This window comes from Rhyacophila brunnea, unplaced genomic scaffold (genome assembly GCF_057557595.1).
Source record: "Rhyacophila brunnea isolate RB1 unplaced genomic scaffold, BYU_Rbru_1.0 scaffold_51, whole genome shotgun sequence".
Lineage (NCBI taxonomy): Eukaryota > Metazoa > Arthropoda > Insecta > Trichoptera > Rhyacophilidae > Rhyacophila > Rhyacophila brunnea.
Window position 1 is genome coordinate 2,366,732 of NW_028233182.1, and position 129,402 is coordinate 2,496,133.

Consider the following 129,402-nt stretch of genomic DNA (forward strand, 5'->3'; position numbering starts at 1 on the left):
AAAACAAATACCAATATAGGGAATAAAAAAGCTTTATCGCGAAATGGAAATTTAATAACATGGTGTCTTTATGATAATTATATGATTGATGAAGCGTTATCTATAAAGGGTTTTAGAATAGTAAGAGTGGCTGTAAATCTCGAAAATTCAAGAAAAGGCTTCGGAAGTCGAGCCATTCAACTCTTCAAAGATATTTGTTTTGAAAAAAAGAATCAGGGACTAGATATCTGTAAAAGTGAAGTAACTTTACTACTAAATCCTCAAGCTTCCAGTATTTTGAGAAGAAGAATTGATTTTATAGGGGCTTCTTTTGGGGCTACCCATGAACTTATAAAATTCTGGAAAAAAAATAATTTTAAACCGGCTTATTTAAGCCAGAAAGAGAGTAAATCGACTGGCGAATTTTCTTGTATTTTTATTGCACCTAATCCTGATATGCAAAAAATATCCGATAGAAAATATGATAATCCTAATATTGGTCATTTTAATAAAATTAATTCCATGTTCCTAAATTCTGTCGTAGATCGAAAAACTGCTAAAAATTTCAATATGGCCATACACAACAAGGTGAACGAAAATTCGCATCTTATTAATAGTTCAGTAAGTTTATCAAATGGGTTTTTCGAGTTGGTCTTTGAGCTTCATAAAAATAGGTTTATAGGACTTTTGCCCATTTGTTTTAAAAATCTAGAGCCCTATATTTGCCTTTCGTTAATATATAAAAAAAATTTTCATATTCGCTCAAAACACAATGCAATCGTTTCTTGTCATTTTAAGTTATATGAAATTAAAAGAATTAAAAAATACTTAAAGGGTGGTGTTTGTATATCAGTAATAAGGGACCTAATTGGAAAAATTTCACTTTTTTATTTTTTAAACGACACGATCAGAGACGATGTGGATCAGTCAATATATTTGTCTAATCCAGAAAAGATATCAAATAAGAATGATTCACATAATTTTGATTGCTTTTCACAGGTTAAAAGATATCATTATCCTGTTATAAGTGTTATACAGCAGTGTTTTCTGTTAATGGTGGGGGTACAAAATAAAACCATCGAAGAAATTGCAATAAGTTACAAAATCAAAGAGTTTAACGTTATTCAAATCTTAACATCAGCAATTAAGAATATATACGATCATTATTTTATATAAATAAATTTAAAATCGACCAATTTATGTAATCTTAATATTTAGAGGTTCTATTCAAATTTTAAAGCTAAAAAATTTGATTTTTCGTAGAAATCTATAACTGATTTTCGCATTAAATCTATTTTACGAATAAAAACGATCAGAAAACATATTCACGTGCGTTTTGCCATTATCAAATAATAATAATAAATATAATTCTTTAAGAATTCGGAAACTTTGAATTATATTGTATTTCTCATCAAATGTTTCTTTATGAAAAAAATAAGATGAATGCCTTTTGCCAGTCTATCAATAAAAAAAAATACAGAAATTTTAACCAATAAGAAATTATATAAATCGTTAAAAATTTACTCATTCTAATGGTTTTTCCAAGGTAAATGGTAAATGTATTGCATGAAGTTCGATTTAATTTAATATTTAAACCTAAAAAGATCAAATAAATTAAGCAAACTGATGTATGAATTTATATGTGCGTTAACGGTTTCAGAAAGCATATTTAAATGGTAAAGCTACCATATTTTATAAAAGGACCATTAATTGTACTTTTTTCCTTTTCCAATCTAAATAAATGCCATGTTTTTTGAAAAATAATTAAATATTTCAAGTGATCAGTTATTAGTTTAAAATAAAAATCCTATCTTGTAAAATATCATCTGAGCATATAAATTGAAAATGGTTAATTCGAACATAAATCATATTTTTTAAATGTATGAATTTTCCAATCATCTGAGTATATAAATTGACAATAGTTATTTCAATACAAAAGTCATATTTTTTAAATTATATGGATGTTTCAATATAGTACGATCTGATATGATTCAATTATAAAATAGTTTATTTGATAGAAAAATCATATTTTTTAAATTACATGAATGTTTCAATATAATACGATCTGTATAATTCAACTATAAAATATTTATTTGATAGAAAAATCATATTTTTTTTAATATATGAATGATTCAATATACTTCAGGTCTGGTATAATTGAATCATAAAATTTTTATTTATGAATTAATTTGATTTTTATAGTTGTCCAACCAAAACTTTAGATTGCTCTAAAGAACAGATTTAGCTGATACTTCTTTCCACCTCATCATATTTACAGATTCCCGATATATCTTCTTCTCTCAAGACTTATTAATTCAAGTGTCTTCCTCAATTCTATTATTCGTGTGTATCCTTCTGGTTCAGTTGGAATTTATAACTTTTTTTTATACGAATTATGGTATTATCTAACCATCATCCCAAGTTACAGATATAATTCAAAATAGGCGATTCAATTTAAAAATTCAGCTCTAAAATTTTACGATTTTCTTAGAATAAATTTTCGAACGGATATCAATTTTGCGGATTTATTTTTTAAATTTTTTCTCAATATATATTATAAACGGCGCCGATTTATTGGTACATCTTGTTTAAAATGTAGTGCTTTGCGAAAAATCCAATAAACCCCTTTATACTATAAATTATCAGATTTTGCATTTTTAAAAGAGTTATAAAATAGCAAAAAAAGAGGGATGTTATGTTATGGGTGTTTTACTAGATATTGGAATAATTTTAAAAATTCAAATCGAAAAATTGATCCACCAATGCCCATCTAAAGAAAAATTAATAAAAGTAGATTGAGGGCTCTAATGTAAGGAAGAACATGATAAAAAGAACAAATATTTTCTCAATGGTTATTTACTTTTTATTAAAGTATTTTTTTATAATCTTAGCATGTCCTAAAGAGAGGGCATAAAAAACTTTCTTTCAAATAAATTTTTTTTTCGACACTATAATGAAATTAATAAATGTAAATATGTTAGAATTTTATTCAGTTTTACATTTATTTTAGATTATATTACGTTATAATGCCCCAATAACTCAAAAAAATCAATTTTTATGGTAATCTATTATATTTTCTTTACAAAGCAGAATAGTTACGAATAAATAGTGATAATATATTAGGATATTATATTTTAATATAAAAAAATACAATTCTAATACTTGACTTTTTTTTTCATAACAGTAAAAGCAAAAAAAAAACAATCGCTATTATTATCATATCTGTCAAATCCAGTATTAAAGCACCAAATAATCGGGTAAGAAAGATCCAATTTATCGAACAAATTATATATATTTGTGCTTTGAAGGATGTTGTGATAAAACTAACATATGATTGTATAAGTATAAATATTAGTCACTTTTTTATCTAGATAATATTATATTTATACAAAAATATTCATATATTTAACTTTTTATGGGATATCCAATTCTTGTTAAAAGCTAGCATTGATTTTTCAAAAAAATAGAGACAAAGTATTGCGCTCGTCTCCCAAAAAAAGAATTAAATAAGTAAAAATATTACAATAAGAAAACAAAATAATAATTCCATAATGATTAAACAATAGCAATAAAAATCATAAATAATACAATGAAGAAATAGAAAAAGAAAGACTAAATAAAAATTTAAAATTACACATAATAGAAAAATTAATTAGAAACTATAGATCGATTGAAAGTTAATATTTTAAAATGAAACATTGAATGCAATATAAAATAGCAAACAAGGAATTATAATGATTTTTGAAATAAAACACAAAATTACCTAAAAATAGTAATATCTTGCAGTTTATTTCTCCTTTTTATTTTAGACCTTTATTTGTTGTGTAATTATACAATAGCCTGTACATTTATTCCTATTGAACCACTTACAAACACATATTTTCTCCATATGATGCCGTGTGTATAATTAGGTTATTCAAGCTACAATAAGCATCATTTTCAAAAATATGAATTATACAGCCTGGTATAACTTGGCTGCATGTAAGTAGGAATATATATGAAGTTTTTTGTAATATAATCATATCTGCAAAAAAATAGTAGTATTCCAAGCGTCTATAAATCATGGTGTATCGGACCTATTTTTGGTAAAATATCATGATGTAATTTATATTTATAGCTATGAATAGTTTCATCAAATTAGACCATTATCCCTGGAACTTTATAATTTTCTCTAAAAGTGTTTATTTATTGATTATTTCCAATAAAATAATTCGTAACCTTGCAAGTTTTTATCACTGATGGGATATACATCGATCTACCTACTGGTTGCCGATAAACATGATATTTAAAGCTTGCACTAATGCTATCGAGAAATAAATACATATAAATTGTTTTTTTTCTGAATTTGGTGCAAGTAAGCATATTTTTCTATTGATTTCTCTTTTCGGATAACATTAACTATTACACACACATCTTTTAATTAAAATTTCAATTTTAAAGAATATTAACATAATCTGTTTCGTTATGAGTGTGTCTTTTTACATTTACGCTTCAATTGACCTTCATAGGTGTTAGATAGATGTAAATTTTTATCTTTTTTTAATTTACCCAAATGTATTTTTTTGAAGGAAGGGTTATCAAACGCATATAATATTCTATAGCAGAATATTATCGTGGAAAGTTAATATTTTTAATATTATAATTTTAAATAAAATAGAGGAGAATATATTATAACAAACATTTAATTTTTATATATTTTTCAAAGAAAATTTGAAATCTAAATAAGGTGATTTTTTATTAACGATAAAGTTGAAATATCAAAATCACGGATAAAATCGTGTAATTATAAATTATATAACTGGTTAAGAAAAATATACTTATAATTTACCTAAATGATAATAATTAATAATATAAAGATATTTTCGCAAGTTTATAATATCTTGGGAAATATAAAGCAGCCAAATAAATTGTGCATAATGGTAGATATTTTTATTTTTAGTACATTTAAAAATCATTTTTTTAAAATATGAAAATGGGTTTAAATTTGAATTTTAAAAAAAAATTTTGCTTGTTTTTATATCACAAAATATAATACTCAATTATATTGACTCTATCATTTTGCGAAATATGTGAAAAATTTATATTAATAGCGAATTATTTATTTTTTAAAATATACCTGGAACCACAAATTTCGTTTTTTTTTGTAATAAGCAACATAAAATAATTTGAAAACACAAAAATTATAAATATTAAAATATAATTATAACTTTTTGATCATAAGATTTTATGAAGATACATTTAAGGTTATCATTAAAAGATTGGAGTATGACAAAATCACATTCGGCTTCTTAAATTTTTAATATCAAATAATTTACTTGATTTAATCCAGAAAGATTTAAAACTATAATAAAAAAATTTTTGTATGATTAATAGCAGATTTACTATGTTTTTAACCCTTAAATTAGAGTAATAATTTTTTTAGGGCATAAAACTATCTTTAGCGTTTACATAAAAATATGTAGAGGAGTTAAAAATCCCTGGTGAAGTAGAAGCATACTTGCAAACTCTCAGTCTTCGCAAGATACTTGAAATCATATCATTTGGTATAAGAAAAGTAAATGATGAAGATATATCTGAGCAAGGTGTCAAAAGATTCATCAAGGAGTTGTGCAATATTTTTGGTGATTGTATACATCTCATATATGTTTTTAAAAAAAAAATAAGAAACTTAACCCATAAATAAAAAATACTTTAGCGATTTTATATCTTTTAAATATGTTAATATGAAAGTAATACATTTTAAATAATGTTTATTGTGGTTTTTAGTGACAATGTATTTATTTTATACATTTAATAGAAGCTAGAAATATTTTTGGGTGTTTACTAGAAACAGCAATAATAATAGATTATAAATTTATTTATTATAAAGCATTTATTATTTAATGATTGCTCATCTTGCAGGAGAAGATGCATTGAGTAAGACTGCAAAAATAATAAGACAGAAATAACTCTAGAGAATATGTTTTGTAGAGCAATCTTAAAACTTGATTTACAAATTTAAAGTGTTAAAAATCAAATTTGCCCAAATATACAACCGACGTCGCACATTTTTAGCATTTAAAAATTGTTTGCAATATATATTTAAAGCCAAAAATAGAACATATAAAACATGATTTTTTCGAATAGATATCTCGGTATATTTATGTGTGTGTGTTCTAAGTATCCAAAGTAAAATAAGAAAAATATAAATTTTAAATAAAGAAAACAAACGGGATGAAAAGAGTCTGTCTATTCATACTTAAAAAAAATTATTGAAAAGGTATTTAAATCGAGGATCCTAAAAGGTATCTGAAAGAACTCGAAGTAACTAACCAGATTGTGGCATATAAAAAAACCTTGAGATTGAGAAAAACCCTTGAATTAATAAGTCTTGAACGGAGTCTAGGTATTGAAGAAGACTTTTGAGAGAAGAAAATAGCCGAAATTATTAATAGGTTTTGCGCACGAGAGATTAAGCAATTTGTGCTTAAGAACAAAAACTAAAATTATAACGAATAATTTAGCCATAAAATAAATAAATTTTAAACCGATTATTCTTGAAATATCTTATATGTTCAAAAAAATTAAAAATTTACATTATAAATTTTAATAAATCAAAATGTAAGAATATTTGGTTAAAGAAGCACTTGTTTCGAAAATGATTGTTCCTTTTTTGATTTTATATGAAATATTACTCCTTAATTGATCAAAAAAGGATTAGCCCGAAAAGAAATGAAAATTTTTAAAACATGTCATTATAAAAAAGTGATTATTGAAATTTGGAAATGGGACATTTAAAAAGCAAATGTAATGTTTAAATTATCTTTAAGCCACCAATAAAATCATTTACTAGATAAGTGATGAGTCTTTGAGATTAAATTACAGACATAACTAAATTTATATTTACTTTCTTATTACCAACTAATCTGCCCCACTCCTTTTAATTTATCGCATCCAAAATTATTATTTCCATTTAGATTTAAACAAATTGTATTAACTATTTATAAAAAATTAATATAACCATATCAAATTCAGATTAAAGAATGACATTACAATGGAAAGATTTGAATGTAGAAGTTATAAACAGAAACACAGCAATCAAGCACAAATATCTCGATTTAATTAAAAAGTGTAGCGGGAAAGTTGGTCATGGAGAGATACTAGCAATAATGGGTCCATCTGGAGGCGGCAAAACAACATTACTTAATGCATTGGCAGGCAGAATACCCAAAGGATCATATACCCAAGGGGAAATAACATATAATGACAAACCACGTGAGAAGAATGAATGGCTGAAGATTGCAGGCTTTGTTGATCAAGATGATGTTATACATGAAGATCTTTCTGTTTTTGAGACTTTGGTGTATGCTGCGAATTTCCGCTTAAAAAATACCAAAACGTCAAATAAATCGAATATCTTTAATAAGAAGATTGATTTTAATTTAAAAATTAAGGATGGTGGGGCTGAAAATGAAATGGTTTCTCAAGATTATATTATCGAGACTAGGATAGAGAGAATAATTAAAGGTCTTAAATTAACAAATTGTGCACGAAACCAAATGAGTAAAATTAGTGGTGGGGAAAGAAAGAGAGCAATGATTGCGATAGAGTTGATAACCGATCCAGATATTATCTTTTTAGATGAGCCAACGAGTGGTTTGGATACTTTAACTGCACTTAAAATTTGCAAAATTCTTGTTGATCTTGCTAAGCTGAACGGAAAAATAGTCGTGCTTACGATTCATCAACCTAGTAATGAAATTTTCAATCTTTTTGATCATGTTCTTTTATTATCTCACGGTAATACAATATTTAACGGAAAGATAGAGGATGTTGAACCATTTTTTAAAAATGTAGGCATTACAAAAAGACCTCAGATTACATACCCCGAATTTATTGTTGAGATTTGTAGTGAAGATTTCAAAGAAGAAAACCCGCAATTTTTTTATACCGAAGAATCAATTTTTAAAGAGCATGAAGTTTTTAAAGATCCTGTGATACGTAAAAAAAGGAATGATTTTTACATCGATTACCAATTCAATATAAATCACGTCAAATTACTTTTAAAACGTAAACTTAAAATTGAAAGCCATAGAAAATATAGTTTTTGTAAGGCGATCTTTTTTAAGTTAATAACATATTCTGCAAGTTGCCTTTTCAACTATTATATTTATAAAATGATGGCTAACAATCCATTAAGCATGTTGGGTGGTTCTATGGATTTACAAACGATGTTCCAACGAAATAAAGAATTGGAATCTACACTTATGGTTATGGCCAAGTCAATGGCAAAAGGAATGATAACAACATCTTTATTGATGATGTCAACAATGCTAAATGTTTCAGGGGCCATATCATCCTTTTTCGACGAAAATAGACTCGTAAGACGTGAAATTGCTGTGGGATCATACTCTACTTTAAGCTATTTTTCTAGTTTATTGGCTTACCAGATAACATATGAGCTCATTTGTCCCACCATTGTATTTTTTGTATATCTTTTTTTCCTTCCAGAAATTTTTGATTTGAATTTTATTGCTTTGTTGTTTATAACACCGTTTTTTACCGTTCCCTTTGGGTTATGTATTGGCTCAATATCAAAAACAAAACAAATAGTTATCATTTTATCGAGCGTTGTTGGCTCAATAGCTTCAATTCCACCAAGTACAATTTCTATGGCCGGAAATAAATATGGTTTGAATCCACTAACAGGCGGTCTTAACATATTGGGAAAGCTAACATGCTTGGCTGCGCTTATACCCACATACCATTATTCAGCATTTTTAGGTTACATGGGTTACAGGAAAGGGTTAGCGATGATTCCAAAGAATAATACTATGGAAATGTTTACCGAAAATATAAGAAGTTTGTTAAAGGCCCAAACTAATTATATTGGCTTGTGTGAAATGCACATTTTTACGCTGTTCGTGCTGATGATCACGTCTCCTTTTGTCTGTATTTTTATTGGTGTGTTCTTTTTGGGGATTAATCTTATGCCTGACATTAGAATGAAATTGGAAAAAGATCCTTACAGTAAGTCTAAATGAAAATTATATTTACTAAACATTTCTACTTCTAAATGGAAATTTTAACTATCGCTTTTATTACGAGAAAAAACAACCATTATAATATAATTCACATTTAAAGTATGGGGGTAAAATTTATTTTCCAAAAAAAATCATTCTAAATAATTTTCTATTATTATATATTCAATAAATATTAATCATTAAAAAAAATCAGAATGTACATTGATTACTAAGGAGATCCTCCACTAGATTTAGCGATAGCGATTCTAATTTTTCCCTTTTTGTGTATTATTTTTGAATATAACAGACCAATCAAATTCACGACAACATCATTGCGCGTTCAATCTACAATATAAATTCTTTGATGTGGAAATCGTTCTTAAAATTTTTTTGAAACAAAAAGGAAGATTATAAAATATTTTTTTTATAAAAAAAGGTATTCTTAGGATAATAGGCATCTAAGGTGCTAGTAAATTATTATAAATTTCGTAAAAGATATGTAAACAGTATGGTTAAAATATTAAAATCAATCCAAAGGATATATTATAACCTTTTTTTTAGATAATAATTTCTGAATAGCATTTAGATTAATTTTTCAAGCACAGAATGATTGATTTCCAGTGGGAATATAATATTCATACTCTTACCTATATTCTCTTCTCTTTTAAAGACTTATATATTCAACGATTTTCCTCAACCCTATTATTTGGTTTAATGCCGCAATTTGGTTTGTGATTTCGAGTTTATCAAAATCATATATATAATCTTGATGCATACATCAAAGTATGATGATTCTATCGGTTTATTAGACAAATAATCAGTTTAAAGTTATGGCTTGATTTAAAATGGTTCAGTGAGTTTTATTTTTGTATGGGCTAGAATTTATAATACAGATAATTGAGCGGTTCAAACATCTGACCATGAATTACGATTTAAATTGGCAAAGATCCGATCCACATACAAATTTTATGTATAGAAACCAAGAAGTGTTCGATTCCGTCTAGCTGAATGTAGACTAAACTTTTTTAAATTTGTACACAGTGAAGTAAGCTTCTTTTATTTATTAATCAACTATGTATAGCTCAGATAAAATTTAAATGGTTCCCAAACTCCAATGTAAATAATTATAGCTATAAAATTAATATGATGAAAACAATTCCTATAAGATGTCAAATGAATGTTACAATTAGAAAATCAATTCAGAAATTCTTTTAGGCTTTTTTTAGCTCTTTTAGAATACATTCAGATTTTAAATCCTTTTTTTGGTTGTATAAACTAAAAAAATAAACAAATCGCTACAATTAAAATGTATTCAACGAATTCACGAGGTAAGATGAATACTGTTTATTCTATATATGTATATAAAGTCTAAATTGCTTAAAGCGCGTTTTATAATGTTTAGCTATTATCATATTTCATATAATCTCAAAAACGAGTAGATTATAGTTAAATATGCCACATCATATAGATAAATTCCTTAAATGTCTTTAATATTTCTAAAAATACTTCAAAAATAAGTTATCTGCTGAGATCTTTAACTTTTTGTGATTTTTAAATCGAGAGGAAGAAATAAAATAGGTGATTTACAGGTAAAGAAAATGACTTCTATAATTTAATAACATTGTATTTTTTTAAGCGGCACTTAATTTCATTTGATAAAAACTAATAATAAGGGATGTTATGTTCACCTATAATATTTTTAAAGGAATACATATATAAGAGGCAGCATCAAAAACTAGTTATTTTTATGCATAAAAATAACGTTTAGGTGATATTAACACTACAAAATGTAAAAAATTTTAATGTAACTAAATTATTGCATTTTATTTTTTATATTGGAAGTTTATGATATTTCTGGCAAAAAAAGATTCAAATAAGAAATTTTGTATTCGCAAAACATACATGTAAAAATAAAATCTGAGATGGTAGAAACCATGTATTTCCCAAATAAATATAAAAACCGTATAATATTTAGAGCCCATAAAGATTATAATTTCTCGAAATGCAAAGAGGCGGCTTTTAGTATTATTTTAAAGCAGACACATTAGATACATATAAATAAGCCGTAAAAGGAGACAAAATTTATAAGAATTTTATATTAATAACGAAAAGTAGGGGTTTGTTGACTCAAATACGTAAAAATAATGCATTATTTATTTTCCGTGGAGCGATGTAAAATTTGACATACCTAAAAAATAGTACAATTAAACATAATTTTAAATCAATCTTTTATAGTAATATATGAAAAAGTGTATAAAAATATATCCCGCAAAAATCTTATTTTAGAAACTAATTTTCTGGGACTATAGTTACAAATCAGATTTTTATTGATGTACAAAGGTTAATATCAATAAAAAAATATGGTTTAAAATATTCTTTAATCCAAAACTATGTGTTTAGCACGTTACGAAAATGTATTTGGGCGAAATACAAAAAAAGACAATTTTATTTTCCCGAATAATTATATTGTATACCACGCCTTGCTATTATAATTCACATGTTTATACAAAAACATTTTCATCGTATCTCATAAATATTTATTTTCTCGTTTTTAGTTTCTAAGAGAATGTAGACATTATCCGGCATATGATATACTGTATATATTAGATATTTACAGAATTCTACCAGAATTAGTATTTTATAATGTTAAATTTCATATAAAACAAATCATAAGAAAAAATAATTTCATCTAAAGATAGAGTCCAAGTCTTAAAGAAATAGAAAGTATGAATGTTGAAAGCACGAAAGAATATCAATAAAGATGCTGTTACAAGTGCATAGAAATTAAATAGAATGCAAAAAAAAGAAACATGCTATATAAGGTCTTTATTCGAAACAGACTTCTTTTCTTGGGCAAATGTATTACAAAACTGCATGAAAAGTGGTGGAGATTTATATGTGAAGAAGATATCACCAAGAAGTTACAGGACAGAAACCCTTTAAAAGCTTAATTATTAAATAAAATAATAATTGTTGAGCTTTTGAATCTAATATAACTTTTAAATATACTAAAAAAGTTGTTTCTAAATTATAAAAGTTATATAATTTTGCTTCGAAGGATTATCTAGCAAAATAAGGTGATATTAAAACTCACAAAGGGCAACATAGAGAGTTCTTCGGTTTTAATACACTAAAAAAAATATTGATTATCAATTATTTTAGGTGAATCAACATAAAAATTTAAGATCCGTGAATAATACAATAAGGGGATGAAGGTATCAAACGTTTCATGTTGAAAATATTTTAAAATAAGCTTATTATTTAGCTTGTGTATTTTGTTAATGTGTTATAAATAAATAATACTACCATTGTGGACAGTGAGATATTTTTTGAAATCTTAAAAGGAATTTTGTTTATAAAAATTTGCGTAAAACATAATTACAATGGTTTTTTATATGAAAAATAACAGAATTCCCTTCTAATTTTAAATACTTTTTAAAATATGGGTTTCATTTGGACTACAAGCTTCTGTTTACATATGTCAAATGTTAAACTAAATGTAAAAGGTTTTGTTCAAATATAAATTAAATGCAAAAAAATATTTACAACAAATAATAAAACTCTTTAAAACCATTAAATAAATCTTGATTTACACTGTTTCCAACTATTTGGATTTTTAATAAATGTGTTATGAAATCACATTAATTCGACTGCAGGTCCATCATAAGTTTATTTTTAACAATTTTGATGTTATTTTGTAGATTTTTGACGCTAAAATATACCATATTGTCATTTGAATTAAAAAAATTACCTATTTTTATCTAAAATAAAATTGAAGTGTAAATAGTCTTTATGCTGACTATATTATTTCTCAAGCTTTTAATTTATTATCCCGTCATCTATTTCTCATTAAAAATTCTATACATGATCAGATTCGGAGCCTTATAGCAAGTTTTTTTTAATAAATATATGGGTAATCATGGTTCTTTCTGTCAAATATAATGCTCAGATAAAATATTGCTATAAATAATGTGTTCTGATCCTTCACCAGCCGATAATTATTCACCATAAACGAGACAAGATTATCAAATGGTTTATTAGATTTGTATTTTTTTATATTTAGCTCCTATATTCCAATGGATCTTTTATTTCATTCTATATTTAGTTTATCAGTATTTATCTTTTTATTCTTTCTTTATAGATCAAATTAAGTTTTTAGAATAACCATATAAACCTCAAAATGCTTCATTAATGTGATTTTGACTCTATTATTGCTATTTTTAGTTGCTTTTATGATATTGTGACACAGATTTTTGCTTTTTTTTGTGTATAAAAAGAACAGAACAATTATATTTTTTTTATAACAGTACATTGATTCCAATTAAAAGGAGAATATATCTAGTTGCTTGTTTCTTTGCAGGTAGAAATTTGATTTTAGTATTTATCTATCTTTTTTCTTCAGCCCACTATTTTTTTTCATATGATGTTCTATGCCCTTATTTAATCAGATTATCTATCCATTTATACATCGTATTGCTACTTTTTCTAATGTAAAATTTATTCTGTCGATCTCATGAAGTTTTCTCGTGCAAAAAGATTTAGAAAGGTTGCAATTATGATCTCTTTTTCTTCTTATTATTTCACTATACAAATATTTGATCTTTTTCTTCTTGCTAATATAAAAATTTTTCTCTTTCAAACCAGGTGCAATTTAAAATTTAAGTCTCGTTGATTTTTTTCTTGGAAATTGTTACTATAATCAGGTTGCTTCTTATTGTTTTCTTCTTATATTTTTTTCTGATTTAAAACTTATATCTTGTAATTTAATTGATCTTAAAATTATTGCAGTAGGATTTTGACTTTTTTTAAATTTATCACTTAAGATCCCTTTTATGCTTCTATAATAGCTCGATCTTCTGTTGCCACACATTTATTCTTCTGTAAAAAGACCTTAAAACTTTCCATTAGGTTTAGCAGCTGTCTTGATGTTATTTTTTTCACGTGAATATAAAAGTATTGCAACAAGATGGATTTTATTAAATTAAATATCTACATACGGACCTAATTTCACTACAGAGAAATTCTTTAGCAAAAATGTTTTAAGTTACGGTAAATTTTTGTTTTTTCAAGGAGAATATCATTTAGAACAATCTCCCATATCTTTAAAACCCAAGATTTAGCTTGCTGAAAATGTATCTTTATAAGCACAGATAAAAAACTATAATATTTGTTTCGATGGATGTTGTATCTTTCATTGAAATAAATATTTGAATGGTTTTTTCTTTATAAGTTTAGAATATTGTGTAAATCTTCTTGTAAAATTAAGAACTTATAATTTGCGGTGTTCAATAGATTTAAAACAATCATGACTAAAATAATAGGATTAAATAAAACAAAAAAATATAAAAGTTTCCTTGTTTTATTATTCATGTGTTTCTTTTTTAATGATATAGTTGTTTATTATTTTAATATATCATCCATATATTCATGCTTTTCAAATGCTAATAATTTTAGAAATAAAAATTTTGTGCCAATAAACCTTCTACAAAAGCAACACAAAATTAAAAATATTCTCAATTTATTTCCTTGTGATAACTTCATGGTATAAAAGAGCCACTTAATTCCAATATATAAAAAATAAAAAATATTGACTAAAAAAGGTATAAATGCTAATGTAAAATAGTCCATTATTATCCTTTAAGTTTTTATATGCTGGTATTTTCATAGAAAAATAGTTTACAGGCATCTAATGTAGCAAGTAAAATAATATTTAATTTAAAAAATAATATTTTTTATCAGGAATTTTTATTATATTTTTAATCATGAAAAGTCCCACGTGCTGACCCACTTCCTCCCATCTATTTTCGAGGCAGGGCCGAATATTCCATAAGTCATGGGAGCAAAATAAATGTATGACACTAATGATAAGATAACAAAGATTTTAAAGCCCATGGTTGAGTATACCTTTTTATCTTTCCGTATAAATTCTAGAGGCTCTAGATTTTCGTATTTTTCTCTTTCTTTGTTGCTATCTATATCTTTTTTTGTACTTTCAATTTCTTCTTTCTTTTCATTTCTAAAATCTTTCTCTTGTACTTTACTTTCTTCTGTTGTTGTTTCAATTTTTTTAGGTTTCCTTATTTTTTCTTTTTTATTTTCTTTCGTAATTATCACATGTTTGTTATATTTCTTTAGGGTTTCATGTACTTCATTTTTTATATCTTTCATTTCATTTTCTTGCGTATTAATCTCATGTTTGTTATCGTTCTTTAAGGCTTTATTTACTTCATTTTCTATTTCTTTCATTTTATTTTCTTCCAACATTTCTTCAACATTTCTTTGTTTCAAATTAAATGATAAAGACTCCATGCTCCTTTGCTTTTTATTTTTATTAATATAAATTTTTCTTAAAAATAAATATGAAGCATGCTTAGATACGTAGTTAATGCATATTATTGCAAAAAACAGTGCTGGAAAATAATGATGAAAGTAAAGAACCCTTCCAACGATAAAAAAAGGAATATAGTGCACTGCCCATCCACCAAATCCGAGAAATACTTCAAAGTATTCACCATCGGGAAGCTCTTGATTATAATTTCTCTTCAGAAATATCGATCTTCCCAATAAAATTATGGGTGCTAAAATTACACACAAACACGATGCATACCAAATCAAAGGATTCCCGAACATATAAAATTTATGTTTATCATCGTCCCATCCATTCATTCTTAGGCCTCTTCTCATTATAAACCATTCATAAGGTCTCGAAACTATTCTTACTGGTTCAAAGTTGCGATCTTGTGTCAATGACTTATTTGTATTATACATCGCTTTGTTCAGTTCGAGTACGTGGTTTATGAATCCGGATCCAAATTTCTTAATTTCTTCATATTCTTCGATTCCGTTTTCTTTATCTGTTTCCAAAACTGCATTTTGTTCAACATTCCAAATCGTTCCTGATTCTTTTTCTTCGATGCATGTGACTTCTCCTTGCGAAAATCCCCACTCTGGATAATTCTTTCCCGACCAATTCAAGTATAAATTTGTATCTTTATTCCTTATTCGAAACCTAGTAGTAACTGATTTTACTCTTTTTTCCTTTCCCAATATATCGTCGACTATTTCAATAATCCAAACACAATTTTTGGTTATTCCTCCCTTAACACCAATAGCTCTTTTTCCGATCGATTGATAAGCTTTTTTATCATCAGCCCCCAAATATGAAGATGTTGACTTGTGAAAAATCACAACTTCATCTTTATCCAATAGAATATCTGCTTTTTCATTATTTTCAACTACCTTTTGAAAGGCCCACTGGTTATTTTCATCTTTATGAAAATAGGTTGTTATTTGGTTATATGTGGAATTCGGATAGTCGTGTGGATGTGAGTGTAAATTGCCACCAGCCGATTTACTGGACTTAAGAGTTATTATGCTTCCAAAGCCAACATATTTTCTAGATCTATTCAGAGGATTGTTTTTCAGTTTCGCCTGGAAAAGAGAACTCATGTGAGCTTCGTCTGTAGTAGATGTATTACAAATTTTAAAATGAACCAAAAACCATAATAAATATAAAGCGATGGGTAGTAGTATCAGCATCACAGCCCGTAATCCGAATTTGTAAACAAAAACACCAATTTTTTTCTTTGACATTAGGCAACCCCACAGTTCATGTATTATAAAAATTCCAACCAATGTGGTAGTTAAACAACCGATCCATTTTACACTCATCACACAACCCAAAGAAATCCCAAGAAGAAAAAGGTCAACGATTTCTCTCCAAAACGAAACTCTTTTTCGCCTAGAATTCTTAAAAAAAGCAGTAAAGTAATAAGCAGTCGAGGCTGTGAAAAGCATTAAACTACTATCCAATAAGATAAGGCGTGATATTGCACATATTCCATTTTCAAAAACGTAAAGTAGCGAAGAAAGAAACGAATGTTCTACACTATAACCAAGATTAAGAAATATTCCATATCCAAAAAGAGGAATGAAGGTTCCCATGGCAGCATGAAATCTTCTCATTCCTGTATAATTGACATTATCTGGATATTCTGTGCCAGACTCAAATTTAAACTCCTTATCTTGACCGAAAATGTATCCACTCAATGCTGTTAACATTTTTCCGAGCGGCGGATGAACATCAAAATAAAATTCCCGTTTGAGGTAGCGGGCGGCGAATTTTCCAAAATGTGCTTCGTCCCAAATAACTCTTTTTCCATTTTCTATATTGTATGTCTTGAATATAAAATTTATTAGGACAAGAAATGTTCCTAGCCAATACTTCTTCTTAGAAAATATCCATCTGCCCTTTCTTTGGTTTGTAGATGGTGATTGATGGGCCCGTTTATTTATATTGGTCTTCGTGTGACGTTTTTCTGAAAATATATTACCATTTTCTGATTCAATTGTATTGTCTGGTTCCTTTGTTTTTAGTTCAATATTCTTTGTATTATCTTTGATAGCCATTTTACTTTCTTTCGATTCTTCAAATATCATCTTAAAAATATTCATTCTTCTTGATATGAATTCCATTCTATGCAATAAATTCTATGATTTTATTTATATTTGTTTCTGCTGCAATTCAATTTATGTTTCATCGTTCCTGTTCTAGAAATTTTAGCAGAAACATGTTCTATTCGAAGGATTCAAATACGGTAAAAACAAACAATCGAATGTTCCTGCAATGACATATAATCCATAGATTGGTGAGAGCTTAATCTATCTGCTTTTGTTTTGTATATATTCCTCAAGCACCCTTTGATCAAATTATGCATATTAAAATAATTATGATTATTAAATTGATCATTGAATGATTTTTCAGCAATCTATTGTTGTAAATCATACATTATTCATTAAATAATATTCAAGAAAATCGATCCGGTTTTTAATGAAACTACATTCAAATCAAAGTGGTATTACACAGATAAAAAAATCTTTGCTTAAATGCATGCTTTATTTTATTCCTATATTTACTATTCTTAAATCACATAAAATTATTCTTCATATATAGATAAATTTATTATAATATCTCATAGTTTGAATTATAATTTTATTGTCCAAAACGCATAGAAAAATAACATTGTATCTTCATAGAGTTTTCAGATTTAAAATGGGATAATTTAAATTTTCAACAATATAAATATATATTGGAATCTTTCTATTAATAACCGCTGTTCTATAGTCCAGTTTAGGAAATTTGTTAATAATTACTTAAAATGGAAATAGTGAATATACCACTTTTAGAGTTAAATATAAGAAAGTTCTTTTTTGTATGCTCTATTTTGCACATATTTACTTTTTTAAATATTGAAACTTACTAAGAAGCCATATTTCACAAGAACTTAAATTTAATTTTCTTACATTCGATTTAACCCTTTATTATATATGTAGTAGTATATTGAAAATATAACCTTTTAAAACAATAGCGCAAAATGATTGGTAAATAATACATCTTCGATGGTAAATATGATTGATAACTGTATAATACAAATATTTTTTTGTTACTACAATTTATTCGTGCTAATTTTAAATTGATATTTTATTTCTTGAATAGGCTTGAAATATATTAAATTATTTCTAAACTAGCACTAAAAAATTCAAAAGACGGCAAAAGAGCATAAGTTTATAACAAAGAAAAAAATGTGAAAATTGTATATGCATATATACGATATCGAATATGAATTCATTATATTATATATTTCATATTTTTTAATACATTCCATTAAATCTTGAATTATATAACATCTTGGCTAGATATATGGAGTATATATTTAGGCTCTAAATATTTTAATTCGATAGACAATAAGGTAATTACATCTATTTATTTAGTAATTTTGTTTTCTTCCATATAATTTAATTATTTCAACGAATCATGTACACAATATAATATGATGGCAATACGATTGGGCAATTTTTTTTATATAATATGCATCTTCATAAAAACCACTTGTAGTAGTTCTATTGATATAATCTGGTTTTTAAGTGACACATATCATAGATTATCTGAATATTAAGGATGAGACAAACTGACCATACCCTTAAAATATCAAAAAAATTATTGCATACTTACCACAGTAAGTTTTAGGTGGAATTTATCTGATAAAATAGAAACTTCTATTCATAATTAAAATATACCGGTAAAATTCTCGCAAGATAAATTTAAATTTATTATTCTTTTCATTCTAGGGCTTAAATTTTGATTTGATAGGTTTTAAAGTAGAACCCTTGTTTTTTTGCATATTTATATTCTTTGATAGCCCAAATATAATAATTCTTGTGTAATTTTCATATTTCTCTAGTTAAAAACTTGAGCTAGAATTTAGAAAACAAAATTGTTATAGATATTATAAGTCAGAATTATTTTAGTAGAGTGGATTCAATTGTTATTAGCTGGTAAACGTATTTTTAGTCACGATAAAACATAAACATAATTAAATGTTCAAATACACGATATTAATATATAATTAAATAAATTGTGAGAGTTCTTTATCCAGTTAAATATTATAAAGCAAAATTTTTAAAATAGGAGATATAAAGATAAATTTTACAAGAATTTAGAAATAAAGAGATAAAGTATATATATTCTTAACTAAAAAATAACTATTTAACTTTCTATAGGTAGTTGCAGAATTTAAATTTATGTGCATTTTTTGGTTTATTGATAATCGGGCGTGATTGCGCATGAATATATAAATTTAAAAGAAATTAAAAGCTTCTGTATATTTGGATATTTATAGATGTGAAAGTCGCAGAAATCAAAATATCTAGCTAATGGATGTAATTTTTAAAATAAACGCTTTTAAACTCGATTCAAAATATAATCGGTTTAAAGTAAGAATGTATTTCAGTTATTATGTTCATATCTTCGCTTTTATATAGTTTTCATCTTGAATTCATTTTATTGACTTTTTCAAAAGAAAACACACAATAATACAGTTTATTTTTTTTATTTAAATGGCTGCGAAAATTCTAAATATAACATTGTGGAAATAGAATTTTAAGGAATCTTATGAAAATATTAGAAAAATTCCTATTAGATAAATAAAGGCGTGAAAAAAATGCATAGAAAATATCAACAAATATAGACCGCAAAATTGAAGGCCATGTATTGAGATAAATGAGCGTTGGGGAAATAAAACAGACTCCAAACTAAAAGTCATCATAGCAAGTTTTATAACTTTATAGTATAATATAAAATAAAATATCACATGAATGAACGCGTTTTTAAGATGAAGATAATGCAAAAATAGAAAATTAAAATTTCATAATAAATCTGGTATAAACACAGCAGTGATATCTAATACACATGTTATTTTTATCAGGATTTTTTAATTTTGGTTGTGAATCAACAACTTTTAAATTCCATATAACAACAAAACGTGTGTTTTGGATTTGAATATATACAATGTGATTAATTTATCTATCACATGAATCATTTTCCTATTTTATAAAAATTTTTGACTAGGATAATATTTTTGATTTATAGACCTAAAATCTCTACTTAAACGTTGAAAAAAATATGTTTGGACATTTAAACAAAGCCAAAAAATTTACAGAAATTTTATTTTTACAAAAGTCGCTTAAAATATTCTAACAATATTAGAAATTTTTTATTTAGAAACAAAGTTAGATTTGTGGTTTATAAGTATTTATAATATATACGTGAATTTACTTTTTTTGGCTCTATATATTTAAATATAAATGCACAATAAATTCTTTAAAATTATAACAAATTGTAACAAATTTTTTATATAATTTTAAATTGTATCAAAAAAATGATAAAGACAATATTTTTTTATTGCTTCATTTTAAAAAAAAAACAATGATCCAAAATTATATTTGATTTGTACAACAAACAGATATTTAAAAAAAATCCTCTAAGTGATATGTGCTCATACTGCTATTAAATAGATTTACTATATTTTATTTTAACTTGTGGTTATTCTCAGTAAGAAATGTCATATTAATAAAAAAACATGGAATATATGGTATGGTTATTAAAGCTAGAGGTTTAAAACGCAGAAAAATTGGGGTTTTGCGTTTAAGATAATATGTATTCTTAAATCAAAGCCATCTGTATTACGGAAAGAAAAAAGATTCAATGGGACGGTTTAACCTAAATTATGTATATATATATATTCATAAATGAGGGTTTAATTAACATCTCGAATATATTTTGATTTTTTTGATCATCTCAAGATCCTATCTATGCAAGTAGAAAGTTAAAAACACACCTAATATTCCATGCTTTGAGAGACTGAAAAGAATTATTTTTTAGCTTTATTTTCATATAAGGTAAGGCATTTTTTTTAGTGGACTTATTCTTTGTTTATTTTATTATCGAATGTTTGAATTAATTGCAAAGATGCAATGGAAAATGCCACAAAAGAAAATTATATAAATTAAAACAAAAAATAAAACTCTAAGAATAATAAAAAATATATCAAAGCACAAATTATGATTAAAATAAACATATTAACATATATACAAAATTAATTTGGCATTATTTCAGAAAAAAATTTATTTTATATGAATGTTAGTAGATAGCACTATTTAAATATTATTGCTCAAACTAAAAACAACATTGCCTATTTATTTTATAAAACCGTATATAAAATGTATTTTTGGGAAATTCGATTATTTTATCTTCGAAGAAAATAATTTATGATTTTAGAAAGCCAAGCAAGTATGATAAAACCAAAAAATAGATTAAGGTTTTAATTTGACCATTTCAATCGCGTATCCGCACCGAGGAAACATTCCATAATACCAATATGACTTTGATTACTTGAATTTGCGTTTTTTAATCGAGTTAGTTGTTTCAGCGCCACAAGTATGTAATTTTTTATGCCGAAAGCTGTCATTCACCGTGGGTCGACCTATCAGTTTCTACAGCATGCTGCTTACAGGAGGCATAGATACCTAGTTTATGATTTAAAAATTATTTTAAGCAAGGAAGATGAGGCTCTTCACTCATTATAAAGCAAGGTTTTAGGTCAATATTATCACCACTCAAGCAAAGCCACTAGCATGATGAAACTATTTTTTAAAGTTAGCGGGTAATGATTAAAGAGTGATTTTATATCATTTAAAATTAATTATCTATTAAATTGAATAAATTCGATCAAAATCCACTATTTAATATTAAAAAACCATATTTATAGATTTTAAAACCAGGTTAAAAAAAGAGGTAGTTATCATTTAATGTTTCAATTGATCATTCATAAACCCAGTGACTAATTACTAGCCTAATACTAGAGGGGAATGCTTTCAACATTAATTTCTCAAAAAAGATAAATTTTTTTATTTTTGATATTAGCATTAATGCGCACAGAATTTTCATTATGCACTAACAACGAAGATTATTTTTTCAGATTTCTATGTGAAAAATAGATTAAGATGATATATAGAGCCATAGTAGTTCAAGATTTCATAGGTATAATTAAATGGCGCTTGTTGGAAATTATGTGCATTTTGAACAAATCTTTTTACGCATAACCTTAAAGATTTTAAAATCTTTTTAAAAGGTTTTCGCTGTTTCTTGTATCTTCATGCATCTAATTTCGTAATTTTTTTAGGATTTTACTTTAATATATTATTTTATAATCATTATGAGTTTAATTTTTCTCAATTTTTTTAGGAAAGTAATCATGTTTGCGTCTGATCAAATATTCTTATCACTATACAGAAGAAGAGAGAGTAATCTCATCTAAAAATCGTCGAACTACGAATATTATGCACAGTAAAAAATTTAAAATAATATATATAATGCCTATAATATTGAATACAATTTAAACATTATAATAATATTTTTTATACCTATTATGTAAAAAAAAATCTTACTTAAGTATGTAAAAATAAGGAAAATTATATAAATGACTTATATACAAAAAAATGTTTCTTTATTGATAAAAGCTTTTTTTTAGAAATGAATACTTCTATTCTTAGAATAAAATGTAATTTTATAATATACTCAATATTAATTTATATTTTGATAGATAATTTGATATAACAAGTTAAATCTACACATAAAAAAATAAAAACTTAAAAAAATTTGCATACAAAAAATTACTTTTTAGAGTTGTATTTAATATGAATATCTTTTATAACAGTATATCGGAGTTTTTCATATTTTATTATAATTTGATTAAACATGGATGGTTTATTCAATACGTATGGAACAGTATTAAAAAAATATTTTTTATTAAGTTTTAATTTAGCTTCTATAAACAACATCACCATTGGCTGATCTGCGTGTAATACTTTTGTAATTAACTCTACACCCAATTATACTTGCATTTTCCCCGATTTTAACATGCTTTTCGATCCGAGTCTCGTCTCCAATAACAGCACCACCACCTATAGTACTTGATTCATCAACAAAAACATTTTTTCCAAGGGTAACATTCCTACCAATATTACAATTTCGCTCAATTTTACTATTATCCCCCCATATTAAATTTTCTCCTACGTTGGAACTTTTATGACAGTATAAATGATGGTTTTTAGTAACAGGTATATTTTCATTGCTTAATGAATTTTCTGTTCTTTTGTAGATGATATATTCATCGTCCAAATTTTCGATTTGCTTAATTTCATCGCCCGGTTTTAAATGGACATTTAAATGATTTTGTGCCAAATAACTCGACTTTTTTGCTCCATTAGATGATTTCTCTTTAAAACAACAGTTAAATGTATCGACCATGGATGAAATATTCGATGATTTAATTGTGAAGAAGTAAAAGCCAAGCAACAATGAAATGTGTGCAAGTAAATTGAACATAAATATTTCAAAATATTACTATTTAAGCATATAAAATCTTCTCATTTTGGTAAATTTATTAATTTAAATTAAATAGAATTTTCCTAATTAGATTAAAACCAAAACATTTTGTAAACCGCCATCAGACTTAGAAATTAATTTATTAGTCCGATAAAAAAAATTAAATACACAAAAATTTCAGAAAATTCACATTTGATATTAGGCATTAAAAAATATCTATTTCTAATGCGTATGATTTAAAAATGAAAATAAAACCTATTTAACCAAAATATACATACTTTGCATTTAAATAAATGAAAGGTTATTAATAGCGGCGCCTACTTATAATATTATATATTCACTATTTACTATTTTTGTGCTCGAATTCGGGGATTTTTCATCCTAAAAGTTGTCAGAAATCACTGCTATTTTTTTTGAATTCATTATAGAAATATTTCTTTACAATGTTAATTGATTCCTAGCGTAATTGATCGCTAAAATTTAAAATACTATAAGTGTATGATTTTAATACAAGAAAAACATAACAAATTTCTGCTAGAAATTAAATAGAGTTTTTCATATATCTTAGCCATCATAAAAATTGCAAATATAACTTACTGATCAATCAAAAATGTAACCGTATAACAATAAGATGTTAATAATACCCAATTAATAAGAACAAAATTGTTATGTATTTTTTTAGGGTTTAAACAACCCCCTTCGAGTCAAGAGATGTACCTTTTTCCACTTAAATTACAAAAAATTTAAAACTCATGGTAATTATTAAACGCTCTAGCTTTTTTTACTGTGCCAGGGCTTTACCTTTTGCAACTTATATTTTAGACCATGAATAAAGAAAGTCTTTAAAAAATAATTTTTTTCCTATATAATTTAGAATAAAATAAATAAAATTTTTGGGTATTTTACTTTTAAAAATAGATGAATGAACTTCAATCAAAGAAAATATTCTATTAAAAATTACTTATAGGTCTAATGATGAAAATATGAAGAATAATACTTAAAGAGAAGTATAATTTTTGCATAATGTAATTAAACAATATAAATCCGACTTTTAACTTGAATATCATTTTTTATTTATGGGTTAAGTTTCTTTATATCGATTATATCTAATTAGACGAAGACAGTCTATTGGGAATATTGCACAATTCCTTGATACATCTTTGATACCTTCCCCTGATCTATCTTCATCCGCTGCTCTTCTTCTCTCAAATGAAATGAGCTAAAGTGTCTTGCATATCACAGATACAAATTTTTTTTTTAATTAAGACATGTAAACTTTCATGAATATGATATGAGGAATTTTCAAAATTGAATATCAATTAATAAATAGATTTGATTGTCTAAATTATGGTCTTTCAATATGTGTTTTAAATTTTATATAAACATTCACTGCTACAATCTTAAATTTATACCATTTAGAATAATTTTTTTAGTATCTAAAATTGTATTCAGTCGATTACTTTAAAAAAGAACGTCTACTTAAAAAGGTAATAAAATTCAGGCAGGGAATTATCCATTTAAAAAAAATTAGTTTCGGCAATACTAATAGCTGTAAAAATACACAAATATTAGGTAAAATGGTTTTTATATGCAATCTTTTTATTCATAGGTTAGCTTGGTATAAATATTTTAAGTTTTCTTCGAGCATAAGCTGATTGGTTTCTTAGACACATAATATAAATAGTATTGACCATATACTTTTCTCTTTTATCTTCTTGGCAACTTCCCTCTTTTCATGTCATATTTGAAGAATTTTATATTAAATAAATTGATAAAAAAATAAGTTGAGCGGCCAGATAAGTTTTTATTATTCTATTATAAAATTATTTATGTCTATTATTTAATCAGTTATGAAAATATAAAATTGCTTCTTCATCTAATTTTAGATTAAAAAACAGTATTCACACATTATCAATTCATAAAATCATTAATGATCAAAAAAAATATTTTTTCAAACTTATCACTGTGATCATTCTCTTTCTATACAAAAAATACGATCGATACAAAAAAGTGCTTTTTATTTATTTTATAACTTCAAATAATACACTTTCAAATCCACTTATAAGTGTCTAAATATAGATTTTAATACATATAATTTATTTTAGAATATTTAAAAGGCTTCACAGATGCATATAAGAAAGTTAAGGAATTCATTTAACTGCTTTATCGACATATTGTGTTTATTATACCAAAAAAATTAAAAAAATATCATAAAATCTCTGTCATTTTTTTTGACCCCCAGATTAAAAGAATTTTATAATTTCTGGATAGACACTTAATAAAAATTCCGGGGCTCAATTCTTATAATTTTTGGTTTTTATTACAGAAATAATTGACAATTTAGTAATTTAAAACATATGTTTAGGTAGTTTTAAAATAAGATATGCTTAATTTTTTTATACCAGGTTGAATTTTATCAAATATATTGGTTTTTACGGCGTTGAAATATAAAATTATTATAAAATTTCAAACAATGGTATAATCCACAAGCCGCATATTAAATATCTGTTATAGCATAGCACAAACAAATAAATTGATGAGAATAATTGGATTCATTAGTCTTTAAAAGAGATAATGCATCTAATCTCAGCATACAATGATATTATTATGCTAATTTAAAGTAAAAGATCCAATAGAATAATCAACTGTTTTGCTTGAACGAATTTAAATAGCCAAAAAAAAATATGTTAAGTTATTAATTGATTTTTAGTCAGTACAAATAATGAAAAAATTTATGATTAAAATATGTAGAAGGTGTAAGTTTTATTCTGTTTTGTTGTGCTTAGTTTATAACGACTTTTAGAAAATGTTCGGATAAAGAAACAAACATAAAATTTTAAATATTGCGTTTCTAATGTAAATAAAAATGACCGAAAGTAAAATAAAAGCCAAAAGAGGAACTTATTCTATCTACAAAGAATTTGCACTGCACATTTTTTTTATGTGATATAAAATTGGGAAAATGTCGAATTTGGTTTTTTATTATAGATTATCAGTATACTTAAATAGGCATATCACAATAACATGTTTTATATATGGCCGATTAGTATGAGATCAGCAGGATACTTTCAGTGTTATTTTTTATTTCAGTATTTAAAAATGAAATATATAATTAATTAAATCACTTAATGAGCTATATAATGCATGATATATTTTTTATTCAATCAAATAAAATTTTATCTGCTTTATTTTTATAGGTAATAGTTTTGGAAAATTTTCCTTGAATTTATCATTATGTAACCTTATTTTTTTAAAAAATAACCTCTTAAAAGAAATATAATTATAATTTCATCATTTATTCATCCTTCTTGCCTCTGAGAATTTCATATATTTATCAAAAAAGACGAAAAGGTATATCTACCCAAAAAAAAGCTTTTTATTATTCAAAATCTCCTCTTTTGTTAGTATCTAAATAAGAAAACAAAAACTTTTTCGTAAAATCACTATTTATCATCAGATCATACCATCCCACTAATCTTTCCTTTTTTGTTAAAATTTGAATGATACAGATTTACAATTTTGCTAAATTACTATTGATCATTCAACAATACCATGCCATTAAACTTCAAATGAGTTTTAAAATATAATAACAAAATTCACCTTTTCGTAAAATTAAATGGCATCACCTGACCATAAAGAAATGTGAAAAATAAAATTGTTCTAAATTTATTCATCTATGAGTAAATTCAAATATATACCAGTCGGCTGTTAGTTTAAATCTAATTAAACAAACTGGCAATAATAAAATAAATTTTCCGAATACCTACTAACCTGAAATTAAACTAAACTTATGTAATTCAATCAGATGAATTTGTGAACCATGAATTTTATTTCGCATATTTTTCAGTAAACTATGAGTAGCATTCTGACTACACATTTTTATATTGATGACATTGGATTTGTGTTTTTAAAAATGAATTTTTCTTCATAGACGCAGTTCATGCATAAATAGATATTAGAATATAGTTTCTCTAATTAGATGAGATTAAAACAAAATTACAGTCTGAGGGTTTTATGGTCAAAATTTCGTATTTCATAAATAAAATCAAAATTAGGCGCGAATAAAAGCTTAGTCTTTGGTAAATAATTTTTTTTCATCTATTTAATACTCTAACGAAAAATTGCATTATTTGTGCCTTGATTTTTGCGCAAAATATTATGCTAATTTTTTTTGAATAAATCATCTCTCTAGGTGCTATTTTCGCCATGACACTTTGATTACATCAGGAACCCAAGACAAAATTTACTGATTTTTATGTGTAATTCATAGAAAAATCAATATTAATCGGATATATAATGATATTAAAATACGCCCGCGTTAAATCTAATTTTACTATTATTTGGATAAACAAAAGTTAGAATTTATAAAAAATTAAAAAAGGCATTCTTTTTACTTACTGTAATTTCAAACCTAAACGATTGTATTTTATTTATTTTTATAATATTCATGATCATTTGGCTTGTCATATATAAGCATCATTCGTAGATATTTCTATTTATAGTTTCAACTTATAAAATTGAAACAGATCTTCGGTATTAAACCGTACTGTATAATCTTTTAATTTAAAACCTATAGAATATTAGATAATATATGCATTAATTAGTTCCTTCGTATTTGAATCGCTTTTGTTCCAATAATTATATTGAACATAGAACATTTTTTAGGTCTTTACATCAAATTATAATTTTTTCATAGGTTCAATGTTAAAACTACACAATAGTTTGCTGTCTATGGGAATACATCTAGGCTAATAACAGCCTCTTTACACATAGTAGTGTAGCATAATTCATGATAATCTGAGAACCAATAAATGACTGTATATTTTTACCTGCTTTTTATATTTTAGATCACATAAGTTTTTATGACAAATACTTCTTTTGGTGCACATTTATCTTCAGTTCTCAGAAAAATTTGATTCAAGATGATTATTAACTGCCCGTATTGTACAATCTGGAATGAATCAGTAAAAATATAATGTTTTTATTATAGACTATGGGGTAATTCATATACATTATTTAAATTTTGTGGTGAAATAATCACAATTTGGAGCACTATAGGCATAGCTATATATTACAAGATTAAAGAATTAAGAATACTTTATAAAGAAAGAGAAAAATGTGTGAAGAATGAAGCAAGGTCAGTAAAAAAACAAAAAAAGGTTTACAATAATTTATTGCATTGTTTTTATGCATATAGATCTAAAATAGTGCAGATTTTGTAAATTTTCAAGTATATATTGTAGGATTTTCCTTGAAATAATTATTTTTGTGCATATATATTTTCATTCCCTTGACAGTATAACAAAAAACATTCTATAATCGATTCTTTAATAAACTTAACCACTGATTATCTGTTAATTTTTGCCGAGAATTATATATTTACGTTTTTATTTAGATATATTTTACGTATTTTCATATAATTAGTTTCTTTATAAACTAATAGGAAAAATTAGGTTAAAATTTTAATTGATGGAGGCAGCTATAATTGCTATAAAAAATCTTACAAATAACCTAAATCTTTTAAATGGTTGATTAGATTTGATACATAGTTTATAAGCGGATAACATAGCCTTTACAGCTCGAAAAACGTACACCAGAAAATCTCTAGATGTAACTGAAGATATATTATTGCTAATTTGTATAGATTATCTATTCTATAGTGTTGAAACTTAAAAATTAGATTGCATTTTTCGAATTCAATTGAATATTACGAAGTTCACCATTTCATTTCATGCGAAAAATTGTTATTTCTGTTTAAAATGAGTCTATTATTTCATCTCGACAAAAGATTATAAAATTTTTTAAAAGCCTTTTGGTATGTAAATATATTCGTTGCCTAAATTTTTTGTACTTTTTTTAATCAAATTAATACTTTGATAAAAAAATATGTAATTTATTTCCGAAGTAATGTCTATATTTTCCTAATATATTGATTACAGACCCAATATTCTTAATTCAAAGCCTACCCATAAAATTATTTTGATTCATTTTAATGTGAAAATTTTATCGAAATAATCAAATTCTTGTAATATTAATATGATAGTGGGCGCATGCATAGATAAATTGGTTTCATATATTTTAAAAATGATTTAATCGGAATTTGTCTAAACATTGAGCGCTATAAACCAGGGCCTATGTAAGATAAAGGCTTAAAAGTATATTACTATAAAGTTACTAATTTTTATTAACTTATTATCAGCGTTTTTTTATAATAATCGTATAGACTTACTCTTCTATCAGAATTAATACATTTATAGAATGATTTTAGCGTTTTATATCGCTTCGAAAACTTTTAATTTTTCGAAAATGTTATATTATTTTTATAAGATTTATCAACTAATAACATGATACCGTGGATTTGATATTTGAGTTTCTATGATGTAGATACTCTTCACCTTATTACTCTACTAAAAATTTGTCGCATGCATTTAACGGTATCGGAAATTTAAAATTTATTTTGTTTAGTTAAATTTAAAGATTAGCCAGTATTTTGTATATGCCATAAGGTTAATCATCAAATACTCATCATATAAATTAAAGATCTTTTTATAATTTTCAATTTAAATACATAGAGTATAGATATGAACTATTTTGGGATCAAAGGCCACTGGAATCAAATTGAAACATCACACCCTTGTAGAAGAAGGGATTCTTCTTTCTTGATGAAATTTAAATGATTTTATAATAACACCTACGCATTTAAAGAATCCATTTTATTTTGGTTTATAAAGCAAATTATACATGAAATTTTCATCAGAGTAATAGACGTCAATGTAATATAGTGTAAATTTTTACGATCGAAATAAAGAATCTTCATGATGAGTATTTAGAATTATATGAGCTTTTATAATTAAATGCGTTACTTCTGAAATTTAAAATTACGGTATTTGGTGCAAGTTTGTGATATTTTAGCTCTTTGCTTTACATTTCTCTATAATTTAATAATTTAGTATATATAAAGACCTTTCTTTTTCTATAAATCAACAGGATCATATTCATAAACTAAGTGTAAATATATAATCTTACGGGATTATAAATTCTAAACAGAAACAAATAATATATAATATGACCATCATTTACGTAACACATAGCTGATATATCAATTCACATCATCGATTGATAAAATATCCTTGGTTTATAATACATTTCGAATAGGATTTATGGAAATCATCAACAATATAAAAAAACATGAAACGAATTGTGCTCTTTAATAAAAGCATTTCATTAACCAATTCTATTTATTAAAATATAATTTATGAATAATTCTGACTTTTATTATTATTCATTGTGTCAAAGAGACGATATTTATGTTCAATGATAAACGTTACGAAGTAATTTATATAATTAAGTATTTAACAAGCATCTAATTTAATTTTCTTTATTTTTCAATTACAGCGAAATTTAGAAGTTTATATTTTTGCCATGTAAAATTCCATAGCTAATAACAGTAAACTGAATATTATATGCAAATTTTACAGTTTTTAGACCTATGGTGTATAAATCACGCGTTCCCGCTTTCGAGGTTACGAGGTCCTGGTTGAAATGCCAGGTAGGTCGCCTTTTGTTGAATTTATTATGTTTAATTAACTTAGAGAATCAACGAATAGATTTAGTTGAATATTAATTACATCAAAATAGATAATTTATAATCTCAGATGATCTTTTATACATATATTGAAAAAAATTTATAATATTTTTGAATCATAATTCGAAAATAACATTAAATTATATATTTGCTCTTAACCTAGAATTTAAATGAATGGGACAGGCAGCTATAATTATTATGGATTTTAATCTTTTAAATTTCCAACTTTTGTTTTGATGTAACATAGGCCCTTTTATGTTTTTAACATAATTTAAATTTCAATGTAAGACTATAGTTCTGCATATTTTCTTTAAATTTTCAATGTATCTGTCTCCTTTGGCAACCATTTTTATGTGAAATGTAGAGGTAGGCATTTTCTTATTTTCATTATCGATACAAGATTTTTTTCAAAATTTTTTATAGCTTTAAGACACCACATAGAATTTATATATTAAATAAAGTAATAAATTTTGGCATTCAAGTTCAAACTTTTAATTTTTTATAAAATATAAAATAAAATTTCGACTGTATAAACCTATTCGTGGCATCTAAAGATGATCAAAACGATGCTTTTTGTATATCGTATAATTTTTAAAAATGGGGTATCCATCATAAAATGTATTTTTTTATTTTTTAAAATCGGATCCAATAGTAAGTTTTATTGAATCGCTTTGTACCTAATTACACAGTTTTGCTACAATATTATTTATAAATATTTCAAACGAAATATTCCATCTATATACAAAATTATATTGAATAACTTTAAACCAATTTTTTAATGCCCTTTTTCGCCTACAAACTAATGTCTAAAATATGACATTATCATAAAATTTTTATAGGAATAGATTCAGAATTTTAAATATTATTTTTTTATATAGAGAATAATTTTTCTATTTTGAACTGATTAGAGTAGTTTTAAATAATTAGTTTAATAAAATTCAGAATTGATCAATTATATTTATGTTTTTAGGCAAATTTTAATTTTCATAGTAAAAAATATGCCAAATGTCGGTTCATAGAGAATTATTTATCATGTATATTATATAAAACACTTCACAAGATTTTAAAACATAACTTCTCCCTTGTTTAATCCAAAAAAAATAATCCAATTAATCAAAATATAAACCATGTAAATCAAAAAATTTTATATGTAAGAATTTGGGTCGTTTTTAACAAAAATACCAATATATTGCTTAATTTCACGACATAAATAAAAATAGTTTTGATTTTTTGTTTATTTTGAAGCATAATTCCTCTCTTTTACTACATACTTAATTTACTGATCCATTTTCATGTTTTTTTTTGTGGCTTTAAGTTGCAAACTTATTATTTAAGAACCAATAAAATCGTTTTAATAATTTTCATATTCAATGTAATCAAAAGTCATAATTAGTATAATGAACCCAAAAATTTAACTCGTTAGAAATTTTTTTAATAATTTTAATTTTTAATGGAATTATAGTCAATTAAAATACTTGTTTTTGCTATTTTTTTGAAGGGGGGATATTGTGTCTTTAAATCAAACTGTAGTTTTAAGCCAAATTTAATTTAGAATGGTTACCATATATAAATTTAAATAAAAATTCATCCATATAAAGATACAATTATCGGATTTAGTTCTTCAATATTTTCGTGTTATTTAACTCGTATGTTTTCTGTATCTTCAACAAAAATTTAAAGAAAAGGAAATGACATTTGCGAGCTAAAAAATCGAATATCTTGAAAATAGATTACGTGTTAGTCAATTCTCAAAATAAAATTTACCGCTATCGATGTATAAAATTTATTTTGACTGGTATTTCAAGACTAAATATTTGGGTCCTAAAAGTAATTTTTAAAATAAATTATGGAAATTTATGCAATATCATAATAATTTATTTTACATTTATACTTTGTAAATTTTATAATTATTTTTTATTTATGGGCTAAGTTTCTTTTTATCAATTTTATCAATTTAGACGTAGTCAGCCCATTATGAATATTGCACAACTCGTTGATACGTCTTTTGAAAACTTTCCCTAATCTATCTTCATCAACTGCTCTTCTTCTCTCATATTAGATGAGTTTAAGTGTCGAGCGAGGTATGTGTGCTTCTACTTCGTCCGGGTTTTTTAACTCTTTAACATAGATGAATAATTAATATTTTTTATCTATGATATTTATATTAAAATAGAACCAGATTCATACATTTTTCCTATTTAATAACAAATGGATTTTCCCCTTTAATAATAGCATCAAATAATTTTTAATTTTTATCTATGATATTTATATTGAAATAAAACCAGATTCATACATTTTTCCTATTTAATAACAAATGGATTTTCCCTTTTAATAATAGCATCAAATAATTTTTAATTTTTACAGTATTTTTGTTGATTGATAGCCTATTGCGCATTTTGTTAAAATAATTTAAATTTCAGACCTTTAAATAATTCAAGACCTTTTTTTAGTATTGCATGGATACTTGTACATAATAAAAATCCAAAAAAACTTAAATTATTCCAAAATCCATGTATATTCATTAAAACAACGTTAAAATATATGATTCTAAATGATAGTAAATGCAATATCTCTCATTGTACGATATTTCATACATTTTAATTTAAAATGAATTATGCAAAGTGCAGCAAAACATTATATGCAATCTGCTATTTTTTTTCAAATTAATTATTTTATATTACTTATAATATATGTTGTAATTTAAACTTGCTTGTGTTTAGTGTATGTAAATTATAATACTCTGGATTTCAGATTCAATCATACATAAATTTTAATTTAGTTAATTTAAGCTTGCTGATTATGCTATTTAAATTTTTAAATTCAATTTTTCGACTTAATTTAGCCGTAATAAAAATGACGAAATCTGCACCACAATCAGTCAAAGATCTGGCAGCTAAAAAGAATGAAGAAATAAATTTTAGTGAACCAGTGAGAGGTCTAAACTTTGAAAAGGAATATACATTAAATGAATTCATTCAAAAACTTTCAACTGTTGGTTTCCAAGCGACTAATCTTACAAAAGCAATAAAAGAAATCAACCGTATGATTGGTATGGATAAATCTGTAGACGAAGAGATTTCAAGTTGCGAAGCAAAATATGAAGAAGAAATAGAAAATATCAATGAAACAGAAAAAAAAGACTGCAAGACCAAGATATTTTTTGGATGTACTTCCAATATGATAACAAGTGGTCTGCGCGACACTATTTGCTATCTTGCAAAGAATAAAAAAATTGATGTTTTTGTAACTACGGCAGGAGGAATAGAAGAAGACTTAATAAAATGTATGGGTGATACATTTTTAGCCAAATTCGACCTTGATGGGCATCTATTACGTGATAATGGTTATAATCGAGTTGGTAACCTCGTTATTCCAAATGATAATTACGTGAAATTTGAGAAATGGTTAACAGGAATTTTAAACAGCTTAATCAAAGACCATAGAGATCGAAATGAATTAAAGTATTCACACATAATTGATCAAAAGTTCAAAGAACATATTTTGGATTCAAGTCCATTGATATTAACCCCAAGTAAATTTATACAAATACTGGGTGAAAAAATAAATCACAATGATTCAATTTTATATTGGTGTTATAAAAATGATATTCCCGTTTATTGTCCAGCCTTGACAGATGGATCTTTAGGTGATATTCTGACATTCTTTGATAAAAGAGATCAGATTAAATTGGATATAATTGAAGATATTTACAAAATGAATTATGAAGCCGTGCACCAAGAAAAAACAGGTGTTATTGTTCTGGGATCCGGGCTTATTAAACATCACATACTAAATGCTAATCTTTTTAAAAATGGCGCTGATTATTGTGTTCTTGTTAACAATGCACAAGAGTTTGATGGAAGTGACGCCGGGGCTAATATAAGTGAATCAATCAGTTGGGGCAAACTCAAAGGAAGCGGGGTAAAGGTATTCGGGGATGCTTCTATTATTTTTCCTTTGATTGTTGCGGCAACTTTTGCTAAGAAAATAATAAAGTAAAATTATTCATTTCAAAATACCTAAATTTAATTGCAAAAAATAACAAATTATTCTCAGAAATGTATTGATATTTAGCCATATTAAAGTAAGCAAACCAACTTCGGTATCACGTTTGTAGGTGTATTCTTTATAATTATTTTTAATATGAAAATTTATAAATTAAAATTCTACAATGAAAACGACCGAATAAATATGTTACGAATACAAAAATATCTACCCTTCTCCTATTAAATTTTCTTATGTTCAAAGCATATTTATTTTTTGATTATCTTTTTCTTTAGCGATTTTTCAATATATTTTCGTTTTTTACAATATTATTATGTACAAAAATATTCATGCGCCTTTAACAGTGTTTTATTTAATACCTAAGAATAAAATTAAAACAGACATCTTTTTTAACGGCTCATTCCCATTATTGAATTAACTAATCCTATAGCCATTTAAATCACCTATAAACTATTAAATGACTTTAATATGGGATCCAATTGTGAGTTCACGTTATATTTTATGAAATAAATAGTTTATGAAAAAATCAGTAAAAACGTCATTATAGTTTTAACTATGAAGTTTAATCGTAAGTTTCTATATTAAATCACCCAGATAGAAAGATATCTATTATTTTAATCACCTTTTATAAAATTTATTTACCGATATACCGTTCAATCACAAAAAAATAAGAAATATATGTTTTTCGCGAATAAATACTATGTTTGCATATTCTTGAAATAAATGGGCCTTTTTTTTAATCTGAGAAAAAAATCCATCATTTATTGAACCCTAGAAAATACTGGCTAATAAACAACCAAAAACTCCAACCATATATTAAAAAATTTCATATATAAAGCTCTAGATTATCAGATTTTTTTGTTGATTTTGGGCTCGATTTTTATTTCTGGTATATTTTAAATATATAATTTTGTACTTCCGAGCCTTCAAACGACTTATTTATAAGCGGCATATAAAGTTCAGAAAAATATGTTTTGTAGCTATAGGCATTGGGTTTTAAAAATATAACAGCATATTATCAACAGTTTTATATGATTTTTTCATTTTTGGTAGGCGTTTGGTTATCCGGCAAAGGTTTATTTAGCTATAAAATTTTTGGTTTATTTATTTAAAATTACGTTTCATTCATGGATAACTATAATCTAAAGTTCGTGAATCATTTTTATTATTTATAAAATTTTAACAAAATACACATTTATTTTTATGGAATTATATACCCTCTAAATTATAGCACAAATTTGTTTGCGAATAAAATAAAATTTTAGCATTTTATATATATTCTGGATAAACTTTGCACTGCTCTATATAAATTTTTTTTGATAATTCTTTCAATGTCATCATCTTTACAATACTCCAAAATGTATTTTACCCACTCGAAACTTATTAATTACTGTGCTTTCCCCAATCCTGTTGTTTGTGGTGATCCTTAGTTAGGTATTTATAATTCCTTAATATACAACTTATAATTTATATTAATTAATTATTTATGGGTTTCGTTGGGTGGTATGGTTGAGTATTTTACAAGTCGGACCCCATAGAGGGGTCGAGGGTTCCACTTCCACCCACCCCACTAATTCTCAAACGAATTTACCCTAAAGAAAAATACCCAAGGGGGCGGCCAGTGAACAAAAAAAGAAAAACATTAAAGCATTGACAAGCCATGAGAAATAGAAGTTTGCTGTGTAAGCCGTTGAACTGTGCCTCCAGTATGAAAAAAGATCCCACACCGTTAAGCAAGGATATAGGTAAGTGTAGAGTGTGGTTGTAGCTTGTATACTTAGCGATGAACAGTAGACAGAATCTCATTCCCTCCACATAATGACTGCCGCCTATTAGAAAGGGCCCAATCCACGATGATTACGGGTGACAAGAAGTGCAGGGGTAGTCCCACAGAGAGACGCAGCGGTTAAGCAATAGTTCCTATCATATAGATCAAACTTCCTAAAAAAGTTATAGAAGATAAACATAAATAAATAAAGTAAATTCGATTAGAATTTATAACTCACTTTTACTGAAAATTCTGGGTAGAATATTGTAAAGATGACGAGATGAAAAAAAGTATCATTCAAATTTATAAAGAGTATTCGAAACTTTTACTTAATCAAGATTAAATAGTTAAAAATTGAATATTCCATAAAAATTCATTCGTAACTTTGTTAAAGTTTTGTAAAAACAGTTTATATTTTTTTGGTACAGGTTTCCGCGAATTTCAAGAATCCACCCTTAAATAAAAAAAATTACTAATAAGATATAATGATTTCTTTTCAAGCCTAAATAACGATTTTTAAAAATTAAGTCACAATTAATGCTTATTATTATTTTATTAGATGTTCAATTTTTCTTTTTTGTTAATTTTTAAATTGGCTCTTTGATTAATTATTTTTCTATGCTATCGATTAGCATATATTTATAAGATTGATTTTTTAATTTGCAAATATTTTTTTGCATTGTTAAGTAACGCTGCTTTTTTATATTTCATTAAATCTGCATTTATTTTATTGCAATAGTTTAATAAATTGTCATATCGATAAGTATTTTTTTGCGTATCGCTGATACAGATGTTTTTTCTGCTTTATTTATTACCAATTTATTTTAAATTGTGTGTTTTTGAAATGATTTGGGGATTTATATTTAGACAAACTATTAATTAATCTGTGAATAGAATGAAATCATAAAAATATTTTAATAAAAAAATTGATCTAAGGATTTTTGAAACAGTGTGAACTAAACAAATATTAAGTTTGTTGGGTATGAATTAAGTTTAATCTGAATATATGCAAACAGTTATATTTTAAACGATTAATCAACGTTTTATTCCTTAAAAGACTTTATTTAAAATCTTAGATTTTCTTTTGTATAAATTTGTTTGGGTTATTATATTTGTGTCTTTAAGTAAAATATTCGATGATCATGTATATTAGACAAATCGATAAACATTTATGCTATGATGCCCATAAAACACAATTTTTTCAAGAATTAATTCTAATGTGATTGATTTTGCATTAAACACATAAATTAAATTTTTATGCATTCATGTTTCCATATTTAATTAATTAGTTTCCCGCATTTAATTTAATTTGATAGACCATGTTCCATAAATTTTATCATATATATAAATCCACGAATCCGAAGAATTAAGTTGAATTAATTAAACCCATTACAAAATGGTAAAGAAAACGGTACTGGATTTCTTCTCATCGCCAGTGAAAAGAATCAAGCAAGAAAATCACAATGCGAGTGTTTCCAATAAAAATACGGTGCTCGATACTTTCTTAAAAGATACTAAGAAGCCGAAAAATGTGGGTCAATTCGAAAGTATTAAAAAGTATATGAATGATAGTGTTTTAAGCTCTAAGAATGATATTGATATAAATACATTTGATAGTGAGGCAAATATAATATCCGAAAGAATACAGAATCAAAATATAATAGATCCTCTACATAAAGAAGAAACAAATGCTTTATCTTTCAATAAATCATCTAAAAGAATACAACATAAGAACATACTGGAATCTTCAAATGAAGAAGAAACAAAGGCTTTACCTTTCAATAAATCATCTAATAGAATATATCATAAGAATATCTTGGAATCTTCAAATGAAGAAGAAACAAAATTTGCTACCTCAAATAAATTATCTGAAAAAACACGGCATAAAAATGTTTTGGAATCCCAAAATGAAGAGGAAAAAGACCAAGGCAGCAAGAAATCAGCAGATAAATTGGAAAAGAAAAGGCCGCATAATGAAGAACAGAAATATACGTCAAATAATTTAAAGAATATGCCTGCAGTTTTCGATCACACACTTAAAAAATCTGATCGACTTCGATCATCTCCAATTTCTCTTCATTCCGATACCCCATCGAAACAACAAGAAAGATATGGATTTTTATCGCCCGTTCTTGATCGAAATAAGCGACTGCCATCGGATCCAAAATATGATCCTTCTTCTCTTTTTATTTCAGAAAATGATATGAATAAGCTTACTGATTTTGAAAAACAATTTTGGGCAATTAAAAAAGAGTATTTTGACACAATTATATTTTTCAAGAAAGGGAAATTTTATGAGTTATATGAAAGAGATGCGGAAATAGCCTCCAAGTATTTTAACCTTAAAGTTGCAGAAAGGGTTAATATGAAAATGGCCGGTGTTCCAGAATCATCTTTTGAGTATTGGATGGGAAAGTTTCTTGAAAACGGGTTCATGGTTGGAAGAGTTGACCAAGATGAAAATAGTATTGGTAAGAAAATAAGGGAAAGAGAGGAGTCGTGTAACAATACAGAAATAAGTATAAATTTGGGGAGTAATATAGATACTAGCTTTTTGAATCCCGCTGCTAGTAAACTTAAGGGATCTACAAAGAAAAAAATAATTAATCGTGAGCTTAAAGAAGTTATAACCCAAGGAACAATTTATGATCATGAACATCTTAAATCGCCCCAAAGTATTTATATTGCTTCTATTATAAGAAATAATCAAAAATATAGTATGAATCTTTATGACGCATCAACGAATACTATCTTTTTTACCACATTCTTAGATGATAATGAAAATTCCATATTGAATACAATTTTTGTTCAGTATAAAATTGTAGAGGTAATCACTATTGAAGAGATTTTAATGGATTCCAGCATTAAAATGATTAAACCAATGCAAGATTATAACCAAAATTGCAGGTTTAATTTATTTAATGAAAATGAAAGGCTCTGTTTTTCTTATATATCAGGGTATATGCAATATCTTAAAAGAGTTAATGTATTAGATCATGTTAGGATACTTCCTCTTGACAACTACTGGCAGAAAACCATGGATAATACTACTCAAGAAAACATTGTAGATGCATTGCAAAAGCTCGATAATAAAATATATGATTCGGAATCGAAGTTGAGATTAGGAAGCGGCTACATTGAAAAATCAAAAAACGAAGCGACATGTGTCAATGATAGCAAAAATACTTTAAAAAACATTGAAAGGGGTTTTTATTTAAAGGAAGGGTCTACATCTATGAACAAATATATGATATTAGATTCAATAACCCTTACTAATTTAGAAATACTTCAAAATAACTATGATAGCACAGAAAAACATACACTCTATAATACAATAAATCATTGTACTACACCTTTTGGTAAGCGAAAATTAAAAAAATGGCTTATTTCACCGTTATATTCGTTACATCAAATAAGAAAAAGACAACTGATTTCAGAAGTTTTAATTGAAATACTCAATGACGGCATGAATAGCAATCTTTCCAATTCACTTTTCTCTGGAATCGGTGATATTGAAAGAATAATTGGAAAAACCTTTGGGGATAATCCAGCTGTAAAGGACCTTTACCTTCTTATCTCAATGCTTAAGGCGTGTAATTCTTGTATCGAAAAACTTGATATGGTTATTTTACAGCACTATGGTCCTGATAGCGTGACACCATATGAAAAGACTCATAATACAAAAGAAAATGATTATAATAATAATTCTATGCAGGATCATTTAAAAAGAAATTCCATACAAGATGATTCAAATAACCGTTTTATACAAGATAACTTTAATAATGGGCTTCAAAATGATTACAATAAGTGTTCTATAATAAATGAATATAACAAAACGGGTGATACTAGAGCCAATAATAATGATGACAGTTTGTCTTTCGATGCTGATCTCCTATTTAGTACCGAATCTGGAGATAGAAATGTTTTAAATGATAATAAATCGCTAAATATGATCCCAATAAATAATCAATCACCGGCTATTAATGGTTTGTATTATTTAAGAGAGATAATTCGTTTATTCCCACATATTTCCCCGATTTTAGAGAGCGTCACAAATGATTACACCATAAAAGAAGCAGAAATAATACCCCTCAACCCAAATGATGCTATACAAACAAATATAACCAAACTTAAAGATATCGAAACGGAAATGTTAAAGTATCTTGAAAATCAAAAAAAGGTAATAAAAGGTAAAGTTAAATTTGCAAACATAGGAAAGGAAATATTCCAAATAGAAGTCGACGCCGAAGCTTCTGTTCCCAAAAATTATTACCTCGTAAGCAGCACCAAAAATTTAAAAAGATATTATACACAAGAACTAAGACTCCTCGTCAACGAGTATATAGAAATGGAAGAAAGATTGTTTCAAAGCAAAGGAACCCTCACAAGACACGTAACAAATACACTCCGAAAATATATAGATATTTTCAGGAACGTTTGTGAAATAATAGGAGATATCGATTGTTATATGTCGTTTGCTATTTATGGAAAAATACACAACGAAACAGTATTTCCTAATTTTTACGAAAACACTACAGAAAACAAAGATTCCCCCGTGCCGGAATTCGAGGACATAAAAAATCCAATATATAAATCATACACTGGAAACACTCTAAAAATGACAAAAAACATTTTGCTTTTAACTGGCCCAAACATGGGCGGAAAAAGTACACTCTTAAGGACAGTAGCACTGAACATTATTCTTGCACAAATAGGTCTTAAAGTATCGGCTAAAAGTATGCTCATCCCATTATTCGATAGAATATTCACAAGATTGGGGGCAAACGATAACATCATAAAAGGCGAATCAACATTCAAAATAGAAATGAAAGAAACCGCAAGAATGCTTAAATACGGAACACAACACTCATTAATGATCATAGATGAACTCGGAAGAGGCACTTCAACAAAAGACGGCGAGGCAATCGTCGAAGGCGTTCTAAATAACCTCAAAAATAGGAAATGCTTTGTTATGTTCAGCACTCACTACCATAATATAATAGTCAAAATATCCCAAAATAACTTGTTTATGACAGGATATATGAAAGTTAAGATCGAAGAAAATGATATAGTGTTTTTATATAAAATGATTCCCGGGGTATGTGTCGATTCACATGGTATCGAGGTAGCTAAAATGGCGGGTGTTCCTGCAAAAATAATTGAAAAGGCTCTTAGGTACAAGGAATCATTCTTAAAGTGAAAAACTCGCATTAAAATACTTAATTGTAATTGACAGATTGATATATAAAATAAATTAATGTTAAAATTTTTTTATACCCGAAGAGCTGATGTTTTAAAGTATACAAACATTAACATACTTATCTACAATTAGGGTGTAAAATTTTAGAAAAAATAAGCTTTAAATAATTCATTCTAGGATAAATGTTTTTAATTATGGGTTAATTTTCTTTTTATCGATTTTATCTATTTAGACGTGGTCAGCCCATTGAAAATATTGCACAACTCTTTGATACATCTTTTGACACCTCCACTGATCTATCTTCATTAACTGCTCTTCCTCGCTCAAATGAGATGAGTTCAAGTGTCTTGCGCGAATGAAATCATATTACTTTTTATATGAAATTTTTTTAGGTCAAATAAGAATACAGATTTCTAATATTTTATTTTCGATAAATAAACATAAATGATTTCCTAGGGGGTAACAGGCAAACAAAAACTAAAAAAAAATCTAAGACGATAAAATTATTAAAAAATCTTGAAAATATTTAATATAAAGAAGAAGAAATATCAGCGTAAGTTTCTGTATATAGAGGCACAATTAAAATAATCTGTATATTTAATATAGCAATCCTATCTTATTTTTAATGGCATTTTAAAAATACCAACTCAAAAAAATTATTAACATCTATTCAATTAAATTATTTCTAAAATAATATATAATATGGCGTTCTTATGTTTCTTATTTATAATAACTTATGCTCCTACACAAGATCTGTAGTTTAGCTGATTTTGCGCAATTTTTAAACACATAGGAATTTATAAACAAGATTATATAAAAAAAACCAAATTTTTAATAGGTTGTTCGCATTGAAAATTCCTTTTAAAATAATATTTAAGCTTATTCTAATTCAAAAATATTTCATTAAAATACTTTGTTAAGAAGGTGATACGCACAATATTCATGGCTTGTATGCTAATTTATGCAAAAATCGTAGTTAGATATTATACTACACTAATAAACGTGATCTTTATAGACAAATATTTATGAAATAATAGTCATATGTATTTGTTTATCAGATATATATTGATTCCAAACAATAAATTACAGATGACTAATTTATAATTTCATCTAAAAGATTAGTTTAGAAAAAATTTAGAATTATTGACTATCCTTCACAGAAAATAATTTATAATGAAGAAGAGAATATTAAGCGTTCTTTCCGATAAGATTCCTCAATTCTATTATTTTTATGCTAAATTTTATTCTGCATAATGAAGCGAAAGACAAATCTATTATATATTCATAAGTTGTCTTTTATATTTATTCCACATTAATTAACAAAATCGAGAAAATCAGTATCAAAAATTTATTTAGTTCTGAAAATGTATTATAGCTTTCTATATATCTGACAACAGGCAATTAAATAGTTAAAAATATATATAAATTTGTTTTTAGGTGATGTTTGACCTTATTAATATTTTTTAAACATATATTTTAGCGCAAAAATATTTTGGAATTGGTTTTTGGCATATATTTTACAGCTTCAATATAAAAAAGCTTTTTTTGCACTTAAAAAACAAGATACAGTGCAGTAAAAAAAAAGTTTCTATGTTATTACATTTTGTATTTAAATTTATGATATAAGTTTTAGATAAATAGGCTAATTATAACTGAAGTTATTAGCGTAAATTTTGTATTTATTTTCTAAATAAAGACGCAATTTTCTAAAAACCCTAAGATCGATATAGTCGAAAAGTTTCAGCTGTAAGATATATCTAGAAGAACATAGGTAAAGGATTGTCCCAAAATAATAAAAATGTTTTTGAATGTGTAAACGTTAAACACATCTTCTTACGCATTTAAAGAAATTTACAGTAAATTTAAAACATGGATTTTTACATATAAGTGAAAATTTTATGATTTTTATATAATATACGTTCTTTTTTTTTATATTTAAATGTTTAATAAACTCATTTTTTTCGATTTTAAATACAAAACTTGATTTCTTTTAGTTTGAAAACACATAGAAAGTCGTATAAACTTGCACAATGTCTGAAATGATGCTAAAACCACGGTATTACTGACTTGCAAAAAGCATTTCGCGCGTATGAAAAAATTATTCAAAGATACGAATCATCATAGGCTTTGAATATAATAAGCTAGAATAAATGATATTTTTTTTGTTCGATCAAGCATAATGCGTATTAGGGAACAAAAAATGACTTAGATGCTTTAAATTCTATTTAGATTAGATGATATATTTATTTTGTAGCTTATTTTTTTCTTAATAAATGAATATACTATATGTAATGTTTTTTAGTGCAACCATTTCATAAATTTGCCCGTCTTTGTTGCCATTCTTGCTCGCATTAAATAAAAACATCTGATATATAAATCACAATCAGCCAATGTCATGCAAACAGGCTCCTTTGTTTCGGGGTCTAAGCGAGCATAATTAAAAGTATTGTCTTCGTTCATCGTAACTACTTTGTTTTTACTATAGGATGATATATCAACATATTTACGCGAAGACGGATAGAAGCAAGGATTCGTGATATAAATACCAGTGAATGCATCAAAAAATATACTCGGGGGCTTCAATCCTTTATTTTCTAGCCAATTTTCTGTTTCCTTTGTGAATTCCGATGGTTCAAAAACTACAGATCTTATTAGCAAAGAAGCATTTTCTGATAGATTTTCTCTAGTTACAGAATTAATTAATTCATTAACTTGTGATAAGCATAAATTCAAACTTTCGACTTTTAATACCAGAAAAGTATCTTCCAATTTTTCGTCTGTCAGAGAATCATAATTTGCCTCTAAAAATTTAGAAATATTTGTTTTATCATTTGCAAGCGCTATTGAACTATCATTGGAACAAGACTCCCACTTTATGTGCGAAATAAATTTTTTTATAATTTTACAATAGTTCAACGCCTTGATTTCATAAAACGTTCTAGTGTTAACCTTTAAATAATTACTCTTGGATGTTTTACTTACAAAAGAAACATCGTAAATTCTTTCACCACTTTTTATAATATCTGAATATTTTTTCGGTATTTCTATATTTTCAATAATTAATTTTACCTTTATTTCATCTACTATATTTAAAAAATTTTCTGGTTCTTTCGATTTTTGTTTATCGCTACATATTGATTGTGAAATAAATACTCTTATTTTTTCCTTGTCACATAATCCTTCCAATGAATTTCGAAATTCTACATTTGAAGAGTCTTGAAATTCCTTTAAAAGTATATCAAGTTCTGCATCTTTCCTCTTAATTTCATGATTTTCAGCCTTTATCTCTAAATTTTGTCCACACTTGAAATATTTTACCATTAGAAAGATGGCTGTATGCACAATGAATGTCATTTTAAGGCCCATAATAATTAATTACTAACTCCTATTTCGAAATGAGAATTTTAAAATCATTTTTTATGAACATCAATATAAAAAAATACGTGTGCTATGCAATAAAATAAAGTGACAATATGAAAAAGTGACGTAAATATACATTTTTAGGATCTAGAAATATGAAAATGACACAAGCTCTTCAATTTTATGGTTAGAAATTTTAATAATGTCAAGAACCATAAGAAATTATAAAATCAGACAATATACGAATGTATAAATATAAAATATCTGATAAATAAAAAAATAATAATGGATAATTTAGCACCTAGAAAACACAAAAAACTCGAATTCCGTGATTTAATTTTATAGTCATCAAATATCATCTTTTAAATGTATAAGCATGCAAAAAGCCATAGGTAAATTAAGTTAATTGAAATATCTTTGAATACACTAATAAACACAATTTATCGTTTTTGCAAATATATTTTTTTAAAATTCACGAACTGAGTTCAAGGTTGCATAGGTTCATATATAATGAGTTTTTATGTGTGCAGTTGCCACACTCAAAAAACATGACAAAAAATTATGCTGCTCATAAGAACCTGCTAAGTTGTTTTAATATAATCCTTTTATTTGAAAACTTACTTCAATCATCAACTTATTCATATAATCTAAACTAAAGTGTATTTTCAAACCTGTTTTTTGTACTCATACTCTCGCTTTCGTTCTAATTGTCTCCCTTTGTCATATAATTACGCGATTCTCGTCCTAACTGTTTTCTGCTATAAAATATTTGGTATTTTTCATGTTATTCACATCAAAATAAGAAGAATTGTATTTCTAAGTAAACCAAAACTATCGCTTTAAACATTTTCTAAGCTATCAATACGGCTAGCTTCAATTTTAGAAAGTTTGATCAGACTTGTTTTTACTATCGAAAAAGATATCTGGTATATCATGAGACTGTTATTAGTACATTTTTTAATTAACATATTTTTTAAAATTTCGTTACTTTTTGAATTTATATTTCCCCTGGGCAATAAGTGAATCTTATTTACCATTTTGTATAACTATTAAGGAACAACTATGCCTCAGTATTATTTTTCACCAATAACGCGGTGTTCTTATTTTATAAAAAAAATTTATCCACCTTGGAATCCTATATTATTGAAATAGTTAATTATCTTTAAAGAAATAAATTCAAGTAGTTACTTAGGCGTTCTGTTCTATAATCATACCATAATTTATAAACTTTATACTACTAATGAATTCCTTCTGATACAGAGAAATATTAATTTATTTTAATTAAATTTATACCTTATATGCCTTTTTAGCAAATGATAATCCGATTTGCTTTTTATTTTGCACAATCTTACCTAATTACTGACTATTTTTTCATGCGGAAGAACACATTGAATCTTCTTTGAACCTTTGAAGTACCTATCTTCTTTGTGATCTTCACTTACGCATGACTAATTTTTATTATTATTTTATACATAACTTTTGATCAACGTAATTTTTTTTTATATGAATTTTCTCACGTTGTTAGATGTTATTAGATGAATTTATACTGATAGTATAGCTTTGTTTGGGACATTGTTTATTTATTTACGATGAGTATTTTTGTATTCGATTCAAGATATTTTCATTAGTTGTTAACCTAACACTAATTTGTCGCCACAACTTCGTTAATTAATGTTTGTTTTGCAAATATTATCATACAAAAAAAATTACAAAAAATTATACATAGGTTTATGAAGAAATTAAAGATGTTTCTTTATGTGTACTGGTCTACTCGTACCGTTTTGTCTGATCGGATGGATTTCAAACATTTTATATCGTACTAATTTGTGATTATTGCTTTTTTTTCAAATTATTTTAGCTGAAAACTATTCTCTAGTTTATCCTAAAGCTATGATATTTTTAAGGGTTATTTCGAGACATGCTTACATCATAAGAAATTTATACGTATATTGTATATAATAGATGGTCTTCTAAGATTAAAGATCACCATAGTATTAAAATATAAAGCTTAAAAGGGGCATAAATAACCCATAATTTATTTCTTTCGGTACACGTAAAAGCATTGAAAATTGATTCGATTTTTTTCGTTTCTAGTTAATGTTTTTACATCAGAAAGTAATCTTTAAGCAAATATTTCAGGAATAATTCTTCAATGCAATAACTTAAATTTTATAATACCGTAAACAAGTAATAACAGAGATGAAAATCACCATATAAGAAATCTCAGCTAATTTGTCGTTTTTAATAACTTTTTTTTTGATTTATAAACGGTTTTTATAATTAATTATATATGAAAGAGTGAACATTGCAGCTCATTTTTAGGTTTAAAATTTTAAATTACGGGCAAATGATATGTATCACTTTAATAATTCACCTTTTATCTCTGCCTAATTCAAGTATTTCAGTTTATGATTGCAACTTTTATTTATTGGGTTCTGAAAAGTTATATTACTTTTTCGACTTGTACACAGCATATGGAGGTCTCTGTTTTTTTACTGTTTGTATATTTTCAGGCTCTAATGTAAGATTAAATACCCCGTAACAATCTTTAGTAAGTTTAAGAGAATCCACACATTATATCCCGTTCCTTCAATTCTTTTATAATATTTATTATATAATATAGAAAAGTGATTATATTATCGATTCTATTCACGTAAACTAATATTGAAGCCCATATCGACATAATATTTGTGCCTATATGCTTATAACATTTTATACTATATAAAATTATTCAAAATATATTAGAACCAGTGGCTTTACAATTTAAAGGCTTAAAATATTTTACTGAAACTCTGAAATACTAAAATTAATTTTAGATTCACCTAATCAGATCAGTCAAATATCAAATTATACTATATATTTCCCCCCTTTATATCCCCTAAAAACACAAGATTCTAGATGTTACGGTAATTATAACACCTTTTACTGGTATCTATCAATATTCATCTTCATTAAAATTAAACTTGGGTATTTGTAAATTTAAATGTACATTTTCAAATATATTGAATTTTTTTTTTCGAATTTTTTTCAACATTAAAATTTTAAAAATAGAACATAACAAGTTTTCTACATAAAACTTTATTATTTTAGTTTCAAAATTTTACTATATTAGTAATTTTTTTCAACAAGATCCTACCCTCTAGTTATAAATTATTTTCTAAAGCTTGTTTTTATTAAATTATTTTTGAATATTTCTACTTGCATTATTATGAGGCTTCTATAAGATAGGGTTTTCTCTTTGTGTTTAGTAGAAATATTTGCACTCAGCTTAGTTATATTTTCGAAATTCTAGGTTTGAGAATTCCTTATCGACAAAAACCTTTGAAAATGTCTTTATTTATTAGGAAAAAGGTAATTTATCAGATCTTAAAATTATTTAATTGTATATCATTCTACTTATTAGTATATTTATAAAATAATCTGTTGATATCAGAATTGTTTTATTCCTTATAGATTTTTATAGCGTTCGTATCTCATTCCTGTGGGATTTTATGATGAAAATTCCGAAAGAGCACATTATGAGGTTTTTGCCAACAAGAGATATAATTACAGCTTTTTTCGTTTATGTCAAGACAAATATTTTCTCAACCTCATGCAATAAAGGAGGCGTTAGCTCATCTTTAATAGATATTTGAAATATGGAATCGCACATAAAGACTTAATCGTATTTTCATACAAATATATAGGTAATTAGGCGATGTAATTTTTTATTGAATAGATACATAGCTTACGCACAGAAAAAAACGTATTTTATATGCGGCTATGTCAGTTTTACTTTTATATTTTTCTTAAAATATTAAATCTGAATTTTTACGATTATAGTTTCTTTTTTCCGGTATTGTTATCATACCAAGACATGGTCTGTAATGAATTTTCAATAATATCATTTACTTTATTACATTTATGTTTTCATCACGATATTTATTGAGTTATGCGCATTACTGCGGGTCCCTTTGCTTAATTAAATACATCTTTAATCCTGAGCTTTTTTTTCTACTCCTCGTTACTCGTACCCAACCATAAATTGTGATAATTCACTAAGATGGCAATTTATATGTGAAGGTAATGCAATTCTTGTAAAATTTTCATCACAGAAAGAATATTCTATGATAATTCTAACACATCGTACCATCTTATTCAATGGTTTTGGTATTTTTACATGATGTTGGCACTGTCTGAAGACTTAAAAAGTAACATTTCTCCTTTATATTATTATGTTAATGTTTTTGATTGTAAATATTTTTTCGACTCATATATTGCGAATTATGGACACTTTTTATATCAAGTAAGCACGAATAGTATGTAAAATATGCCATATATGGGTCATTTCCATTCTGCTATAAATATAATTTCAATAAAACTTTATATACCTAGAGCGAACAGATTTGCTTAATAATTCTTTCAGCTTCATCTTTATGATATTATTCTTTCAATACTTATTAATTCAAGTTTCTTATGATACATTGTTCGTGTGTATTTTTTTGCTTCTGTTGGTATATTTAACCTTTTAATTTGAGACTTGAGGTACATTATATGTCAATTTAGTTTAAATTGCAAAAAATGAGATAATTTATCGAGATATAGATGAAAGAATGATTTAAAACCATATAATTGAAAGAATAGTTAACTATAAATGCAATAAATTGAAGATATAGCCAAAAAAATTAAAGAATCAAAACTTAAAAAATAAAACTAGACGAAATCAGCAGAATTGGGATATTATCGAAAGAATAATAAAAAAATTGTTATGTGCGTAATTTTCTTTTTAAATAAAGATTACTTAAGTGACTATAATATTTAACTATGATCATAGAATAATTAAATTGAATCTGCCTGATTAAGATATTAAGATATTAAATTATTATAAATTAAAGCTAGATTTTAAGAATATTTAAACGGAAAACTTCTTCAAAAAAAATTAAAATTATTTATTTTTAGATAATATGTTAAATTAGATTTGCAAAGTAAGAAGAATCAAGATCATTCAATTAAGATAAAGCAAATGAAAGCAGCAAAAATGTTTAAATTTCTAGATATAATTTCAAATCTTTGTTTAAGGCCCAATTATAAATATATGCGAAAAAACAGTGAAATAAAAATATCGAAAAAATGCAAAAGTACAGATACATACGTTTTTATACAAGTTTTAATACGCAAATGAAAATAAAATATGGCTCAATAGGTATTTCTTTATTTTATGTTCTTTTCAATTGTTTTAATATATAATAATTTGAGTAGTTTTTATATAATTTTGTATTGTATCTTTGTATGTTTACGATTTTTTCATTTTAAAGAATTGGATTTGCCTCTTTTTTACAATTTTTGGTGTTTATGTAAGTTTATAATTTTATATAAATATTTTTGCTATAATTAAAGTTTTCAGGATATCACACAAGCTCTCACACTCCGCAAGACACTTGAACTCATCTCATTTGAAAGAAGAAGAGCAGTTGATAAAGATAGATCAAGGGAAGATGTCAAAAGATGCATCAAGGTGTTTTTCAAATTTCTTACCCGCGGACTACGTCTAAATAATAAAATCGATAAAAAGAAAATTAGCCCATAAATAAATAAAGTATAAAGGATATCACTTATGATTGCATCTGAAAAAAAATATAATGTCGATTCTAATTGTTGTTTATATATTACAAAACACCAAAATTTTTGTTTAAAACGACAAAGCGTTAAATATAGTGATCACAGGGTGATTGGTAATATATTAGGCGCAAGCATGTCTATTTAAATATAGTCATAAGCACATAGAACATAGTTAATTTTGACTTTTAAATTATCTTGTACACAGCGAATGTACTTTAGGTGGTAAAAGAGAATGCATTTTTTAAGTGTAAGTACTTTTTTTTTATAAAGACAGCTAAGTTCAGCCAGTTGTAAACGGGCAAAAGGTATATTATAAAACAAACCAAAAACAAACAAAATTCCCATAAAACGATCATATTTAAAAAGAAGATCAGGGGTAAAAAATTTAAATTTATGTTTAATTCGATGTGGTTAAACATCGTTCCCAAAGACTTTTTATAACTTTTTTTTGATGCTTTTTCATTTATTAACGCTGTTAAATTTATATTACCAATTTTTATAACATTAAAAAGCAAGATAACTATTTCTATTGATCTTTTTAATACTTAAAATTTTTTCCTTACATCTATTTTCGATGATATTAGTTTCTTTTTCATGTATTAAATTTTGAAAAAGGATAAAAAATTTTATATTCACGAATCAATTTAATCAAAACTCCATGTAGCAATAGGGCTTTTATAAGTTTGATTTCTGTGCGATAATTGGTATAGTATTTTCAGTGTTACAATAAAAAAGGTATTTGTAGCTAAAGAATCTCTTATACTATTGACAGATAGCATTAGTACTGCTCAAAGATAATATAATATTTCATTTTTCATAAAGGACTCTATTATTTACGTATAACTTGATTGATCGTGATACATATGTAGTACCATAAACTCAACATATATTTTCAATATAATATAACTACATTTTAAATACATTCTATATTCGTTTTTACATGTATTTTTTTATTATGGAAGTTGTGTATGAATAATGAGCTTCAGAATAAAGGCTTTACTTATAAAACGATTCTGAACACACACTAAAATATAAATACGGAAAGTTGTTGAAAATTTTGTTTTTATAATATTAAAAAAAATATTGAAGTAATTAAATTAATTTTAAAAAAACGGTTTTTATAGTACTTTACGGAAAAAAACCGACAGAAAGCTAATTTGTTTTTTCGAATTGATGACAGGACTCAGAATGTCTAATTTTTACCTTATAGTGATTATATATGATTATTTTAAGAATTAACTATACATTCTTATCAAAATTGACAGGCAATATATAAATTTCCATTAAATCAAATAAAAATTTTATAAAGAAAGAGATTATTACTTTTTCAAACGATTACTGATAGGCTTATATGATTTTTATGTATATAAAGATCAAAAGATTGAAAAATACTGCTATTTTTTCTATGGATTTCTGTTAATCTTTGCTTAAATTTAATTTTAAATGCCAATATAATTTTTTTTTTTAACTATCAATAAATATAGGTTTTTTGATTATTCAAATTATGGGGGATAAAGAAAAAACAGGAGAGGAGAACTACAAAGATGAACATTCAAAAACCGATCCGGTAACGATAATCTCAACCGACAACTTGCCTGAAACTAACACGACCACACGTATTCATACCACGGCTCTTCTTACTCTCATAGCCATCTGCAAGAGTACACCCGCCGAGAAAGAGAACTGGATTCAAGAGGCTTATACCTCGATCCTAAAACGATTCGGAAGAATGCCGAGATCTGGCTGGCAAGAGTTCCTAAAGAGTCACAATTATATTTTCAACAGTGATATGAGCATGACTGAAATTAAAGCTAAATCATCAAACGTTCTAAAAGATAATGATGGGAAAAGAAGACAAGTCCGGAAGTTCAAAGAAATAGAAACGAAAAGAAGAAAACAAAGCGATCAAGAGGAAGACTATAAAACGCTTAACCATTGCATTAACCACGACAGATGCAAAAAAACATTTCTCAGAGTACTGACGGACTTAGAAAGTATGGACATCACAAAAATCCCTAGAACAAGAAAAATACCATATACTAAAGTTAAAAGCGATATAATTGAAGGTCTAAATTTAGCGGTTCATGCGCATATCACTAACCACCGCCCTCAAAACATGTGCGATATAGCAAAGATCTTGCAAGCTGTCTAAAAGAGTTACGAAGAGCTAACATCAAAATCTGTCCAGGAAGGATTAAACTACGTACAAATAAAGGAAGAGAAAATAAAAAGATATGATCAAATTAACGCAATCCTCAAATCCTACGAAGAAACACAGTAAAACTCCCAGAAAGTGAGACAAAATTTCTAAGAAAAATCATGAGACAACATAACAGGATACTCGACAAAAAAAAATGATGTCCTTGAAGTAATTACTAACAATAACGATAAAATAAGGATAATAAATAAACAGATAGAGCAATATGAAAAAAGAAAAGAATTTACAAAAACAAACACCCAGTTCGAAGTCAACAGAAGACAATTTTATAGAACATTGACAGATACGGTAAAATCAGAAATTAAGGCAGATAAAGAAAATATTGTGAATTTCTGGTCAAATATGTGGACTAAAAATACGGAAATTTTATACTTCGATACTTACCTGCGCAAAAACGCGCTGGAAAACACACCACAAATGGTTTTTATCTCTGAAACAGAATTTTTGGAGATCATCAACTACCTGCCTAACTGGAAAGCTGCTGGATGCGATGGTATATACAACTTCTTCATCAAAAAAATCACAAAATTACATCCAATATTATATGAAACAGTAAAATCAATATGCCTTGAGAACAAAGAGGTAAAAAGCTGGTTCTACTCTGGGATCACATACCTCATACCCAAACAAGAAGTTTTAAATGGTCGGAATTTAGACCTATAACATGCATGTCAAACTTATATAAATTGACAACTAAAGCTGTCACAATGATACCACAGAAAGACGTCGAATCCCGAAATCTACTATCAGAAAACCAACTTGGTACAGTCAGAAGAGTACAGGGAGCTAAAGAACAAGCCATGATAAACGTTGCAATAAACAGTGAATATAATAATGAATTACACGTAACATGGTTCGACATAAAAAAAGCATTCGACTCAATCGACCACGAGTATCTTCTGTCCTGCTTAAAAAATCTTAACATACAAGAATGGATGATTGACTTTATATCTGTGTTAACAAAAAACTGGATGTTATCTCTAAGATTAAACAATGAAGAAATCTTAAAGAAAAAAATTGAAAAGGGGATTATACAGGGAGATAGTCTATCTCCATTACTGTTTGTTCTTTGTATGGATCCGCTAAGCCGCCGATTAAATGAAAAGTTTCCATCAATATCCATTAACCTCGATAAGAAGGCATTTACAACCAATCACTTCCTTTTCATTGATGATTTAAAGATTTTGTCGAAAGAAGAAAGTAACTTAAAGCTTATGTCCAATGAAGCAACAAAATTCTTCGGATGTATCGGAATGGAAATTAACATTACCAAATCAGCCACTAACAATATAAATTGCAAAGATATTGCCACAGTAATAGAAGGAAAAGAGGGATATAAATATCTCGGCATACTGGAAGATTCGAAATCAAGAACTAAACCCGAAACGATGGAAAAAATTAGAAAAGAAATGCTAGGAAGAGTTTAAAGCATATGCAAAACAAAACTAAATGGTAAAAACATAATAAAGGCGATAAATGAAAATGCGATTTCACTGATAAACTACTATGTGGGTTTATTAAAGCTAGAACCGGAAGATTTTAGAAATCTAGATGATGAAATTCGGCGAATACTAATAGAAAATGGGATACACTTACAACCATCCAATAAAGAAAGATTATATCTTAAAAGAAATGAACTAGGACGTGGATTGGAAAATATTGAGTTTAAATCCGAAAGAATACTTTACCAACTTTATAAAACCCTAAACCAAGAAAAACGACAATCGCCCAGAAAAGCCGCAATATTAAAATTTGAAAATGAAGATGCAACTCACTTATCCGTAATAAATGAATTCCTCAGAACAAAGTATAGCCTCGTTGACATAGACCTTCCTGCCCTTGAATTAAAACAAAAAGAGAGTTTATTGTGTAAAATAAAACAAAAAACACTACATCAAAAACTCTTCGATGTTCATCAAAATTCAACGCTTGAAATATTAGGATCCTCGAAGTGGCTACAATATGGAAATATCAGACCGGTAGAAGAGGCGAGATTTTGCTTTATTCAGGATAGGAACGTATTCTTTGGAGAAAGATCAAGGTGCCCGCATTGTAACGACTCAATTAAAACTGTCGACCACTTAGCAAGCAGATGTAAAAAAATGCTTGGTCATGACTATACAAGAAGACACAACGAGATTGTAAGATGTCTTCACTTTATGTTGGCAAGAAAATACAATTTCAAAAAAACCAAGAAAATCCGCAGACACTCTGTACAGGAAATAATGGAAAACGAATTCGCAGAGATCAAAGTAGATACAAGAATTAAAACAGATATCAAGCTATCGAATGACAGACCTGATATTTTTGTATATGACAAAAAGAAGAACTGCATCACTCTGATAGAAATTGGCGTGACAAGTATTGACAACATAAACATAGTTGAAAACGAAAAATTGAGAAAATATGACCTGCTAGCATCTGAACTTTCATTAATATACAAATGCAAGACAAAAATTATTCCATATGTTATAACATGGGACGGCGTGGTGACACGATATCATAGAAGGTACCTGAAGGAACTAGATGTCACCAACCAGGTTGAGGCATATATTCAAACATTGGGATTGAGAAAAACACTTGAATTAATAGGTCTCGAAAGAAGGAGGGGTATTGAAGAAGACTTTGGAGAGGAGAAGATAGCCGAAAGTATAAATACGCTGTGTGTATAGAGAATCAAGCAAGCTGTGCCTGAGAACAAAAACTAAAATTACGACTATAAATATAGCCCTTAAATAAAAAAAAAATCAATCATTTGATTATTCAAAATTCATTAGAAAATTAATAGTTTTACTATAAAAAAATTACTGCCTATTTACTGCTAAAATATGATTTATAATTCTCGCTTGAGACTTCTGATTCTGTTTTACATTTTTTAATTTTCACATATTATTTTTTGATAATTAAAAAATAATGCAGCAAAAACATCATATTTGATCTGCTTTCATCTTTAGAATTAAAAAAATATATTTATGTTAAATTCATCATAATATATTTTTATCATGTGAATATATTTTATTTGATTTATCCTCTTATTTTTCAAAAACGAAACCATTTATTTATGGCTTTCAAATTGCTATTAAGCTTAAATAATGATCAGCTATAATTTTCACCGAAATACAAAACTTAAAACTTTATTTTTTTAAAAAAAAGCATGGAAACAATACATTTTTATACATATAAAGAGTACCGTGTGTATTAATATATTATTGTACAAAATATAAAATATGATTTTACTTACTTGTACTACTATATTTATAAGCGGTTTTAGAAAATACTAATATTCTCTCTATATCTAGTGATTTAATTATATGAATGTATCCGTTCTTTTTGTATATAAAAAACTTTTTTGACTTGGAATCATGCATATAGATAAACTTGTCATTTCAAAATATAATGAATATGTGATTCCCTCAAAATAAAATAAACATATAGGTATATCTCTTGTGATATAAAAAATCAAAGAAAATATCAAAAAAAAACAGATTCTCGAGTTGAAGATATTTTTTTGTAATGGTTTAAAATTTTTTCCAGCCTAGAATCATTTTAATTATTTAATTTTTCATGGTTAATTTGGCCAGTTAAAGATTTATTACAGATTTTCCGATATATTTTCAAATCAATACATGATACTATGAGCAAATAAAAGGCCCATTTTAATATATTTTTTTAATTATATTTTTTTGATAATCTTCCCAAATAAAATGCGCTCAAGATTTTGTTTTGTTTTAAATTATTCCATTGACCGAGATTTATATAAAATAGAGGCCGTTAACCCATTTAAAAAATGCTGTTCATGATTATAAGATTGATTGGAATTTATTTTTGCATATATGGATTTAATGATGCTAGGTATCCAGAAGATTATAGGAGAATGTTGAGACAGAATTTATATAACAGATTTCAATACTTAACCATCATAGGCCTCTATGCAACAGTTCTTACATTGATACTTGGACTTATTTTGGAATTTTTATACAAAGTCACAGGAACAAAAATCAAGTGGATGGAAAAAATATACAAAACTTTAATTAGTATAGTTCTTCCCATAGAAATACTTGTTACAATAATATTTTGGGGATTATTTGCATACGAACCATTATTAATTATGAACGAAAGTGTTTATAAAAACTGTGGTCTAAATATATTTAACAATTTATGCATGCACTGCTTTCCTGTTCCTCTTCTTTTTTTGGAATTAAGAAATGTGATTCTCGAACGCTCCAATCTACACGTCATTATTGTGGCTTGTTTTTCTTTCATTTATTACTTGTTCTGCAGGCATATTGCCAAATCACTAAAAAGCTGGCCATACCCATTTTTAGAAAATATAAGTGAAATTCAAAGAATAGGCATATTTCTAGGCGTATCAATACTTGGAATAGTAATTTATGAAATCATTATGTTTACACTTATGATCAGCAGAAGAAAAACAAAGACGGAGTAATAAAAATTTTAACATCGATAATATTATGACCACTTTGCATTTTCTTTAAAAATTACACTTGTTATTTATCACAAGGTACCAAGCTTTTAAACATAATTTTTTTTTGATATCAAAGAGAGGGCTGTCATAATTTAGACGTATATAATTTTTAAATCCAATTAAAAATGATAGTAAAAGCAAAAATTAAAAACAAAAAATAGTTTGTTTATTTCTCAACTTCACTAATATAAAAGAACCTATCTTCATTTAATTTTTAGACATCAAGATTTGGATCCAATGGTTTATATTCTACTTAAATAAAAAAATAGGGAGTTACTAGGTTATTCAAGTCGTTTTGGTGATAATATGTTTTATTAATAATATTTTTCTTTTTTTAATTAGCATTTGATTATTGCCCAATATTTTTTTTTAAAGGATCAATAGCATTTCATCTTTAATCAATAATTTTATCATTTAATAAAACTATTAGAAATAAGAAAAGTTTTTAACCATTATTTATATTTTTAAATGTTTCTAAAAAATTATTTTCTTTAAAATCTTTCTTTCTTATTCTTTTTTGAAATTTAAAATGCCAATTTAAAAATAACAAGTATCAAAAAAGTAAAAAAAACATTCTTCTTTAAACATCAGCGCTGAAGATGTAATATATTAAATCATATAAATATTTCTGTAATGGTAATATTTTTTCAGAAAATTGAATTTGACTGCACCGATCGGGTTACCGCTACGTTGAAACATCCTTGTAATACCAATATTAGGTTTTTATTATTAGTACTTGCATTCTAAATCGATTTAAGTTGTTTCTCGCCACAATCAAGTGTGTTTTAAAACCCATAATGTTTCTTTTACAATGGATAAACCTAAGAGTGTTTCTTTTCATGCAGCTAGCCGGAATTATTACCTAATTAGTATTCATACATGTATTTGGATGAAAAGAATACGAAATAAATATATTTAATTATAAGAATAGAAGTCTAATATCTAGACCACCGACAATCGCTAATTTTTAATCTTGGTAAATATCTTCTATATCGACCAGATTTTTCTTTTTTAAATATAAAAAACTAAAATTGTTTAATAGATAAGAATTTGCATCAACAATTGTTTTCAATGATGCCAATTTTTTTTAAAAAATAATAGGAAAAATAAAAAATAATTATTTCAAATTCGTATCAAAAATTATTTAGTATGGTGCTAATTTATTTTTCTAAAATATTATAAGATAAAATATGCAACTTTAGATACAAATTCGCGTTATTAGAAGTTTACTATGATGCGAAAAAAAAAATCTTACAAACAAATGATATATCTGTAAAAATTACTGAGAATCCGGATCGATAAAATATTTCGTATGATAAAAGTAAATTTCTACAGATAAAAAAAATAGTCAATTGATCTACTAGCTATGAAAGTAAATCAATAATATATTTCTATGATTTATACATTTTTTTCTTATTAATACTAATAAATAGAAAAAAAATTAAACTGATCGATCAAATATTTTTTTATTAACTTAAATATTACTTACTTTAAAATATACTTTAAAAACACAAAAAAATAAATAATTGATCAAATAAAATGGTGGGAACAGAAGAAAAACCATTTAGAATAAAGCAAACTTAATAATTAACATTTCTTTTGTAGTTATATAATAAATTACAATTTGGTCACAATATATTAAATAAAAAATAATTTTTTTTTACATCGATGGAACGGGTTTGAAGAATTTTCTTTATTAGATATCGCAATTTCAAATAAAATATTTTTATTCAATTTACTTCAAATTTTATTTATAAGAATGTGATATTAGATGCAGAAGCATGTTTTTTTTATACATTATGAATGTTTTTCAGTGGAAGACTATAAATAATTATAACATATCTATCTGACAATATTTTTGATAAATTAGACATGTAAAATACCTTTTTATCATAATTATGATGGAGAAACTAGAAATAAAATTTGAAATATTTTGTTTAAAATTCATATATCTTATGTTTATTGTGCCAAGTTTTTAATTTTAGTGGTTTTTTATATATAGCATATATTAATTAGGATTTTTTTAAAATAAACACTTTATGTTATTATATTTAGTTTCTTTATTTTCTGAACATAAAGTTGTTATATCTGAAGAATTATTTTGGAAAAAAAATTATGTAAAAATTTATATACTTTGTTGCTTTTAAGAAATAAAAATTAACATGAGATGCTATTTACACATATTTAATAATATCCTATATATGTTTACTAAGAGATACTGGTTACTTATATTTGATTTATAATTTTAATATTTAGAAAATAAAGAATACACAATTGCTGTTTCTTCTTATAAATCTAAATTAATTTAGGTTTAAGGTATAGATATTCTTGAACTAGGTGCCTTCACCCAGATTTCATTTTTAAAATGAACAGTCCAGAAATAAAAGTTTTATCACCAATAAAATGCTTTAAATGGTATTTTAGCGTAAAATGTAAAATTGGAATTTTCTAATGGGATTTTAGTCAAATATTGGAAATAAACTTATTTCCGAATTAAGCCGTATTTTTTTGTCAAAAAGGACCATTTTTACTATCATAATATTATTCAATTTACATGAAAATGTTTTGAGCAATTATATTTGGATCATCAATAAAAGAAAATAGATTTAATAATTTTAAACGAAATTTATAGTTTCTCGGCGTTTTTGAAGATTATATATCATGAACAGTTTTTACAAGCAGTCTATGCTACATATCTAGATATTGATGCATTTAGAACAGCAAAATGCTCTTCCGAATATTTTTATAAAAAAATCATGAACACTTTATTCATCACAGAAAAGTTATCATGATGCGTGATAAAAACAAATACGAATTAGGCTGAATAACAAAGAAGAACTAACTTTATACATCCACTCTTTTTTTTTTTAATATTCTGGGCATAATTTTATTCATCAAAAGTTTAATATCTTGTGCATTTTACATACTGACTATATTCTCTTGGTTTAAGAATTTTTTAATATGTACGTGATAGCTTACATCCAATTTTTTCTGATATTTTAAAATGAAATATATGGCTCAGAATTTATGGTATAGTACAAAAAAACGAGGTACGATGTGAATTTTTATGTGGCTTAAAGACAAAGAAATGCATTACAGCATGAGTAAAAATTCATAAATTTGCGATATTCTTATACTTTTCTAAAGTGTGACATTATCTTATTTTGTTCACTACATAAAACAGAATATAGTTTACATAATTTATAAAGACGGTTTTCACGTTGAATTTTTGAATTTTTTAGGATATATTAGTTATTTAATAATAAAAATTATTATCGCAAGTATGTAAAAAAATTAAATGCAATTGAATTTATCGTGTCATATGACTTTGGTTTTGCATAACATGGTTTCTAACATAATTGAATCGTGAAAGAATGTCTGGAATCAAAAAAAGTATAGTATATTCCAACAAATAATATTGAGCCTAAAAGGTAGCTATTATTTTCTAAATTATAAATATAACTTATTAGCTACAAGAAAAGTCAACCCTAAATTTTCTAAAAAAATGCTTTTCGAAAAAAAAATATTTCCTATTAATCAAACAAATATAACGTATTTATCTCACATAAATGTGATGAAAACTACACAAATTTAGTTTTTTTTATGGCTTAAACCCACCTACAACTGTAAAATTGACAAATTTAGTTGTTTTTCGGTACAATAATATTTTTTTTACAAATATATTGCAATTTTTATAGAGGGTGGGAATATAGTCGATCAAAGCAAAAAAAAACAGATATTTTATATAAAAACAACAAAAAAAAATTGGTCACGCCTAACGCATATACCCTCAATTCTTTTTTCATGGATTTTCCCAAAAGTAAATACAGATCAAAAATTAAATTATAGCATTGTAAAAAAATAAAATCATGCGCAAATAGTATGGAACCTGAAGTAAAATAGAACTCATAAAATAAATCGGGAATTATATTTTGTCTATGTAAGTTAGCACAAACTTGAAATTTGTGATCTTCTAAAAAAATAGATTTTAACGAAGATTTTACAGAAGAGAAAATAGCCGAGAGTATATAATTGATTTGCCAATGGGAAATTAATCACGCCATGTTTGAAGAAAAAAACGCAATATATTGGTCTTAAGATCGAGAGAATGTTGAATATATATTATAAACATTAAATAAAACATCAAATAATGACTTAAGAAGTTTTAATTTTTATGGTAAAAATTATATTTTTTCTGACAATAAAACCTGTTGTAAATATAAATACTTTTTTCGATTATATAAGAATTAATAGTTTAGATAGAAAATTAATCCATCAATCTTGTGAATAATTGTGAAAAAATGCTGTGTGACTCAATGGATTGTGTATCTTTTTAAGTCGATCTTACAAGAAAAGATGCAATAAATTAATTACGGAATAAAATAAGAAAAAAACAGAATTATAAATGTGAATAAAATAGATGCATGGAATATGAGATCTCATATTTAGTAAAGAAAAAATCACGCTGTCTTTGATGCAATTTTAAGATAAAAATGTGTTCCATAAAAAAAAAGTGAGCGAATAAAAGATGAAAAAAATAAAAAATGACATTTTAAACAATATATCTATATTCAAAAATAAGAAAATTAACTAAGATATAAGGATTAAAAGAAATCGATCATAATTTTACAATTGTAAAATAGAATGAATGATTTTAAAATTTAAAATGAACTGATAGAGCTTATATATTTCTAAAAATTATCTATATGTATTATAATCTTTATATTTTGTTCAAAAATGAAAATCTAGTTTTGCGCTTTTAATTTTATAAATTTTCATATAGTTATATATTACACGAATTCATTCATATTTATGAATTTAAATTTATATAGTTGTTATAATATTTTAGCCAATCCTTAACAAGCGTATTTATGGTGTGAAATTTATATTAAAACATAAATTTGCATTAAATTATAAAACAATTTAGATTTCAGCATAAAAACGACCCCTTAATTTACATATAATAAGCCCAAAGCTTAAGCGAAAATGTTTAATTATTATTAAGAATAAAATTATAAATTTACTATTTAATCAATAATGAGGGATAATTTGTATTATATAGAGTCTAAAAACCTATAATTTTTTTTATATAAATAAGTTTCTTAATATATTTAGACGGATTTATTTTATAATTTTTGTGCTATAGATAAATTTGTATATGAAAATTCTATTTTTAATGTTAAAAAGGTTTTTAAGCAAATGGTTTTTTGATTTTTATATATTCTTCTAACTCTAAACCATAGAAAACTCGATGAAAGATTTTTTATGCATGCATTGCCCAAAAAAATTCATGATTGTTAAGAGTCGTTGTTAATGGAAGCAAAAAGAAGCAGACTTTTATTTCAATCTAATAATAATTATTTTTCAAATAAATAATAAATTTATTCAAAACCCATTACTAGAAAAATTATAGATGATTTAATTGCTAATTCAAGACTAAAATAAACTTCTGTGTATTTTTTTTGCAATTATTTTACTGTTGTATCTTATTATATAAGTTTAGTTAATTTGAATGCGCACATTTCAAAAGATCAAATTCATCGCTTTTAAGATACTGTAGCATTTTTTAGACTTTTTGTTTTTATTTTTTTCTGGAACTCGCTCGCCATAATTTTGTAAATGTATTCTTTTTTGCTTTTTTAACCACCAAATTATAGAAATTTGAGAATCGAAAGATGTATTTATCAATAGAAGCATAAAAATAAAATATTTAATAAATAAAAAATGATTACTCTGTAAAAAAATATCGATGCATGGTTAAGATCAATGTATTTTAGATCTCAAATAGGTTTTGTATTAATTTATATAGATATAAAAACTATAAAATATGATCAATGTGTTTTTAAAATATAAATAAAAACCCAAAATTTTTAATTATTTTTAATCTTGTACCTTAAAGACACTAAAAATAAACATGGTTAAAAGTGTTGGTGTTTTTAAAAGAAAGAAGAACAAATGGTTTAAAGTTCAAAGATGAATATTAACATAAAAAAAGCCTTGGAAATATCGAGAAGAATGCAAAGAGTAATTCTAGCCCCTTGTGATAAAAACTTGGATGTAAAAAATTCAATGGGGTTCACCAGCGAATATGTATGATGTAATAAGAGTATTTAAAATAATAATAGTTGATTAAAGGCTGAATTGTGATATATTAATGGTTAATTCTAAATATGTACAGAAATTACAAGAAAATAGTTGAAAAATACACCACCATTCACTCAAATATAGAGATAGTATATAAAATGTTTATAGCGAGCTTGATAAATATGGCTTGTAAATTATAAAAAAACTGTATAGATCTTAATACAGAGTTTTATTAACACGGTGGAAGGCAAACTTTGGTGCATATAAATAGAATTACGTATATTAAATAGAGCAAAATTTTATTAAAACGATATATATAAACTCAGGTTCTATACACGGCATATTATAGTTTGATTTTTTTTCTGAAAACTTTGTGTTTATTTTAATAAAGAAAAATTCTTTGATAATTTGTAATTTTAGAATTGTCTTTCGGGCATAGTTCGAGTATGATTTTCTTAATATATTCAAAATAAGAATTTTAACAGCATAAGTAAACCAATAGTTTTTATTTTATTATGTCTTTCTGAATCTTAAATCTAATACATATAATCTTTATTATGCTATTATAGAAGAAAAGTTAGGGTTCAAAAAAGTCTGGTACATAAATTTTATATGCCTATTAGTATTGTTACATTACGATTATTCTTTTTTTTATTTTGTGCTTTATATTTTTATCAATATTCCTAATAATTTTTTCAATAATATTTGATGTGAAGTGTATTCATGTTTTCTGACAGTGTTAAACATATTTTGTTTTGTATTGTATAAAGCATATAATACATTTTTTACGATGAAAAAATAAAAGGTAAATATTGAATACAATACTAATATTCAGATCATAAATTCGTTCACACAAGTGACGGCTATGTAATAAAAATGGTGTATTATCAAAAATCATGTTTAAAAATTCGATCATTGTGTTGTGTTCTATACTAAAATGATAAATCGCATGTGCTTGGTAGTAGATAACAGGCTTCTAGCCTTTTAATTCGTAAAATATGATAATATTTTGATTTATGGTTCATTTAAAATATACAAGGATAACTAAAGTAAGCAGAAGATAGAGAGTGAATACAAAAAAGCAGTAAAATTTTTTTAATAAAATATAAGTACTTTATAATTTTTTGGATTTTGATTTTAGAACAGCTCATAACCAATCTTTAGTCTATAATAATGCTTATTATAATAATATAGATAATTTAACATTTTTTCGAAGCAAAAAATCAATGTTTAAAAATAAAAGTTCAATTATAAAATAAATTACGCATATTTCTTTTTTAAAAAATAATAAGCATTAAATTTGTTAAAATTTTAAAAATTCTACTTTTTTACATCAAAACAATTTAATATTTTAGAACTTTTATAATTTTGCTTTTATAAAAATATAAAAATTAAAATAGAAATATTTGTTTGCCAAAGCGGCATTAAAAATTCATTGACTTGATCAAAAATAAATAGAATCAGGCATAGATGAATTTTTTATAATTTATAAAAATTTCAGTCTAAAACGTTATTTGTTTCAAAAATTTTCACAATCTGATATAAATACTGAATTTTCTTATATTTGATATAATGAATACATTCGTTTATGTAATAAGTGCAATCATATATTTTACTACCAATAAAGAGAGGGTGGAATCAAACAATATGTGTGATTGTTTGTCGATGAACAATGAAGAATGGGCAATAAATATGTTAAACACGAAGGGTCAGATTAAATTTGATTCTCTGTCAACTTATTTCAAAGAAAACAAGGAGAAAGAAGCAGGGATCTTCTATGAAATAATTCATCACCGAAATTCAGAGGAAAAATTAGGTAAAGGGATTTTTATAGACGAGAACAAGAATCTATGCTCAAAAATATATGAGTGGATAGATTTATGCAAAAAGAAAATATCAGAATCTGATATGATCTCTAAAACAATAGGCGTAATAAATGGATTAAAGGAAAGCTTTAAACACGTGAGATCGAACGCGAATCAATATTTAATATTGGATCGAAAGAAAAAAGATTCACAAGAATGTGAAAATTCTATACATACTTTAAAATCGAAAAATCGTAAAAGAATCAGAATAGAAGAGGTTAATAATATAGATGACAGGAAAAAATATTTTAAAGCAATATTTAGAGATAAAAGAGGATTTTGTCAGAATATAAATTCTGATTATCATAAGTTAAAAATCATGATTTCAACTACTTATATGAAAACATTCTCTTTCGAAACAGGAATCAAGAGAAATAGAATAAAGCGGGTAGAAAATTCGGTAGATCTAAACCATAAAAAGTTTAAGAACTTATTTTTGATACTAAACCAAAAATCAAAGGCAATAAAAGATTTAGCTTCTTTCCTTTTTTTTGATAATGATCAACTGACTATTTTTGATTTGCTAAAAAAATCAAGGAAAAAGAAACCACATAGGTATCTGAAAAATGAGTCGAAAAAGAAAAAATCGATCTTAAAAACTACAAAAATAGTTTTATTAACTGATCATGGCAAATTTGGTAATGAACCTCCTGACATCAAAATAACTATAGAGGATGCTCTTAAAAGAACTAAGATCCGGTCAACGACGGATTTGAACAATAAAAGAAAATATGGATGTTCAGAAATGGAATACAAAACCTTCTTGAATATTCATAGGAAAATCTTGACCACTGGTATTCTTGACCTCGGCTTAGACGACTGGGGAGCGATAACTAAATAAAAGAATCTTATATGACATATGTTTTTGTTTTTATTATATTTATCAATATTGAGTCAAGCTAATTTTTGTTTTACATTACACATAGAATCACAAAATATTTATTCTAAACACAAAAAGCAGATCATGATGTATATAAAAAATAAATATTTAGACAGGTATTGTATAATTTTATAGGTTTTAAGACGAATGTATCAAGAATCCAAATTTTTTTGTTGTTTTTATATGATTTGATTATTAATGAAATCGTTGAATGTGATATGTAGCTTTTTTATGGCACAAAATAAATTTACTCTAATATAAATCAGCCGAATTTAAAATAGCACAAATCCATTAAAATGTACTGTTGAATTATAAAAAACTAGTGATATATTTAAAATTGTTTTTATCTACATAATTTATTATTTTGATATGGTTATCCGGTAATGGTTATTGAAATAAGTAATGGAAAATGTAAAGACTAAATATACAAAACTGATTCCTATAAAGAAAAATTTAATCAACATGAAATTTGTAAAAAAAGTAAAAACCACACAAATATATACTAGACATCTCTAAACTCTCAGCAAACTGTAAGATCCATCATAGATAAATGGAGAAAGATGTAAACAGTTTACGGCTAGATCATAAAGCACCTATTTAGAATGGATAAAATTACCACAAATAATTGCTTAGATGTTGCTTTATTATTTTTCGATTTTTAAAAGAGTTTCCGATATCCTATCTAAACTTATAAAATATGACGAAAAAAATTACAAAGCTTTAGGAAAGATTGAAAACAATTAAGAAAGCTAAAAACAGCTAAGATAATCCATTGAAACACTAAATATACACAAAAGGCTATAAGAACTTTTCGTAGACAATTTGAGCAATTTTTATGAGAAAAAAAAATAACTCATATAAAAGTCATGCTGAAAACGTGTACATAGAGATCCCATATATCGCACATGATTTCACAATATTTAAAGAAGTCAAATAAATATAAATCAAAATTTGGTTAATAATAAATGACGAAACATGCAAGTTTGATGATTATTTGCAAAAGTACACACCTGTGAGAAAACGACAAAGCTAGCAGGCAACGCATAACTTTAAATTCATTTAATTTGATCCATTGTCAAACACAAAAGCTGCAGCTTATGACAGAATATAACAATATTTTATAAGTAAATGGCCAATTTAAACCAACATCTTACGAGATAGTAAAAATGATACTTTATAAAAACAGAAGTTGATAGATTTATTGGTAATATTTATATATAAATCATAACAAAAATTTCTTTAAACAATTAAAATCCATTCTTATTACATAAATTGTAACCACAATAAGGTATCACTCTTGATAATGGCACTAGTTATACTAAGCGAAATGAATATAAAAGTACATTGTCTATTATAATTTTTTATACCAATAATTTAAGAGCTAACGAGCGAGGGTGATAAATTTGCAGTGAATAAAATTATATTTACGGATTTAAAGTTTAATAGATAGAAAAAAAGAAAACTTGTAACTCATATGATTAGAATGCTTACCTAGCTGTTTTAATAGCTATAAATATAACGATTAAATTTCTCTCATCACTCAAAAAAGAACGGAATAAAATGTCAATATTATACCATGAATGCAAGTTTTTGACATTAATCAGAAAATAAAAAACATTGTAAATAGTTTTAACCACACTTTTTTGTGCTGTGTATAAATCCCATAGTCAAATTTTAAACTTTCTTTGCACAGCAGAATCTATCAAAGTAAAAGATACTAAATTCGGAACACAATTCTTTTTTTCTGAATAACAAGAGGTTATACTAAAGACGTAAAAACTTGAATATAAGAACATGAGAAGCAGCACAATAAATTTATAATATAAGAATAGGAACTCACAAAAAAAGTAAGAAACATATATTATTTGTATTAAAGTAAAAGCAACATTACTGCCAGGAAAATACGACCACATAATGTTGGAATGAATGAGAACAGGATCTCTGGACTAATATGTACCAATTTATAACCTAGAAATAATTTAAGACATTTTAAAATTAGATGTAAAACTTGATTTCAGAGTACCTAGTAATCATTTTAATGAATTATTATGCCATGATGCAATTTTTTTTAGATATATGAAAACAAAGACTTGATGATTACCAATATCTGTTTTAAGCATAAGAAACCCTTCTAAAAAAATAGGTCTGAAAAAATAAAGAAATTCGTTAATTATTCGCTAAGAAACAAACTTCGACGTATAAATTTAGAAAAAGTAGTTAATATCTGAAATACTGATCCATTTATAAAAATAATTATAATAGGAAGAAGATAAATCACCACGAAAAGCTGCTTTTGTTATTAAAAAGCGCAACTACACCTGGACTGATAAACTTAACAAAATAATAAAAGGCATTAACATACTCAAAGTTAGAACTCTGATCTGGGTGTAATTAAAAAATGAAATTTTTTTATTTACAATCATAAGACTCGACATTAAATTTTTTTGCTTAGCTTTGCGAAATCAAAATTAGATTTTGAACATTACATTGGGTGGCTAACATATCAATATAAATTTAGCGATGAATCCTGACTCTGTTTCCAATTTTTTAAGTGGAAAATAAAAATCCCCTACAGTGATGAATTTTTAAAGGTTTTGATCGCATAAAACCATTTAAAAACTGCCAGTGTATGATTACACGCAGAGGCAGAATAAAAAAGTATGATCCTTACAATTCATGCTAGTAAATCAAATATCTTCAATAAAACACAGAATATGCCGGGCCACGGTAAAAATTTATATGAATTTTCTTAGTTTTATGATTATTCTAGATACGTAGAAAAAATTTTACAGTTTTATAGTACAGGCTCTTACTTATATATACAAAAAAATACATCACACTGAAAGAAATTCTGCAACTAGTAGTGATGACATCAAAAAAATTGATAGAAAACTAACAAATTTCATATGATCAGCTAGCACATCGATTTTTATTTATTTGTATTCTAAGACAAAGATTTTACAATTTGTTTCAGAAAGGGAAAGTGTGTGCACACCAGGCTTCTAAAAAAACTTTGTTACATAGCGTATCTTGAACTTTATTCATACTATGAATTTATGGTAAGCTTGAAGAATAGGTATTTTATTGAAGAAGATTTAATAGACAGTTTATATGGTGTGCCCATAAAAAATCAACAAAGTTATACAATAAATGAAAATCACATATTTCATTGCACAAAAAGGCTATAAACATAACTTTTTGTATTAATATGGATAAGTATATCATAAGTATGCAAACCCCGTTTAAATTTTTCAGTTGTCAGTTAATACGGTTATAAAAATCATTCATTGTTTAAATTTATTATATTGACATTAATCATGTGTTAGCCAGTATTTTTAAATTGGATACAATTTTATGTGATTACCAAGCCTTAAAGGGTTGACAATACCACATCAAAAATATAAAGTAAAGCATAAAACGTGGTATATAGCTTATATTGATACACTTTCTATATTTTAAAAACTCTATCTGCTGTTTAGAAAGATGTACAGGTAACCCGGAAAAAACAATCGATATAAAAAGAAAAAACAAATATAACGGAGCTTTTATAAACCATTTTTTATATGTTTATGTCGATTATATACTGTATAGATTTATAAATTTAGCACAAATTTATAGTTTTCATTTAAAAATTTATAATAACTATTTTTCAATCAAGAAATAAAACGATAAAAATAAATATAAACAATTATTTACTTTTTTTTAAAAAACCATAAGTATTATCTGAAGAAATTCATCATGCCAACAGAAGCGAAAGATTACGCAAAAACAATAGAATTGTAGAAGACACTTAAACTAATAAGTCTTGAGTGAAGAAGATGCATTGAGGAAGATCGTAAAATGATGAGGTGTAAAGAAGAATACGCTGATATTGTTATGTGTAGAATGTGAAGTTCTTCTTGAACAACTATTAAAAGTTGAAAATCAAATTTAACACATAAATAAAAATAAAAGAAATATTTTTTAGACATTAAATCTTAGATAGCCATTTTTTATATTTTGATTAAAGAAACGACTTTTTTGTATAAATAAGTTTAAATTATATTAAATTTTGCATTTTTATTATTTTCTTATGCAATTATCAATTTTATACAATCATAAAGGATATCTAAAATCAAGTTTATTTTATGATATAATCACACGTATCTTATAGTGAAAATATCCTATTCTAAAACTCTGGGGTTTTGCTTTTAAAGGATAAAATAGCACGGGTTTATATATATAATTTGTTTTATATGAGACATTTAGAATATGATTTCCTCCACATAATAATATTCATGAGATCTAGATTTATCTTTTTAATTTATATACAAATTAAAATCTAAAACGTTCTGCGTATCAAAAATTATCGCAATCAGTATAAATGTATTTCTTTTTTGATATTTTATAAAATGAATGTATTATTTTATGTCATATTTACAATCTCGAATTTCACTACTAGTAAAGCATTGGAGGTTATGAAATCAATTTCAGTGGGTCATTGCTTGCTTAAGAAAAATGATGAAGAGGAAATAAATATTATGAACACGATAAAAAAAGAAGATTCAGGGTCTCTGAAATCTGATATAGATGTCAGCAATATGATAGAATCAGTTTCATTTTTTAAAACATTAAGCAAGGACATTCAAGAAGAAGAATGGAGAAATATGGCTAATAAAAATATATTAGAATCAGATGAGATGTATAAAATAGTGATCTTGTTGGATAGGATTATAGCACGCATAAAATATGGGTTTGCAATGAATCAAGATTTTTTTAGAGATCCAATAAATGCTCAAGCAGAGGATATTAAAAGAAATCGTTTGATATCGTTCGAGATAAACAGTAAAAGTAAGACTGAATTTCACAAAATGGTGGACACTAAAATATTATCACGTGATTTAAAAGAAAATACGATGATAAATTTACTGAGGATATTATATAGAGAAAAGTTACTCAAAATCTTAAACTGGGAAACGATCAAGATTTTACGTGCTAATTTAGAAAAAATTCAGCCCGGAACAGAACTAAGGATAAATGGTGTGAAACAGCTGGAATTTTTATCGAAAAAAAATCATGGAAGGGATAACCAAATACTTTTGAACTTACTAGAAAAATTAAAGGCTATAAAGGATCTTTCTTCTAAACCCTTTTTTGATAGCCATGAACTGGAGATTTTCTATTTAATAAAAAGAACAAAGAAATTACAAACATCAGCGTATGAAGGTGAATCAGATTATGAAACCTCAAAAGAGATCATATTGACTGAAACTGAAAGATTTAATACAGAGCCACCTGCCAGTCAAATAAATCTAACTGATGTATTAATCAGAATTTTGATCCATTCATTAACAGGGATGCAACAAAATTTAAAAAAATTGGAATTTGTGGATTTTGAAATTAAAAGCTTCTTGCGGCATTTTGGAAGCATGCTCTTGATCCCTAGAATTCTAGACATCAATCATGATGACTGGGGACCAAAATCAAAATAAATAAAACAATTATAAGAAAATATATTTACATGCTATTATAAAACAATAAAATAAGCACATTTTTTTTTATTGGCACGTTCAATCATAAATTATAATTATATAAGGACTTTTAGTAGGTGATGTTTAAATAAATATAAATTATACAACCATCATTATTTAAATTTTAAGTCAGAATAATTAGTGTATATCAATTAATACAACTATTTTTTTCCATATGATTTGAGGATGTTTTAGTCTTGTTTTTTGATCTGATACAAAATGAAATATTCAAATTATTATATGCTTTCATATATTGCAAAGGTCAACATTTTATAAAAAAGTTCAGTCTTTTTTTATATATACTAAATGACATCAGTACTTGTATTTTGCATTTTGTGAAATCAAGCACGTTTTTTTTTCAATCCTCTGCACGTATATGATTTTTTATGATTTTATATGGATCGAAATGAATTATTTCATATATTATTTGTGTTTAAAAATTTCTAGGGTATTAAAAATTTATGAAGCTATGATATTTCTCATGGAAAGTTAGTATACAAAAGTATTTTTGAAAATAAAAAACTTGAACGAAAGAAATTCATAAAGATAATAAATAAAATGTAGAAAAGATATTCAAATTGTGTAATAAGTTCACAAATAATTTAAAAAAAAGAATTAAAGTATATAAGATGCTTAAATTTATTGGAAAAAAAAATTATACGAGTATAATATATATTTTAATATATTAAAGAAATAAAGAATGTCTTATTATATTCAGTATAATAGATAATAGTTTTTTTAGAAACGTAGTTTGTTAGTTTATATGAAATATATCATGTGTGAGATATACCACGGATTTCATAATGTTAGACGCATATTTTAAAGATTTACAACGAATTATGTTAATGTTTTGCAAGAATACATATACTAAAATGTCAAATTTTTTGTTAAATGCAATTAAATTTTTATGTCTAAGTCATTTTCCGCATGGTAATTTAACAATACTGAAGTTTTTCTGTTGTATAAAAAACCGATAAAAGTGTTTATCAATTTTATATGTTACCTGAGCGTAGAAAACATTGAGTATAACCGAGAATGCTACGTCTTAAAACCTTTAAAATATAAAAACTTCTTTTGTTTTTGATTATATTTATATTTGATAAAAAATTTTAATTTGAATATTTAGATTGATTTTCGAAAATGTCAATGACAAGATGTAAATACTCCCGTATAAAATCTATTATTATTGAATTTTCTAAAAAGCCAAAATATCGTTTATTTGAAGTCTTTTACAGAATTTAAAGTATTATTTGTGGCGTTTCTAACTACATTTTTACTATTCATTAATTTTATATATTTATTACTTGATTTTTTAGATAGCGTAAAATTTGATTTCAATCTCGCCAAATCACAACTGCGTTCATTATAAAATATTTAGAAATCCTAAAATTTTATATCTGTCAACTAAAGACATAATTCTGAATATTTGGGGGTTTTTACCTAATTTTTGTTAAAAAAACAAAAATTGTTATTTTTTTATATATTTTAACAATATTACTCTATCATTTGCCTGCAACTTACCTAAAAGTATTTGGAAAAAGGTAGTTAAGATATAGAAATGTTATTATTTACGTGAGTAATGAAAATTATATACTTTTAGCATAAAATGTGATTCTTTTTAAATAGGCTTCTAAGGAAGCTGAAACGAATAAAACGTTTAAATATAATCATTTACATAATCGTAAGTACATTTCTTATGTTAAATAATAAATATATATCTATTATATTTTATATGATAAGTTATTTATTATAAACATTTATCTTATAGTCATTTATTTTCGTTATAGTGTGCCAATATTTTTAGTAATATAGAACAAGATTGAGAAAAGGGTTTGATGGTTTTTTACTTACTTGGCGAATATGTTGATTTAAGAGCACAAAAAGCATATTTATAAACTAAGTGTATATTTATTGTAATTATTTTTTAATCTATTTACATTCATTCCGTATTTTCGCGGTTATTTAAAATCCATAAACAACACTTTATATTATTTTAGCAATATTATAAACTATATAACTTTTTTATCCCTTAACATATCGCTTAGAATTTATTAGTCACATAATAATTCGAATAGTGTACTAAAAAATTTATAAAATGTAAATCTGATATTCTTTTTTTATAATTTAAATCCAGAATATAAATCATCTCGACGATATTATTAATTTAATAAGCTCAATATGTAAACATATCCTAACATTTTCTAGATTTTATTTCCTTAATTACTGTTATTTCAGAAAATATCACTTTTTTATAAGAATATATTTATAGTATTTTATTTGTAACTTTAAAAAAATATAGAATATTTAAATTAGATAAAACATATAAACACACAGTAGTTGATCAATTTTACAAAGAATACAATGAAAAAGGCATTATAATTGAATATATTAAAAAATATTTTTTGAATCTTGATATAGGATTTTGTTTGGCTTTCGAAAAACACAATATATAACTTGAATATATACAAGTTTAAATGTTGCAAGCTTAAACTGATAGAAAAATATGAAAACAAAAAAAATCAACCCTAAAAACATAGAATATAAGATGTAAATAAAAAAATATAAAAGTAGCATTAGAAAAAGTATAGATATACATAACTCTTTATCTTTTAGTTTACGTTTTAGGTGCTCTTGAGTGTGCACAGGTAAAAAAAAGTTTAGCTTGCTTGTCGCCTGTAAATATGTTATAAGCATTACTTATTCATCGCAATAGAAATAGATATATGTCTTAAAATTCAATAATACAGACTATGATGATTTCAAGCCTATTTATATGCGTTTAAATCATATCTAGAAGGTTTTTTTAATCCTATACTTCTTTTATATTTAATAAACATAAAACTTATAAAAAAATGAATAACCAACCTTTTAATTTTTTAACTAGTTTTTTGAAATATAAATAGGTTGATACGACTTCCGATTAGAAAGGCCTCAAAATAATGCAATTCGTATATATGTATGCTGGAAAACCGTTGAAAATCAAGCAGCTGAACTTAAATTGAACCGTATTAGTTCTGGAAAAATCACAGTAAATGTATAGAGAATATACAGAAAATAGTTTTTAGAGCATGAAATAGAAAAGTATAAAATTAAGTTGTTTTCATAAGAAATCCAAATTTTGGCATCGAAAAATAAAAATATATCGAAATATACTAAGCAATCTAATATTTTCTACGCATTTTAGTTCTAAAATTGCAGTCTATTTGCTTTTGCATTTCATTTTTAATTTTTGTAATTTTTAAATTAGTAATTCATAAGACATCTATAAAAAGATTTTCATTGATGTGGATTATCAATAACTAAGCTTATCAAAAAAAATATTATTAGATGATTACATGATTTTCGGACAATGATATTGCAAGATATATTTTTACACGATAAATACAAATAAAGATTGCAATGGTGATTATATAATTATTGGACTTCTATATTATATTTATAATTAAAAGTTGATTTTTATTAACTTATCATTTGTAAATAAGATATTGTGCTAAATCTAGATGTTTACTTTTATATTTCTGGGACAATTGTTGATTTTTATGGTCTAGCTCCTTTGATAAATCATATATCGAAGATGCAAAAAAACAGGTAAATACTTCTAAATAACACGGGCGATGATTTACTACATTATGGTATCTGTGTACATAATTTTATAAAAAAAGAGCTTTTATCATTTTTCTTATAGCAATAATAGAAATAGCATATTTTAAATCAAATAATTACCTATTAAACAAATATAAAAATCAAAGTTAAAAAAATTATGGGTGATGAAAATTGTGAAGCAATAAATAGATTTCCTGTATTAATTTATAGTTTTTTCCATTTTTTACGTAAATGATAGCATAATCTTAGTTTTATACAAATTAAATATTCATGCATAAACACCACTTTTTTTTATATGCTCTAGTTTTTGGATATGGGATGCGAACGAAAACATATGCAACACAATATTATTGTTAAAAATCGTAAAAATATCTGCCTTAGACGTAAAAGCTTATAAGGAATAGATGTAAGATGTATTGTGTATAAAAGATATACATCATATTGACATGTAAAGCAATCATAAGTAATTCGCAAGTAAACAAAAAAAAGTAAAATAAAATATAGGCTTAAAAACAAAAGCATATAGGTATAATGAAAGAAAACACACAATCATATATATTACATTTAAATATTTGTGATTTGTAAGAATTGCTAGAGATATATCATTTTGTATGCTACTTTTTGGCTCTGAACCTTATTTTTTTTAAAACAGATTCTTATCTGTAAATACTTTGTTTTACTAAACAGTAATTATTTTTAACCATAGACAAATAGAAATCGACAATAGATAAAATTATAAATTTTAGATATCGTGACTTTATAATATATTTTCACATATAAAAATTTTGTAATAGCGTATATTTTAATGATCACTTGAAATTTTAATTATGCATGTTTAAAAAAAACCTGCATTTTAATTATAATATTAAAAATGATAAAAAAATTTCTAAATTTTTTTTTACTTAATTTATCTTTTGCCATAATAAAATAGCTACGTGAATGAGCATATGTTAAATTGACCAGTAATGACTTTTCAACATTTTTTTTAACTTGTGATGTTTAAATTACCAATTCCAAAAACATTATATATAATCTTAAAAAAGCAGCTTAAAAACAAAATACATATATAATTAATATTTACGGGGTTTTGTTATAGCAGTATCTCTTTTCCGAGCATGATTGTAAATATATAAAAGGATATAATGCACAAGATAAATTTTTTCTAATTAAAAATTTATTTTTTTTATGTCATTAGTTTCTTTCAAAATGTTGCAGAGTTCATGTACTGAGTAGTTGCATAAATGTGTAAAATAAAACATATAAATCATACAAAAAAATGAAATTCTCAGAAATATGCCTAGAAAAAAATGAATTTTTGTCTTTTTTATCTGTAAGCTTACAATTTTTTGTTTTATCATCAAAAGATTTCTGATGAATCATATATAAAATTTCCAATATGCTTAGATTCTAGTTGAAAAGCAACCGAATCTAGAAATTTTTATACTGAAAAAGTTTAACAATTATATATTTCATAGGAAAATATATGTTAAAATTAAGTATTTAGAATAATGGGTGCAAATATATATAGAGCTGGAAAAAAATTATGAGATTATAAAAATAAAATAAGCCATAAAGCAGCTCAGATTAGTTTTTAAAATGCCAAAAAACATTTTTTTATTTTCGGTAAATATCTAAAACTATTTCTTTAGCGCTTCTTTAATATTATTCTTGGCTATATTATTATCATTTTGTTTATTTAAGTAGATAATTGTTTTTTAAAAATATAAAAAAGATAATATATCGTAATAAACAATTTTGATTGATAAAGTTGCTATTATGGAATTTTATATGATTAAAATAATCGCGAATAAGTCAAATACTAATTTAAAATTTTTGTTACAAGAGTTTATTTTCTACTTATATTACATGTAATTTTAATAAAAAGAACTTATTAGAATCTTTAAAAATTTTAATGATTTATTTATTGAAACAAAAGGTGTATACATGGTATAGTTATAAAAAATGGCTAATCAGCTCATAATAGAGTATATAAAATTGTTTTATAGACAATTTATATATTGCGCCCATTATTAGAAAATATTTATATAATTCATTGATATTTTTTCGTTTGCCTTTTAATATGATGTAATTATTTATCTATTTTTCAAACAAAATATTATAATATATTATTTAGAAACCACCTCAATAAAAAAGCCCTATTTTTCCTGATAGGCTGAAATTAATTTCAGTTATATGATAAATATTTTCAAATTGAAATAACCTTATAAAAAGTACGTCATCTCTATAGATCTATGATATTTCATTGGAGAAAAATTTTAATTCCAAAGATCTTTGCGATTTCAAAGGAATCTGTATTGAGATGTTATAAATATATTTAAAAATTGAAGACTTTAAGCTGATATTCGCTTTTTTGGATATAAAAATGGCGGGTTAAAATTAAAATTTGACTTGGTTTTTATTATAATCAAGCTCACATAAACATTATATTTTTCTGGTTCAAAAGCATTTAAAATATAAATTCAAAGCATAAATTAGAAGAACTGGTTGACAAACTAGAAGAATTAATACACTAACAAAATTTATTTGTTTTACAGGCATCTCTATAATCTACTTAAAAAGCAAAATATAAGAATTAAAGAAGGTTGGAATCATGTTTTATTCAGAGTGCATAGAAATTAAACCATGAAAATTTTTTTATAATTTATTTCGTTTCTGTTTCAAGAATAAAATCCTTTTCAGAAATATTTTAGAATTAAGTATTATAATTATATAATAGAAATTATGAAAAAATGTGCATAAGATTTTAGTGTAATTATGTTTGGGTTATTTATCTTCAAAACCTTTTACTTGAATTAGCTATATTTGGGCTATGTGTCTAAAAATAAATTATATTTTTCTGATAAAATATAGTCTTTTCGGTGCATCTGGCATATTAAATGGCTGAAATACCAACGCAGAATACACAAAACAAAAAATTGAAAATAAAACTTGAATAATATAGCCTTAAAAAATCAAATTTTGAATGTATGATTTTACTGATGATTTATATAATCACATATTATCAAACTTTCCTATAGAGCAATCTACAGTTTTTCTGAACTAAAGTAGTCTAAAACCAAAAAAAGCAAATGCAATTTATATGTAAACCAGGCACTGAACATTAAATTAAATCGATCATTTTTAGACTCAATACTCAAAAATTAGAAAAATTTCGCATTTCCATATTTTTCAAACAAAATTGTTTTCTTTAATTAGACGCGGAAATCATTATATAAATTATATGAGAGTCGCGATAATAAATATCAAAAAATTATATCGATGTATAAAGCATGTATTTGGAGTTTCAATCATATGAAAAATTCTTTTCAGAGGTATTGTTTTTGTTTAATCGCAAATTATACGTAATTGTATACATTTGAATGCTTTTTTGAAGTGTTTTACTATTAGTAATAAAGGATAAAAAAACATTGATATTTTCGCATAATGAAATAAAAAGAAATAAAAATTTGAAATATAAATAAATTACAGAAATCTTCTAGATAAGACATATAATAAATAAAATCTAGTTAATTGTTAATTATGAGATATATGTACTAAAATTATTAATCTGCTTATGTATATACCATATAAAAACCTTGAGAAATAAAATATATTTATGAGAAAAAATCGATGCAGATAACAAAAAGTTTGGTGTTTCGAACCAAATAATGCTTTGAATTTTGGTGCAATTTTTTTTATATTAAAAAACTAATTTATGAATTGATGGTCAGTTATTTTTCTCTTTTATATGTATTTTTGAGTTCTTAGTATTCAAACATTCTTTAAACTACATCGTTTTAGTTAGCTGTAGTGAAGTAATTGGTTTATTTGCCTTTTTAGAATTCTTAAACAAGTTTATATTGAAATCTTTAGACCTTAATTATTTTCATGCCATTAGTACAGTAATTTGATAATTTTGAATTGTGTGATTTTACTATGATATTGAATGAAAATGAATGCTTCGTATTTGTGACTATATAAATGAAAGCCAATTTATTTATGAATAAATTGTTTCGGAATCCATTAGAAATGATAAATTCTCTCGAATACTAGAGCCACATAGGGTACCCATATCAAGATGTGTATTCATAACATTGTAAATATTTTACAAAACTTATAGAATTTCAAGCGACATATCAATGTAAATTTTTACGTTTTAATTACATATATAAACCAGATGATGGTGAACAGACTAATTTATAACTATAACGCACAAATTAAAATGTATTGAAATACCCGTAAAAAATTAAGTTAAAGCACGTTAAAAGACCATCTTTATTTAAATAGATATATAAACTGAAGCATTTAGTAAGCTCATGAAAGTAAAAATATTTTATATCTAAATGATGGTATTTTTGAAGTTTGATTATAGCAATGTATAAATTCGCTAATTATGCTTTCAACTTTAAAAATATTCTTACCATCCCCCATAATTTCCCTCTTTATTTACCACCAGTATTATATATTTTTATATCCCTATATAATTTAGAATTTTTTATAATTCTAGTCGAATTTTTAGTATTTTTAGAAAATTATATCTTAGGATCTCTGAAACAGCCTAGATAATTTTTCTGTTTTGGAAACAAACATTTGAAAAAGAAAAATGCATTGAGCATTGAATATAATAATATATGAATTCCGTTTAGAATTGAATATTACTAGTTCAATATAATGTTTTTATCGTAAAATATTTATAAATCATCATATAGCTTTTTTTTAATATAAAAATCAAGTTTTGATTTAATCTAATATTATATCGTTTTTACAATTATTTAGACATCACAACATATTTATATTATTTTCACATTGAATAAGATTAGTTGATTTATGAAACTAATATATCCATTTCAATTTAGTTTTCTGAAATAGAAAATAGTTCAATGCACATTTAAAGGAGAAAAAAAGTAAAAAGCTAAAAAAGAACGCTTAGAAAAGAAATTAACGCATATATAAAAAAATAAGAATTAAGAACTTTGGGCGAGAAAAAATAGTGTTTAAAAAGTACAAAAGACTTAGAGAAGCAATATATAAATTCGAACCGTCATTTTTAGATACATCACAAGAATATCGAACACTAATGCACTGTATTTTTATCATGAAAATAGTGCTATATTAAGAAAAATGTTTTGCAAAATCTTATTAAATTTTATACATTACAAGTTAGTAATAATATGTAAAAAATCTAAAAAAGTTCCATTTAAAATTATTTTTGCTAGAATAGTTTTATTTTATTTATTAAACGAATTATTATGTTTATAAAAATATTTTACTTTCTATAATGAATGTAAATAATTTTTTGTTGAGGGTTAGGTTTCTTTTTATCAATTTTATCTATTTATGCGGGTCAGCCCATTTGGAGTTATGCATTACTTCTTTATGCATCTCTCGACACCTTCATTTGATCTATCTTCATCAACTGCTCTTCTTCTCTGAAATGAGAGGAGTTTAAGCGTCTTGCGGAGTGAAAAGCTTGCATGTATGATTCTACTTCGTCCGGGATCTTTAACTATTTAACATATTTTTATGTGATTTTGTAACCACTTCATTCTAAGTCATTACATATGATATTTTTCTTGTTTTACATTAAAAATTAAACCAAGTATATTCGCCAAGATGTCATACTATAATAATTGTCGAATATAATGATTTTTACATAACTTAATTAATAAATAAATCACCTTGAAACAGGATATCTGAAGTTTAGAAGTTTTAAAATACTAAAATACTAATCTATAATTAAGGGGTTATATTTTAGAAAAAAATTGCGACTAAAAATGTTTATACTAGTATAAATGATGTTTGTTGCTTAAATGCTTATCTACATCAGACAGAGCGTCATTTTAGAAAAAAATTAATGTTTTATACTAGAATTTATGATTTAGGGAACTAAAAGATGTAAATCTTTCTATGTATGAGTTAATTTTAGCCCTTTTATGTTATATTTTCTCTTCAAATATATCGTGATTGATTACCCGGGTGAAAATTATAGCTACATACTTGGTTATATCAACTTCTCTTGCATTTTCATCAATATCTCTCGTCTTTTAAACTAAACCGATCATAAAATACTTATCTTAATTCGCAGATAATACTAAATAAATAAATGCTAAAAATTATTTATGCCTGGTGGATATGGAATCGAAAATAATACTTTAATACAAATTCACAAGTAAGTCATATAATTTTTAATATAAAGGTTTTGGAAAATTTTTACTTCTCTTCTTGATCATAATCAGTTCTAAGTCCCAAAATAAACTTCAAAAAAGAGTATCAAAGTTCTTCACGTCTGTTTTTATTTAACTGTTAGACATGTATCTTGAAATTTTCAGAGGTAATCCTATTATATTTTTTCGCGTATATCTATAAAACCAATGAAAGATTTTTTTAATCAAAATTTTACTTTTTCATATTCATTCATGCCATATTTTATGATTTTAGCTACTTCTATATCATGTTTTAGAAACTAAATTCTGCCAATTTTTTCTTCATAATATTTCAGAAAATAAAAAAATCTGCTCTATATAATAAAAAAGCTTATACTATTTGATCTTATAAAAAAATTATCACAATTTAAGGTATTAACGAGTATTTAAAACAGTTTTCCTCCACTCAAAGTAATGATATTTTTTTTCAGTTAAAGTAATCTGAGACATTAGCCTTGATATAATGGTCATTTTATGTTGTTTGAATATTAAACTGTGTTTAGTTTATGATCCCCTTACTTTTTTGACATATAGTCATATATAAAATATGATATAAACTATCTCAAAATGATTATACCTTTCTAAAGCACAGATAATTTTTTCGGGGCACCATTCAATATCTTTATTTTTAATTTACTTATGTTAACTGGCTTTTTTTCCAAATATTTATTCTTATTTATGAAAATTTATTGTAATTTAAGAGTTATTCAACCGATAAAATTCAGATATTATTGCTAAATTTATTATTTTATCTATAAATGATTTGCTTATAAGCCGTATCATCTAGACAGTGATCATCTGAATATCAGTCAATAGTACAGGTTCAAATTCACCATAGACTTCTTTTAAGCATATACATTATACCCCTTCATGTTAATTATATTTAATGACAATTTACATGCTCTTCACTTTTTAAAAAATTTTTAATTAGAGAGCGAATGTTTTTGTCAAAAAATAAAGCTTTTTATAATTTTTTTCTTAAATCTTGATAGTTTATATATTGGCATAAGGGTTTTTTTTGTAGGGACTGGATCAATATTTTCAGATTCTCCCAATCCCCAATTTACATGAGTCTACAAAATCATCATCTCGATCATATCCGCAGTGAAAATTCGTTTTTTGCTAATCCAATTCGATATTATTTATCCCATTTGAATTCAGAAATATTTTATATGCCATACGATTCATACCAACTATATAAACCCCAATTACTTCAACTTTGACTTATATTAAAATAAAATACACAATCATGGTATAAATTCATGGGTTATTTTATATTCGTAGGTGTTATTATCTTTCCCCCATTGGTTTGGCGATAATTACATACGTTTTAAATAAATTTTTGTGTTAAAAGCGTTAATATATTTATTAAAGAGGTTTTAAATTTTATATTCAACTCGTTTGTATGAATTTGCTGCATTAAGATAAAATATGGGGTGTAAAATTGAATTGCAAGTAATATAAAAATGCTTAAATTGTTATTTTGAGTCTGTAACCAATAATTATATCTAATGTGAAATTTGTACGAAAAAGAAATCTTTAAAGAATACATAAGTTTTTGTGGTATAGTTCGATTTTTATTAGATCAAAGCTCATTTGTTATTATTTTTTGATCATATATTTTAATAAATGCATTCTATCTTTTCGGAATCGAAATTTTTCTTCAAAGGTGTTAAAAAAAATTGCTGTCATGAAACTATTTTTGTTTCTATAAGAAAATTATTTATATATAAAAACCGATATATTTTTCCAGCAATAACAAATTAAGTTAGATGGAAATGCGTTCTATCATTTATATTTGTTTGTTTATTGGTGATTGAAAATCAATATACATTTATTATGAAAAAAACAGATTATAAATTTTTCATTAGAGTAACCTCAGGCAAAATCGGATCCGAAAAAAATCATTAATACCTAAAATTATGATTATAAAAAACACAAAAACAAATTTAGAGTTCAAAGCTACAACATATTTCTAAAAAATCAATGTAATTTATAAAATAAGCCTTAAGTTTTTGTAAATAAAATATTTGAATAAATAAAAACAAAAACTATGGATTTTTAAAAATGATGAATCTCATTTAACATCCAAATGAAATTTCCTAAGGTAAAAAATAAGAATAATTTATAATTTAGCTTAAAATAGTTTATGAAAACAATCATCTAGCTTTTAAACCATAATATAAATCCAAACACTTTTGGAAATAATATTTCTGTTCCTTATCTCAGTAAATTTTTGTTTTTATTCTTTTTAAAAATTATAATTCTAGTCTTAAGAAATAAAGGCAAAATATTTTGGCATGAATTTAAGATCTTAAATAAAAATGATCTGAAAACATATTTATATGATGTCACATTTATAAATATGTGTACAAGCCCATGAACATAATATTTATAAATATTTAGATAAAGTTTTTAATGCGATTTCTTTTTTTATATAAGAGAACAATCTGAATATAATTTTTGTAATGTACCCTTCACTCACGATAAAAGCAAAAAAAAAATCGAATTTAGGGGAAATAGAACATAAATACAGTTTATAGAAAATATAAAGGATTATATATGGTTGAATAGAATATTTCCGTGTTTTTGTGAATGAAATCTAAATTTCTGTATAAGGAGTAATTATAGCCCTGAAGGCGTAATATTTCATTGAAAAATGATATTTATTAACTCAAAAATAATATTCCAAACACAATAGCTGTTATATAATGGCTACAAAAATTTTGGTCTATTGTATGAGAAGTTCGTTGAATATATACAGTTTTGCTATAATAAACAATATACTATTTAAAATTATTTAATGTTTCAAAAAATGGCATGCTGTATATATGCAGCCCTCTTCTATGATCAAAACAATAAAAACTCTACAGGTATAGCCTATAAAAAGCAGTGTATTTTGCTCAAAATTATATCTAACAACATTTTTATGCACATTCAGATTCTTCGAAATAAGTTTTTAAAGAAAGAATAATCCAAACCCTTTTTCATCTATGACACTCAAAATAAAATGCTGTTTTTTATAAGAACTTATCTATATTTTATTTCCGAAATACCTTTTTAAACAACTACTCCGGTTTTTATTCATTTAATGCACTATAGCTGCCTTTTAATATAATTTGAACGTAATCATATACTTCTAAAATATATTGAATAATTTTTGTACATGATGGATATTTTTTTTATTCGAGAAAGGTCAAAAAATTATCCTTTTTACAACAAAATCCACTCAAAATGTATTTTGTTTTGTATTATTGGTTCAAAAAACAAAGCGATTTCTTGCATACAGCAAAAAAATATAAAGGCATAAGATTTTTGTATTTTTCATAGAGGATAGGACTTTCAACATATTAGTTTAAGAACCCATTTTATTCACCCAAACTTAGATTATCATTATTTTATAGAGCTAACTTATTGATTCATACACGTAAAAGGTAGAAGTGCACACTAGACTAAATCGGATAACACGAAATACAACATTTTCGCATAATAAATCCAAATATGTTGATTATATATTTTTTGAAATTTAACTCATGTATAGGGTTCGCATGAATCACAAAAAAAGCTTTTATTAATGAATTTATACAAATACATAAATATGAGGAATAATCGTATTTGGTTTCTGAAATACCTTTTTTGGAATGAAAAATATCTTTTACGATTAAATTTTATGGAAAAATATAAAGTGGATAATTGCATGTAGAAACTTTACACCAAATAAATGAACACAATATTCATACAAATATAAATTTTTATATATTCGAATTAGAAAACAACTATGGTAAAATAATATCACTCTCAACATGGTCTAATTTTCTCTTTATATCTTTTTAGATTGATGCTTAAAAAGACTAATGAACGGAAGCGAAGGCGCTTTATTTTTTTGTAAAAATTTACGTTTAATCTACCATAGAGAGGTATTATATGATACATCTTTTGATTTTGACTGTAAAGAATGAAACTTTATATTCCACGAATATAGGAAAGATGGCAATATTTAAATCTCAATAATCTTTTTATCAAGTTATTTATATTTAATTTATATATAATGGCATGCTAATTTCAAAGTAACGGATTTTTAAAAGCTTGTAAATTGCACTATAAATGAAAATGTACCAAATTAAATTATTCAATATGTTTTACGCTACTCTAATTATCATAAAAAACAAATAAATTATATATTATGTTAAATTAAATACTAAAATGCTGAAATATTATACAAACATTCACAATTTTTTTTGTTTAAATTTAAAAGTAAAGATATAAATAGTATTTATGATCACAAAACCTTGCATTTAACATAAAAACCGGTGTGATAAGAAGTGAAATTAAGCATATCTAAAAATTATAAAATATAGGTTTAATAATCAATGAAAAAAAACATCTTAAGGTCTATATTTCATAAATAATACTATTATAATGCCTATAAAAAAATCAATGAGCGTTTATAATTATTATACCTCACATTTAATTATAATTATCGCACTTTCCCTGGTCTGTCGGCTGCAGTATGTATTTTTTTATGATTCGATTATATACATCAACATTTCTATGTTTGATTGTTCATTTAAATTTATTTTCACATATGCTGTTGTTTAAATATAAAGAAAATACTTCAAATGTATAAAATACTAGGATCCTTTATTCAAGAGCTTTTGTAATTAATATAAATTACTTTTAAGTTTTTTTAATTTCAAAAAAAAGTTGACTGTTTGAATATTAAGATTTTATCTCTTTATTTCTGAATTGTTCCTTTATTGTGTTTGTATACACCTGTAAATTTTATTAAAACCTTTCTTAAAAAATATTGAGCGGACATGATGATCGGCGATAAACAATTAAGTAAAAAAGCTTTATTAGATTTATAGCGTATCATATAGCATATAAAACATGGTAATGAATACTTTTTGGCGTGATTTATACGGTTTAGAGTTGATTAGATCTATAGAGGTGACATTATAGTCAGTTTTGTATTTGTGTAATAAGTACACATAGACTCAATTAACTCGGAAAGCCTGTGATTAGCTGTATTGTATTATATATGGCAGTGATTATTGAGGCAGTGATTACTGTAATATTTTTTTTATGTTTTTAAGATCTTAGAGTTCCTAAAAAAAATAATACTTCTATTCGAGTTATCATGTGTATAATGCTCATCAGCGCTTAGAAATATTAGAAAATTGCATAAAATCATATAAATTAAAATTTACTAGTAAATTATGTGCTTACCAAATAAAGTTTTCTTCAAAAATGATCCTTAAATTAGTATAGAAACAAAGGCAAAAAAGCCGACTAAGCGTATATTGTGTTTAAGTAAGATAATAAATATTCTTGCATGTAAAAAAATTAAATCTCAAATAATTTTGGTTTCCATATGAAAATATTTATGTCTAAAAATTACTTTTGTATATAAAAATTAGTCGGTGTTAAATTGCATAGATGTTTATTTTTTGCTGAAATATTAGTAAGTGGAAATTAATGCTCACAGAAATCTTGTAATGAGATGAAATATTATCTATATGTGTAAACATTTATAATTTTACAATCTAAATGTGCACATCAACGATTCATTTGTAAAATAAAATGGAGTGTCTATTTTAAACTTACTATTCTTAATAGGGTTTGTGGATTATTGTATTTATTTCCAGATATAGTCTATTCAAGCAGCAATTTCGGGTATCTTTAAAACAATAAAATAAATAATTGTAAAATAATACATTTCGGCAAGTAAGATGGGTAAAAATATAGAAAATCATGGAATGTATGTGATATATATCGGAAATAAAATAACTTGTTTATAGTCTGTAATTTTATATATTAAATTAATTTACAATATTCTGTATATTGTATTTATATGATGTTTTTAAATTCAAAAGGAAAGAAGTGTATTAAAGCTGGACCAGGTACAATATCTATTCTTGGCAAAAAAAACCTTTTTTCTGCCCTGTGCTTTATATTTCTCATAAGTTTAAATCTACCCTAACACACGTTTCTTCACTTCTATAAAAAACTTGCGATTCCTTCAAGGCTTTTAGTTTCTATTCAAGAAATTCGTGTGTCGAAGATGCATTATATTTTAGGAAAAATAATCTAAATTACCTCATAAATCATATTTTGCTTCAAATTAAAATTTTAATAAAACAGTGGAACAAGTTTAACATATCAAGTTGTTTAGTATTAAAAAAATATCTTTGATATTATGTAAATAAAAAGAATTTTAAATTGAAAGCTCGTAGGAATGAATACCTATAAAAATATAAGACTGTTCAAAGAAATAAATTTCTATTGTATTAATACTTTATTTCTTGAATTTTCACCGTAATTCCAACAAAATATCAGAAAGAATTTTAATATATGTTATATTAAAAACTTAAAAAACAGGACTTTATAAAAAATTAATATGGCATTTTTAGTAAACACAAATACTCAAAACACACACTTTGATTGTACATTTAAAACCCTTTAAATTATGTTGTGTATAATAGCAACTGGAAAATAATGAATCTTTTATCACTCTAATTTACCGAATTTTAATAAAACAACCTGACCATATATTTTAAATTTGTTTTAATAGTATTTGTATCTCTAGACTTGAATCATACAAGAATAATGTGAACAAATTTATGTAAAGTTGATAATAACCGGGGTACATCAGCTTCCTCTAAATCATGAAAATTTAGATAAAAACGTACACTCAAGGTTTGAATGGCAGCACAAAAAAAATTGATGATAAGCTCAACATGATCCTAAAAAATGAACCAGAATTTATTTTTATGTGATTTAGTCACATTATAATACATCTTTTGAATTTGAAACTATTATATTGGATATTCTAAATTAAACTCAATGAATTGTTAAAATTATTTTCAGCGTTATTTTTATATAATAAATTAAAAATTAGAATTTTTTACACTTATTTATATATTTATTGCATAAAAATGGTTAAATTTTATATTTCTAAAAAGGAATTTACATATTAAACTTTTCCTATTGAATACAATTTTTCTCATTTTATATTACACTGTGAATATATTCTTGTTGAAGAAAAAAACTTTGTGGATAAAATAATCGCATTTTTTACACATGTATTATTGTTGACTTTTGTTGTAAGGCTTTATGATATAATTCGATAGTGTAGCATATTTTAGTATCATATAAACAAAAAAAATTAAATTTTATTATAAGGTATCATGCTTTGCCTAAGCCATATTGATGTCGGTAGTGCCTTCATCCATCGTCCCACTATATTAACTAGAATAATAGTCTTTATGCTGAATGGTATCAGAAGAAATAACCTCAAAATAACATCTATCATCAAGTTATTAAAACTGTAGCAACCAATAATGTAACATCCTAGAACGCTGATTACAATTATTTTTTCTTTGACATCTTTTCTTTTGACTTTAAGCATAAATAACAGGGAAAACGCTGCAAATATTACTAAAACTTTCATTTTAACGGATATTTTTAGTATAAACACACACATTATTGCTAGTCTATACAAAAAGGCTTGTAATAAATGATGAATGGTCCGCTTATCATGCTTTAAATCTGTAGAGCTCATATTATAAACGAGCTTGAAGATATCGATAAGCTCAATGCAAAAATATGGCCCTAAAAAGGTTCCTTTTTCCAATACTAAATAACCATCAATAATTAATAACATTAATATCAGTTGTAACAGGCATAAATATATTTTTGCTATCCAATTTAAAAACTTGGTTATTTCATATGAGTAATCATTCGAGGCTTTCTTTAACTCTTTACATGATTTAATCCATAAAAGTAGCAAAGCCAAGAAGGGGATTATGAATGGAATGTAAGCCGCTGAAAACGATACGCTTATGATCGAATTTTGCTGCAGTAATATAAATAATGGAAGAGATGTTATAATTAGTATAGCTGAAAAAATACTGATTATTATCGCGATGATATTTCTCGAACAAAATAATCTAGAGTATAAAAATATATTTCTATCGCTATTTGCATGCTCAATTCCTTTACTTCCAAACCAATCATAAAATTCACGAATCTTTTTATCCTTTAAAATTCTGTATGCGCATTGTATTTCCGTAAAATCCATAAGATTTCCATTCTTCATATCTGGGTGATACTGGTAGGCTAATTCGCGATATTTTTTTTTAATTTCTTTCTGGCTACATTTCTTCGGCAAAAAGAGTATTTCATAGTATGATTTATTCATTATAATATGTGCCTTTTTTTCTTGAGCTTCTGGTAATTCTTATACTACGTCTTATAAAACTTTAAAATTTCTTACGACTTTTTATTGGGAAAAATACAGATATAAATTGGGCACAAATGTAAATTTATATTGACCAAATGTAAATCATTATATTTTAGAAATCAAAAATGATAATTTTTTTTGATATAAAAACAAAGATTTCCTTCAGAAAAATAACTATATAATTTCCAATATTTTCTATAAAAACATATCAAGTTTTTCTTAAAAATAATGATTTTAATATAATCTGGTTTTAAATCACAGTATAATATTTTTTAATAAAAATAAATCAAGATTAAAGCACATATTAAATTTTATGTTAATTTAAACATCGAATTCAAGCTATTTACATTCCTTTACATCATTGAGATCAAATCCAGAAATGATTTCATCATATAAAAAGTGGATTGATTACAATAGATAAAAAGGCGGCAAAAAACGATTTCCTTGATATCTGTGTGATAAGAAAAATCGAGATTTTCGAAATCGAGAACATAAAATACACTTGTTTACTATTTTTAAATCACACCGATTTTATTGTCTAGGAGTTACTTTTTCATCAACTTATTTAAAAAGTAGCTTCTAAATATCATAGTACTTTCTTGGCTTAATTTTCGTAGACATGCACAGCATTTCCGATTTTTAGGTGCGATTTAAATTTATTTCAAAATGTATATTGAAATTATAACGAAATAACGGCCGGATGGTGGTATTATTAAATCTCAAAAAGGGAAAGAAATACTTCTACATAATAACAAGATGTGCACTTTAGACTATAATAACAAAATTAAACAATACAATTGAATTCAATCTAAATAATGCGAGAATATATCATTAGATAAAACAAAGGATCAATAAAAAAAAGAAGCGTTTTCTTTGACCAGTCAATAAAATGTCATTGAGGCAACTATGGATTGAATTGATTTATAATCTAAAAAAATAAGCAATATTCAATTTTGTAAAGTTATTTATACACAATAATCATGAAATTTAGTGAATCGCTTGATGCACTTGTTTTCTTTTATAATTAAAGAGATACTCCGAACTAATAAGAACCAGAATATATGATTAAAGAATTTATTATTCATAGGCTTTTTAAAAAAATTTAGTTAAAAACAGTAATGATATAAATTTTTCGTTTCTTAAGTGCATAAGAATAGATATAGATTTATAAAAATGTTACTTTTTGAAATATCTAAGCTTATACAAAAAGCTCAAGCTGGATTGTTTATGATACATTGAGGTCGGTGCCACATGAAGTCTATCATTTATTTAATCTAGGTGTTATATTTTGGAAACTATTTTTCACCTATAAATATTTGCTAATGGCTTCTAAAACAGAATCTATATATTAAAAATCTTTTTACAAATCAAATATATTGGTGAAATAGAACATAAGAAGATGGTAAAAAATGTCCAAAGGATTGATATTTTATTTAGCTGGTGTTTGGAGAAATCCTTTTTATTGTTATATTTTAATATAATTTATCCCAATATATAAAATATACAAATAAAGGTTTTAAAAAAAATTATTAAAATGGCGCATCGTTTAAAAATTAAAATTAAACATTTTGAATTGCACATTTTTTAACAGATCACGATTAAAATATGCTTTTTCAATGCATATTTGATTTTATTGATAAAAATATATAGTTTATTGATTTTATGATTATTTTGATATTGCATTTATTCTGTTAAAATAAATGTACTATCAAATAAATATTTTTCGAAATAGATGTAAAATAAAAGAAAAAACAACTGTATATAGTTCAGCATCGTGAATACTATTCTTCTGTACCACAGAAAATCTGAATATTGGTAATTTTTAGGTGTATTAAACTCGAATCGGAAAATAACGTCGGAAATGTGTAAAGACTTCAAGTTTAAATAATTTTTAAATTATCTTAAAACGATATTATTTATATAGTTTTTATTCTTATTATGAAAAGATAAAATTATTATGTATTATGAACTTATTTAAGTTTTAAAATGATAGAATAAATTTTATGTTGATTGAAATTCTCGTAACCCAGTTATTAAATTAACGTATGATGTTAATGTTTGGCATATGATAGGATGATTATAAATAAATATATATTACATTAATGGGTCGGGGTTTTGATGATTCAGTCCGTTTATAAGAGATATAATAAATTACCAGGGTTCTAACCGCAATGCACCCCGATTTTATATATTTACTTAAAACGATAAATGCCCGAAAAGGGGTGCGGTCTGTCGAAACTAGAAATAAAACTATAAAAAACTGACAAACGGAGAATAAATTAGACGGTACTGTATAAGACACCATAATGTGCCCCGAAAATTGAATGAAGCCTGCTCCGTTCAGCAAGTATATTGGTAAGTGAGAGTGATGATAGCATAATTAAACAGCGACGTAAAGTAGATCGAATCATATCCCCCTCCTGGTAAAACAAGTCTAATCCATGGAGATCAAAGTGATTATAGAAAATGTGAAATACAACACACGAGGTGCATCAAATAAGCAAAATTAACTAATATTCTTCAGTGGACTTATTAAAAAGAAGATATATAGGAGTAAATAAATCAAGTTCAAGACAATAAAAGGCGAATTTTTTTTCTTTTTTATAAATATTGCTTAAATTATAATTTAATTTTTTTAATCATTTACGCACGCACAATTTTTTAGAATTCATCGACATAATACCAACTTAAAATATAAATGCATGTTAATAACTTACTTTTAATAGATATTCAAGGTCTAAATCTTGGTTAAAAAATGTCAAAAGTAAAAGAATACTGGCAACGTAAAAATGAACGATTTAAATTTTCTTTTTTTTTCATTGTTTTAATGGCTACTAATACATTCTATTATGCATAATAAAGTAATAAATATCGAATTATCAAAATATCATATCATGAAACAACTTTTATTCTGTATAAAATTAACCTTTTTTGTGGATGGCATGTTTTTTATATGTGCCATTGATGATATTCTGAATCGCTTATACATTTTCAGATTCTAGGCATTTTTTAAAGGTTATTTTTTCTTGATATAAAATAAAATTTTATTTAAGCAAAAGAGGTACAAAATATTGCAATTTATTCTATGATAATTTTTCGCGTAATTAATAAAATTTATGATTTAATGTTAGTTGCTAATAGTCCATAATCAAACAAGAAAAAAATTATTGAGAAAAATCATTTTATGAGAAAACATTTCAACTCTAGGATTTTCTAAAAAAAATTAAGTTCTTACTGATTTAAAATTTATAAACTGCAATTCTCAACATTTGTCATCTCAAGTATAGTTTTTAAAAAAAACCCAAAATTTATTATATTTAACTTCACCCATAATGAACCGCGCGATCTAAAAATTTAGTTAGATCTTACAGACCGTATTTTATGTATTTGTAACCATACTTAATATACCCTTGTGATTTTTTATGAAAAAAAATGAATTTTTATGCTATAAATCCTATTAGTTCAATTTTTTTATGAAAGTTGTTATGCATTCATGCGATAGATTCTCAAAGAGAATAAAAAAAATTCCTTTTTTGTATAAGATTCCACAGAAACATTGTTTTACGCTGTTGTTATTAAATCAAAAATGCATTATTATACTCTTTTTGCAATCTATCAGGGACAATCATTCCTTTTCTATATCGAAAATTTACAGTTTAATGAATTATGATTATTTTTATAGATTTATTCTAGCAGAGATCGTTTTTAATTTCTGTATATGCAAATAAATCACAATTTTTGTAAAATATGTATATCTGCTATTTATGTAGATAAATTGAAATAATATAAAAGAAGAGAAAACAAAATAAAAGAAAAAAATTGGAATATTAACCAATATAACCATAAAAATTCAAAAACTTGGTAATAAATTTACTAAATTTCTTTCAATAAAATATATACTATCGAGCTCTTACTTTTTCTAGAATAAAAAAAAAATTAAACTAATTTGTTTAAGAAAAATATTGCTGCAATATAAGATATAGAATATTTCGTTATTATCGGCCTGTGTTGTTCAAAGGGCGGTGTTTTTATTTTAAAATGTTTGAATATTTTATTTTCTTAAAAAGTTTACAATAGCGGCTAAGCATCATAAAATTTCTTTGTGCACTATTTTTGAAACAAATAAAATTGGGAAAATTTCTAAATATAAATTATATATTCATCTAATTTAAGCGGTAAATTTATAGTGAACAGAATTTCTAACATTTTCGCTGATATTTTTTTAATAAATTGGATGTTTTACGATTTAAAATTTTCCACAAAAAATTTAGTTGCATCAAGTTTTACATAGACAAGTATACACCATTCATTTAATATTAAAATCAAAGATTTGGACATGTGCATATAAATAGAAGAAAAGTAATTTCTCGTTATCACTTTTTTTACGCATATATAGTTTCCATTAAGACTTTTTTTTCAGATTTTTCTTAATTAACTTTGACGCATTCTGGAAAAAAATATTTTTTTGACTTATAAAGGAAATAAATCTTTATAAAATAGGAAAAAAAATTACATCTGGAATATTTTCACTAAAAATATTGGTTATTAAGTACTCGCAACATAATTTCGCCAATTTTTAATAACAATTACTTTTTGCTTGCTTCGTATATGCGCTTTAAAGTGCCATAGTATTAACAAATTATCATTAAAAAAGGTATATTCTTGTATCTTAGAATCTAAGGTGGTTACTTTTCATGTGAATTTATATTTACATTAAAAAAATACACATGCTTTTCTCTGCGCCAAGAATATCATGCATTATATAATATGGATGCTATGGAACTAGAAAGCTTTTGCCAGGTTTTATGCTATTCTCAAAAAATTTGTATAGAAAGATTGTGCAAAGTTAAAGACCCGATACAGATATAATAATTATACCTTTACAGCCCTTGTAATTTTACCTGTATATGATTGTATAAAATCGCATTGCTTTTGCTTTTTTAAGTCCTGTTTTCTATGCATATATGATTCAAATCTTCTAATATATGCTTTGGCTTCTATAATTATTTCTGGAAAATAATTTCAAAAAATATCGTAAACAATGTAATTAAGAGCTCTAGAAATTGGTTTGAAATCATGATATCTCAAACGTATTCTATTTCATATTTGGGTAATTGCTTTATCATTAAGTTTATACTATTACATGTTATAATATTATTTATGAATAATTGTGATAATTCCGTATTATGATATTCTATTTCTTTGTTTTTACACCCATAATTTTTAAATAGTTTATTTTGTAATTTTACCCTTATAGTATATATTTTAATAGCGTTTTTATTATAAACTAAAAACAAATTTCTTTTAGATTGGTTCAACCCCATATAGATCTTATTTTGGATTTTCTTCTTTATACTCATGCATAAAATTACATTTGGTTTTTTTTGTGTATATTTTACTCGCTCTGATATGCAACTTGGTCCACTTTTTTGAAATTTAGTGGTACAAAAAATTAAAGTCGTATATTATTCAAAAAAATTTAATGGTAAAATTAAAAATAATATCGTGTTAAAGATAATTTTACAAAATAATATTTTGAGAAATTGGCCATGATTATCTTTTTTATAACTAAAATATTGAAAATAAGTATCAGAAATTTATAATCTAAAATAAAAAATTTGTAGTTTTTATAATCTATAGAATTCAAAATAATTTACAGACTAAAATAATTAACAGATAGATTAATTTTATAATGATGAATAGGAATAATTATACAAAATTTGTGCTATAAATACAATAAGTAAGGCCAAAACCATAAATTTAAAGCTTTAAATAACCAGAACAATTGATTGATAAATAAAAATTATAAATCTATCATCTGGAAAATACAGCACAGAAGTTACATAGAATTTCCTAAAATAAAAAATAAAGGCTTTACAGCAAAAAAAAAACTTTAAAAGTATAATTCTATTAAATTCATACGTAACTAACGTATGAATATTATCAAAATTATCAACAAAAAAGAAAAGCTTGAAACTTAAAATGAAAATGATATAGAAACATTAAAAAAAAGTCATAGAATAAAAAATTTGCTGCAATAACACAGAATCATCATAAACTATTCTTAAAATACCTCCAAAACATTCAAAAATTATAGGATTAAGAATTAAAATACTTATAAAATACTAAAATAAGCATAAATCTGTTAAAAAAAATATGTGAAAGTAATAAATAAGCATATTGAAATTATAACCAAAGCTACAAAATAAATTTATAATTCTATACAATCAAAATTTACATTTAAAGAAAATTATATGATCTTAGAAGTATTTTTTGGACAGCGTCACATTGGGGTATATTTTTTAAAAACATCACAGCTATCTATTGCTTGTATTAAAAGAGTGATAAATATAGAGACCACTATCTAATTGCTTCAATAATGACCTGAATTAACATAAAATTTAAAAAAAATATATTATCGTGATAAGTATTTAAATTAAGAATATTTTGCCGGCATGACTGCTTTTTAACTTTCCAAATTAAAAACTAGTGAAGCTTTATAAATAAATATTTATGATTTTCACTGTGTGATGTGTAAGATAGAGGTGCTATATAATGTTAAAAACCCTATAAGTTGTTTGCAATTTTAGAAAGCAATATATTTAAACAGCCTGAAAATCTTAGAAATATGTATATTTGGAAAAAAGAATAAAATCGGCATTATTTGAAAAGACTATTTTTCAGTCTATAATATTAAACTGAATGAACTTAGTATAAAAACAATATACATCAAAAAAAATTGTCTTAAGCGATAAAAATGCGCCATATATATTAAGTGCTGATTATGACGAAAAAAATACAAATGTCACGCCAAATAAATAGGTTAAAAATTCTGTTTTGATTTTTCTAATATTAATATCAATACAAGACATACGTTTCGTTTTACTATAAACTATATATTCTGAGTATAGTAAAGCAATTCTTTAATTGTATCTAAAAAATCAATTAAAAAAAAAGAATATTCTAAAATTGAAAGGAGTCATTTTAGAGGTATTTAAACTTAAAATATGGTATTTTCGTAAAATAAAGTTACAAAGAGAATAATTTAAAATATTCTTGTGATATGAGGATTTAAATCCTATTTAAACATTATTTAATCGAATTTTATGTTTAAAAAATTCGAAGAGAAAAAAATAACAGTAAATTCAGGTGTTTTATGTTTTAGAAATATAACATTCTTACCGTATTCGGGAATATAAAAAAGTGAAGAAAAATAAACAAATATATAAATGAAAATATATCATATTTTGCACATATAGACTATAACAAATAAAAATATATATATATATCTTGATAATAAATATTCTAAAAATATTTTTTTTCTGTGACTATAAGTCTAATTCAAAAATATTTATACTTTTGCTTAAATGGCGAGGGGTCTTGAATTATTTCTTCAATGATTATTTTTTCGATGCAATATTTTATATTACCATTTAATCAAAAATTATGCCTTTTATGATGTATTCTATTATTATGTTGAAGACGAATAAAATCACAGTTTAAACGCTTAAAAAAATTTAAAACATCTTTTTTAAATATGAACTATTATTGGAACTTACTAGTAGTATTAAGTTAATATTGGATTTCGTTTTTGAATTTAATCAAATCGTTTAAAATTTTATGATCTAGTTTAATTTATATTTTTGCATCATGATTTTATTATTTTGCATGAAAATATAATTTCGCTGTGATCAAAAAAAATACAACCTTTTTAATATTTAGCACCCAAAGATACTTTCTATACGCATTAATATATTTTTAAAGTATATTTTCCATAATTTTAACCGCTTTGCATGATCATTTATTAAAATAAGTGCGATAAAATCTTTATCATGCGACAGTTATTAAAATTATGGTTTTTACATTTATAATGCGCAAAAAATTCTAAAAATTCTAAAAATCATATATTCATATTGTACCATTAATATTTTTTTCTTTATTTATAGGCAATTGTGTAAAGTATTTAAAAATTGGTATTTATTATTAAAATATATCACTTGTGTGAAATGGTGCTAAATTAATAGGAAAAAATTGTGTCAAAGAAATTATATTAAATCAAGCAAATATATGCGGAACTGTAGACGAGACTCGAAAATTGATATAAAAATACAAGGTCAATATCATTTAAAAACTCTAGGATGCGCTAAAAATAAAGCATAAAAAAACATATTTGCGTACCAAAGTCAATGTAAAGATTTTCATTCACTCAAAATACAAAGCTTCGATATTTTAAAAAATATTTTGACTAAACTTCATCTAAACCACTGAAAATTTAACCTATATATATTCAATGCATGAAAAACGCTATAGATGGCATGGCATATTTCCTGCTATCATTAGAAAATTTGATGAGATAATATATTTAATGAAATAGATAGGCAAACCAAATCTGCCGAATATAGGATACGCTAAATAAATTTGAAAAAACTTGCAGTTCTAGGATAGAAAAATTGATACCAGTGCTTTATGTGAAAATAATTGATTGATCAAGTTAAAGTCGGAATATCATTAAATAATCATAATACAGTAAAGCGGGAAATAAGTTTTTCGAAGAGAACTTTTTATCAGTTAATTAAATTGAGGGTCCAATTTTTAGATAAGTTTAATAGATGAATAGGTTCTTTTAAAAATTAAAAACATCAAGGTAAGTGGTGTATTTTTTATTCAGAAAGTAAATATAATTAGTAAAACCATAAAAATTACAGATAAACATGATGATTAAAGGTTAAAATTGTCCTTTTACGTATTCAAGAATTCTTTAGGACTAAATTATATTTGAAATAAAAATATTTTTGATAAAAGTATGGTTACCCTATTTATCTACCTAGGATTTTTGGGTGATTAAAGTAATGTAGGAATTGTATTATTTTTGAAGAATAGCAATGTTACTCTTTTTATCTACTTAGGAGTCCTAGGACAGTAAAGTAGAAATATGGATATTTTTAAGAAAAGAATCGTTACTTTTTTTATATACCTAGGAATTTTAGAAGAATAGAGAGGAAACATAGATATTTTTAATAAAAGTATCGCTATATTTATTATTAACCCAAAAATTATAAAACAGTAAATTAGAAATGGATATTTTTGATATAAGTATGGTTACCCTTTTCATCTATCTAAGAATTCTAGAAGAGTAAAGTAATGTATAAATAAAAATATTTTTAAGAAAAGCATCGCAACACTTATTACCTACCTAGGAATTCTAAAACAGTAAATTAGAAATGAATATTTTTAAGAAAAGTATGGTTACCCTTTTTATCTACCTAGGGATCTAGAAAAGTATAGTAGAAATATAGATATTTGTAAGAAAAGAATCGTTACTTTTTTTATATACCTAGGAATTTTAGAAGAATAGAGCGGAAACATAGATATTTTTAAGAAAAGTATCGCTATATTTATTATCTACCCTGGAATTCAAAAATGGTAAATTATAAATTAATATTTTTGACAAAAGTATGGTTATTGCCAATTATCTACCTAAGGATCTAGAAGAGTATAGTAGAAATAAAAATATTTTTTATAAAAGTATAGTTACCCTTTCATCAACCTAAGAATTCTAGAAGAGTAAATTAATGTGGAAATAAAAATATTTTTAATTATTGAATAATGCGCATATCGAAATGCCTTTTTATAAAGAACATTTCATCGTTTGGGGCAATTTCGACTTTTAGCTGATCGTATACTTTAAACACCACTTCTCCGTCCCTTAAAAATGCATTTTTTTCTTCGACATATTCTACATCCTCGACTACAATAGTGTCTTCGATTCCAAGTTCAGGAACATTCACCACAATTCCATTTTTTCTTACCCTCAGCACAAACCCATCCGCCACCATTTTCCCCTTACTTTTGATGAATAGGTAAACAAAAAGTTTATCGCAATCCATGCTAGCATACATGGCGCTTCGATTTCTCATATTAATGTTTCTGCAAACTTCTTCGATCACATTTGATTCCATATAAAACTTTTTTTCATTGTTAAGAATTGACTCTAGTTGTCTATGAACAATAATATCTGCGTATCTTCTTATTGGAGAAGTAAAATGGGTATATATTGGCATGGAAAGACCGTAATGTTTGAATTCTTCGAATGGCACAGATCCAGAAGAGAAATAAACGGCTTGATTCATCGATCTGGTGATTATTTTTTTAATTATTTCTTTAAACTTACCGTCTTCTATTGCTGCGATGCTTTCATTTAGTTCTTTTGATGTTAGGTATTCAAGTTTTATGCCTTTTTTGCCCAAATACTCTTTTAATTCATCGAAAGAGTCGTCTGCGAATTTCGGGTGTCGTCTAAGCATAGCATTTTCTCTGTAATTTGTATATATTTCTTTTGCGACGGTTACATTTGCAAGCAGCATAAATTCTTCTACCAATTTATTTGTGTCGTGCATGATTTTATTTTCGATTTTATGTACTACTGGGAAATAATTCTCGTCTTTGTCGTCGAAATGTATTTTTACCTCGTTTGAGCTTAATTCTAAAGATCCGTCTTTTAACCTCTCCTTCCTTAACTTTATTGCTATTTGGTTGAGTGTGTTTATAGATTTACCAAGATTTGTGTTTAGATTCAATTCGTTTTGGGCTTGTTCGTACGTGAAACTTTTTTTGCTTCTTATTATGGTTTTTTTAAAGTGGTGATTTTTCATATTTAGGTTTGAATCGAATTCCCAGAAAACGGAAAATGCTAATCTATCTTCATTTTCGATCAAACTGCACATATTTGATGAAATAAATTCTGGAAGCATGTCAATTCTTCTGTCTGTCAAATAAACTGAGGTTCCGCGTTTCTTTGATTCGTTATCAAGCGGGGAATCTGGAGTTACAAAAAATGAAACATCTGCTATATGAACACCAACTTCTATTGTATCTTTTTTTATTATGCAATGAAGGGCGTCATCTATATCTGTGCATCCTGGTGGATCTATGCTGCAAACGAGCTCCCCCCGCATGTCATAACGTTTATTTGTTTCCGATTCAACTATATTTTTATAAGTAATCGATAATTCCTTCATTTTTAATTCATAATCGTTAATTAATTTATGATCCGTGTTTTCATCGGTATTACCTTCGAGTTTAACTGCTAAATTACTTTCTTTTGATCTTAAGGCAGAAATAACACTTTGAATTCCATATCCAGGATCGTAATTTTTATAATCGATTCCATTGGCCAATAAAATACTTTCAATTTCACTTTTTCTATCACCAACACTTCCAATAACTTTTAAATAACTGCCAAAAGGATATAAAGAATCTTTCTTCCATTCGTTTATTCTTACTAATATTCTTTTACCTTCTAGCTCTTCTACTTGACTTGTTCTTATACGTATTTTTGGGATCTTCCTATCCAAAGGAAGCACCAATACATATTGTGCCCCATTACCATTTATAGAATTTTTGTCTATTGTCCCTATTAAAGGCTTATAATCACGTTTAAATAATCCGACTATTTTTCCAAACACCTCATTCACATCTTTTCTATTGCCTTCAATACTAATATTCATGTTTTTACCCATTTCATTATTATTTTTATTGCTGTGAACACCAGATCCTTCCTCATTAATTAACTCAACTAAGTCCCCAGAATTTTCCTTGATCTCAACATAAACTCCATCAAGATTCATAGCCCTATTCATATCATTTCTCCCTATAACCTTAACTTTAACTGATCTTCCCTTGATTTCAGCATGAACAATCCCGGAAAAACAGTTATAGGTATTCACATATAAGATCCCTTTAACAACCTTTCCTTCTTGAACCATAACACCGATCCTTTCTTCATTATAATAATCATCATACTCCGTATTCTCCCTTTCTGATTCTACTAAGAGATCATGAATCGGTTGCGGGTTCTTAAATAAATTTGGGAAAGTGTGGATATTGTTTTTCGTAAGAATCAGCATGGTTATTTTCGGGACATGTTTTCTATAATACTCAATAACGCGTTTGAATTTCTGATATTCAATGTTCGACGAAAAACTTTCTTTGTAAATTCTTGTAAAATCACTTGTAATAGAATTATTTGCAATAGAATCATTTGTAATTACTTCATTTGCAATATAATCATCTATAATTCCTTCATTTGCAATATGATCTGTGACTATGTTTGTTACATTTTCATTAGTCGTATTTTTATAAACTTTATATTTTCCATAATCTCCTTCAACATAAGTTTCTTCAAAAAAATCATTGTAAAATGTAAATCGATTTTTCATGGCTCCCTTAACTCTTTTATAAACTCCCATTCCATCACAACGCAAATCTTCTAAAACACTTTGTAAAACAATAACATCTACAAACTTGCTTTCAAAAAGAGGAAGAAACGTTTGTAAAACCTCTTTTGTAGGAATTACAATGAACGGAATTTTTGTATAACGACATAATTCTGGATGAAAATGCGGTGTTGGACAGCATGGAAATGAGCACGCCATTTTTGAGCGAATGTAACGCTCATGAATCGTTTTGAGCAAGATTTTGGTTTTTGTGATCTTGTGGGTTGAATAAAGTGTATGCATATTTAGGGGCTTTTATCTTAATTAGTATATTACATATATTTCAAAGTATTTACTAATTATTACTGGTTTGCATGGAAATTGCAATATTTTAATCTTAGAAAATAAATTCTTCACGATCATTTAATACAGCATGAAATATATTTTTATATATTTCATTAATAAGATAACTATATGTAATTTCAAAAAATGGTATTATTTGTATATTGCGAAATTTCATTGATATATTTTAAGATTGACTATTCTATAATGTTAATTATAAAGTCTTTACAACAATATTTACTATTGCTTTAAGTCGAACTTAAACTTCCTAGAATATTTATTATAGAACAATGTATAAATATTTGTTATTACTTCAAGCGAGAATTGAATATTGAAGAATATTATGATAAAATTTTTAGAAAAATACTTATTACTATTTATATTAAGATTAACTATTCTAGAATTTTTATGATAAAACCTTTGTGAAAATATTTATTATTATTCATATGAAGATTAACCATTCTAGAATTTTTATTCTATATCCTTTTGTAAAACAAATTATATTGCTTTAAGTGCAGATTAACTATTCTAGAATTTTTATGATAAAGCCTTTGAGAAAATATTTATTATTATTCATATGAAGATTAACCATTCTAGAATATTAATTATAAGGCTTTTACAAAGATGTTTATTATTGCTTTAAGCGAAAATTTACCTTCCTAGAATATTTATTTCAGAACCTTTGTAAAAATATTTACTACTGTACTAAGTTAAAATAAATAAGATTAAATGTAGAAAATAATAACAAACTTAGAATAATTTTGATTTATAGTAATGATATTTTAGGGCTAACTTAATATAAAAATAAATGCTCACTATAATATTATGTTACAATAATATCATTGATCGTATATGGATTTATTTCGAATAAATGCACACAAACAGTGGGGTTGAGAAAGACACATTAGCTAATAGGTCTTGAAATAAAAAATGATTAGAGAAAAACTGTGAAAGGAATGAACTATATATATATTTTTTTTAGAGACTATTAATTCAAGTGTTTTCCTAAACATTAATGTTTGTGCTTCTGAAAGCAGTCATTACTTCTTAATATACGACTCGCAGTATTCCTTGTGTAAGAATAAAGTAACTAAAATCATTTAATGAATAAAAAAATATATTGTGCTGCTATATAGAGTTGTTTTTTCCTTGATTTAATGGGGATAAAAAATAAATAACCCATTAATAAATATATATTCATGGTGTTAATATTGGGAGCACAGGGCGTTAAATATCATTTTTCTTCCTCTAACGGCAAAACATGATAAAAACTAGATAAATATATTCAAATAATAATACCAATGAATGATTTATCTAGTTTTATATATCATACATCTTATCAAAAAAAAATTCATCTTTTTTGTTCTTTCAAAATGTAACGTGCATTTTTATACCTGCCCAACATCCATTGATCGAATAAGTAATAAAAATGTCTTGCAACTTTTAAAGAAAGCTAATAATTCCCAGTTTTGTGTTAGAAATGTATAAATTGGAATTTTTATATCGTTTACAGCCGTCAGTATAAATTATTGTGTTATAATCCATACCATAACTATCTATTTTTAGCGTTTCCTGTGTTTCTATTTTCATCCACAAAAAAACTTAATTCTTTTGTGGCCAGTAGTCTTAAACATTTCAAGAACCCTCACAGAATGCCCCTAGAATTACTTACGCTTACCAAACTTAGACCCATCTATTGCAAACAAGCCTTTATCGCCGTTTTTCTATTTTATTGTGTCATAATAGTCTGCAAATGTCATGTTTTTAAATTCTAATAATACAATACACGATGTTTTCTCATCAATTTCAATTCATATGCGATTTAATTTTATAAAGTTTTCTTAATACATTATTTTATTGTTCATTGGATGATATATTTGCATAACATAACCATAATAAAAAAAGTTACTTGCAAATTATTTTAAGCCTTTCTACAGACACTTCTTTAACGAACTACACCTTTCTCATCACACCACTGCATTTCGACTTCACCACCAAGATATTTGCGTTCCTTTAATCTTAAATTTTCTTCATAATTTAACAATTGAATTCATTTAAGCGTGTGCTAGTTTTTTGTGTTTCATTGAAATAAAGGGTACAAAATCAAAAAAGTGTACGTCCTAAAAATGAAGTTAACGCCTAATCAGTTAAAATATTGATTGTTAAAAATATATATGAAAATAAAATGAACGTGAAAAAAATTATTTATTCTTCGATTTTATATGCTATGTTATAATCAACTTTTAGGAACAATATTGTTTTAATTATTTCCAAAAAGATAAATGAATTTTATATATAACTTGTTATTCGCAATAAAAAAAAAGTGAAAAATACAAAATATCTGTATTTTTTACATATATAAATTAAAAAACCCACATAATCAATCTATCATATTTAAATTATTTTATTTTTTGGTTCTTCATCACTCGGTAGACAATCTCTGGTTATATGAATAGAATAAAAAATAAAATATGTTTATTCTGGTTGAGTGGGTTGTAGATTTGACTTTTTAATATAAATTTGTGATTTTTTGAATCTCTATAGGTTTTAGGGGTTTAAATCTATTGATATATACTGAAGAATATCAACGGAATTAAATCATCCAAAATGTGCTCGTTTTCTTTCAATCTTTTGAATTAAATTTGTAATTACAATTTATAATTTTAAAAAGTTGTATTTCCATCAATAATATTATAAAAAAACAAACAGGTACAAATAAACGGTTTATTGTTGATTTTTGTTATCAAATCCAAATAAAACCATGCTTTTTCATCTAAACATACAATATCTTCATAGATTTATTAAATTATGAATTAAAAATCTTAAATCCATCATAATTTCTATATATTTTAAAAAAATATTTGGATTAAAAATAAAGATATACTTGCCACAATTATGCATAAATATTAGAAACTACTTTTGCATTTACAGTGATGCATATTCTAAAAAATTCATCCGTTTAGAATAAAAAAGGTAAAATATTTCCTTAATATAATACAAAAAGTCTTCCAAAAAAATGTATTAAAAGATGTTTATGGGTTATAATACCACATTCAATAAAAAATCTGGTTCTAGAGAGTATCTAGAGACCTTTTCATATAAAATATCCTTTTTTGTGTTAGGATTAACAGAAAATTTACGACATGTGCACGTTATGTTTGTTTTTTTTGTATGTGTAGTTGATATATATTGGTAGAAACATAGATAAACACAAAAAAATTAGTCTGAACATGCAAATATTGCTTGATAAAAGGTGGCATTATTTTTTTTGCATGCGAATGATCTTTTTAAATATATCATAATGACCAAAAGAACATTATAAAATAAATGAATGGCTGATATCTTTTATAAAGTTATTAATTTCTAATTTTTTCTTATTTGTTTTTTATAATTATAAAAAAATTCCCGCAAAAGTTCATAGTAAGCACCCTTTTTTTTAGATTGAAAATCCAGTTTTCACCCTATTAATACAATAATTTTGATTTTATATTTAATTATAGTGCATATGACAGTAAGAAATTTATTTTATAATTGAATTCGACCTTGCAATCGGTTCTCAAATATTTTAATTTATTTAAAATTGATATAAAAATCATTTTTATCTTTTGAAAATTTTATTGAATCATGCTCACAACAGTTTCAACCACATCTTCAGCCGTAGGAAACGATATTTTTTCCAATCCTGAACAATATGCAGTCGGGCAATCTTTTCCATTTATTTTTTTGATACTACACTTTAGATCATCAAAAAATTCATCATAGACACGCGAACTTATTTCAGATGCAACACTAAAACTTGGCCAAGCATTATCCACAATCACTAAATTTTTGGTTTTCTTTACAGACTGAAAAATCGTTTCCATATCAAGAGGTCTGATGCTAAAAAGATTAATTATTTCTGCCTTAACATTATGTTTTGAAAATAATTTATCTGCAGCATCTAAACAAATTGCAACATTCAAAGAAATTCCAATAATAGTAACATCACTTCCCATTCTTTCTATAACACACTTATATTCTTGTAAAAAGTTACTGTCATTAAACGAATCATCAATCTCAAACTCGACATTATACAACAATTCATTTTCTAAAATAACTACTGGATCACCATCTCGCAAAGCTTTTTTTAAAATTCCTCGATGATCGCGAGATGAATATGGCGCACACACTTTTAATCCTGGAATACTTCCATAGATAGCACAAAAATCTTGTGTATGTTGTGCACCAACACCTGGTGAAACACCATTCGGCCCGCGAAAGATTATGTGCGATCCTATTTGACCCCCACTCATGTACCTCATTTTTGCTGAACTGTTTATTATGTGATCAATTGACTGTAATGCGAAGTTCCAGGTCATAAATTCACAAATAGGTATGAGGCCAGCAAAACTTGCTCCAACAGCCAATCCAGTAAACCCCATTTCGCTTATTGGTGTGTCAATAATACGAGAGGATCCAAATTTCTCTAGAAGTCCTTTTGTGCATTTATAGGTTCCATTGGATTTACCAACTTCTTCACCAATTACAAATATTCGCTCGTTTGTTTCCATTTCTTCTTTTATAGCTAAAGATATTGATTCATGTACTTTTATTTTAGCCGATACCATTTTTTTATATTAAATCCCGCATTTTTTATTAAATCATTGTTTTTATTAATTTTTATTTGTTTCTTATGTTCTAGAAGTGATTAATAGTATTTTAAATGAAATCGATGCATTTTGTACCAATAGATAAGACAGATCGAATTTTGTATTTTTAAAACACACGAAAACTTATTTTAATCCAGCAATATAGAAAATTCATTTATGAATTGTTTTGATTTATTTCTATATTAAATAGGTTCGAACAAAATTTTGGATTTTTTTGTTTCCTTAATATTTTCTTTGACCCATCATCTTTACAATGTTCTCAGTAACAGTTCTTCGTAATAGACTCTTATATTTAGGGTTTTCTTTAATCATATTGTTTATATACATGCTTCTGCTTCAGTTGGAAATCCTAAATATTAAATACCAGACACATGTTGCTTTATGACCACACCATTTTATGACGCATATTACAATATGTAGATACGTGTGCCTTGAATTTTTTAGAAAACCAAGGTTAATTTATTAATTCAAATAGTAAAAAGCGCAAAATAATATGTATGGTTTAAGCGATAATGAATCCATACAAAATTACGCATAAAATACAACCATCTATATATCTATTTCTTTCGAAACTCTTGTAGTAAAAAAATATTTTATCGAAAATATTTGGAATTTATTATTTTAATTACACAAGACTTGTTATTTTTTCTTCTAAATTTATGATGAATATTTCTTGAAATCAATAAAACTATAATCACAAGGAAATATGCAAAAAAATAATGTTTGATTCACTTTAAATCTAATACTATTTTACAATATACATATATATCTTCTTTATTGGTGATGCCAAGGGTAGCGAAAGCATATTCACAAAAAATAATATTGAAAAAACACTTTTATATAAGTTTTATGATGTAGAAGATGCATTGAGGAAAGCTGTAAGAATGCAATGTGTGAAAAGAGCATACAGCAAATCTGCAATATAGAGCAATCTAAAGTTTTGCGCGTGAAAACACGAAAAGTTAATCATAAAATCAGTCTTACAATAAATATATATAACTATATCCTCTTTTAGATAAAATTTATGAATACCCAGATAGGAAAGGTAAAAAAAATACACTTCATGTATTGAATCGATTTTTACAAGGCTATTTTTCTAAAAAGGATAGATTCATATTTTTATATAAAATATACCAAAATAGGTCTGGAATAAAAAATTTTGATTAATAATTTGAATTTTCTAATATTATTCTATACTAAAATGATAACGCATGATTACATAGACTTTTCCCCCTTTAAATGCTGTTTAACCATAATTTTAATGATGAAATATGTTTTTTTTATTTGGTTAAGGATTTATTGTTTGTTATAATATTCATAAAATATGAAATAATTCTCTAAAAAAGACTATATTTAGGATATTTAGATTATATATAAAAAAATAGATTCTAGTATTCCTTATATTTTGGTTTTCTAGTGTTGATTCACGGATTGTTTTCTGAGTACTCATTATATTATGTTTTTTTCTTCCCAAAATACGATATGGAAAAATATTGGGTCAAATGATAAGTTTAAATATATATTACATCAATATATATTATCTATACACAATTATATAATTTATGGTTTATTTTTAGTATTATACTTTAAAATATTTTTTCATTAATCTTAAGCTGATTAGTTTTCCGTGAGAACTATTTACCTCCACTTTTGGATTTCTCTTCGTCTACTCTCACGAGGCTTATTAGTTCTGAATTTACCCTTAATCATATAGTTTGAATATATGAATTAGTTTTGTTTGGAACTTCGAGTTCTTTTAAATACTTTTTATGAAACTTTTACATTTATAGCATTTTAACTTAAAACATTCAACAGCTCATATTATCTATATTTTTCACCCCATTATATAAATCATATTTAATGAAAACAAAATGCAAATGGAATAAATAATATAAATCATCTTATCTGCACTATATCAAGATATTTCAATGGTGATTTTTGAAGTTTCTCTTGGTCAATAAGAGAGAAGTTGTCACTATTATATATCAAAATATTGTTTTAACACTAAACGGTGCTTAAATTCACGTTTCCAGGATTATCCCATATGGGAGTAAAATATTTAGTATAATTTGTTAATATATATTATTTTGATTTGATTGGGGCTTGGTGACTTTTAATAATATCAATTTCTTAATATTCAAAACTAAATGCCTGTAATCTAACTTTTAATGGGTTTTTGCTTTTTTTAAATCTAGATCTGATCTAGTGTATACAGGTTATTATTATTATCTGGTCATTCAAATAGACCGGGTGGCGCAACGGTAGCGCTTTCGACTCCAGATCGAATGGTTGTGGGTTCGATTCCTGCCCCGGTCAATTTTGACTTTATCTTATTACTTTTAATAACAACCTCTCGATTATGTTGATCACTAAATTTTTTTAAGTTAACCCAAGTTCTATCGGCATTTCCATACCAGATTTATATAGATGTTGTTTATATCTTATCTAAAGCCCATCAAAAATTATTTTAACTTCAAAACAAAAGAACATAAATTTGAATTTTACTCGTAAGTTTTATTATGTATATTTAACTCAATGGAAATAATAAATCTATTGTCTTATTTCATTGATTTAAAATGTGATTTAGAGAAATATCAGCTATATCTGTCATAAAAGCATTTAAATTAGTTTGATTGGTTCTGAACAAGACTCAACACCTTACCCGCAATAGTATGCTTTAGATCAGCTTTCAAATATATTAATTGAATCCGTTAATTTTTATTTCTAACGGTAAATATTTTCCTTTTAAATATTCTAACATCTACATATGCTCATGTTTATAACCAGCATAAAAATTTAAATGATCAAAAAATATCTCTTTAATATATAAGCTCTGATTCGAAAAAAAATGTAGACTAAATTTTAAGTGATAAAAGGGTAATACAAAAAAAAGCTTGTTTATGTAATAAAATATCTTATAATTTGTGCAGAGGCATTTAAATTTTGAACTAGAGAGAAGAAATTGCCTTTGTAAACCATAAATAAATAAACCAGAAATTACTTAAATTTATTCCTTGATGTATATGTTTTATTTTTTTAAAACTAGTACCATATATTTTGAAATCGTTTATTTTAGTGAACCTAAAATGATCATTCTGGTAAGCCTTCCCCTACTCAAATATAATACTAGTAATATGCACAACATCAAAAATAGAAAAAAATCATTATACTATGGTTTTTATAACAAAAAATTGAAGAAAGCATGATAAAAAAATGAGTTTAATTATAACACATTTTTTTATTGCGACGATTTTGAAGATTTAATTTCTGAATAAAGTGCAAATAATGAAAACGAAAAAACGTTCTAAAGACGCTTTATAAAGAAAAAATATTATTTTTTTTGTATTTTATTGAAGATCTAAATCAAAATATTTGATTTTTTCATAGAAACACAAATAAAGAAACCCAAAAAACGATTGATTGATCCATAGATGTTTTACGAAGTCTATGTTACGGTGTAAAAAGATCATCCGAATCATTATAACTTTATGTTGGAACAATAAAAAAGTTAAAATTATTTTTATCGCTCAAGGCATTTCTTTTAATTCTTTTTAATAAAGCCGTGTTCAATTCTATCAATGATACTAAACCAAAAATAACGAATAAAGCCTTAAAAAAACAAAAAATTTTATCTAAAACCAGTTCAAACTGCATCTCGTTATATATCATGCATCACGGTTAAGTATTTACTCGACTGGCCATTTTTAGAATAATTTTTAAGGCAATATTTTATTATTTTGATAAAAGAATGTATTTTTCAGCACCATCAATTTATTATTTAAAGAAGATCTTGTTAAGTCAACTAATCTAAACGCTCATAAAAATTTATTTTTCAATTTTACTTCCCAAAAATCCCATTATATAAAATTTTTATAAATCTTTCACCGTCGCTAACACTATAACAATAATAAAGGGTTCCATAATAATGCCCCTGTTTTTATATTATCATGAACTAACTACCAAAATAATTTATGTTAAAGCTCCATATTTTAATTATTGAGTTAACCGAATTCGCATAAAAAGCAAAAAGACGGTCTTTTTACTTTTTATATTATTATTGAATATTTTTTTAGTTGCGTGGGCGTATAAATATTTCTTCAGCGATAAATTTACAATAAAGGTCAATGTAATTTTTTTACCACACCATTCGGGTCATCATCTCTAGGAAACGTCCCCCATATACCAATAATGTCTTTTATTACTTTCACTTGTGTTCGGTAATAAAATCGAATTGTTTCACCGCCACAAACAAGTGAAAATTATAAGCTGAAAATATTCTCTTACTATGTACCGCCTATTAATTTTTGTTGCATCCCTTGCCGTTAGGTGGTACTAATTACAAGTTTGGTAATTCAACGATTCTCTTGCGTGTCGAGAATCCATACTTTAAATAATTTAAATTCATTTTATACGGCGAATATTTACACACTGCTCGACCATATACACTCTACAAATTCTCAAACATCATAGGCAATCCCCTGAAATTTTAAAAAGGCGAAGACGATATTTCAAAAAAGATTTTTATTCGAACAAAGATAAAACCTTAACGTATTTTTTTAATATGAATTGCGCCTTTAAGTAAATCATCATAGTATTTATGTTTCAATTTATTTTCTATAATATTCTACCGTTCGATAAATATTTTCAATCAAAGATCTACAAAAAAATACATTTTCTATTGTTCATCATGCAAGATTTTACCATAATTTAATAGTAGTTTGGTTTGTATATCTTTTATATTGTCGATGCTAAAATGAAAAAAATTCCTACAAATGTATAGGTATTTTTCATAGAAAAATATGGAACTATATTTGTTTCGATTATTCAAAGATATAGTGGTGCAAAATAATTGAATATTAAATTTTTAGCTTCTTATGCCTTATCAGTTTATTGTATGAATACTAACTTCTAAGATATTTGTAATATTATGTAGTGCTGATCAATAATAGTTTTTATGTCTAGAACTTGCTCTTTTCACGATGATTTTTTCGTAGAATTATCGCTTTTATATTTTTATAGTACAAACGAAGAATAAATCAAATTATCTTGTGTATTTTTTGCTGTATAAATTTCCATTAATTTTGAACTGAAATTCGCAAATAATAATCCACAGATTATCCAAAAATAATAATAATCAAATTCACATCATAGTGTAAAAACATGGTTTGGGTGTAGATAATATTATTCATAATCTATTTCAAAATTTAAGTATCTATTTTTAAAATATCTAAACAATATACTTTTTGAAGATACAAAATTAATCATAAATTTTGCATATAAATAAAAATAATGGTGTGCGAGTCGAATAGAAGTCTATTTCGAATATATAAACATTAAACATAAATAAATGATAATATTTGGAAAGATCTTATTTGATGATATTATACATTCCGAAATAGAAATTTAATCTGAATTTTTTCGTATAATTTAATATGATATTTTTGCTGCATGATCAATAAAAAGGGCTCCTAATTTATATAAAAAAATTATGATCAATTAAATATTCATTTTCAAGCTCTTGACCCGATATAGCGTTTTATATCGATTATCGCTTGATAAGAATCAATAAATTAAACCTAATTTACTACACTTTTTTTAGAAATAACCGGATTTTTAACATTTTTTCTCTGATATATTGGTATATAAAGATGTTAACAGATACAGATTCGATTATTATGATGCAATTATGCTATTAAGATCATATTTAAATAAAAGATTGAATCTGACGTATTTAAAATGCTACAAAATAGTTTTTATTCTAAACTAATCAATATAAATGCAAATAAACTTAATATTCCCCCATATATTTTTCATTTTGTATATTGATATATCATATCGGCTAATCTACTTACTCTTATAGTACAGATCTTCTATACTATTTAAGTGAAATTTAACACAAAGAAAATATGTTCTGATGCAACATATATCGACATTTGATGACAGTTTTTGATTTATTGATAATCAATTTTGTAAAAGGGGTTTTCTTCGTTCGCTGTCAAAAACAACCTATAAAAAAAACGTAGAAATATATAATACCGAATCAAGAAGTGTTCTTATGATGAACAAAGAGACGAAAACATTAATTTTTTTTCTTTTTATAGGAATTTCAGTGGCTTTTTTAGAATATTTTTATGATTTTACACTTAAATTTGATACTTCAAGGGGTGGATCTGGGGGTGATGCAGATTTAGAGACCAGAGTTAAGATTTTAGAAACGCAAGTAGGATTGCTTAGCAATATTTTATCCGCTAAATTAAACTGTAACAAAGATAGTGGGAAAGAAGAGACAGATAAGAAAAAGGAAGGTGAAGATGATAACGAAGATGATAAAAGTGGAAAGACTCCACAGGAGCCAAAAGATGATAAAAGCACAGCCAAAACATAAACTCAGATCCTACCTTAGAATATAGCTCAGATGAAAATTGCAATAAAGCAAAATATATTTTTAAAAGAAATTTGCCGATACCATTTGTATTTATTATATTTGTGACTTCCAAAAATTTATAGTATATAAGTAAATGAAGGCGTTTCTATATTTTTAAATGATACTTGCATTTATTATAGCTGATCATTGATATTTTATATTCTATTTGTAAATTTAGGCGAATCTAAATCACCCTTTTGATTTTTATATTTTTCTCTTACATTATTTCTATTGTTATCTTCTTGCTCATCATAATACATCCAAAGCCCAAGAATTATTTTTGAGGGATAAATTTTTTTGTGCATAAGTATGTCCATTATTTTATATGAATGGGAAAACATTTTTTTCAAATCTGCAGCATCTAGCTTTGTATTCCCGATAAAAGATTTATCAACGGGGTCTTTAATACATATAGAATGGCCAGTTTCGTTTTTTTCTCTAAAAACGGCGGATTCTTCAAAGGCCAAACAAATGTTTGCATATTTAAATATTAAACCATAAAATTGGAAAAAATCCATCATAAATGGACCGATATTTTTGAAAATATCTATTTGATCTTTTTGAACTACCGGATGCTGCATTCCGAAATGTAATAGCCAATAAAATAACGTATATTCTGAAATACCGCCGTAAACTGAGCTATCGAGTTTTCTTATATAGAAATATTGTGTAAACAATGGATATATTTCTCTAATAAAAGGGTATTCCTCAATCTTTTGCATTATATAATTCCTCTTTTTGATAAAACAACTTCTTGCAATCGTAATATCAAATTTGAATCCAAATTGCGAATCTATAAATTTAATATGTGGCTGATTGTCTTTACTCATATAAACGATACTTTCTTTTTTTATAAAGTCGGAATTACTAAATATCCCTAAAATAGTTTTCATACTTTCTGCATTTTTTCTCGATTCTTTTCTTCTTTTTATGCTTAAATTTTCGAATTCCATTGGTTTCTTTATGAGAACCAGGCTTATTGAACTTGTTGAAAGAAAAAGATTTTTTTGAAAAAATGGTGTTGAATATACGTCAAATTTGGGTTGACCTTTATCTATAATGTTTTTAAAGAAATCTACAATCATCCCTTTTGCTTTTTTGAACAATTTAACTCTTATATCTTTCTCTTCAGGAAAGTAATTCAATCTGTTTTTTAACTTGACTAATTCATAGGTTAATCGTTCTGGATTTCTTTTAATAACTACTTTAATTCCTGTTTCAAGGAATTTTGTAACATCTGCAGATTCATTATTCTTATTTTTTTTGTTTTTATCGAGAAGTTGTATATTTTTGATTGGTTTTATATTCATCAATTATTTAGGGGCCTAATTAATAAATCAATAATACATTGTTGTTTACAATTGTTAGGTATGATTAAAAAGTTACACTCTTAGATTTATATCTTTATATTATAGTTTCATAAATATAGATCTTAAATATTCAAAAGACATTATATCCGCAAAAAAATTTATTTCTCTTTGTGAAAATGCAAACATAACATAAGAAGCAAATTTTGTATGATGTAAATATTCTATCTAAAATCTTCAAAGTTAATTATTAGATGTTTGAATTCTTCTCACGCTAGAAAAGGTCAAATTACTAATCAAATAACCAATACTGCTCGCTGCAAGAGATACAGCAAGCACTGGTGAGCCAACTCACCTATTAGAAATTTTCAGCTTTAAGTATACACTTTATTGCGGTCCTTAAACAGCTTGACACAATTTCCAAACACAAGTGCAAGTAATCAAAACCATAATTAACACGATAGAGTGCTTTAAACGCGCAGAACTAGTTGATGTGGTCATATTTGGCCATCAATATTTTCTAGAAACATTCAGTTTAGTTAAAAATAAATCTTTTTACGTTTTTCTTCATTATTTTACATCAATGTTCATCTGCATTCTAATTGATTTAATATCAGGACTTTTAAAAAATGACGTATTTTTTTACACAGGTTATTCCATATTTCTTAAATTTATTTGGTTTTAATAAGATATTCCTTCGTTAGATAAAATCTTATGAGTTTGATCAAATTTGCTTAAAAAACTATATGCTATCTCTAAATTTTTATTAATTGTGTAATTGAAGGCTGTAACTTTGGTCTAAGTGTGTTATACAATGTTTAACCAAGAAAAAACCAATAAATATCAAGTTATATTTTCGTGTTGTGGGTATATATAAGCTGTTCAAAGCTAAAATGGCGTTTTAAAAAAAATTTATTGTGAACGAGCTCAAATGAACGCAAAATATGGATTTTATAGCATGATAATGGTAACTTTGTGTTCAAAATGAAGATCAAAAATACCTTAATGAGATATATTTACGTAATAATATAAGTTTTCAGATTTAAAAGTAAAAATAATTTTTTTATTCATATAATGATATAAAATAATTTGTTATCTAACTAGTATGCCGCAAATAAATGATAAAGATATAAAATATTACATTATAGGTTATAAATACATCTAATCCTTGATAATCTATGTTATTTCCTCAAATCTAAAAATATTCATGTTTTTATTATTAAAAGCTGATGGTTATTGCACCATAACAAGATTAAAAAGATTTTTTAACGTTTTTTATTCAACCAGAAAATCCAAAGATTCTATGAGAGATCAATTTTTTTCGAAAAATGCCAGAAATTACTCAAGTATATTATAAAGGTATTCAAAATTAAAGGTTTTATTTTTGGCAATAAACTAGATAGTTTTTTATCATCATAAGCACCATAATTCTTTTTTGTTATACGATTTTAAAAATTAGATAAGTTAATTAAAAATACGCACAACTATAAAAGTTATTCTGAATGTTATCATCAAGCACTGTGTTAGCTTAACTCGCAGAATTGGAAGATAGCTGATTCAAAGATTAAATTCATGCAACAACAATACGAAGTAACCATGAGAATCCAAAGGTCTATTTAAAAAATACATAATGCTCGGGGGTTGGACTGTTAATTTATTGAAAAGAATTATATGCAGAAGATTAGTACGATTACATCGAATGCATAATTATTATAATATTTTTTTTGATAATTATTTGCTGTAACTAAAAGATCAGTTTATTATATATGAATCGACGGTGTGGATATAAAATATACTTAATATATTGAAGCGAAAATACATAATATAAAAATTTCAATCCGCTGTTAAAAATACAAATATTGTTGAGAAATCGAAAAATTAAATGTATGAAACATTGAGATATAATATTGTTTTCTGGTGAGAAGCACCAAACTTTGACAAAAGCAGCCTATTTTTTTTGATAAATATAAAAATGAAGATTATTTTCGACTGAGCATTGTGATTGTAAAAATCTAAAAAATATAGTATTAGGTATTCCAAGATAAATTCACTGCTTTTAAGGCATCAACTTGATAATTAAACGATCAGTTATTCCTAAAAACATTTAAAGATGCTGTGTGGTTTAAAAGTGTTTAAATTGAAACGTATTGTAATAGTGACATGAATCCACTTATTTGATCCATTATGTATATTTTTTATAAAAATAGGGGTATAACTAGTGAGTAAAACAAAGATATCTATTGAATGAATCTGTATTTTACAAAAAAACCCATAAAGATTATGTTAATATTGTATTTGTACAGCATAGTTAGTTAAATTTCTTATAATATCTTATATTTTAACATTTGAAAAAAAAAACAATATTGTAAACTAAGATTTCCCGTGCCTGGGCGGCTTCGAATATTTTAAAATTATTCATAGAAGGGATATAGTTTATTATCGTTAAAAAAAATTGAAGTAAAATTATTTTACTCGTTTAGATTCAAAGTTTAATTATATCTCAATATTTTAAAAAATCACAAATTATGAAAAAAATGCATCTAGCTTTTTTACTCGTTTCTTCCTTAAATATCTCCTCTATTTGTAAAATTATAAATGAAATTGGTTCAAAATGATCAACTTGGAGGCTTGAAAAGCAAATTTCAATTATGAAGGATTTTTAACTTGAGATTAGCCACAAAAAAATCAGATCCAACCAGATGCAGCTGCCCTGTTTGCTCGACATAATCCGATTGAAAAAGTAACAAAAACACCGTGTATTCTTTTGTTAACGGTGCATGGTTTATATTTTGTATAACAGCAAATGATTTTTTCTATTAAGTAATCTTATTTGTATATGAATTCAGGGTATAAGATCGATCTATAATTACAACAAATTTGGTTTGTATTGTAGCTGAAATTCATCAAAAAACTTTGATTTGACGTATTTAAACATAATCGTGACTACTTTCTCTTATCGGGTGAACTTTTGATTATTTAAATGATTACGGGAGAAAATTTGTGGGTCCAGGGGTGCATTGTACAGATGTATGAGACGATGATAAACTGCAAATTTATAATAGCAGGGATATTTTGATACATCCCAAACAGATATGCATCCATAATATTATTCAATTGAGTTGGGGTCATCACTCGTTCCAGAGCTAAGTAATCTAGAGAATTAAGAAAAAAAACTTTAATGTTAGTAGTGTAAAAAAGAATATATACATCTCTGTATTTCATACGGCTGAGTAATATGATCCGTTAACTTATTAATTGAAGGTATAATCACAGTCAAGACGAATATAATATAGTTGTAAGAAAAATTTTTGGTGAGTATACAAAAAAATCTGGTTAATTTAATAAAGAACTTAAAATAATGTTTAATTTACAAATATACCTTTAAGAGGTATGATTTAGCGTGCGATATCTTGCATGATCAAATCCGACGAATTCACTGATTATTGATAATTTATACTCAATCCCATAGAAATATTAGATTCGAATTTAGCTTTGGTTGTTACCTGATCGATTTCCGTATTTTTTCGATCTTAATTCTCAGTATCATCTTTTAATGATATTATATATGTGGAAATATGATGTTAATCATATTCATACAGAGTTATATTGAATTCTTATTCAGTTCTCAATTTTGTTAAAATTGTATTGTATCCAGTAATTATTTTTCCTTGTTTAATCTTTTTTTGTTTTTAAATTTATAATAGGATTGCTTTTGACAAATATATTTTTTTGTAATATTAAAACTATTAGATATGGTGTAATAAATATAATTCCAAATAGCAAAAAAGCTATATAAAAATTTAATTGAATTTATAAAGACACTTTATTCATAAATTTAAAAAAAAAATTCAAGAATCCTGACAGAGCGTTTCCAAAAAAATTATACCATGAATATGTGTTTTTGCTTCTTCCGTACAATAATTAAAATATCTTTGTAATTATTTTTTGGTCTATTTCTTATAGGTATTCTTAATTTAATTCCATTACTCTTCACCCCACCATGTTTGTCTAAACTCCTGCACTGTATGCTTTAAAGGTTTTCGCTATATGTCCCAAAAATATGGTCTATTTCAGGCTTCTAACATTTTTTTTATATTTTTGATCTTATGTATATATGATGGCACAGCTTTTATATGTTTTTATCAATAAGTTTTTATAGTAGTAGCATCCCTCTTAACTAAATGGCATGCTAAAGGATTTTCGATTGTTTTTCTTGTCCCATTGTACAACGCAAACCTTCGACTCTATACCTATTAATTTTTTTACATTTTGCGTAGTTTTATCTCGTCAGCTTCCACAATTAAGCCCGGACTCTATATTATATTTAATTTATAGATATTTATATTAAAATCATTCTTCAAAAAAAGCTACATCATTTTCTGTTGATTCTACTCTAAACACTAGCACTTTCGAGTATACCTTTAAAAAAAATTCACCGATGATTGCAGATGGGAACGATATAATAGCCTTTTTTATTAAATTTTTGCATTTAAAAAGGTTTTTAAACTACTCTAAATCCATTCTAAATCAGCCTTATTATTCCTACACCTATACGTATTCTTGATTATATTAATGTGGGTTTTTTAAGACATTTCTTATATTTTCTATGTGTTTCAATTACATTTTGACTTACGCATATTGTTTGCCCTCTCTTTTTTAGCAAAAAAATGCCCAATTCACTTACCTTCATAAATTCTAGCGCCAAAAAATCCAAAAACATTTATTAAAAAATATGATGGCAGAACTGTTCCGGAAAGAAACAAAATTAATTGTAAATTTAATATTTCTGTTCTATTTTTATTTTTCATTAGTGTTTCAATTCGATCCCTATAGTGAACTCTAACTAAATTGATATTTTAAAGTTTTAAATCAAGCGAAAATATATTTGTGACTAAAGGTTTCGAATGATATGAATCACTTATAACTTGAACCTCGCCCTTTTAAATTTGCTAATTACTAATTTATTTCACTTATAGCAAATTTTTTTTATTATTGATTTAGTTTCAATAATTAGAAAACAAATTTACAAAGCTAAAATTATTTTTTTTCAAAAATTTTGGCTATTCATATTTTAAATTTAAATTAATTTAAATAAGGTCAAGTTTTTTGAGTAAATCTTTGCGTTGATTTCAACATCCAACAGGTAAAGCGAATTTTATATGATTAAGCCGGTTTTTTACATTTACAAAACTATACACTTTAATAAAGTCTTCCTATCAAGTCTTTCAATTATAGCTGTAAAATAATGTTCAAATTCATATTAAAAATGTGTAATTCTGAATAAAATATATGATTCTGATAATCATACTCAGAAGGTTTTATATATGCTTTTAAGATGCTGATAATAGAAATCATTTATGCCTAATGATTTAAATCCTGAATGTTAAATTTTTTATAAAAATCGATACTCTTAGGTATTTATATTTAAATAAATAAATGCCATTTTGCTGTTTTAATTTGGAAAATTTGCATATCTTAGAGAGATACGGATATGGACAGATTTTTTTGATCTTATGAAAAACGAAGTATTTAGTTCACGGGATAAGTTTATGCAAAACATGATAATTTTTTCTCTGTCAGTGTCAAAAAGCCACATTTTTGTATTATAATATGGGGAATCGATCATCTAAAATGGTTTTATTTATCTATAAATCAAATCTGATATCTGAAAGCAATATTCATATATTTTTTCAGTGTACATTGATTAGATATATCTTCTTTGACCTTTCTTTACCGTATAATCGAAAGTATAATAGACTTAAATAAAGAAAAGAAAATTTATTTGAACATTATTTTATATTACTCAATTTACGTATTGAAATTTATGTTGAAATTGCCATAAAACTCGCTTGAAAAAAATAATACCTTAATGTTGTTTTCTATTATTATTCTAATAGAAATAAGCATGGTATAAATTTCATAATTTGTGATTCTTCTGTTACTAAATTATATTAAAGATAAATAAAAAATATATAATGATGTCAAATGAAAGTCTAAAAAATAAAAACTCATATTTAGATGATTAAAACAGTGATATGGCGTTCTATCTCTATAATTTCATGCAAAAGCTAAAGAAATAGGCTTAATGTTTTTATTAAATTTTCCCGATTCTGTTGATCCATAATTATACGCCAATAATAAGAAAATCACAATATAAAAACCAATAAATATAAAATCTGCAACATGAAATAGATTCATTATTGTAGATAACATTTAAAAATATTTCCACAAACACTGAAAATACCAATAAAAATAGAATACATGAGGTAAATACCATCTCCTAATAAAAGCGCAAATAGCCTGCTTTAATATGAATAATGCATATATAGTACCGATTCCATTTAAAAAAGACTAATAACAGGCAGTATTTTTATCATTAAATTCCGACTCAATTACCTTTTAATAAATGAGGATAACACGTTGCACAAATTTATAATTAATAATGAACTTTTTAAAAAATATTCTTCTGTGCATATTTTTTTTAATATTTTTGACGCGCAAATATCTTTATGATTTCCATATTGGTATAATTACCTTTATTTCACGGAGTAAAACTCTTTAGATTCAATAATGTGTTATTTATATTATGATGATATATAAGATCTATTTTCGTAATTATCATCGTATTACAAACGTTTTAATTCCAAGATTCAATTATATTAATTCTGTGCTGTAAAATTGAATCAAAAAACATTAAAGCACCAAAAAAAAAATTTATCCTTGTAAAAGGTATATATTTTATTTATTTACATTTTCATGAGATATCTACAAGTATTTAGATATTCTATATGCCATAAACCAATATTATTATACAAACTCGACACTAAGCATAATAGAGCAATGGGATTTAGTAAATAATGTTTTTTTAATAGTTAGACATTAAAATCATGGAAAAAACAAAAAAAAAATTATATACCTCATAAAGATTCTGTGAATATAAAATAATTTTTTTATATACAGTAATCATGCTTTGATCCATTGAATTGTGTTCAAATGAATATTTAAACAGATATGCATGTTAAAATTATATAAAAATGTTACTATATACATTTAAAAAATTACAAACATACATAAACGCATTATACTCCTGTGTATTAAGGTTAATTTATAATTTTACTTGATATTAATGAGTGCATGCAATTTAAAATGTATTTTTATCTACTTATTTGTATGGTTTTTATGCGTATATGTTTAAAAATGATAAACACATATAATAAGCGGTATTTAAACTATAGAATGTTTTTTTAAGAAAATATCTCTTTACTTAAATATTTTTTTTTGCATTTTCGTAGAATACAGTTATAGATTATTTTTATAACGAAAAATAATTATAAGTATGTTTTAAACCCCTAACAAAATTTTTCATGATAAATATTTGAAAACAAACTCTTGTGTTTTAGCCCCATAATGCTTTTTAATCCTTTTAATTTTTGAATCTTGTGTCATTTTAGATTGAAAAATTGCCTTAATTCTATAAATTTTGTGTGTTTTGTAAAAAATTTACACGATAAATATAAAACTATGTAAAGATTTACTGTATGTATTTATAATTCGTTTTTTAAAGAACTCTACCCTAAAAAATACAAATTAATTTTTTTGTTTTAGCAAATGCTGCATGGTAGAATAATTATTAAAAGTATATGTTTGAGGCATTATCAGCGTGCACCAAGAAATTTTAAAAATAGTTCTTACTTTCAGAAGGAACATAGTGTTTTTCGAATGGTAGACATTTAGAGCTATCTTTTAATAGAATGCTTTGCTAAGTTTCTTGGTTCAAAAATAAACTATAGTATTGGATTATTATATTAGCATAATTTAGAAAAATCAATGAATTAAAATATTTATTTATGGGTTAATTTTCTTTTATCGATTTTATCTACTTAGACGTAGTCAGCGTGTTGGGAATATTGCACAAGTCCTTGATGCATCTTTTGACACCTTCCCGAGATCTATCTTCATCAACTGCTCGTCTTCTCTCAAATGAGATGAATTCAAGTGTCTTGCGGTGTGTGAGAGCTTGCATGTATGCTTCTACAGAAAAATTAATGAAAATAATATTTATATATAAGTATGTTTTTGGATCTGATAGCATAGATTTAATGATATTGGATAACATAAATACATTGTTCAATTACATAATATATTTTATTTCTGCCATAAAAACCTTTATAATATATAATAAATATGAAACTTGTTAATATTTTATTAAGATGAATTTTAATCTAAGAAAAGTTTATTTATTTCTTCAACAAGAAATTTTGAAACATCACTTTGATCGCATTCTTGAAATCCTATGTGACAGACTCGAAAACGTTCTCTCAAAGCTTGTTTTTCTATAGTTTTTAACATAATGTAATATTCATTGTGAGAATCTTCAGAAACTTTGAATAAAATACTTAAATTCGCAGCATCAACATCTTTGCAAAGTAAATTCTGCATCAACATATGATTTAACTTTATGGCGTTCCCATAAAAGTCGTATAAATTAATCTCTATATTTAATTTTTTTGATTCCTTTAAATTGTTGCAAACCTCAACAACAAGGCAACTGGATCTTGATTTGCCTAGGAAAGTAAAAAACTCTTGATAGCGAATAAAATTGCTGTATGTCATCTTCCTGTTGTCTTCATTATCATATTTATTACTGGCTATCATATTAGATAGTTCACTTTCAAGGTCATTCTTTAATTTTAGATCATGGAAGGAGCCGAAAAACAGTATGGGTTCCGATATTTTACCCAAGTTATCTAGTATGGGCATTGAATTTTTCAGCATATTATTTTTTGTTGAAGAAAAATCGACTATCATTTCTTCAAAGATATCTTTTAAACGGGTTAGAAGAGCTATCTCCGTGTATAAATATAACTCTTTTTCAATACAAAATTTATCGACCAAAAATTCATCTAAATCTTTATAATTGCAGAATTTTGAATTTTTAATCTCGTTGTAGATAGTTTCGTAGCTTTTTTCGACAAATTCGTCAATCTCAATGATAATAAAGGAGACTAAAGATGACATTTCCAAACTAGATATGTATTCTCTAATTTCAAACAATGGAAATTCTTTGTGAATTTTATCTTGAAGATGGCCTTTAAAGCTTGGACATTTTTTCAAATAAATTGGTAGAATATAAGTAACATTATATTCGCAATAGAGTTCGCGCCTCACACCTTCAAGCACTAAGTTTTGCAAAAACCAATCTCGACTATCAGCCATATCTTGATGATCTTGAATCAAGCACATGTCTGGAATTTTTTTATTTTCTGTATGCTTAAATTTCGATAAATCCAATTCGAGATTTTTTCTTTTTTTAAATATTTTTTCTACTCTAAGTGAATCTTTTTTGTTTGATATATAGTTAGGTTTCTTACGGCTTAATAGACTCCAAATTGTATCAATAATCCCTTTTGGTTTAGAACAACACGAAATTTCAGTATGATCGAATTTTAATAATTTTGTATAAATAGAAGAAAATTCAAAACAGCTATTTGAATCATTTAATATTTGTGAAAGATCTGTTAAGAAATCGAAAGCTTTATTCTTCGATACTGAAACACAAAAAAATACCTTATCATGCTTTGGGTGACTACCCTTACCTAAAATTAAATAATTACTGGCCTTTTTAAATATACTTCTAATATCTTCGAGTGATACTTCATCCGCTATAGCAAAATTTATTATGAACACCAAGAACCAGAGAATTTTAGTAAAATAAGGCATATTTCGTGAGAAGGTGAATTTTCAAATAAATATATATTAATATTTCATATACGTTAAATCAAGAAAGCGTTACTAGCAAATTTAGTAAATATGGTATTAACTTAGATGGATAGTTATAATTCATCAAGGTTTTTTTTATTAATATATGATTATCATTAGAAATAAAATCATAATTTAAAGGAATACCTTTTTTAAAAATAATAAATGTTTTCCAAAAAAAGTCTTTACATTTTGTATAAAAGCCGCAATTATTTTAACTGACTATAGTATAAATGAAATTAAAAAATTTAGAACTTTTTCAATAGAATCTTAAGGGTGTCGATGGTTTAGTAGTGTAAATATTCTATCTTAAATCTTTAAATTTAATGATTGAAGATATGAATGATCTAAATGTAAGCCATTGTTTAATTTTACTAAACTATGATTAGTCCTACTTAAATCTAACGGATACAGAAAATACGTGTAGACTGCTCCATATTAAAAGTAAAATTTCGGCTTAAATATACAATTTATTGTTGCTCCAAAAAAACTTGACTCGATTACCGAAAGCGAGTACAAGTGATAAACGCTCATATGATATGATCGGGGTGTTTCCTAAAAAGCGGAGACATAATTAAGGTGGTTAGATTAAAACCCTTTAATATTTTTACTGGAAGTTAATTTCTGATCCAAGAAAAATTATTTAAAGTATCACCAAATATTGCTAAAATGTTTGCGATTTAGGAAATTTATCATTATTTATTTTTGTTTATTTTGAATTTCTATCTTAAAAATATTTTACGTACTCTATATCACAAAATATTATGATTTTTATTACAAAAAAATTAGACACATGCATTAATAAATACTTTATTAATACTATAGTGCAGATTTTCTGCATACATCCTTTAAAATTGAAATGTATACGATGTTAAAAAAACAAAAATGGTTTTAAACTTTACTAAGAATTTTAATTCATACGCATTCAAGTATCATTATATAAATATAATTTGAAAAAAAATTTAATTAAGAAAATAATAACAAAAATTGATGGATTTTAAAATACATACATAGCTTTAAGTATTTGATTAACGTCACTTATGTATTAAATTATATATATTCCATAATAATAAACATAAATAATTGTTTATTTTTTGAAAGCTACATATGTCAACTTAATCAGAAGCATGTAAGCAAAAAATAGAAGTAATTGTAACACTTGAATGTTTATGTCTTTAAAGGATTGGTAGGTTGATTAAAATTTATAATATGTTGAGTTTAAGGATTATTGATTAAATCTGTTATACAAGATATATATGGTTTTTTAAGATAATAATATGGTAAAAAATAAATTAACCCATTTATATTAAATTTCTAAAGTTATAACCTTTTTATGATAAATTTTCATAATCATTTATGGATATTTCATGACTAAAATTATATGATATTCAGGGAAGTAAATAAAATACTAAACTAATTTTTTTTTATAATTCACTCTAGAGCATATATTATCTTAATAAGGCCTGCAATCGGTATGTTTTATTTGTTAAAAATCTGTAATGTAAATTCTATGTATTATTGGTTTTCAAATATACTAATCTTATTTTAATAATATCAAAAGGGTAGTTTAAAATAGATTTGACAATAAATAATCACTATTAAAATAATTCTAGTGATATTTTCTATTCTTGTAAAGTTTAAAGTCGATAATGTTAGTTTGGCCTCTATAACACAAGGTACAAAAACATAAAAATACAATGTTTTGATTGAATCGATTTTTAAAATATAATCCTGAAATGTATGAACACAGATATAATTTGCGAAATTCATAGGGTTTTTTTTATTTTAAAAAGGAATCACTAAAATTAAATTTTATTTCTTTAATCTTTATGATTCATCATGTGAATTAACTATCCTCATGCACATGTAAATAATGTTTTGTGACTTATCTAAGGTTTAATGCGAATAAAGACTAAAAAAATTATTCATAAATTTAGAAGATTTATTTATAACTTAGGCCTTATTTCAAATCTGTGCGCTTATAAGGTAAATAGTATTGTATTGGAAATATTGCTTGTTTTAATGGTAAAACTTTTATACGGATTATTTAGAGCTGCCTATTTCCTGAACTATAACTATATTAAAAAGCCTTTAATTGTTGTTTCCTAAATAGTAATTGCAATCTTTTATAGTCCAAATATCTTTTTTCATATGTATAATGGAATCTAAATTCCAAAAAATCGATAACAGGATGGAATTGGATTTTTTACTTTGCATTCATCTAATCCTCTTGTTTTAATGCATATATTTATTCTAGAAAAATCAGATACACTTCAATTGCTGTTTTTATTATTTTTTAAACATTTTGCATCTATAACTATATGATTACTTGGAGCTTTTCGTATTTTTTACACTGTTATAGGAAAATATTTATGGTAATTAATTTATCATAATATCCAAAATATCACGTGTATTTATGATACAAACAGACGCCGGAATTTGTTAAAAACCTTTTAGGTGTGTTGTTAACGGGAGTACGAATTCACCTAATTCATAATAAAAATAAACCTTTAGAGATGTAAATACAAACCTAAGCTCTTATTAAAAAAATGCATTAGAATTACTAGGGTTTGTCCTCTTCAAGAGGAAAGTTATAGTTTATGGCCTAAAGATGGTAGTCGAGTTAATGCCCGCTATAAAATATTTATATAAAACCTAAAAGTAATTATTTCACATAATAAACTAGGTCAAGCTGCTTTAATATTCCCTAAAAAAACCAATAAAATAAATTAATGAGCATATTCCAAGAAATGTGATCAAAATTCTCGGATTAAAAACACACTTAATACCTTTAAATTCCAGACAACAAAGAAATATAATAAATGCAAGTTAAAGGCGTTTCTTCCGCCTCTATTTCTAAAAAAAACTAATGGGTACACATATTTGACTATTTCGTTTTAAATGTCATAAAATATAAAAGGTTAGCTCCGAAAAATTTTCTTTAATTTTGATATGAAACGCAATTAATGAAAATCCACAGATTAAACTAAATATTAATATTTGTGCCTTTTTGTATTTTATATATATATAAAGCTAATACATTGTTTAAAGGGTTTATTCGTAAACTGTTAGCTAAAAAAAAGGACATTGTATGCCTATTTTAAATATATATCTATAAATTTAAATAATTGGCTTGTGTTTATGTGCCATCCAGCATATACTTGTTTTTTATGCTTTATAATCACCTAGATCATATCTTAGATTTAAAATACAAAAGTAACATCAATAAATATTGTATATGCTGTAAAAATATTTTTTATCTTTTTAAAAAGGTTTTTGATTCTGCGTTCTTAAGATTTAAATTAAGTAAATTTTTTTCTTTGTCATGATCATTTCGTTAGATAAATATTTTAAATAAAATTTTCCAGTTAATTTAATTAAATGTGCAAAAATTATCGGTTAAATCATGTAATAACTTTTTCTTTAATTCATAATTTCCATATTTTTCATAGAAATTAAAGTATTGACATTCGATATTAATCTCTCTTAAATTTCAAAATGCGCGGTAAAAGATATTATATCTTGAAAATAATTATTCGATAAAGAATATACATGTCATAATTTATTTGAAGTTTCTTCTGTTGTTTATAAGGCAACAATTATTAAAAAAATACTTCTGTTAGTGAATAAATGTTTTTAGTGTAGTTTAGGCATCAAGTATTTTTATAATATATACACTAGCTTGAAAAATTAACATGATGTAGTTTTATTAAGAAAATTACATGAATTTCGTGATTATAGGTTTTCCTGTGCCAATTTAATTTAAAAGGGTATTTAAGTGTATGTATCGAACAAATTTTCTCAGAAAAAACGTTAATTTTTCAAATACTACGATAAAGTATAATATTGTCCCAAAACTTTAAAAAAATGCAAATATTTTCTATTTTTTTCTTCGTCATTAAAACCGAATAAATAATATTCTCTGACGTTAATTTAGACGAAAATGCACGAAAAAAATTCAAATTAATTTGCTAGGTTTGAGCATGATAACAAAAATTGATATAATAAACAACATAATGGGTGAATTCAAGTTTTTAAAATAATTTTGATTCAATTTTAGGGGAATGGTTTTTTTATGGTAGAATTATAGCTTAAATAATTTATTTAGGTAAAAACATATTTTTAGAAATGCTCAAAATAGTGGATTATGTATATTCGCGCGGTTAATTAAAGACAAAGCGAAACTGATGACTTTGTGATTAAAAAATATATAGTTTCATATGAAGTAGAATGGTGATGCAAGATATATACAAATATGACCTAGGTATTGAAAAAATAAACCCAGATAAATGATTATATACGTGTTAAACTAGTGCAAAGCTATGAAAAAGATATCATAATTCTAAACTTGAATAAGGATCCAAAGTTACCAGCAAAAATTGACGGAATA

The 129,402-nt window shown here is 25.3% G+C and overlaps 2 protein-coding genes and 1 non-coding gene across 3 annotated transcripts; 2 read left to right on the forward strand and 1 right to left on the reverse strand.

Moving 5' to 3' along the window:
• The first annotated feature begins 7,001 nt into the window (after window positions 1-7,001).
• LOC147065838 (uncharacterized) lies at window positions 7,002-22,571 on the forward strand. Its single transcript, XM_085956230.1, has 3 exons — window positions 7,002-7,321; window positions 7,523-7,758; window positions 22,564-22,571. Exons 1-3 carry the CDS (start codon window positions 7,002-7,004, stop codon window positions 22,569-22,571), a joined length of 564 nt encoding a protein of 187 aa, XP_085812356.1.
• Window positions 22,572-34,165: 11,594 nt separating this feature from the next.
• On the reverse strand, window positions 34,166-101,955 carry LOC147065839 (exosome complex exonuclease RRP44-like). The gene is made up of 4 exons (XM_085956231.1): window positions 101,888-101,955; window positions 100,985-101,248; window positions 100,307-100,450; window positions 34,166-34,184 (listed from the first exon to the last, which is right to left on the reverse strand). The coding sequence occupies exons 1-4, from the start codon at window positions 101,953-101,955 to the stop codon at window positions 34,166-34,168; spliced, it is 495 nt and encodes a 164-aa protein (XP_085812357.1).
• A 7,811-nt stretch (window positions 101,956-109,766) lies between these two features.
• TRNAW-CCA (transfer RNA tryptophan (anticodon CCA)) lies at window positions 109,767-109,838 on the forward strand. The gene has a single exon. It is a non-coding gene; the product is annotated as a tRNA-Trp (tRNA).
• Window positions 109,839-129,402: the final 19,564 nt, after the last annotated feature.

Coding starts and splice junctions, on each gene's coding strand:
- LOC147065838 (XM_085956230.1), top strand. CDS start 7,002: ATGACATTACAATGGAAAGATTTGAATGTAGAAGTTATAAACAGAAAC. Junction 7,322..7,522: donor TCTGTTTTTGAGACTTTGGT/GTATGCTGCGAA, acceptor AAACCAAATGAG/TAAAATTAGTGGTGGGGAAA.
- LOC147065839 (XM_085956231.1), bottom strand. CDS start 101,955: ATGAATAGGGCTATGAATCTTGATGGAGTTTATGTTGAGATCAAGGAA. Junction 101,249..101,887: donor AATTCTGGGGACTTAGTTGA/GTTAATTAATGA, acceptor GCTCGTTTGCAG/CATAGATCCACCAGGATGCA. Junction 100,451..100,984: donor TTTTCCGTTTTCTGGGAATT/CGATTCAAACCT, acceptor AATAATCACCAG/ATCGATGAATCAAGCCGTTT.